At 42.2% G+C, this 144,179-nt stretch overlaps 4 protein-coding genes across 5 annotated transcripts; 3 read left to right on the top strand and 1 right to left on the bottom strand.

Moving 5' to 3' along the window:
• Nucleotides 1-45,034: 45,034 nt before the first annotated feature.
• Nucleotides 45,035-45,592, top strand: LOC127755645 (uncharacterized; the record flags this gene model as incomplete). The annotated part of the gene is made up of 1 exon (XM_052281340.1): nt 45,035-45,592. A coding segment is annotated over one exon (558 nt), but the record flags the coding sequence as incomplete, so codon positions are not given.
• A 27,292-nt stretch (nt 45,593-72,884) lies between these two features.
• Nucleotides 72,885-97,240, top strand: LOC127755054 (achilleol B synthase-like). Of its 2 annotated transcripts, none has more exons than XM_052280686.1 (18): nt 72,885-73,109; nt 82,015-82,200; nt 83,909-83,998; nt 84,081-84,275; nt 84,536-84,620; nt 85,195-85,361; nt 87,100-87,288; nt 88,418-88,531; nt 89,959-90,081; nt 90,162-90,281; nt 91,554-91,652; nt 91,880-91,936; nt 93,579-93,625; nt 93,734-93,877; nt 93,969-94,146; nt 96,262-96,336; nt 96,456-96,539; nt 96,850-97,240. In XM_052280686.1, exons 1-18 carry the CDS (start codon nt 72,909-72,911, stop codon nt 96,964-96,966), a joined length of 2,271 nt encoding a protein of 756 aa, XP_052136646.1. In that variant the 5' UTR covers nt 72,885-72,908; the 3' UTR covers nt 96,967-97,240. The 2 variants fall into 2 exon arrangements, with proteins under 2 accessions (XP_052136646.1, XP_052136647.1); XM_052280687.1 differs by lacking the exon at nt 72,885-73,109 and adding an exon at nt 80,072-80,552.
• LOC127755056 (uncharacterized) lies at nt 74,136-78,223 on the bottom strand. The gene is made up of 2 exons (XM_052280691.1): nt 77,532-78,223; nt 74,136-75,866 (listed from the first exon to the last, which is right to left on the bottom strand). Exon 2 carries the CDS (start codon nt 75,408-75,410, stop codon nt 74,877-74,879), a length of 534 nt encoding a protein of 177 aa, XP_052136651.1. The 5' UTR covers nt 75,411-75,866; nt 77,532-78,223; the 3' UTR covers nt 74,136-74,876.
• Nucleotides 97,241-106,908: 9,668 nt separating the features above from the next.
• LOC127755055 (achilleol B synthase-like) lies at nt 106,909-127,586 on the top strand. The gene is made up of 18 exons (XM_052280688.1): nt 106,909-107,109; nt 108,504-108,689; nt 109,367-109,456; nt 109,544-109,738; nt 112,092-112,176; nt 112,362-112,528; nt 113,618-113,806; nt 117,289-117,402; nt 118,616-118,742; nt 118,824-118,942; nt 121,474-121,572; nt 122,068-122,124; nt 124,993-125,039; nt 125,140-125,283; nt 125,355-125,532; nt 126,719-126,793; nt 126,909-126,992; nt 127,470-127,586. Exons 1-18 carry the CDS (start codon nt 106,909-106,911, stop codon nt 127,584-127,586), a joined length of 2,274 nt encoding a protein of 757 aa, XP_052136648.1.
• The last annotated feature ends 16,593 nt before the right edge of the window (nt 127,587-144,179 follow it).

Below are 144,179 nucleotides of genomic sequence, written 5' to 3'. Positions count from 1 at the left end.
TTCCTATATAAAGAAACTGTTTAATTGTAACAGTAAATTATAATCCTTGTTGCGAGTATTCCTTGGCAATTATGCCAACTGATTTTTCGATCCAACGCACATCTTTTCTTAGATGGTTATTCATGTTCTGATTTTAATCGACCAAATATCATTTTTCTTTTAAGCATTTCGGTGTACATCTAATTTGTTCAGGCTGCAATGGGACAATCATTAATCTCATTATTTGGGCTCTGTACCATAACTCTATTTAAGTAGTTGTTTGGTGTCATGCCCAGAAATTCACTAGTAATTTCTGAACTAATTTGTGCATGTAATCCTCGTACAGGAATCAGCCGAGGTACACAAACTGACAATTTAATATACAGATTCATCATAATAATAATGTTACATACTTACAAAAGTAAAGAGAAAACAACAGCGGAATTACGGTCTAGCGAAGCTCCGGCTCCACTCCCACAGGCAGCTCAACTGGGGTATAAGCCAAACGCCTTCTCCTTCTGGATCCTTTTTCTCTAACTGAGGTTTGATTGATTATTGCAAGGTGAGCATATGACATACTCAACAAGCCACACAGCAAATATGCAAGTGCACAAGGATACCAAAGGATGGCATAATATAGTCTCATTTGCAAAAGCAACATTTATCAAAGATTTAGAAGTAATAAAACATTAGAGTAATTAATCATCAATTTTAATCAACACTGAACAGCACACCCATGCTGCTCAGGCCCAACCATCCTGAACAACCATACCCAGCTATACAGATCTATCTCCAAACCAGGAATGTACCGTTCCAAACCAGGAGCTAATCAAATTATTACCAGCTATAGCATCATTTATTATGGTGAGAAGTGTGAGACTAATTACGAATGACATTGTTAGACCCGCCCATAACCGCGGGCATGGCTATTCGAATAGTTTTACTCTGGCTAGAGGTGTACCACTATACCCACGAGACACGATTCCACACATGACCATGCCCTGAAGTACCACCACGGCACTGCAAAGGGAGAAATCGTCATAGTACCCTTCACACAACACAACCCAAAGCAGTGCACCGTTCCTGGATCATAATCACCCCCTTATAAAACAAGGCATGGACTCCCCAGCGACCCTCGTGGGCTTATCTCCGCCACTTCTCAGTCTGGTGCTCCGCAATGAACCATGCTATACAAAAGGTAAAACCGTTGCCCATGCTGGCTTGTAGTTGGCACAGTTAATATTTCACAACCAAAACTCGTGAACCGGTCCTTAATTGTCATGAGCACGACCATCAAAACCATGTGCTCACAACCCACCATTATCAAGTTTTAGTTGGCAAATAATTAATTCACAATCACGATTGACCATCGTGAGCTAGCATTAAATATCCATCATTAAGTAATAGTGAAGCATAAGTTATGACATTAATGAGCTAATGTTTCTAAGCATGGCTAAGCTTCTATTATAAGCATATAGCTAAACCAAACCAATATATAAGGTTCTTGCTAATCAAATTATAACCCATAGGAAAATAAAGTCATTTTCGGCCATAATTAAATGGGAAAGGCTCACCACCCGGTGACATTCGAAAATAAATGCACAGTTAAAATAAATAGACAATTTAAATATAGGATCAACATGCTCAAAGGAATTGTGTTTGGGATCTGTGTGACTTGCCTTGCAATAATCGGTCTTCAATGAATCTTCTTGAATACCTCTGACGCACTCGCGAACCTTCGAAACGACGGAAACGATAGGCTAACACGCAAAACAAGGAAAAAGACTAATAAAAACCAAAAAAACAGTATATATAAAGTAAACAAACATGTAGATCATGATTTTAGATGAATTATGAAACTTGAACAGCCTCATTCCAATTTCGTATGAATTAATTACGAATTTTACAAGATCTAATTCCAATTAAACCTATTAAACAAAAGACTATTCCAAATTAATTAAACCATTTACAAATGATTTATAACTGAGGGAGAAGAGTAAAACAATCTCCGGAAAATATTAGATTATATTTGGTAGATGACATATATTAAAAGAAATAATATGCCACTGAAAAGAGAGGAAAGGATTCATATGGCTGAGATTAATCTTGACCGAGTCGACCAAGATCGGATGGCTTAGATTGATCTGGCAAGCGGGCCTCATGAGATACCGACTCAACGAGTCAATTCTACATGACACGGGATCACCCAAATGATCAATCGAAATCGGCGAACGGAACCGGCGGCTCTGAACAGCTCTAAACTAAAGGACGACTCCACACGGATGGATGAACGAAACACGGGAAACACCTCGTTCGAACGAACGAGTGAACGACTCAACAACGGCTGTGGCTAAACCGGTGGACTAGAAACGATTCACAGTAAAGCCCTGGTACGGCAAACGATAGGCCGGTAGGAACATAGAGTTGCACCTACGGCTAGACAACTCGACTACCGAGCAACGGGCTAAAGCGGCGGCTAGGTTTAAACGGCACACGGCTGCGACATGGCACAACAGCGACGGCATGGCACGACAGCAAGTGGCTCGGTAGCTGTGGTAGCGGGACAACAGCGACTTGGCACGCACGAGCAGCGGCCAAACGGCAGCAAGCGGCAATGCAAAGCAGCACCAGGATGACTGAGGCAGGGAGCGACACGGCAACGGCTAGGTGGCTAGCGTAGCGGCGACACTAAGGCAGCAGCTAAGCGCGGCATGGCGGTGTAACATCCACACCATACTTAATGATGGTTTCAGTCTGTAAGGTAAATCGCTGACTCTACCAATATCATTGCTCCTTGTTGCATAACTCACTACAAAGATTCCTATGTAAAGAAACTGTTTAATTGTAACAGTAAATTATAATCCTTGTTGCGAGTATTCCTTGGCAATTATGCCAACTGATTTTGCGATCCAACGCACATCTTTTCTTAGATGGTTATTCATCTTCAAATCGACCAAATATCATTTTTCTTTTAAGCATTCGGTGTACATCTAATTTGTTCACACTGCAATGGGACAATCATTAATCTCATTATTTGGGCACTGTACCATAACTCTTTTTAAGTAGTTGTTTGGAGAGCTAAGAAAATACACAAGCAACAACATCACTATTGCGTACTATGCTTGCACCTAACAACCACATGGAATGATTGAACCAGGTAAACACGCTTTGGCAGTGGAACATCCACACCATGCTTTGCTGGGGGCTTAAAACATGCTCATCAGTGAGGACCTACAGTGAAGATTTTTTTAAAAAAATATGGTACAAACATATTTCATCTAACAATTATTTACTCCCTCGCTCCTATAATAATAAATTAACTGTAATTCCATATGATTAAAAACTAGTAAAAAGTAAGTCCAATTCTAGAGTACTATTTTTTCCTCCAATCACTCATCATTTAAATTTCTCCCTCATCTCTCCAACCACTGTCCAACTCCCAAGGACACTAATTAAATAAGGGATATATATCTAGGTTATGTTTCTTCCAGGATATTTTTTATTTTCAATCATACAATCACATTAATATTAGAACAGATATCTATAATGCACTTCTTAGTCGCTGCCAGTTGTCTCAGTTGCTTTGGATCTATTGACCGTGTTTTTCTTCTACATAGGACTAGTGTCTCAATTGGAGACTGCAGAGGGCATTTAGTTTTCTGCATAGATATATAACACAATAACTGCCGAGTTGCCACTGTGAACCAAAAGTCCAATGATCACTGTTGGATCTCAGTGAGTTGTTCCCACTACGAGGGTTTATCCTGTGACCCAAAAGTGCCAAGGTACTAAGCTATATGAAAGTATTCATAGTGGGAACAACCCTCCTAGCAGAAACTCGCGTTCACATTAAATAACTTCAAAAAATTTGACTAAAATTTAGAGGGATGATTTATTATATGGAAAACAAATTTATACAAATTTTGGTCGATTTCTATATGTGGACCCACATATTTCTATGTGGCAGGCCTAATTCCAACCCCCAATTATTTTCCGAATGATTATACTTACTTAAAAATGGGCAGAACTAGTCATCAATAAAAATAAATAACCGGTAGCCTAACTCACTCAAATCCCCAATAAATATTCTACGAGCAAGTACACCAACCGTTATAGAACAGTGATGCAGCCACAATTATTCAGCTCTTGCCGATAGATTCATCAATCAGCTGGTCGCTTATAACATATCGTGAAGCCTTATAGATTGCATGCTTAACCAGCAGCCACGACTCTTGAGCATGTGTAGATGGATGGTACATGTCCTTTAACCTATCCGGCCATACGATGCACCTGCGTATGGTACTGTCACGTTTGTGCCATATCATTGAAGTCGATATGTGCTATTGATTACTTGTTTCTCTTTTCCAATTTGTCACACCCTAAAAATCCTAAATATGTAAATTGTTGTTTAATTGTAATTATTAGAATTGATTTTAAAAGCCTTGAAAAGAAGATCTAATTTTAAATAATAAATTTCAATATAAAATGGGGCCAGATAAAATTTCATTAAATACTTTGCTTGATTCTATGATTCCTAGATTTGTTTTGGGATTTATTTGAGCCAAGGAAGTATTTTTAATAAATGGAATTGCATTTCATGAATAATTTAAATGGAAAAAAGGTTTTTTAAAAGTCCTCTATTGGCTTTGGGCCGAAAGTCGGCCCAAAACCTTCTCTCTCTCTCTCCCTCGGCCCAGTCGGCCCAGTCCGGCAGCAGCCGCCCGCGCGCGCGTCCGCCCGCTGACAGGTGGGGCCCACCTGTCAGTCTTCGTCTTCCTCGCGCCGCCGCCGCGCCCGAACCCTAGCCGAGCCGCGCCGCCGTCTCCTTCCAAATTCGCTCGCGCCTTTCCTTCTCCGGTGAAATCAATAGAGGGGAAATGATCTTCGGGATCTCCTCTACCTTTTCTCTTTTGGAATCGTCGGCTAAAATTGTTTGGAAATCCGTGGATTCGAGTTCTCGCGCTGTGAGTCCTAATGATGGCTCACTATTATTTAATGATGGCTTAATGATAGTTCACGATGGTCAATCGTGATTGGTTAATTAATTAAATTGCCAATTAAAACTTGATAATGGTGGGTTGTGAGCACATGGTTTTGTTGGTCGTGCTCATGACAATTAAGGACCGGTTCACGAGTTTCGGTTGTGAAACATTTACCGTGCCAACCACAAGCCAGCGTGGGCAACAGCTTTACCTTTTGTATAACATGGTTCATTGCGGGGCACCAGACTCAGAAGTGGCGGAGATAAGCCCACGAGGGTCGCTGGGGAGTCCATGCCTTGTTTATAAGGGGGTGATTATGATCCAGGAACGGTGTGCTGTGGTGGATTGTGTTGTGCGAGGGGTACTGTCACAGCTCCTTTCCGAGGTATCGTGGTGGTATTGAGGCACATGGTGACATGTTGTGGGGCTGTGTCTTGTGGGTACAGTGGTACACCTTTGGCCAGAGTAAAACTATTCGAATAGCCGTGCCCGCGGTTATGGGCGGGTCTAACAATGTCTTTCGTGATTAGTTTCACACTTCTCATCATAATGAAAGATGCTATAACTGGTAATAATTTGATTAGCTCCTGGTTTGGAATGGTATATTCCTGGTTTGGAGATAGAACTGTGCAGCCGGGATGATTGTTCAGAATGGTTGGGCCTATGCAACAGGGTATGTTATATAGTGTTGGATTAATATTGTTTAATTATTACTTAACTGTTTTATTAAATTCTGAAATGTTTATTAAATGCTGTTTATGCAAATGAAACCCTACTATGCCCTCCTTTGTTATCCTCTGCACTTGCATATTTGCTGCGTGGCTTGCTGAGTATGTCATATACTCACCTTGCAATCATTCATCAGAGGAGTTCTATAGTGATATTGATGGTATGGAGGATTAGGTGTCGCCCTGGTCAAGCTGCCTGTGGAGTGGAGTCGTCTGCGCCGTTTATCTTATTTTCCGTTGCTTAGATCTTTATTGATTGAGAGGAACTATCTACCTCTGTAATGACATTTTATTCGCTTATTAATTAGAGTAATAATTGTACTCTATTATCAATTTGTTATTGTGTGCCTCGACTGATTCCTGGACGAGGGTTCACACACATGTAAGCGTTTGGAATTTTGGATAGAAATTTCGGGCGTGACATAATCTCGATTACTTAATCAGCTCATCGGTTGGCTCAATCATGGAACAGTGGCCTTATATAATGTGTGTTTAATCACAGCCACGTCTGTAGAACATGAGTAGGTGGCAGTTACATATCCTAATAACCTATCCTACCACAAGATACAACTGTGTATGGTACTGTCACAGATGTGCCTTGTCATTGAAGACGATATGTCCTATTGATTGATTGTTTCTCTTTTTTTTTATCTCAATTACTTAATCAGCTGGCCGGTAGGCTCCATCATGGAACAGTGGTGTGACCTCAATCATGGAATAGTGGTGTGACCTTAATCAGCTCTTGTCGGTAGGCCCATCAACCGGTCGTTAATAACTTATCATGGCCCAGTACATGTCCATATTTTAATATTGTCCTATCAGCGCTATATATTTCATGTACTGCAACTTGCATCATCATGTTCCAAATCTTTTAAGATGTCTTTAGTTTTCCCAGTTACTTCCACGCCTACTTAACGTGAAATGTTTAGATCAGATCCATTTGATATCTACCATATGATATCTTGTATCTGTATGCAACAAAACTAAAAACATGCGTGTGATATGTTTGGTATTAATTCCCTCAGCCAGCTAAAAGCATTAGATTAAGGGACAAATAGTTGTAACTTGTTAGTATAAGTATTCTATTAATCCTATTAAGCCTTAGGCCAGGATATCACACCCCAACACCGCCATTCATATACACAACCATCAATATATTTAACACAACCATATTCACATAACATCCATTTTGATCACATATTTCATATCCATTCACATATTTCACACGGCCTTAATGGGAGCAGCTCGATGCTCTGACAGCGAAATGAATTGACATATATATTTGAGACAGAAGCCAATCCAATCTATTTCTAAGATTGAAGATATCCTCACCAGGTAAAGATCAGAACTGAAATACAAATTAGAAAACATAATTGGGTGAACATTCCCATCCAATTTGAAAGTGTTACTCAACTTGCTAACTTGGTTAGTTATATTCTTCTTAGATCTGAATATGTAGATGACAAATCAACCAATTGATCTACGTGATATTGTTGGCCGTATCCTTCAACTGGAATAATGAAAATTGATCTGCAGTTCAGGACAAATAAAAAAAAGAATTGACTCAGTATCAAGTATCTGGATCCTGGGACAGGAAACGGAAGGAATTGAAATGCATGGGAAAACTGTTTGATAACAAAAATGGGAAAATAATGCTAATATGTATTGGGCCATGGTTGCTTAAACACTGAACACATACAGGTTCAAATTAGAATGCTGGTCCTATCTTGGGGAAACAAATTAGATGAATCAACCAAAGGCAAAGAGGAAGTTGGTAACCTGTGCTAGATCGTTGGAGAAAATTGAAGAGGATGGTGCAGTGATGCATATTTTTCCAGCGAGCAAGCTCCAGCAACTTGAGCGAAACACCATCGGCCTGATAGATTAACTATCCCGCTTGATAATGATTATGATTTTGTGAATTTATAAGTAAAATGGAAAGAGGGGATAAGAAGAGAACAAAAGGCATTAGAGCCATTAAGAATGACCATCTGTCTGCCTATCATGGTGGCATCGGTTTTCAGAAGTAATTGTTCTTGCCGCCGTCGATGGTTACTCGTGGTGATCGGAGTTCACATCGACCACTCGCATGCCGCAAGAGGAGAAGGAAGTGAGGAGACTGGATGGGCTGGATCAATCGCTTAAGCTGGGTTGGGCCTCAGCTGTTGCAACCGAGCTATGTAACGGAGAGCTGAGGGAGTTCGCAAACGTTGAGATCAAATCTAACGGTTCTGGAATTTGTGTTGACGTGGCTTCATGTGAGGGCTGCTTTATAGGTGTTAATGATCTTAGTGGGTACCAACTATATAGAGTTGGGAGTTTTGAGAGACAATGCTGTTTGGTTGGGAGATATGGGAGTTGTGGTGGGATAGGGATGGGAATTGATAAAGGAACTCTCTCCTTTCTAATACCTGGGTAGTGGTGGTAATTGAGAGGAAATTTCTCCCATACTTTATCTAAAAAAAATCTCAACCACCTGTTTTTTTCTAACTTCTAATCTTCAACTAAACTACCAATCATCTATTAATTCCCACCACCTCTACCAAACAAAAGATTGGGACTAAAACTCAAATTTCCATGTTAATCTCACCATCAATTTACTCGTTGAAACTACCAATCGTCTTTCCTCGAGTTTTCAAACAAGTCGTAATCATTTTATTCCCCATTCCACCACTACACTGAGTTGCTTCATACACTGAATTTTTTAATACATTTAGGTCATTGTAAGTTTCGCTATGTGAGTAACGGTTTTGATAAGAAACTTTCATATGCAAATGTTATCAGCATTTAGGAATAATTCCTATTTCTAGCGTCTTCAATGTAAGAAAGATTGTAAATGTTATTAAATTTCATGCACCAAATAGTTCAACCTAAAATCTTATAAACTGATGAGAAAACACGTGATGCGGATATCACTCCTTCGGATACAAACAACAATCCTCCACCGGTCATTCATGGACCGATAACAAGCGCTCGCGCGCAACAATTGAATTTAGAGGTGAGCTCGTTCCTATGTGCTTCTTTGTACGAATTTGAGAATAGATTGCTACCTAATGATTATATTGTGATTAGGAACAATGGAAGGGGAAAGGAGACACTTGGAGAAGGACTTAGAGTCATGGAGGATCATCGAGGACATCCAAGTCAAGGTGGAGGCCCAAACCAAGTCGGCTTCGAGTGCAATTCAGAGTCCAGGATCAGTCTGCACTAAAATAGGCATGCAGGTTGCATACGTGACCGGATTGGGGCGTTCTCTATATGGATGGAAAGCTAAGAAGATATCCTTTCCAATGGTTTTGGACACATGACCAAATTCTTTCCGAGTCAACGGGAATCGACTGAATAAGTTGACATCCAAAATATATCCCGGTGCTGCATCATCCTATTTGGGCTTTTGGGCCGTGTATCGTGTTGGAACCTATTAGGGTTGCATCAAGGGTTGGTTGCATGACCCTAAACTCTTGATATCAGTACCCGTCATCATCTTTAGGGTTTGGGTTTTGCTTAGATTATTCTGTCGAGAATAGTTTCACCGCTAGATCGGTTTGTAAGACCCAACTTGTGAGCTTATTCATTCATCTGCATTTTTGGTTGTGTCCTTCATTGTTCCTGTGTGTGTTCTTCGATTCGCAAATAGGGATTAGCCTTCTCGACGAGGTCATCCGCGTTTCGACATGGGTGATAACCAGAGGAGACGTGGTGCTGCGATTGCGGGGCTCAATAGTGTGTTCGTTCAAGAAGCCGGATCGATTTGTGTCGCGACTCCGCCCAAATCGTTGATTATCAGAACCTTTCGGAAGATCGGGCAACCTAGTCAACATCAAGTGGTATTAGAGCTCTAGGTTCACCGTCAGGTTCGCTCGGATTCTTTATCCTAGTTTAGTTTTTGTTTTCGCATTTATCCTAGAGTCTACAGAAAAGCCAAAAAAAAGTTGTAGTCGTTAGTCTCCTTAACCCAAACCGTGTTTAGCCTTTGCACGATCCTTTTCAGAGTTTGTAGTGTTGAGTTTGAGTCCTAGCTTAAGTTCTTGTTGCTAAGTGCATGTTTTAGTCTAGTCGTGTGTTTTCCTTTGAAACCCTAGCCGCCACCTTCCATCCGTGTGTTAGGGTTCATCTTTTGAGATCCGTTTCCGCCATCATAAACACCTATCCAGATCACCACACCTCACTAGAACATCCTACATACTCCGTTGCCACCATATCCCATACCACCGCTAAACAGACTAGGTTATATACCCTCTGGAAAACCTACACGGAAGCCCCAACTTCAAACAGCCATAACTTTTGCATACGGACTCAGAATCAGGAAAATTTTAAACTTTCGGATAAGAGAAAAAAATTGGCTTGCAAAATTGTCTGTTCGAGCTCACAAGTTTCTGCACATTCTTTATAGTGGCTTCAGAAAATTCCATAGGCCACATATCAATTCTGATTGAGTTGTAACTTCGTGGTGTGCTTATCGGCCTTGCGGTTTTGCTGTTTTTGCTGAGACTCGCGGAAGCTTGCCTGCCAGTCCTTCATTGCTGTTTACTAGTGTCATATTCATTTGCGCCATCATTGTTACCACTACTGTCTAGGACACGAGTAGACCAGCAACTAGTGGCAAGTGACTTGGGATTTTTATTCAGCATTACTATCTGTCATTGGATTGTGTACCACTCATATATTTGGCCTTCCTAGCTCCACATATTACTTCTGGACAGCACATGTTCTTGATCCCTACAATCGCTGACTACGCCTTCCAGGTATCCATTGCTTTTCTGATAAGAACCTTGTAAGGGCTTGGTAAGGTTCTTCATATTGCTGAGAGTAGTTGAGAGGCACCACTGCACCTACCTGGTAGATTATTATGGATAACCTTCACATTTGTTGTTGTTTTGGTGTTTCAATGGCAGGTGACGATGATGAGAGGACTGCCCAGGATTTTGCTGACTGTGTCAGTGTTGACGGTCGTTATCGATCAATTTTGACCGTCAATATTACCAAAATAGAGGTGAACTAGTGATGATTGTAATGCATATACATGTTAGAGTAATAATATTCCACTAGTACTTGGTTCACTAACCTTTTGTAGAGAATAACCATAAAGTGGAGGAGAATCGACATTGAGTCAAACGATAAATCATTCGGATAATATCGAGAATCAGACTTATGCATGAATGGGCCAAGAACTCAGAATTGACATTATGAGTTGGGCCAAAATTCACAAGTCTGCATAAAGGAGCAATAGAGGAGGCCGCCAGCCGAAGATGGGCCGGGGATGGCCTTGCCCATGGTTCGGCCGAACCCATCCTGGCGCCGTTGGATGCAGGTTTCGGCATGGACGTCCAGGATTGCATCCCAATGACGGTTGGAGGGCACTTCGGACAATTCCCCTTCCACAACCGTCATAACTACCTCTATATAAGGACTTCACCTTCTCCCTTCACTCACATACCTCATGCAAAGCTCTCTCATATTCTCTTAAGTTTAGTTTAGTAGTATCAAGCTGGTGGAATAGGAATAGAGTAGAAAATCAGGACTCTGGAAGCGTTCGGAACAGTTCAGTTATGGCTCTAGTAGCTTTCCTTTCCTCTTTTGTAAGCTTTGTACTATTATTAGAAAGGTATGGCTCTAGTAGCTTTCCTTTCCTCTTTTGTAAGCTTTGTACTATTATTAGAATACTCTTCTTTATACATTTACGGTATTGAAATACTTTCCGAGTATATGAATGCCAACTTTACATTATGTTCATGTTATACTGAATATGCTGCTAGCTTATCTGCGAGATGCTTTGGTGCGGGTATAATGTTTGCTTATGCCATTACTCTATGTCATGACGATGATATTAGAGTATTATCTGGTAGTTTAGACGTGGTGTCTAGATTACGGGATATCATTATTTGGGGTTATATGCTGCGGATGAGAGGTGGGCCGCTAATGGTGATAGCTCAGTACGGGTATACCTCCGCGCGTATATATTGTCCTAAGTTAATTCCCTGGGGAGGGTACTCCTCCGTTTTTAGCTCAGGTTATATGGTCATGACGGGCAGTCGTAAGAAACTCGGTAGTCAGGGGTGGCTTCTCGAAGTACCAGGAGAGCATCGGATAGAGGGTATTAGCTAGTATATCAGTTAACTAGAATGTATGTATACTATGTATACTAGAAGTATAGGAATAGATGATCTCTCTTTTCTTTCCACTTAGCTTAGATAATATATTATGAGAATGAGTAGCTGATGCTTGTGTGTCACTCCACCCTTGGATTATCTTAACCCCTGCTTAGAACATGATTATTACAAGTAATATATAAATTATTAGTCAAGTTCTCTCTACATGATCTTCCCACGAGATAAAATAAATACGATACCCTTGGAATACTCTCGGGTGATATGCTACAATTGTATATCTGTGCGCTTGCGGATAAACTTTGTAACCATAATATACCAGGAGTATTTCTGCGCCAATGCTGGGAATTATATTTCTAGTAATGTCGTTAAGAAATATCAACAGTCAGTCAAGAGCAACTACGAACTATTGTAGAAAATTGCTCAAAACGACATGACGGAGGCCGTTACAAAGGCTGTCCAAGATGCCATCAATAAAAGTGGCTTCTTAAACCACATGGAGAGGCTGGACAAGCGGATATCCACGCTAGCTAATCCGGTTGCTGCGTTGGAGACACAAGAACCTTCCAGTGAGGAAGTGAGTGGCAGCAACGCTGGTGGCCATCCTGTGGACACGATGTATGATTCAGTGGCAATATTGATGCAGAAGCTACAAGGTAAGCATGACTATGACGTCGTCTATGCACATACCGCACAGGTATGGGTGGCACTTCAAATGACCACCACCAACAAGGTAATAATAATCGTGTGCCCGATGACCCTTATGCTAAGGTTAAGTTTAAAATACCATCCTTTTCGGGTTATTATGATGCTGAGAAATACCATGATTGGAAGATGACAGTGGAGCAAAAATTTAGTGCCCATCTTGTGCCTGAGTAGCATAGAGTTCGACAAGACTGATGAAGGAGTCTTGGTATTTCTTAACGACATTACTAGAAATATAATCCCCAGCAATGGCGCAGAAATACTCTTGGTATATTATGGTTACAGAGTTCATCCGCAAGCGCACGGATATACCATTGTAGCATTTCACCCGAGAGTATTCCAAGGGTATCGTATTTATTTAATCCCGTAGGAAGATGATAGTAGAGAGAACCGTACTAATAATTTATATGTTACTTGTAATAATCATAGTCTAAGAAGGGATTAGGATAAATCAATGGGTAGAGTGACACACATGCATGGAGCTACTCATTCTCGTACTAAATTACCTAAGCTAAGTGGAAAGAAAATAGAAAAGAATCTATTCCTATACTTCTAGTATACATAGTGTACATACATTCTAGTTATACGATTAACTAGCTAATACCCTCTTTCCGATGCACTCGTGGTACTTCGAGAAGCCATCCCTGACTGCCGAGTTCCTTACGACAGCCCGTCATGACCATACAACCGGGGTTAAATACGGAGCAGTACCCTCCCTAGGAAATTAACTTAGGATTATATACACGCGCGGAGGAATACCCGTACTGAGCTATCACCTTCAGCGGCCCACCTCTCATCCGCAGCATATAACCTCAAATAATGATATCCCGTAATCTAGACACCACGCCTAAACTACTAGATACTACTCTAATATCATCATCATGACATAGAGTAATTGCATAAGCAAACATTATACCCGTACCTATGCATCTCCCAGATAAACTAGGAGTATAATCAGCATAACATGAACATAAAGTAAAGTTGGCATTCATATACTTGGAAAGCATTTCAATACCATAAATGTATAAAGAAGAGTATTCTAAATAAAGTACAAAGCTTACAAAAGAGCGAAGCAGAGCTACTGGAGCCATACCCAAACTCTTCCGAAGGCTTCCGGACTCTGATTTCTATTCTATTCCTACTCCACTAGCTTAAGAACACTAAACTAAACTTGAGAGAATATGGGAGAGCTTTGCTTGAGGTGTGTGAGTGAAGTGAGGATGAGAGCTCCTTTTATAACCTCCTAATGACGGTTGTGACGGTTGGAATGGTCAGAAATACCCTCCAACCGTCATTGGGGGCTGATCTACACCGTCCAGAAAAGACCTGGATCAAACGGTGCTGAGGAGGGTTCGGCTGAACCTGGGGCCGGCCCAACCAGCCCAGATTACGGCTGGTGGCATCCTCTCGTGCTCTTCTCCGTAGACTTGTGAATTTTGGCCCAATTCGTCGTGTCATTTCCAAGTTCTTGGCCCATTCATGCATAAGTCTGATTCTCGACATCGTCCGATTGATTTATCGTTTGATTTGATGTCGATTCTCCTCCACTTTATGATTATTCTCTGCAAAAGTTTAGTGAACCAAATACTAGTGGAATATTATTATTCTAACATGAATATGCATTGCAAGCATAACTAGTTCTCCTCTATTTAGTAAATATTGACGGTCGAAACTGATTGCTAACGACCATCAACAAAACACCCTAAGATTGAACCTTTGCTCGTCCCGAGTAAAGGACGAAAGGAAACAAAGACTTGGTTGTTAATCAGGAGTTGCTACTATGCTGAATATCTGAAAGGTATATGCAATTTCTCTCAAATTAAATAATCTTTGGCACGGTGGCTTACCCTAACCCCTGATTCCCACCAGACACTGCTTCTCCTTGCCTTGGACGGTTGAAAGACAGAACAACAATTAGAGCACTAATCACCCAATCTTTGTTCAACTTTTATTCCAGAAGTTTTCAAATGATTTTGCAAAAGAAAGCCATGTTCCTCAAATGATTCACTCAGTCTCTCTAAGTGTATCAATAAGAATTCCTCACCATTTTGCCTTTTTGATTCTTACTCTAAGGTTTGATATGTGGAGGTTGGTAGGGATCAAACATGGCATATTTGCATTCACATTTATTACTAAGTCAAAAACTCAGACTAAAATAGATTACTAAACATACTCAAGATCATGCAAAGTGTGTGTGTGATATATGGTGGAAATGGAATATGAAGAAAAATAAAGAAAACGCTTCTTCTTTGTGCTTACGTCCTTCTCCCAAAAATCATTCTTTTATTAATAAGGAGAGGGCATGACCATTTTATTCCTTTTTTTATATAATATCATGCTCATGCTTGAAAGAGCATAACTTTATTATTTTTTCTTTTTTTCTCATAACCATGCCTTTCCCTCGTTCTTCTTTTTTTTTCCAGAAAGAATTTTCTTTTTAGGAGAAGAAAGCACACAAAAGCATGGAGAATTTATTTAGTGGTAGGATGGAAATGGAATGGATAATTGCTAGCTCAGTGTAGGAGTTTAGCATGTGCATATATGTGGGTGTGTGATCTTGATCATAGAGCATGAAAAGTATCTACACAAGTCACAAGAATTTGACAAAGTTCAATTGAATGGCAAGTAACCAAAATGTATATGGTTTTAATCATAATGGCACATTTTTGGCTCTCGTAAGAATTTATATCAAATGAGAAACTTTCAAATTTATCATTTTCAAAAACAAACATCCGGAATTTAAGTCAAACTTGGACTAGGATCATAGCAACCCTTATTTACTATCTCTTATGTTGCAACAACTTAGACTTAGATTAGCAAATGCAGCTCATTTACCTCAGGTTCTCAAATAATTGTGGGCTACCTACATTTAATTTGCGAGAGAGCACTTACCTATGAATCCATACATAAGAGATATAAAACAGAGCAACTATTCATCATTTCAACAAAGAGAACTAGTTTGTCTTACCTAGCATGACAAAACCTAACCTATCTTTTTGGTATATTCTATTTTGCAAATTATTATGTTGTTTTCAGGTGTATAGAATGCAGTTGGAAAGGGAAATACGCAATATGATACAAGTTACCTCAGTGAGGGGAGAGATGTCCCCCCCTCCCAAGCTTGGCTTTCGCTCTGGGTCCTTGATAAGGATTGAACCCCTGAAAGCGGAAGTATGCTTGAGGGTCCTCATGTTGTTGCTGCATCAGGTTGTTGATGTTGATGAACTGAGCATCAGTAGTCTGATGCCATTCTTGCGTCTATGCTATGTGTTCCTCGAGGTTGTATTGGATCTCTCCCGTCTACATATCAAGGGTATCCATTCTCCTGGTCATTTCACCCCAGTCCCAATGAGATGGAGGCATACCACTTGGTATGGGGGACTGATGGCTCCAGCCTCCCCACTGTATGTCATGAGGCACCCGCCACCGGTCCTCACTACCGCTTGCGCAGCTTGAGACTCCGATGCTGTGGCGTGGAGCTTGGGTCCATCTAGGTGCATCCCCAGTTGGCTCCCAACCTGCCTCATACATTTGCATGGGTGTTGAGGATGATGAACCTTCTCGTTCATTCCTTGCCATGTTGCGTGCCTCCCTGTATGTTCCACCTGCACGAGATTCTTCTATGGTCTGCAAGGGAATGGTTAGTTCATGGCAGTTGTTCAAATAATATCCCGCATTAGGCAACAAGATTTCATATGTACAACCGGGGAAGAAGTAAATCAAAGATCCATCTACTCCATGTTTAAGAATGTTTCCTTGCACTAGATAATTCTCATCTATACAGGGACAAGCGGCTAAGACATAAGCAATCTAATCATTGTTAATAACCCCTAGTCCCTTTGTTATCCGAGTAATCAAGGAAGTGCACTCAACAGGAGTAGAAAATCTTATACTTTCTAGCCTTTGCCTTATCATACATTTCACAGGAGCAACTTTGATCTTCCTAACCATGACAAACATGACAATTAATTCATCCCCTCTAATGGGTCGTAGATCACCTCTAGGAAACAAAGTTATAGCAATCCATTTATGCATAAGCCTAAGTGTAGGATTATGGATATCATTCGTCCTAGTTTTCTTGCAAATTGGAGCGCTAGAAATGTCTTCCCAAAACCTATTTTTCTTGAACCTAGAAATTCCTTTCTGGAGATCGATTTTACAGGAATCGTGAAAACCAAGAAGTGTACTTAATCCTTCCCATGAAAGTGTATATTTCTTATGGAAAAAGCGAAAAGAAATCCCATCTTGTATTTCTTTCAAAGTGCACAGAAATTGCAAAGCAAGTGTTGTCGAATCGATAACTGCGTCATGTTGAAGGACCTGGTTCTTTTAACAGTGGTTGGAAGTAAAGACAACTGCATTGCTTAGTAAAAATTTTTTCAGATCCCCCTGTTACATGGCCCTAGACTCTCCATTAGGGTTTAGGCTCTATAGAGGAATTTACGTGGTTGCCCTTATGATAGGGACATCTTTATGGGCATACAATGTCTTTTGCTCGTATGGGCTCCTAATGGGCCAAGTGACTCGGCCCAGTCCATGGTGAAGCCTCTGGAAGGCGTATTGGCCTGCTGGGCCTTCTCCTGGCAAGGTTCGATACTTGGCGAAACACATCCCCTCCGGCAGGGTCCATCTTTGGCGAAGCTTGTCAACTTGATGCCACGGCTTTTGCTGTTTGGCTTTCACCTATGTTGTCCCTTCGACCTTCGCCACTTGCCTCCAGCCTACGCCTTTGCCTATGTCCTTGGTTTCGGTAGGCCCGGCCAAAGATCCTCGTGGTATACCTCCAACAAGCCCCTCAAGGGCAAGGGTGAGTACGGAGCTTCGACCAAGACCTTGCAAATCGTGTGGTATACCATGAGGCGCTCCGTTTCGGCCGATGTTCTTGCCGAAACCTATATTTTTTACCTGCGAAAAAGTCTAGCATTTTGCATTAGCAGATCTAGCGATCACTGTTCTTTCCTTTCCTCGCCTATTATTGGCGAAATGGTTGAATAAATTGGGATTCCCGTGAACAGTAATGGGCATGATGGGCCGGTGTGCTGTTACTTTCGTCGTTTCATTGTTCGGCTAGCCTTAACGGGAAATTACCGTTCCGTACACCCTGGCGACACGTGGCAGTCCCTTACTGGGTTATATATACACTTACCCCCCGGCGTCACTTTCACTTTTACCTCTAGTCACTTTTACCATCTCCTCTATGGCTGGTATCGCTTTGTTTCTCCTTGCGTTCACGAGATTTCATCGCCTACTTCGACCAGCGTGACCTCGGCTCTTACACCGGGCTTTCCAGACTTTTCGCCCATGGCCCCTCGTAAACCTGCTCCTGCTTCGGCCACTGGTCCTGATCCGGGGAAGATTGGCGAAGGTCACATCAGGTATCTCAGCGCTTCGCTTATCGATAAGACGGAGTTGGCGAAGCTTTTCTCGGCCGGGGTCATGGCCGAAGGATAGGCCTTTGCTCTTGGCAAGGTGGTAGTGCTGAAGCCTGGGGACAACCAAACCGTGGTCTTTGCTGCATTTTTTGATGCGGGGCTTCGATTTCCGTGCAATGTCTTGCTGCCCGAGATACTTCGGCTCTTCATGATCGAATTGCCCCAACTTAGCCCTTCTGCTCTGGTTCGGGTCGCCATCTTCGACTGGGCGTGCTGAACCACGGGTTTCGAGTCGACCGCCGAGCTTTTTGGGGCGATCTTTTATGCCATTGTGATCTCGAAGACGGTGGTCACCCCGGCCGGCACCCGGAAGACGGTCTTCGAGAGCGCAAACTTTAATTTCCACCCAGAGCGCTTGTTAACGACCAAATTTGGTAAATTTACATCGGATTTGGAGTTAAGGCCGAAGCGGATTTGGGAGGAAATCGATAACGGAAACAGGGTATGAATAGGCTTCGGAACCGCATCGGTTACAATGTGCATCGGCAATTACCGAATTGGACAAAGCAAGCTGATGTAGCCGATTCCGGCAAGGTGATATTGGAATCATTGTCGGATTGAGTTGGCGTGCTTCATGATGATTGCCACGTACGGATCGAGTCCGAAGAGGCAGTTGTATCTATTAATTAGGAATAGTTTGTTAGTTTCCTTTTTATCGTTAGGAAAGTGTGTTTAGTGTCCTATAAGGACTTTATGTTTTCCTTTTATCTTTAGGAAAGTTTCTTTCTTGTCCTACAAGGACTAGTATCTACCCATGGGTATAAATATGTACACCCGGGGTCATTGTAAACTATCTTTACGATCAATACAATTCGGCGCATCACCACCTTTTACCTTTTCTACTTTATTTTATCGTCCGGCGTGACTTGGCACCTGACGCGGGGCTGCATCGGTGTCCAATGTTCCGCCGGCCCAGGCAATTGTATCGTTTGCGTCGGCGTCGTTCAAGGCTGCATCAGTACATTCGACCTCTTAGATTGCTCTGGTTTGGATGATATATTTGCCTACCTATTTATCATATGTCTCTGTTAATCCAGTCTTAGCATATCAATTTAGCTCTATCGGCTGCTTCTCGTTTTAGGGTTTCTACCGGTATCGGCTAAATCGCGTTGCTAGATTAGATTAGCTTAGACATCTACCACCCTGAAAACTTAGTCAACGGCTTGGTTGTCTAGATATTATGTTTCTTTTCATACTTAGTGCTGCATCACTTAAGTTTGATCTACTAAGTCGTGCTTAGAACCATAATCTCTAGCCTGCTTCTTGATTGCCAATAAGGGTTTCATCGGGGTTTCAGTCGGTGGGTTATCTGGACGTTGCATCGGCTCATCAGGATTGCATATACATATAAGTTGGATTTAGCCGATGACAACAAAGGTTTCACTGTTTAATCTAATCTTGTGGATTTCATGACATCGGACCTCCAGCCGATGTATGCTTTAACCTTCGGATCAGTGTTTATTCTATCATATCAATGCTAGCTGATTGGTTTATACTGGACTATATTATTGTTATATTTTATTATCAATAGCCGATTGCCTTTATATCATTATCTACATTGGACATATAGCCGATTGCTTACATCCTATCGCTATCGGCTGGTATCGGCATCGCTGGAACTACTCCATCGGCTTGTCAGCCGATCGGCTGTTTGCTCTACTGTTTACATATCTTGTCAGTTGCAGGATCAAACTGACTGGCACGCCTACATCTCATCAACCTTTGGACCTGCACTGGAGCTAAGCAGATCTTCCAGGCCGGTATGTTCGATTTTTTCATCAACAGCGCTCCGATTTGTGGCCCGTGAATGCATCGACGCCTAAGTGAGACCGTATCGGAGGTAGACATGGCCATGAAGTGGCAGCGTAGGGCCGTTGCGCCTGTTTGGAAGCCCAAAGTGGCGATTGACGGTGCAATGGAGGCTCACTTTGCCCTGCTTCGGAAGACTGTTCTTCGGCTTAGCTGTCGTGACTTGGTGGAAGAGTTTTGTATGCTTGACTGAACCATGAGTTTTCTATTTAACTCGTGATATCGTTTTTTTTTTATGTTGTTGCTTTTGCCTGTGCTTCCACCTTGTACTATGCTCATTCCTTTGTCCTTACTTCGATAGTGCTTTCACTGCCTCAGACCAAAATCGAGGCCCGAAAAATGATCGGACAACTCACCATAAACGAGTTTAGCCTGGTGCTTACCCGTCAGACAGGCGGGCGGGCGAACCGTGTGTTTTTTGGCGGGCTGCCGGGCCATGCGAACCCTATCAAGGTCATCATCATCGGTGCAAATGATGCCGAACCGTCTAGGAAGCGCAAGCGGGCGAGAGGGAAAGTTGCACCGGTGGAAATGCAGACCGGCATCCTTTGTCGACTCAGATGCTGACGATGAGGAGGAGGCCGAAGACGAAGAAGAGGGCGAAGAGGAGGCCGTGGACAAGACGGGCGAAAAACCGTTCACCCCTGGACACGCCCCGGGCCTTGAGCACATTGAGGCGGGGGCTGCTTCGAGCTCGTCCCCTCTTCACCAGAAAGAGCAGGAGGGGGCGAAGGCTTTGGCCGCAATTGCGGGCATCGCTCTGTTAAATGTCGGAGCGGGTGCAAAGTGGGCTGCGAGGGGGGTCGTCCAAGTGACAGTGACTCATCATAGGACACCCCCACTTCGCCAACCGGGCGAAGCCCGAGTCTGCCGGCCGCCGCCTCCGCTGCTGGTTCTGCCGGTGAGGTGGGTGGGAGCTACGGGGCAGGTGCTTCTGCTTCTGCCGAAGGCGTCGTGGAAGCGGCCTTTGCGGCATTCGAACCCCCTCTTCTCAGCCCCCACCTTTCACCACTGAGACCTCGGGTTCGGTCAACTCGCTGTCCGCCCCCGCTTTGTCTCATCTGACTTCAAGACCCAGGCGGATCTTGTTCCTTTTGTGAAGGGGGTGGGGCACCTCGTTACGCCGGTGGGTGGCCTCGTTCCTTTTACGGAGTTGAACTAGTAAGCCCGCTCTTTCGGGTATGAACGCTAATTGCTCTATTTCCTTTTTGTTATATGTGGTCCCTTTTATCAAACTACTTAGTTGTTTAAACAGGCTCTTTCGGCTCAATGCTCGGTAGAGCAGATGGCGAGGGTCCGCCTGGATAGCTACAAGTCCTGCTTAGAGGAAGAGCTGGGCCGAAAAGACCTTAAAAAGGAGGTGCTCACGAGTTCGCTAAAGGATGCGAACGCCGAGATCAAAAGACTTAGGCTTGAGCTCGAGAGGGAAAAAAGGGAAACGCAGGGCCTTGTGGACTACTATAATGATTCCGAGAGCAAGATGAAGGCTCTTCACCAGGAGTTGGAGTCAGAGAGGACCGCCACTAAGGCTGTTACTGACGAGGCGAAGACCGCCTGCCATACCCTCCGGCTGGCGCTAACTGATTTGGGGGCCAAGGTTAGCAAAGTTCCTGCCGGTGACGCCTCCGCCCTTGCCTTCATGGAGTGGACCCAACAGGCGGGCAGCGCCATGGCCGAGACTGCCGTCGCTTATGGCGATTGCTTTGCTCGGGTGTCGGCCACCTTCGCTCTAGGCCTTTTGCAGCAACATGGCTGCGATCACATCATTGACTTCCCAAGACTTGCCAAAGGGAATTGTTCGATGAGCTCTCAAGACGTTTCGACCCACCCTACGCGCTTGGCGAAAGCACTTTTGGCAACAGGAGGAGCAGTCTACTGCGAGAGCAAGATGAAGGCTCTATGCCCAGCTGGTGAAGGTCGAGGCAACCAATTGTGAGGAGGAGCTGACCGCACAGGAGCCCGCCGGGGAGAAGGGCAAAACAAGGGATGCTGCCAAGATCACCCCGAGGTGTGAGGCTCTTCGCCCTCGCTTTTTTTTTTTTACTTTTTAGCCTTACCACCATAGTTAGACTATCTATGGATATTTTTGTGTATTCGGCCAGTGGCCATTATCATTTTGTAGCCTTGACTGGTCTTGTACCTATTAATGAAATGTTAATATTTTGCCATTTACTTGTTTTTCTTGTTACGGGTAGCTGATTTCGCCAGTATCCCTATTTTTTGTCGTGTCTTTCACACGGCCCCATGCTCTACGCCTTGTTGGCAGGGTTTTAGGCGAAAGTCTTGCGTTCGGCCCCCTTTCGGTGATTGGCAAAATAAGAACGAGAAGTTCGTAGCAGTGAAAAGCTTGCCGAAGGTCAGATGTCAGTTTCGGCCTATTTACCGCGAAATGCTAATAAATGGCAACAGTTATAAGGTTTTGAAGGTAGCAGGTGTTGGTATTTCTTACGATCACAGATGAGATCCGCAGGCGCACAGATATACCGATGCAGCACTTCCCCTACGGAGTATTCGAAAGGGTATCGAATCCAAGGGAATGTGTGTGGTCAGATCTTCCTCCGGTTCATCCAGGGACACCAATTAGATGATAGGCCAGGATAGAGAGGATTTACTGGTGAGAAAGAGTGTCTAGGGAAAGCTTAAGTTTAATCCTAACGCAATACTTCAAGCACTGGCAACCCGCTTTTCCCAGATGTCGCTCTACTACGTACCCGGGCAGGGAGGATATAAGTCATCTCGAGGGCTGTCACCACCTCTACACCTACCTCAAACGTACTGTGGGATACGCAGCAATTACTGGATAACAGTTACCTAAACACCATGGCTAAGCAATTAATATCTACTTTAGTGTTTATAACTCACCAAAGCAATCACTATATTTTAGTTGATTATAGCGAACAATAATTCCATATGCTATTTAGGAACTAACCAAGAGATAATTCTCATAATATAAATCTAAATTATTCACGAAGAACATTATATTGAAATCAGAGTAGTAAACGGAATATAAGAAATGAGAGAAGATTACCGACAACTCTGGAATTCTTCCGACTTCTTCTACTCTATTCTCTTCCTATTCTAGTATACAATATAGTACAATAGAGCCTCTTATAATTCAGCTCAAGCTTGGAAGTTTGTGCGAAAGTGAATGAAGTGAAGTCTATTTATAGGACATGTATGACGGTTATAGGAAGGGGAATTGTCCGAAATGCCCCTCAACTGCCATCAGGAGTGCATCTGGACCATCTCTGCCAAACCCCAGGATCAACGGTGTTGATTAGGGTTCGACCGAACCTAGGTGATGAGAACACAACTAGCTCGGATATAACCATGACTACGTTTTGTATTAATCAACCAAAGGTGCATATGTTCTACATTGGATTTAATAGTTATATATTTGAACAAACATCACTACACAATGAGTTTTGTGTGTTTTCGTTTGCAGAGATACTGGCTTGGGCAAAGGAAAAGAGACCGAGCGTAATGAATGAATGGATGGTCAAAGAAGTTGATTGGGGACCAAACCAAGACCTTCTCCAAGTCTACTTCTACCTCACCACGTTACTTTTGGTCCATAGAAGACAATAAATAAAGTTCTACATGTTTTGGATTCGGATTCGGGCCTCCTGACAATATCAACTTCAAATGGACCTAGCCGCTAATCTAGAAGGACTTTCAGGACCCATGAGTACTTGTTGGAAAGCGTATGGAGTCTACTTTCAGATGGTTTTGGTCCCACGTCAAAATTCCTACAGAGCTGCTGGGAATCTTAAAAACAAGACACGTACCTTGTCCAGTCGGACTCTGTTTTTGAGTTATGGGCCTTGTAATTGTGTCGTGGGCTTAGCCCAATGGGGTGTGTGCCCTAGGGCAACCCTAGGACGTCCCTAATCATACTTAATCAGTAGCCGTCATCGTTTAGAGTCGGGTTTTGCTTAGATTTTTCTGTCAAGAATAGTTTCGCCGCTAGATCGGTTCGTGGAACCCCAAATTCGAGTGCTTAATCATTCATATACAATTGTGTTGCAATCTATCTTGTTCTTGCTTGTGTTCTTCGATTCGCATGTAGGGATTAGCCTTCTCGGCGAGGTCAACCGGGTTTCGGCACGGTTGATAACCAGAGGAGACGTGGTGTTGTGATTGCGGGGCTCAGTAGCGTGTTCGTTCAGAAGCCGGATCGAGTTGTGTTGTGACTCCGCTCAAATCGATTGTTTATCAATACCTATCGGAAGATCAGGACCTAACTTCCTCAATCAGTAAATGAAAACACACAAAACTCATTGTGTAGCGATGTTTTTTCAAATATATAACTATTAAATCTAATGTAGAACATATGCACCTTTGGTTGATTAATACAAAAAGTAGTCATGGTTATATCCGAGCTAGTTGTGTTCTCATCACTGGGCTAGCCCATCTGTTCCTCAACTTCAGCCTGCCTCCTCTCCTAGTTCTACTTTATCCATTTCTCCAAGTTTTGGGCTGACTCTTGGGTATTTTGATGAAGTCCACAACCCATCCTTGTATGGATACATATTTTTCTCTCACTTTAGTATGAATTTCCTCCCAACTTCAGGGTTTATCACCTGCATATAAATATACACCAACACTTGTGGAATACGTGAGATTAAGCACCTATCACTATGTTGGATGTTTTATTATCTGAATGTTATGCAGATGTTGGCGGTATAGAATTGGCATTTAACAGCCGCCAACAAAACCCCCCACACTTAGCTCTTTGCTCGTCCCTGAGTAAGGTTAGTGTAGAATGAATTTTTTCAAGATCTGAATCAGGCATATAAATCATTCACAACCATACATGCACCTGTGAACTTTATCAGTGACTATCTTACCATCTTGAGCAATTGATAAATGGAACGATCTCGATTCCAGTCCTTCTTGCTTCTCTCTTAGACTCATGAGATTTTTATGAATTTTCACAAACCAGCTATTTTCCTTATATTGACTTTCTCTCTTATCTCTCAAGGATATATAGTTTCTATTGGATCCTCACCAAGGCAAAGTGTGCCAAGACTTACCCCTGTTCTAAGGCTGATATGTGGAGCTTGGTAGGGATAAATTGTGACATACATGCATCATATATATTACAAAGCCAAAAATATGGACTCAAGAAGATCATCGGTTGTACTCCTAGATCAAGGGTCTTTATTTGTGGTAGAAAATGGAAAAGTAAAATATTTTGGGGAATGGTGGAATAAAGAAATGATTCTCCCTTTTTCCTATACTTTCTCCTCCATTTTGTTTTCCTGGCATAACCATGGAAGGGGCATGGCTATATCTATTTTTTTTCCTTTCATCATTGCTCAATGTTTTGAGAGCAAGCTTTATTTCTCTCTCTTTTTTTTATAGCCATACCCTTTCCCTCCTTTTCTCATTTTCTTTCTTTCTTGCCATGGATTTTCTAGGAGAAGAAAGCATAGTCTAAAGTAGGAGTTTATTTGAATGGAATTTTTCAAGCCAACTTCTAGTGTAGAAGCTTAGCTTAATTAAATATGTGGAAATTAAAGTGGAAATGACCCCTTGATCATGAGAGTATGAAAAATATCTTATCACAAGTCACACAAATTTGACAAAGCTCAATATAATGTCAAGCAGTCGTATGCATAATAAGGTTTATCAATGATATACTTTGCATATGGCCTTGGTGGGTATAAAATAAAGTCAATTGGAGGAATCAACTCTTTAAAACATTTTTTTTCTTTCTTTGAAAACAAATTCCCATAAGTCGCGATAATAGTTGCAAGAATTCCTTTCATCTTTAATCATCTCACACATAGCAATCACTTAGATCACTACTAGAATCCTAAGATTTGCCAAGCGTCCAAGCAAAAAATCCTACAGACCGTCAGGAAGATTTAGGTGCCCGACCGTTTGAAATTTTAATGAGGGTTGTTACGAGAACATTCGGCTATTTAGCATGTGGCCGACGGGATATATCAGTGAGTGAGAGTTATAAGAAACCACTCGGAAATGGTTATAAGTGTCTGACGGGGTATATTATTAACTGAGAGGTTTAATTAACTCTCAGAAATTATTATTAGTGGCCGACGGGGTATATTAGTAACAGAGGAGTTTAATTTAACTCTCGGAAATTATTATTAGTGTCCGACGGGGTATATTAGTAACCGAGGGGTTTGATTTAACTCTCGGAAATAATTATTAGTGACCAACGGGGTATATTAGTTTTGCTATGGTGATGGATGATAAATATTTTTGAACAATTTGGTTATATATCTATGGTTGAACTTCCCATGGATCTATTTAGGGATTAATTAAGCTGAAATTTGTTTTGATGTGACTACGTATTATGTTACTTTTATAAGAATAATTAAAAATGGGTAAAGTTTAAATTTGCATTTTTTTAGAAAATATCAAATTACCGAGGGTTTGATTTACTTTTCCATGTAACCTAAATAACGTCTCAGCTATACTGTTTTGAGAGTTACGAATGGATGACGTTATATAAAAACCTATGGCAAATACTATTTCCGAAGGCCTACAGAACCATCGGTTACCAAATAGCCGAGGATTCTCACAATTTGATGGGAAAATAAACCTCTCAGTGAGAATAAGAATAACCGATGGTATACGCTCGGGAAATGTGGTCGGCAAGAAAGACCATGCGTGGTCTATGAAAAAAAGACCGACCGTAAACCCTCGGGTACATGGTTACCGAGGGTACCCTCGGTAATATGATCAATTACCGACCACATGTGGCTGAGGGGAAGTTGCTGACGGTATCCACCCAGGAATATGTATGGCCGACAATTTTAGTAAGTGGCCGACGGTTTAAACCCCCTTGGTAAAAGTTAGGAATCTTGTAGTGGATGCATAAGGTTCCCTAAACATGGATGGTTGTTCACAAGCATGAGTTCAGCTGAGAATAATGAATATACATGATCAATCATATGAAGAATTTCATTAGTTAGAAATTTTATCATTTCACTTATGCTTGCCAATTGTTTTGTGAATTTTCAGCTCTACTACTATACCATGGTGGAGATATACAGATAATAGATGTGCTCACTTGCTTACCTGTAAAAATTGAGAGGGGTTGGGGCCAACACTGGTTCGGCCGAACCACTTTGGTGCCCAATCCCTCTGTAATTTTCTGCAGAGTTCAGTGCCTTTCGGGTGTTCAGAAATTTAGCAATTTTCAGAGTATGTGCACGTCAAAAGCTGGGATATCTCCCCCACACTTATTCAAAACCTGAACTTTATTAAACCTGAAACAAAAAACAAACTTGGCATACATTGGGGTTAACACCAATGAGCCACATTATTTATTGCAAGCGCTTACATGATTAGAAAATAAAAGACCAAGCACCAACTACTACTTTATTCATGGGAAAAGAGACATCTAATTAGCATAATACTTATTCTCCTTCCCCATTTCTACCAATGCACGGTTGATTTTAGCGCACAAACCGCAACTAAGGGTATCAAAATTATTCCTAAGCTCAGCAAGCTCTACTCCTAGCTCCGCATTTCGGTCCCTAAGCTCAATGTTCTCTTTGCAGAGCTTCTTCATTTGTGATGCTAGCTAATGAACTGAGGGCTCCAGCGACTTCACTTCGTCTTCTTGAAATTGGTCGGCCGCCCTTACAATTGGAGGGGGCATCAAGTGACGCTTCACCTTCATAGGTGGTGGGCTATGGGATTCCGCTGCCCCCTCCTTCTCCAATGTTGTCAACGGCCGGAGTAGGCCTTTACCATACCCACCGCCCGGAATTCGTACTTCCTGAATGTGAAACTGGTCCTCCTTCAGAGTGGATGGAGTAGCGGTGGGTGTGATATACTTGTGGAGCACCTCATCTCCCGCCTTGGTGAATAGGGTGCCCACATATTGCTCAGCGGGAGGTGGAGCAGCCTTCTCATCATCTAGAAAAAGGCGTCTAGCAAATTGATGCCATCTAGCAAATGAAGCCACCAAAGAGCGTACGCGAAGTAGAAAAGCTCACGGGGCGAATTGCGGCACTTAGTACATTTTTGTCAAGAGCAGTCGAAAGAGGTTTGACATTTTTCAAGACCCTTTGAGGGGCTGAGAAGTTCAGTTGGACGCCAGAGTGCTAGATAGCCTTCGATGAGCTCAAGCAGTACCTGCAAAGCCCGCTGGCACTAGACAGTCCTGCAGTAGGTAGTGAACTGGTGCTTTACCTCGCAGCTTCGCCTGTTGAAGTCAGCACAGCCTTGGTACAAGAAACCGAAATGGGACAGAAGCCAGAGTATTTTGTGTTCGAAGCCCTACAAGGGGCGAAGACCAGATACTTGGATAAACCAGAGCCAAAAATATTCATATTGATAAACCATATATATTTTCTTTGCTTGTGATTCCATTGAACTTTGTCAAATCTTTGTGACTTGCGTAGATACTTTTCATGCTCTATGATCAAGATCATACACCCACATATATGCACATGCTAAACTTCTACACTGGAAGCTAGCATCCATTCCATCTCTATTTCCTTTTTGATATCCTTCATCCTAATAAATTCTCCATGCTTATATGTGCTTTCTTCTCCTATAAGAAGAAAATCCTTTCTGAAAAAAAAGAAGGACGGACAGGCATGGTTATGAAAAAATAATAATAATAATAAACTCCTCAAACTATTGAGCATGATGAAAAAAAAATGTAGCCATGCCCTCTCCTTATTTATAAAAGAATGATTTTGGAGAAGGAAGTAAGCACAAAGGAGAAGCATTTTCTTTATTTTCCACATTTCATTTCCATCATATATCACACACACTTTGCACGATCTTGATCTTGAGTATGTCTAGTCATCTATTTTAGTCCAAGTTTTTTAATTAGTAATAAATGTGAGAGCAAGTATGCCATGTTTGATCCCTACCAAGCTCCACATATCAACTTTAGAGTAGGAATCAAAGAGGCAAATTTGACAAGGAATTCATATTCATACACTTGGAGAGATCAAGTGAATCATTTGAGGAACTTGGATTTTTTTTTGAAAAACATTTGAAAACTTTCGGAATAAAAGTTGGATAAAGGTTGGGTGACTAGTGCTCTAATTGTTGTTCTGTCTCTCAACCGCTCAAGAAAGGGAAAGACAGTGTCTCTTGGGAATCAGGGGTAAGGGTAAGCCACCATGCCAAACTTATTTAATTTGAGAGAGAGCACATATACCTTGCACCTGTACATTTAGATATACAGCATAGTAGTAACTCCTGATCAACAACTAGATTTTTATTTTTGCGAGTCCTTCACTCGGGAAGAGCAAAGGTACAAGCTTGGGGGGTTTTGTTGACGGTCGTTTACGATCAGTTTCGCCTCTCAATATTACCAAAATAAATGAGAACAAGTTATGCTTGCAATGTATATTATGTCAAAAGAAGACATATTCCACTAGCACTAGGCTTTCTAACCTCTTGTAGAGAATAAACATAAAGTGGAGGCGAATCGGCAGCAAAATGGACGATCAATCAATCGGGCACTATCGAGAATCAGACTTACAAACAAGTGGGCTGAGAACACTAATTTGACATGATCAAAGCAGCTCAAAATTCACAATCTACATATGGGAGCAAGAGAAAAGGCTGCCTACAGAAAATGGGCTAGGAAGGTCCAGCCCATGGTTCACCCGAACCCCACCCAGCGCTGTTGGATGCAGGTTGTTGGTTTTTCTTATCGACATTACTAGAAATATAATTCCCAGCAGTGGTACATAAATACTTATGTTATATTATGGTTACAGAGTTCATCCGCAAGCGCACGAATATACCATTGTAGCATTTCACCCGAGAGTATTCCAATGGTAACAAGGTTGACCAGCCAGTCCAACAGTATGGTCGATGATATTGTGCCTCTGGTTTGGATCTTTCTAGTAAAATAGAGATCTGGAGGTAGTTGACCAAATCCAAATTGTAAAATTGGCTGAACCAGACTTTGAAAGAATCGGCCGATGAACTCAAACCTAGATAAGCCGAAGCTGCCTCTCCGAAGGACATACATCTTCGAGTGCTGGGGTTTTCATCATCGGCATAAATTGCTAGGAACGATGACACTAACAAGGCAGCTCTATCGGCAATTTTGGTGGTATGCATATTAAGCCATATGTGAATCAGCCACCAAGGACCTCCATGGCTGATTGTTGAGTTGTTGATGAAAAACATGAGGCCTGGGAGACCTGCTTAACTCCAGTGCAGGTCCAAAACTCGCCTTCGGATGTATGAGCGTGCCAGTTGATTTGATCCTGCAATCAACAAGAAACAAAGACAAGAAACCACGGTTAAATCCATAAACGATAGCCGATCGGCTAAGTGCTGATGACATATCATTTATATTTGAGCCGATGTCATATATGCATCGATCGGCAGTCATGAGTAAATAAGAAGGAACTAAATCTACTCGATCGGCTGTAGATATTAACAATATATACTCCTTATATCGATGTATACTTAAATCAAGTGATTGGGATAGATCGGTCGCCATGCCGAGACAGTATGAATCACTTAGATCGAAATATACATTAATAATGGGATTATATATGTTCATATCATAGCCGATCAGATAGATCTAGCACGTATCGGCTAATACTCCGATACCACTCTATATTAAGATATTAAAGCAAGTATAATATACTGAACAAAAGCCTAATATACTTAAATGCAGCAAGATCTTAATATAAAGGGCATATTTAACATGTCAATCAAGCATATACGATAAAAGTAGTTAAATCAGGTAAGATCGGCTGAAACCCCGATACTACCCTAATCAGCAACCAAAGACAGGCTAGAGATTGATATTCTAAGCACGACTTAATAAATCAAACTCAACTGATACAGCATTAAGTATGAAAAGAAGAACAATATCTAGACAATCAAGCCGCTGAAAGTTTCATAGAGTGGTAGATATCTTATATAATCTAAGTCAACGTCGATGTTTAACCTAACCGGCTGCCTTCTATTGACGGATGTTAGCCGATTGTGGGTTAGATTTCGATATTGCCGGAGATTATGTAAGATAAATGGTAACTCGATAAATTACATAAACAAGATTAGAGTGTCATAAAGATGGAAGCACTAATCCCGAGAACGCAAGCCGCCATAACAAGTTTTACCTCTTCTTAAAGATCGAAACCGATGCAGCTCAACCCGAAAGCAAAAACTCGTCGAAACAAAACGAAAGTAAAAGGGTGGCGATGCGCCGAAATTGTTATTGAACGTGTGTTAATTCGATTACATGGGGTTCGGGTCTATTTATACCCGAGAATTACAAGATATGCCCACACCGGACACGACTCTTATCTCTAACAAACTCTAAGATACCATAAGTCTTTGCGGCAGACTTTTTCCCAAACATATCTCTAAGGAAATTACATAAAATATCCTAATTAATAGATACAATTGCCTTCTTAGGACTCTACCAATGATGTATACCGAGTTGTATTGTCGGAATCGGCTATATCGGCTTACCCAGTCTGACTTGAACTCTGCCGCCTTTTGACGTAACGGATCTGGATTCCAGCCGATTCTTGCTCTGTCTCCAAAACAATCTTGGTTTTGGATTCCACTTCGATATAATCTTCATCCCTGATACTGAGGTTACCGAATTTGGTCATTAACACATGGCCCCCAAGTCCGGAATATTGGATAATGTTTCGGATTTGCCATATGTCGATTCCGAGAGAAATCTGCTCTCGCCGTTTCCCGACCGTTATTCCAGCGCTTTAAATACTAACCGTTACCCCCGAGAAATCTCACAGCGTCTACTCCCGTTTTCATCGCCGAAGCCAACTCTGCTCTTTCTCTCTCCGACGAATTCTCCAACGCATAAGGCGATCCCCAGGCGACTTCATCTTCAGCCGGACCCCCACCTGCGGCGATGTCGTCCTCCGCCAGCCCGTCTGCCGCGCCATCGGCCGAGTACACCGAGGTAAGTTATCATCAGCTAGATCCCTTTTCCTCGCATGAAATCAATTTCCCCTTTCGACATCTTATTTTCATCTTCTCGATTCCTTTGGATTTGCAGCACCTTTCCAATCTAGCTGCGATTCCCACCTTGTCGCACGAAAACCACTACTTTCTTGGTCCAATCAGCAATCTCGACCCCACTGATTTTATCATCGGCGAAACCAATAGAATCCCCTTTAGACTAGCCAACCGTAATCTAGGTCATTGGAAGAATACTTTCAAGTCTTGGTCATCTCTCGAGAAAAGTTGGACCGCCTGGTACAAGCGCGTATTGGGTAGCAAGCAGGTTCATTGGGATGAACTCGGAATCGGCCAAGCTCTGGCTCTTACAATAGCGAATTCGGCCAAGAATGAACCCCTGATGGCTTCTGCATCCTATTTCTGGTCTAACGCCCTTAATGCCTTCGTTTTCAACCAAGGGCCGATGACCCCAATCCTCTTAGATATAACCATGATCACTAGCTTAGATGTCACTTCACCAATTAACCCAATGAGCTTAAATACCAAGAACACCTTTGAGTTCAAAACTAAAAGCATCGGAGGTTGGTCAGGTTATATCGGGGCATATATGGGCAAAGGGTTTGTTTCTTCCCGAGAACATGTAGCCTTCCTGTTGATGTGGCTTGAAAAATTCCTCTTCTACGGATCCAGTTGCGGCCCTACAACCAATTGGCAATTCTTAGCCGAAGCCCTTGAAACCAAAAAGCAAATCCCCTTGGGCAAAATCCTTCTTGGATATCTATATCAAATGTTGGGCAGTGCATCGGCCAAGATAGCTGTCGGCTTAGTCGTTGGCGCAAGTGGGCCATGGTGGTTGCTACAGACTTGGATGAATTTAATAGCTATGAATTTTGTCAATCGACCATCTGCATCAGAAGCTGAATTCCCGAGGCTGGAGCCGATTGTAGAAGATGATGGAGAAGAACGCACTCACCGCAGATGCATGTCTTATGGGGAATACGCTTCCACACCAGCCGATGCAGGAGCAAAATTATCAGCCGAACTGCTCAAGGATTGGTTCTGTAGTTTTTATGAAGGCTTCCAAAAAGATGCTTGAGTCTGGTTTCCATATGAAGATTCAATGAGCTTTGAACTCCCATCAGATTTCAGATTTGAAGACATCAACTCCGAGAAATATGATAAGTCCAGAGAAGTCTTCTCAGCTGCTATTCGTCCATGCATTCTTCCTGTTGGCATCCATCAGGGAAGAAATATCTTGGTCTCTTATGAGTTTTATCAACAAATGAGCTCAGCTAGACAACTTAGAATGGGCCAACTCACGATCGGCTTGTATTTTGCTGACAAAATCCAGTGCCGAGGAGAAATATCATCAACTCTGATGATGGATCGGCTGCTTAACCTCCAAGGACCTCCATTGGGCAGTATTGAGAACATAGAACTGACAAAGTTTAGAAGCTGAAATTTCGACAGATGGTGGGGTGAATGGAAGCTGCATCTATTTCATCAATCGTCTTCCATGTATATGACAGACCTTTTCCCGGATGTCATCCCTCAAGTATATTTTCTTTATTAATTTGGTAAACTCAAATGCCAGCCGATTCATATCTAGAATAACTTCATCTTCTATCTTGCAGACAACAGAATCCTCTCCCTCTCACCAAAGCAATAGTGGCAAGGACATAGAGTATGCTCCAGGCTTTATTCCAAATGGAGGTGGATTAGCTCCCCCAGCTATCGGCTTTCATGCCCCCATGGGCAAATGAGGGAACCAGCCGATGCAGGTAAGAAGATAAGAACCAGATCATCGGCTATGGACACATCAGCTCCAGCTCCAAAGAAGAAGGCTAAATTAAATAAGACCAAGCCAGCCGATGACCTGCCTGCCTTAGATCCATCCATTGAGCAAGCTCTGGATGAAGAAGACATCGAAGATGATGTTGATCTGGCCGCAGCCGAGGTGAGTGACACAGAAATAACACCATCGGCTTCACCTAAGCAAACCCCTCCGACTCCTTCTGCTCCAGTTCACTTTTCAAGAGTAAGCAGCTCTCTTTGATCCTTTTCTCAATCACTTCATTTCTCAGCCAATTAATCACTCATTCTTTATAGTTGCAGAAGAAGAAAACTGCTGTAAAGAAGAAATCTTCAGCAACGATTCTAAAATCAGCTCCACCAGTAAGATATTCTTAATTCCTTTAGTAGTTGATTCCAGCCGATTTTCCTTAACACTTGTTTCTTTTACAGCCTCCTCCTCCTCCTTCTCCTCTTGTACAGCAATCATCAAGCGATCAAACCCCATCGGCTGTAGGGAGTCACCATGTTGAAGAAGAGATACAACTAGCTGCTCCTACCATCCCAGTAAGTTTTGTCTTATAAGAATCTTGAATCAGCCACATAACTCATATCGAGACTTAATTTTTAAAACTCTTTTTGCAGGTCTTAGCCGCTCTGTTTTCCTTCGATATTAAAGATTATCTTGACGAAGAAATAGACGAAGATACCACCAGCAAATCCTTGGTTCCCTTGTCCGATGATGTGAAGAAAACCCTTGAAGACATCTCTCATCGGTTGGAAGCATCATCACTGGACAACTTGGTGGTAAACTGTGGCCGATTAGGACTCGGCTACATGAGATCCAAGCTCTAATCCCAGATGAGCTAGCCGACATCCTTACTCCAGCAGTCTATCTTGAGCAACATCAATTCAAGCTGGAAAAGGCCAAGCTAAGACTAGCCGAACGTCGGGAGCGCAAGGACATCGAAGCCACAATCCAAGTCAATCGGCAACTTGTACATGAAGAAAAAATCAAACTTGATCAGCTATCCGAGGGTCCGATTAAGTCCAATATTGATCGGCTCGAAGCTCGCAAGATTGAACTCTTGGCACAACTTGAAGAATGCAATGCCGAGCTGGATATGGAACATAAAAAGCTGGCCGATCTCCCAAAGTCTATCGAAGAGCAGAAAGCAAGACTCAAACCGGCTATAAAGAATGTTGCTAATCTGACCAAATCTTTGAAAATCATCCCTGGAACTGATGCTCAAGACGCCCAAGCTATTGAAGAAGTAGAACAAATTAGGCAAAGGGCTATTTCGGCTATCCAGCAATACTTGTCTTGACGACTTTCTGTATAATAGGCCTTAGAAATTTTTGTAATCGGCTAAGATACTTTAGTACTTTACTGTCCTAACAATCCTTTGTGCCGATTAATACAACTTCTAACTTCGCTGAAAAATTTTCATTTTCATTTTTTGTACATATGTGCCCCCCTAATTTTACAATGTCAAAAGCATTGATAAAATTATAAATACAACTAAGGGCGATATAATAATATCGGCCATTGTATATCGGCAAACCACAACCGATTACAATATGGAAAAAACAACTAAGGGCGACATAATAATATCGGCCATTGTATATCGGCAAACCACAACCGATTACAATATGGAAAAAACGACTAAGGGCGATATAACCATATCAGCCATCTCAAGGCGATGCAAATACATCGGCTATCATGTATCGGCAGACATCAACCGATCAAGTATTAACCCAAACACTTGGGTAATATTTCTTCAGGTACATGCCATTGAGTGCTCGTCCATAAACCTCGCCATCAAGCCCTTGTAACATATAGGTTTCTTTAGACACAACCTTATGAATCTGAAACGATCCTTCCCAATTCTGCGACCACTTGCCGAATTTACTATCCCAGGTTCCAATCGGCAAAATCAACTTCCATACAAGTTCACCTTCCGAAAAAGTCTTAGGCACCACTTTCTTATTGTAATACTGGGCAACACGCTCCTTATCCTTGGTAACTTTTGCAAGAGCTCGCAATCGTGATTGAACCAGATCTTCCCTCTCATCGGCCATAAGGTTATAATACTCATCAGCTGTTAAATCATTTTGCAACTCAGTTCTCCTTGAGCCGATTCTAATTTCCCATGGCAAAACAGCATCATGTCCATAAACAAGCTTATAAGGCGGGACTTGGATCGATCCATGACAAGCCATCCGATAAGACCACAATGCTTCGGCTAGCCGACTATGCCATTATCGAGGATAATCAGAAATCTTTCTCTTAATCAACTTGATCAAACTCTTGTTAGATGCCTCAGCCTGCCCATTAGCTTCTGCATAATATGGCGAACAATTCAACAACTTGATACCCATGCTATCGGCAAACTAAACAAACTCATCAGACACGAAAATTGAACCTTGATCAGTTGTAATGGTTTGAGGAATGCCAAACCGATAGATTATGTGCTCTTGAACAAATCGTATAGCATCCCCAGAATCAACCTTCTTTAAAGAAATCGCCTCTACCCATTTTGTAAAATAATCAGTTGCTACCAATATAAACTTATGTCCTTTACTCGATGGTGGATTAATCATACCGATCATATCAATTCCCCAACCTCTAAATGGTCACGGCTTAATGATAGGATTCATAGCCGATGCTGGTGCTCGCTGAATTGCTCCAAATTTCTGACAATCTTGACCCCCTTTGTAATATCTGAAACTATCTTCCAGCATTGTTGGCCAAAAATATCCTGCACGCCGAAGCAACCACTTCATCTTATGAGCCGATTGATGAGTGCCACAAATCCCTTCATGAACTTCACTGATTGCAACCTTAGCCTGATCGGCACATAAACACTTAAGCAACACTCCATCAATCGTCCGATAATAGGGCTCATCATCCAAGAAAGTATACTTTAACGCTTTATACCTCAATTTCCGAGAAGCCGATTGAGATGGATTCTGCAAATATTGATGCATGTCATATCTACAATCATTGGCTGTCATTGCAGCGACTTAAACCTTAACATCTTTGATCATTGGCCTGTACCCCGATGCCCCTTGGGCTAAATCATTAGCTTCAATATTTTGTTCTCGAGATACATGCTTCAAAGTAACCAGCCGAAATTCCTTCATCAATTCTTGGCACTTCTCATTATATACCAATAATGTATCATTCTTGCACTCATATTCTCTTGCCAATTGACTGATTACCAGCAAAGAATCCCCCATGATTACAATAACATCGGCTTCAACTTCCTTGAGTAACTGCAACACCTTAAGAACTGCCTCATACTCAGCTTGATTATTAGTCGCTTGAGCAAACTCAAAACTTGCCCCCTGAGGGGAAATTATAACCAGGCCGATGCCACAACCATGAGTACACACTGACCCGTCAAAGAATAAAGTCCATGGCACAATCTCAACCGAGCCGATTGAATCATCACGATGTTTTACAATAAAATCGGCTACAGCCTGTCCTTTGATCACCTTCGGTGACTCATACCGAAGATCAAATTCAGTTAAGGAAAATATCCACTTTCCAACTCTTCCTTTCAAAATCGGAGCCGACAACGTGTATTTAACAACATCGGCTTTGCATATGACAGTACATTCGTTGGACAATAGATAATGCCTTAACCTTGTACATGAAAAATATAAGCACAAGCATAACTTCTCCACAAGGGAATATCTGGTTTCTGCATCCAAGAGCCGGCAACTTAAGTAAAGCACAACCCTCTCTTTCCCTTCCAACTCCTGAATCAGAATTGAGCCGATTGACTTCTCACCGGCCGACAGATATAACCTAAAAGGTATTCCGTTCTGTGGAGGAACTAAAACCGGAGGAGAGCTAAGATATTCCTTAATGTCATCCACAGCTTTCTGCTACTCTGCCCCCCAAGTAAACTGTTGATCGGCTTTCAACCTTAATAACGGTGTAAAAGGCTCTAGTCGGCCAGACAAATTAGATATAAACCTTCTGACAAAATTTATCTTGCTGATCATCTCCTACAACTTGGTTTTATTCTCTGGAGGCTGAATTTTCTTAATTGCATTAACACTCCTCTGAGTTACCTCAATCCCCCTCTCATGAACAAGAAATCCCAAAAACTGACCAGCCGATACACCAAAAGCACACTTTGTCGGATTCATCTTCAAACCATATTTCCTTGTTCTCTCAAAAACATTCCTTAAATCGGCTATGTGGTCCCCTATCTCTTTAGACTTAACAACCACATCATCAATGTAGACTTCAACCAACCAGCCGATCAGATCATGATATATATAATTCATAGCCCATTGATAAGTTGCTCCAGCACTTTTCAAGCCGAAAGTCATTACAACCCACTCAAACAAGCCGATTGCACCAGGACACCTAAAAGCCGTCTTATGGGCCATGTCGCCCACGTCGCCGCCTGCGCCCGCGTCCCCCGCGCCCACTTCCCCTCTCTCCCGCCCGCGCCCGCGCTCGAGATGTCCTGGATTCGAATTTCGAATCCCGCCTCTCTCTCCTCTCCCACTCCACCACGTCGGCCGGCGATTCCCACCTCTCCCGGCCACGTCCGAGCCCCCTCTCCCCTATTTAAGCATCGCCTCCATCCCCTCCCTCTTTTTCCCCATTTCGCCGAGCTCTCCCGTGCCCTCTATCGCCCTAGCGCCGTCGCCCTCCTCTCCGCCGTTGCCGCCGCCACTCCGGTAGCCGCTGGCCGTCGCTAGCCGCCGCGCCGAGCAGCGCCTTCGCCGCCGTCGGGTTCGCAAGCACGAAGGCCACGCCGTCCACCCCTCCTCCGTCTTAATCCGCCGCCGGAGCTCGTCTCGCCATCGCCACCGTCCTCCGTCGCTCGCCGTCGTCGACCGTCGTCGGTGAGGCCCCTCCTCCCCTTTCTCCCTCTCTCCCGCGCCGCTTAGCCACCGTGCCGCTGCCTAGCTGCTTAGCCGCCGCTATCGCCGTCCACGTTGCCGCGACGCCACCGCCCTCTGCCGCCGACCGGTCGCCGCCGTTTAGTTGAGCCGCGCCGCCGTGCGCCAAGGCCCCCGGGCCGGCTCAAGCCGCCTGTGCGCGCCGGCCACGCGTTTCCGCCGCCGTCCGATCTACCCACGTTCTTTCGCCCGCGTGTCTGCCGCGTGGCCGCCGCGTCAGCGCCACGTCAGTGCCACGTGGTGCGCCGCACCTCTTCCGGTCCGTGGACCCGGTCCACCGCGGACCGCCACCCAAGTCACTGCCATGTGGGGCCAGCATGTCAGCGCCACTCCTCTCTCTCTCGGAATTTATTTATTGTGTAATAAATCAATTAAGGATTTTTTTTGTTATAGTAAAAACACAGCGAATCTTCTAAAATTCATATCCCATTCAGGTCTCAGTAAATCAAGAAAAATGCATAGAATCCATTAAAAATGGTTTTGTTCTCTGTTTCAGTAGTCTTATAGCTTGTTTGTATTGTTTGCTTTGTATGTCGCTTAGATTCCGGCTCTCCCGACGCTCCGGTTTACTTTGAAATAGTCGCCGAGGTTCCTCCAGCAGCAGAGCAAGGCATGTCATGCTTGTCACTGGAACATGTTGACCCTATATTGCAAATGTTCTATTGTTTTCCTTCAAATATTGTATTGTTTTACAATAATACCATGGGATGCTTACCTACTGTTATAGCCATGCTGTTTTTGTACCATGCTCCTTTGTTAGCTTGGGATATAACATGACTAGATGATGGACTAGGGATTGCTTAGCCATGCATAGTTCAACTAGCACACAATGGGGAAAATCATATTAATGTATAGACTTCAGGTTCTAGTGTTGATGTTGGATTAGAGCCACCGTCCTGGTGTTGCTTAATTAAAATAAATCATACGGTCAACCAGATTCCCCGTGATTAGATTCACCCTAGAATAGTCTAGTGGAATTGAATAGTGTATGTGGATGGTTGGGTCTGTTGCAACGTGGTGTAGCGTTGGACAGTGGATGGTTAATATTGATTAATTATTACAACTGTTTTTCTGCTTTCAACTACTATTTATAAATGCTCGCTTTATGCAAATGAACCACTCTATCTCTCCTTTGATATTTCCCTGCATCATACCCCTATTCCGGTACGACTTGCTGAGTACAGTGGATAGTACTCAGTCTTGCTCTATTTTCCCCAACCCCAGAGTTTGAGTACGCGTCAGATGGTGGTTTTTCCAAGGAGTAGGCTTCGTCTGTGCCGTCGAGGATGCCTGTGAAGTGGTGTTCCCGCTACAGTCCAAGTTAAGGCTTAGCTCCAGTTGTCTTTTATTTTTTCCGCTGCATTTATGTAAGACTTTTATAATGTTTGTAAGACGTGGATCTGTATGTCAATTATGTCGTTTGTGTACCTCGGCCGGTCCTGGACGGGGGTTTCAATGCACATTCTGCTTGGAATTCTACTAGGGAATTTCTGGGCGTGACAAGTTGGTATCAGAGCCGACCTTGACCGTAGGACAAGCCAAATGGAAAACCTAAGAGCCCTCTGAATCCTTTTCACTGCATATGTTCTTTGCAATTAGATTTGTTCCAGGAAAATTGGGGAGTTGTTTCTGTGGTTCAAGGGAAAATTCTTGGTCGCTCGTTTAGGTGAGATTCATCAAAATTAGGTCAGCTTAGGGTTTTAGTAAAATTATTTGATATTTATTTGACACTCAGTCGGGATTTGATGGGAGGAATGCATTAGGTCCTAACTCATGAATATGGGTTTCAAGGTATTTATGCTCTTATTATTATTATTAGTATGTATCTAATTTCTCATGATTTTATTGCTATGTAAGTCTGTCTTATTTATTTGCTCTCATGCAAAATGATCTATGCTCTCAGGCCTGTCAGGAGGCAGCATATCTGTCACACCCTAAAAATTTCAAATATATAAATTGTTGTTTAATTGGAATTATTAGAATTGATTTTAAAATCCTAGAAGAGAAGATCTAATTTTAAATAATAAATTCCAATATAAAATGGGGCTAGATAAAATTTTATTAAATACTTTGCTTAATTCTATAATTCCTAGATTTTTCTGGGATTTATTTGAGCTAAGGAAGTATTTTTAATAAATGGAATTGCATTTCATGAATAATTTAAATGGAAAAAGGTTTTTAAAAGTCTCTTTAGGCTTTGGGCCGAAAGTCGGCCCAAAACCTTCTCTCTCTCCTCCTCGGCCCAAGTCGGCCCAGTCCGCAGCCGCAGCCGTCGCTCGCGCGCGTGTCAGCCCGCTGACAGGTGGGGCCCGCCTGTCAGACTCGTCGTCTTCCTCGCGCCGCCGCCGCCCGAAACCCTAGCGCCGCGCCGCCGCCGTCTCTTTCCAAATCCGGCCGATCCTTTCCGTTTCCGGTGAAATCAATAGAGGGGAAATGATCTTCTCGATCTTCTCTACCTTTTCCCTTTTGGAACTTCGGCTAAAATCGTTTGGAAAGCGGAGGATTCGATCTCGAATCGGATCGGTCTCTCTCCTCCGAACCCTAGACTTTCCTTCTCGTCGCCGGCCGCCGTGGGCCTTCGCCGCCGTGTTCTTGCCCCTATAAAAGGATCCCCGGTGTCTCCGCTACCCGTCGCCACCCTCGCCTTCGCCTCTCGTCGTCCGTAGAGCCCTAGCGCCGTGAGTCCTCGCGCCGCCGTCGTCGCCGCCGCTCCAGCCGTGCGCCGCCGTCGCTCCAGTCGTCGCCCTCGCTCGGGAAGGCCGCCGTCGTGGTCGCCGTCGCGTCGCCGTCCTCGTCCGCCCCTTCGCCGTCGCTGTCGACCGCCGGAACATCGTCGCCGTCGTCAAGCCGGAGGTCGCCGCCGTTTCTTCCTCGTCGCCGACGTCGTCCGGTCATCGTCCGCCGTCGCTTTGGTCGTCGGTGAGTTCGCCGTGCCGTCCGCTACCCGTAGGTGCTCTCCGTTCGCGCCGCCACGCCGTCGTTCGCCGGCGAGCTCGCGCGGTTCGGTCGCCGCCGGAGATGACGTCATCGCCGACGTCATCGATGCCGTCCGCCGTGGTCCGGCCGTGGACCGGTCGATCTCGGCCGTTCGTTTTGGATGGATCGATCTCGGCCGTCCGTTCCTGTGAACCGTCGCCGTGCACCCGGTCCACCGCTAACCCTAGCCGCTGATGCAATAAATCCTCTTTTCCTTTTCAAAAATAATTCATTATTGCGTCATAATTCAATTAAAATCCATATAAGTGTTTTAATCCGATTTAATCTTTAAAAATTCATAACTAATTCATCTTAGCTCGGATTTAGTTGGTTCAAGTCTCTAAATTTTTCTAAAATTGAGATCTACATGTTAAAAATATCCACATGTACTGTTCATGCTTGTTTATGTGCTGTTTTGGTGTTTTGCTCTTTTCTGTTTAGATTCCGACGTTTCCGGAGAGTCCGTTTTCGCAGGAGAAGAATTTGAAGAGTTCCAAGGCCAGCAAGGCAAGTCACACAGATCCCAAATAACCCTTTGAATATGTTGATCCCGTTTAAAGCTATTGTTTCTATTCAACTATTGCATTTATTTTCGAATGTCATTGGGTGGAATTAACCTATTGTTTGTTATAGCCCTTTTGTTCTTGATTACTTTATTCCTTGATACCTTGGGTTCTTATAAATTGACTAGTTGAGCTTTATATATGGGTTCAGCTAGATATTAGATGTGATTGCTTAGCCATGCTTAGAAACATTAGCATACTATTAGGATAACTTATGACTCCCTATTATTTAATGATGGCTTAATGATAACTCATGATGGTTAATCATGATTGGTTAATTAATTAATTTGCCAACTAAAACCTGTTAATGGTGGGTTGTGAGCACATGGTTTTGATGGTCGTGCTCATGACAATTAAGGACCGGTTCACGAGTTTCGGTTGTGAAACATTAACCGTGCCAACCACAAGCCAGCGTGGGCAACGGCTTTACCTTTTGTATAGCATAGTTCATTGCGGGGCACCAGACTGAGAAGTGGCGGAGATAAGCCCACGGGGGTCGCTGGGGAGTCCATGCCTTGTTTATAAGGGGGTGATTATGATCCAGGAACGGTGCGCTGTGGTGGATTGTGTTGTGCGAGGGGTACTGTCACAGCTCCTTTCTGAGGTACCGTGGTGGTATCAAGGCGCATGGTGACATGTCGTGGGGCTGTGTCTTGTGGGTACAGTGGTACACCTCTGGTCAGAGTAAAACTATTCGAATAGCCGTGCCCGCGGTTATGGGCGGGTTTAACAATGTCTTTCGTGATTAGTCTCATACCTCTCATCATAATAAAAGATACTATGACTGGTAATAATTTGATTAGCTCCTGGTTTGGAATGGTATATTCCTGGTTTGGAGATAGAACTGTGCAGCCGGGATTGGTTGTTCAGAATGGTTGGGCCTATGCAACAGGGTATGTTGTATAGCGTTGGAATAATATTGTTTAATTATTACTCAACTGTTTTACTAAATTCTGAAATGTTTATTAAATGCTGTTTATGCAAATGAAACCCTATTATGCCATCCTTTGTTATCCTGTGCACTTGCATATTTGCTGCGTGGCTTGCTGAGTATGTCATATACTCACCTTGCAATCATTCATCAGAGGAGGAGTTCTACAGTGATGCTGATGGTGTGGAGGATTAGGTGTAGCCCTGGTCAAGCTGCCTGTGGAGTGGAATCGTCTGCGCCGTTTATCTTATTTTCCGCTGCTTAGATCTTTATTGATTGAGAGGAACTATCTACCTCTGTAATGACATTTTATTCGCTTATTAATTAGAGTAATAATTGTACTCTATTATCAATTTGTTATTGTGTGCCTCGGCTGATTCCTGGACGAGGGTTCGTGCACATGTAAGCGTTTGGAATTTTGGATAGAAATTCCGGGCGTGACAAGTTGGTATCAGAGCCTCCTTGACCCTAGGTTATGCCAAATGGTTACCCATAGAAGCCCTCTAAAAATATTGGAAAAAATAGAACTATTCTCCTCTCTTTCTCTTTTAATTAAACCAAACAAATGGCACATGCAGTTTATAATTCCTTTAATTGTTCTCATTTAAAAATTTATTTATTACTAATCCTGTGCTATTAGTACCGTACATCTATTACCGTACTAATGGCTCATTTACCAGCAAAAGTTTTACAATATTATTTTATCTTGTTACAATGAAATAAATTTAGCAGGTTGATTTTATAACTTTTCTTTTATGTTGAAACCTGTTGTTCAAAAGTGCAAAATTTGTGATCCTGTTTCCAACTATTTCAACTTATCTTGCAAGCTTGGTTTACCTTATTTACTTATCTTTTACTTTGATTTTCTAAATTTATTCAAATTAATCCAAAAACTTGTGCTATTAATTGGACAAACGTCTTAACTCCCTCCTTTCACTTGTCTTTAGATGCCGCACTACAAGCCTGAGTACTTGTTTGGTGTTGAGCGATTTGTCCAGGAGTTGCGTACGATGTCCTTTGCCATAGGATTTGGGACTGCCCCTATGTATGCCCAGATTCCTCATGATCGGGATGAAGAGAAGTGTCGAGTCAAAGCCACCTTAAACAGTAATAGTGAAGATATCCCATCAGTGATGTTCGAAGCTGGAGGGGGAAATTATATTCATGCATGTCAGGAGGTGGCAAGGATCGCCATAGGAGAGCTCCGTGATCGCTACAGTGATCAGTTGGCCGACACTGAGTATCGCTACCATCCTCGCCAACCCCAGGGAAGTGACCGTGGCAGCTACCTTGAGACTGAGGGGATTGAGAATGATGCTACCACAAGGCATTTGGTTGAAATGCTGTGGGCTATGGATGAGACCCGCGCGGAGGTTGTGCTAGCAGCTCAAGATCGTGAAGACCGGAATCGTGGAAAGATTTGCAAGCTAGAAGACAAGGTGGATCGTTTGGAGAAAGAACTAGCTGCATTGAAGGGGGAAGCACCGCCGCAGAAGGCCAGGGTTCGTCTTACCGCAAGGAAGAGAGCTCTATTCGTCCCTCGCTACCAATTGGCGCCAAAGGTCCGTGTGGTGGAGAAAGAAGTTACCCCAGCCCTAGCAGATCCTCCGGTCGTCAATATAAGTGATGATGAAGGAGAAGAATCGAAGCGCACCCATTCAAAGGTCGAGTGGGGAGCCACTCAAGATGATGAAGACGAGCCGAACGAGCCTTCAATCAACTCCGATGCCCGGAAGACCTAGAGTTCCTTGTCAAGCCGTTGTCCTAGATCGTTGTGTTAGTTTGCTTGTTTTAAGTTTGGTTGTGTGTGTGGGTCCTGCATGTGGTTTACATCAGTGGTGGGATGTAAGTGCATGCGTTTGTTTGCTTTCGAGTGTCAGGTAGTTGGTGAGTTTAGTGGTGTGAGAGAGTCTTCAGTTTTGTAATAATGAAACTCAGTTAAGATCAATAAAAGTTAAGTTACTGGAAAAATTAATTCTCTGTCCTAAGTAGTTTTTCCCCGGTTTCTCTTCTTGTGCTCTTGCCCGTGCCAGATGGTGCTCACTCGCAGCAACGGGAATGGCCCCAACAACAACAACAACAACAATGGAGAGAATCCCACACTTGCTCAAGTTCTGGCTCAATAGGCACAGCTTATGAACATGATGATGCAGCAACTCCAGAACCAGCAGAATCAGGGAAATAACCACGCACCTCCCCAGAACAAGTTAGCAGAATTTCTTCGTGTGAGGCCGCCCACTTTCTCTAGCACCACTAATCCTGTGGAAGCTGGTGATTGGCTGCACGCCATAGAGAAGAAGTTGGATTTGCTTCAGTGCACTGATCAGGAGAAGGTCTCATTTGCATCACACCAACTGCATGGCCCTGCCTCTGAGTGGTGGGATCACTTCCGCCTTAACAGGACTACTGCTGAACCTATCACTTGGCTTGAATTCACCGCTGCTTTTCGGAAGACGCATATACCATCGGGAGTGGTGTCTCTCAAGAAGAAAGAATTTAGGTCGCTCACCCAAGGGTCTCGCACGGTCACCGAGTATCTGCACGAGTTCAATCGTCTGGCTCGTTATGCTCCAGAAGATGTGCGCACTGATGAAGAGCGCCAGGAGAGGTTCTTGGAAGGACTTAATGATGAGCTTTCTTACCCACTCATGACTGGGGATTACCATGATTTCCAGAAGTTAGTGGATAAGGCTATTCGTCAGGAGGACAAGTACAACCGCATGGAGCAGAAGAAACGTCGGATTGCTCACTTCAAGGCACAACAAGGGAATAGTCAGAGGCCGCGTCTTACTTTAGGACCCCAGTCCATGCCACAAGGAGGTTCTTCGTCTGTTGTTCGTCCGCAGCGTCAATTCTACAACAACAATGCTGGCAACAACATCCGAAATCAAGCTCCACGTCCTGTGGCAGCTCCAACACAACAACAGCCTGCCAAGAAGGAGCAAGGCAGCAAGCCCGGAGTATGCTTCAACTGTGGTGAACCAGGACATTACTCTGACAAGTGTCCGAAGCCCCGACGCGTGAAGGTTGCCCCTACCTAGAGTAACTTTACCGCACCTACGCCAAAGGCTCGTGTCAATCATGTTGCTGCTGCAGAAGCTCAAGGTGCTCCAGATGTAATTTTGGGTACGTTCCTTGTTAACTCAGTCCCTGCAACAGTGCTTTTTGATTCTGGTGCTACACATTCATTTTTATCTATGAGTTTTGCGGGAAATCATGGGATGGAAGTAGAAAATCTTAGACGTCCTTTGATGGTTAGTACCCCGAGTAATCAAGTACTCTCTTTGCAACGTAGCCCCTCTGTCAGAATAGAAATTCAAGAAGTGCCATTTCTGGCCAACCTTATCTTGTTAGAATCCAAAGATCTTGATGTCATCCTAGGGATGGACTGGTTAGTCAGGTATAAAGGTGTGATAGACTGTGCCAACAGAAAAGTAACTCTCACCAGCAATGATGGTCGAGTTGTAACAGTTCATGCACTGTCCTCTGAGTCTTTAAGGTCAAGTCTGAACCAAATAGCTTTGGAAGAGATTCCCGTAGTACAGGAATACCCGGACGTGTTCCCGGACGATTTACCTGGTATGCCGCCTAAGAGAGATATTGAATTCAGAATAGATCTGATACCCGGAACAACTCCGATCCATAAGAGACCTTACAGAATGGCAGCCAATGAGTTGGCAGAAGTCAAAAGGCAAGTCGACGATTTGCTTCAAAAGGGATACATCAGACCGAGTTCATCTCCATGGGGAGCTCCAGTTATTTTTGTGGAAAAGAAAGATCATACCCAGAGGATGTGTGTGGACTATCGTGCATTAAATGATGTGACTATCAAGAATAAGTACCCGCTGCCCAGAATTGATGACTTGTTTGATCAGCTTAAAGGTGCCACCGTTTTCTCCAAGATAGATCTTCGATCAGGGTATCACCAGTTGAGGATTAAAGAAGAGGATATACCTAAGACGGCTTTTACCACTAGGTATGGATTGTTCGAATGTACTGTTATGTCTTTTGGACTTACCAATGCCCCCGCTTTCTTCATGAACTTAATGAATAAGGTGTTTATGGAATACCTAGACAAGTTCGTGGTGGTCTTTATTGATGACATTCTTATCTACTCCCAAACAAAAGAAGAGCATGAAGAACATCTTCGTCTTGCACTAGAGAAGCTGCGAGAACATCAGTTGTATGCCAAGTTTAGCAAATGTGAATTTTGGTTGTCTGAAGTAAAGTTCCTTGGTCACGTCATATCAGCCGAAGGAGTTGCCGTTGATCCTAGTAATGTGGAATCCGTAACCAACTGGAAACAACCGAAGACAGTTTCAGAGATTCGCAGTTTCCTGGGTCTTGCAGGTTATTACCGGAGGTTCATAGAGAATTTCTCCAAGATTGCTAAGCCCATGACACGACTGCTTCAGAAGGATGTAAAGTACAAGTGGTCAGAAGAATGTGAGCAGAGTTTTCAAGAGCTGAAGAATCGCTTAACATCAGCTCCTATTTTAATTTTACCTGATCCAAAGAAGGGTTTCCAAGTGTATTGCGATGCATCTAAGCTTGGCTTAGGTTGTGTTCTGATGCAAGATGGGAAGGTGGTTGCCTATGCATCTCGTCAGTTACGCCCGCATGAGAGAAACTACCCTACTCATGATCTTGAGTTGGCTGCAGTGGTTCATGCATTGAAAATTTGGCGTCATTATCTTTTCGGTACTCGTACAGAGGTGTACACCGATCACAAAAGTTTAAAGTATATCTTTACTCAGCCAGATCTGAACATGAGACAACGGAGGTGGTTGGAATTAATTAAGGATTATGACATGGGAATTCATTATCACCCGGGAAAGGCTAATGTTGTAGCAGATGCTCTTAGCAGGAAAGGTTATTGCAATGCTACGGAAGGACGACAGTTGCCATTGGAGTTATGCAAGGAATTTGAAAGATTAAATTTGGGAATTGTTAGTAGAGGTTTTGTTGCAGCCTTAGAAGCAAAGCCTACTCTAATTAATCAAGTTAGAGAAGCTCAAATTAATGACCCCGATATTCAAGAAATTAAGAAGAATATGAGAAGAGGAAAAGCTATCGGTTTCTTGGAAGATGAGCAAGGAACTGTATGGTTGGGCGAGAGAATCTGCGTCCCAGACAACAAAGGTTTAAAAGGTGCAATCCTGAAGGAAGCTCATGATACTTTGTACTCCATTCACCCTGGTAGTACCAAGATGTACCAGGATCTCAAGGAAAGATTTTGGTGGGCAAGTATGAAGCGTGAAATCGCAGAATACGTAGCAGTATGTGATGTTTGTCAGCGAGTCAAGGCAGAACATCAGAAGCCCGCAGGTTTGCTGCAGCCTTTGAAGATTCCTGAATGGAAGTGGGAGGAAATCGGTATGGATTTCATCACTGGTCTACCCAGAACATCATCAGGCCACGACTCTATTTGGGTGATAGTCGACAGACTTACCAAAGTGGCTCATTTCATTCCAGTAAAGACAACATATTCCGGAAGTCGGTTGGCGGAATTGTATATGGCAAGGATTGTGTGCTTGCATGGTGTCCCTAAGAAAATAGTGTCTGATCGAGGTAGTCAGTTTACTCCACAGTTTTGGAAGAAGCTTCAAGAAGAGATGGGTTCTAAGCTGAACTTTAGCACTGCTTATCATCCGCAGACAGACGGACAAACCGAAAGGGTAAATCAGATTTTGGAGGACATGTTGAGAGCTTGTGCTTTAGACTTCGGTGGAAGTTGGGATAAGAATTTACCTTATGCGGAATTCTCGTACAACAACAGTTATCAAGCTAGTCTTCAGATGGCTCCTTACGAAGCGCTGTATGGTCGGAAGTGCCGCACTCCGCTTTTGTGGGATCAAACGGGAGAACGTCAGGTTTTTGGGACTGATATTCTAAGGGAAGCAGAAGAAAAGGTAAAAATCATTCAAGAAAGATTGCGTGTGGCCCAGTCCCGTCATAAGAGTTATGCCGACAGTCGTCGTAGGGATCTAAGTTTTGATGAAGGAGATTATGTGTACCTTCGTGTCACGCCTCTTCGAGGAGTTCATCGCTTCCACACTAAAGGAAAATTGGCACCGCGTTTCGTGGGACCTTACAAGATTGTCAGTAGAAGAGGAGAGGTCGCTTATCAGTTGGAGTTACCTCAATCTCTAACAGGAGTCCATAATGTGTTCCATGTGTCGCAATTGAAAAAGTGTTTAAGGGTACCAACCGAAGAAGCTAATCTTGAACAGATAGAAGTCCAAGAGGATCTGACCTATATTGAGAAACCGATCCGTATCTTGGAAACAGATGAGAGAAGAACCAGGAATCGAGTTATCCGTTTTTGTAAAGTTCAGTGGAGTAATCACTCGGAAGAAGAATCAACTTGGGAACGAGAAGATGAATTGAAGACAGCTCATCCGCATCTGTTCGCCAGTTCTTCCGAATCTCGAGGACGAGATTCTGTTTAAGGGGGGTAGGTTTGTCACACCCTAAAAATTTCAAATATATAAATTGTTGTTTAATTGGAATTATTAGAATTGATTTTAAAAGCCTAGAAGAGAAGATCTAATTTTAAATAATAAATTCCAATATAAAATGGGGCTAGATAAAATTTTATTAAATACTTTGCTTAATTCTATAATTCCTAGATTTTTCTGGGATTTATTTGAGCTAAGGAAGTATTTTTAATAAATGGAATTGCATTTCATGAATAATTTAAATGGAAAAAGGTTTTTAAAAGTCTCTTTAGGCTTTGGGCCGAAAGTCGGCCCAAAACCTTCTCTCTCTCCTCCTCGGCCCAAGTCGGCCCAGTCCGCAGCCGCAGCCGTCGCTCGCGCGCGCGTCCGCCCGCTGACAGGTGGGGCCCGCCTGTCAGACTCGTCGTCTTCCTCGCGCAGCCGCCGCCCGAAACCCTAGCGTCACGCCGCCGCCGTCTCTTTCCAAATCCGGCCGATCCTTTCCGTTTCCGGTGAAATCAATAGAGGGGAAATGATCTTCTCGATCTTCTCTACCTTTTCCCTTTTGGAACTTCGGCTAAAATCGTTTGGAAAGCGGAGGATTCGATCTCGAATCGGATCGGTCTCTCTCCTCCGAACCCTAGACTTTCCTTCTCGTCGCCGGCCGCCGTGGGCCTTCGCCGCCGTGTTCTTGCCCCTATAAAAGGATCCCCGGTGTCTCCGCTACCCGTCGCCACCCTCGCCTTCGCCTCTCGTCGTCCGTAGAGCCCTAGCGCCGTGAGTCCTCGCGCCGCCGTCGCTCTAGTCGTCGCCGTCGCTCGGGAAGGCCGCCGTCGTGGTCGCCGTCGCGTCGCCGTCCTCGTCCGCCCCTTCGCCGTCGCTGTCGACCGCCGGAACATCGTCGCCGTCGTCAAGCCGGAGGTCGCCGCCGTTTCTTCCTCGTCGCCGACGTCGTCCGGTCATCGTCCGCCGTCGCTTTGGTCGTCGGTGAGTTCGCCGTGCCGTCCGCTACCCGTAGGTGCTCTCCGTTCGCGCCGCCACGCCGTCGTTCGCCGGCGAGCTCGCGCGGTTCGGTCGCCGCCGGAGATGACGTCATCGCCGACGTCATCGATGCCGTCCGCCGTGGTCCGGCCATGGACCGGTCGATCTCGGCCGTTCGTTTTGGATGGATCGATCTCGGCCGTCCGTTCCTGTGAACCGTCGCCGTGCACCCGGTCCACCGCTAACCCTAGCCGCTGACGCAATAAATCCTCTTTTCCTTTTCAAAAATAATTCATTATTGCGTCATAATTCAATTAAAATCCATATAAGTGTTTTAATCCGATTTAATCTTTAAAAATTCATAACTAATTCATCTTAGCTCGGATTTAGTTGGTTCAAGTCTCTAAATTTTTCTAAAATTGAGATCTACATGTTAAAAATATCCACATGTACTGTTCATGCTTGTTTATGTGCTGTTTTGGTGTTTTGCTCTTTTCTGTTTAGATTCCGACGTTTCCGGAGAGTCCGTTTTCGCAGGAGAAGAATTTGAAGAGTTCCAAGGCCAGCAAGGCAAGTCACACAGATCCCAAATAACCCTTTGAACATGTTGATCCCGTTTAAAGCTATTGCTTCTATTCAACTATTGCATTTATTTTCGAATGTCATTGGGTGGAATTAACGTATTGTTTGTTATAGCTCTTTTGTTCTTGATTACTTTATTCCTTGATACCTTGGGTTCTTATAAATTGACTAGTTGAGCTTTATATATGGGTTCAGCTAGATATTAGATGTGATTGCTTAGCCATGCTTAGAAACATTAGCATACTATTGGGATAACTTATGACTCCCTATTATTTAATGATGGCTTAATGATAACTCATGATGGTTAATCATGATTGGTTAATTAATTAATTTGCCAACTAAAACCTGTTAATGGTGGGTTGTGAGTACATGGTTTTGATGGTCGTGCTCATGACAATTAAGGACCGGTTCACGAGTTTCGGTTGTGAAACATTAACCGTGCCAACCACAAGCCAGCGTGGGCAACGGCTTTACCTTTTGTATAGCATAGTTCATTGCGGGGCACCAGATTGAGAAGTGGCGGAGATAAGCCCACGGGGGTCGCTGGGGAGTCCATGCCTTGTTTATAAGGGGGTGATTATGATCCAGGAACGGTGCGCTGTGGTGGATTGTGTTGTGCGAGGGGTACTGTCACAGCTCCTTTCTGAGGTACCGTGGTGGTATCAAGGCGCATGGTGACATGTCGTGGGGCTGTGTCTTGTGGGTACAGTGGTACACCTCTGGTCAGAGTAAAACTATTCGAATAGCCGTGCCCGCGGTTATGGGCGGGTTTAACAATGTCTTTCGTGATTAGTCTCATACCTCTCATCATAATAAAAGATACTATGACTGGTAATAATTTGATTAGCTCCTGGTTTGGAATGGTATATTCCTGGTTTGGAGATAGAACTGTGCAGCCGGGATTGGTTGTTCAGAATGGTTGGGCCTATGCAACAGGGTATGTTGTATAGCGTTGGAATAATATTGTTTAATTATTACTCAACTGTTTTACTAAATTCTGAAATGTTTATTAAATGCTGTTTATGCAAATGAAACCCTATTATGCCATCCTTTGTTATCCTGTGCACTTGCATATTTGCTGCGTGGCTTGCTGAGTATGTCATATACTCACCTTGCAATCATTCATCAGAGGAGGAGTTCTACAGTGATGCTGATGGTGTGGAGGATTAGGTGTAGCCCTGGTCAAGCTGCCTGTGGAGTGGAATCGTCTGCGCCGTTTATCTTATTTTCCGCTGCTTAGATCTTTATTGATTGAGAGGAACTATCTACCTCTGTAATGACATTTTATTCGCTTATTAATTAGAGTAATAATTGTACTCTATTATCAATTTGTTATTGTGTGCCTCGGCTGATTCCTGGACGAGGGTTCGCGCACATGTAAGCGTTTGGAATTTTGGATAGAAATTCCGGGCGTGACAATATCTGATGATGGCCAGGCTTCATGATCGCCACAGCTACACCTTCTGCAACACGGCGTACCGCTTCCACCCTCGCCGAGCAAGTGGCGACGATGTCAGCACCTTCCGCCCGACAGCCGGCGAGAACGACACCACCTTCGGCCACATGTGCGCCGAGATGAGGGGAATGGACAGGATGCACTCGATCTGCACAAGTCGTCCAAGGCCTTGAATGATGGGAAGCTCGTGAGGATCATAGCTCTGAAGGATGAGATAGCACGCCTGAAGAAGGAGAATGCTCAGTTGAAGGGTCTCCCCTTCCCGGAGGAGTCCGGATCCGCACCACGCCCCACAAGTCGACGACTGCACCCGTGCGCATTCAGCTTGCGCCCAGTAACCCACCTCCGCCCGCAACTCCCGTAGCTCCTCCAGTTTCTCCCGCAGTTCCCGCAGCTCCAACTCCAGTCCCAGCTCCTGTTCCAGTGTCAGCTCCCGCGTCCGCTCTCTCCTTCGCTCCAGCATCAGCCGCCAGGGGTCCAGCCAGTGGCAACGGAGGTTGGTTGCCTACTACTCCCAGTGGCAGCCGCGACCACAGCAGCAGCAGTTCTAGTGGCTCAGAGCCAGGCAGCGGTGAGACATATCTGCCAGACTCCAGGAGCCGCTCAGAGGGGCCTAGCGACGAGCAGGAGGACGCCTTCGACTCCATCGACCGCAGGAGCCGTTCCGAGCATTAGGCTCGTTTTCCCTTAGTTTACCGACTGCTTAGTATTTGTCTTTTAGTTTGAGTGTTTAGGTCTGTTCGCTTGTGGGTCAGTCGACGGTCGATATCATGTGCTTATGATATGGCTGTCTTAATAAGGATTTGCTTGCTGTTTTAAGTCTTTTAATTCAGATAAGAACAATTGCAGTTTAAATTCCTATATACTAAAGCTTAGTTCCTGAGCATCTGTTTTTCCTCTTTTCCACCCCCCTCCATCTGCTCTTCCTTCAGATGGTCAACACCAGGAATGGCAGCCGTGCAGCAGGTGAGGGCAGCAACGGCGAAGAACGCACCGACGTTGGGCATCCCAACAATGCCTCCGGCAATGGTCCGCCACCGCTCCCCGAAAATCCGACTCTTGCACAAGTGATGGCCCATCAGACTCAGATGATCGCAGCCATGATGCAGAAGATGCAGCAGCAGCACCAGCAGATGCACCAGAGGATGCAACAGCAGGCCGAGCAGCAACAGCAGCAGTTTGGTCCCCCTCCTCCTCAGTCCAAGCTGCCGGAGTTTCTACGCGTCAGGCCACCCACCTTCTCCAGCACCACCAACCCTATGGAGGCAAATGACTGGCTCCATGCCATAGAGAAGAAGCTCAATCTCCTGTAGTGCAATGATCAGGAGAAGGTTGCCTTCACCACACACCAGCTCCAGGGTCCCGCATCGGCTTGGTGGGACAATCACATGGCTACCCGTCCGCCAGGTACGGAGGTCACTTGGGTGGAGTTCTGTCGCAGCTTCAGGAAGGCGCAGGTGCCAGACGGGGTCGTGGCACAAAAGAAGAGAGAATTCCGGGCACTCCACCAGGGCCACCGGACAGTGACTGAGTACCTCCATGAGTTCAATCGCCTAGCGTGATATGCACCGGAGGATGTCCGCACTGATGCAGAGAAGCAGGAGAAGTTCCTAGCAGGCCTGGATGACGAGCTAACCAACCAGTTGATCTCTAGGGACTACACCGACTTTGAGAAGCTGGTTGACAAGGCAATCCGTCAGGAGGATCAGCGCAACAAAATGGACAGGAAGAGAAAGGCAGCGTAGTTCCGGTCCAACCAAGGAAGTCACCAGCGACCGCGCTTCACTCCCGAACAGCATGGTGGACCTATCACCATGATTGTCCGCCAGCATCGCCCTTTCAACTCAAGCAGCTTCCACCAGGGCGCCAGTGGTAGCCAGAACCACCAGGGAGGTCAGCCCAACCGCAGTACAGCTCCGCGCCCACCAATGGCACTAGCACAGTCAGCCCTATCAGCCCAAGCCAAGAAGGAGACTGGGGCAAAGCCAGGGTCCTGCTTCAACTGTGGTGAGCATGGCCACTTTGCTGACAAATGCCCGAAGCCAAGGCGTGCCGGGCCAAGGTTTGCCGAAGCTTGTGTCAACCACGCGTCCGCAGAAGAGGCGCAGGCAGCACCAGAGGTCGTACTGGGTACGTTTCCTGTCAACTCAGTCCCCGCTACAGTACTCTTTGATTCTGGTGCAACGCATTCTTTTATTTCAAAGAAGTTTGTTGGGATACATGGGTTAATAAGAGAAGAACTTAGTACACCAATGCGAGTTCATACCCCAGGGAATAGCTCCACTTCGGCTCAATTCAGCCCCTCTGTAACAATAGAAATTCAAAGATCACCATTTCTAGCCAACCTCATCCTTCTCGAATCCAAAGACCTAGATGTCATTCTTGGGATGGATTGGCTGACCAAGTTTAAGGGTGTCATTGATTGTGCGAATCGCACAGTCACCTTGACTAATGAGAAGGGAGAAACCGTGGTGTACAAGTCACCAGTCTCACCAAAGCAGGGAATCTCCCGAAATCAGATTGAGGTGGAAAACCCTGTGGCCACCAAGGAGAAGAGTTCACGGAAATTGGAAGATATCCCCATCGTCTGCGAGTATCACAAAGTGTTCCCCGAAGACCTCACTACCATGCCACCCAAGAGAGAGACTGAATTTCGGATTGATTTGGCACCAGGGACTGCTCCAATTTACAAGAGATCGTACAGAATGGCAGCCAACGAGCTAGCAGAGGTCAAGAACCAGGTGGATGAGCAACTGCAGAAAGGGTACATCCGACCGAGTACTTCACCTTGGGGTGCTCCGGTCATTTTTGTGGAGAAGAAGGACAAGACGAAGAGAATGTGTGTCGATTATCGCGCACTCAATGAGGTCACAATCAAGAACAAATATCCTTTACCGCGGATTGATGATTTGTTTGATCAGCTGAAAGGAGCTAAAGTGTTTTCTAAAATAGACCTGCGATCAGGCTATCACCAGTTGAGAATTCGGGAAGAGGATATTCCCAAGACAGCCTTCACCACTCGGTATGGGTTGTATGAATGCACGGTTATGTCTTTTGGGCTCACCAATGCACCTGCATTCTTCATGAACCTGATGAACAAAGTGTTTATGGAATTTCTAGATAAGTTTGTTGTGGTATTCATCGATGACATTCTTATCTATTCCAAATCGGGAGAAGAACATGAGCAACATCTCTGTCGGGTACTCGAGAAGTTGAAGGAGCACCAGTTATATGCCAAGTTCAGTAAATGCGACTTTTGGTTATCGGAGGTCAAATTCTTGGGTCACGTCATTACAGCTCAGGGCGTGGCAGTCGATCCGTCGAATGTGGAGTCAGTTACCAAATGGACCCCACCTAAGACCGTGTCACAGATTCGGAGTTTTCTTGGACTTGCGGGTTATTACCGTCGATTCATTGAAAATTTCTCCAGGATTGCCAGACCTACGACTTAGTTGCTTAAGAAAGACGAGAAATTCAAGTGGACAGCCGAGTGTGACAAGGGTTTTGAGGAGCTCAAGAAGAAATTAGTGTCTGCTTCAGTTCTGATTCTGCCCGACTAGACGAAAGACTTCCAAGTCTATTGCGACGCGTCCCGTCACGGGCTTGGATCTGTTCTAATGCAAGAGGGCAGAGTGATCGCCTATGCCTCGCGGCGTTGCATCCGCATGAAGGAAACTATCCAACACATGACCTGGAATTGGCAGCGGTGGTTCATGCTTTGAAAATTTGGAGGCACTATTTGATTGGCAACCGCTGCGAAGTATATATGGATCACAAGAGTCTGAAATATATCTTCACCCAACCTGATCTAAATCTCCGACAGCGAAGATGGTTGGAGTTAATCAAGGATTATGACATGAGCATTCACTACCATCCGGGCAAAGCCAATGTGGTGGCAGATGCATTAAGCAGGAAGAGCTACTGCAATGCTTTATGCACCGAAGACATGTGTAAGGAATTGCAGCAGGAGCTTGAACACCTCAACTTGGGGCTTGTAGAACATGGGTACGTGGCTGCCCTAGAGGCACGACCTACGCTCGTGGATCAAGTCAGAGCAGCTCAGGTAAATGATCTAGAAATAGCAGAGCTGAAAAAGAATATGAAGGTTGGATAAGCCCAGGATTTCCACGAGGATGAACACGGCACAATCTGGTTGGGAAAAAGATTGTGCGTACCTAACGACAAGGAACTAAAGGATCTGATACTCACCGAGGCTCATCAGACTCAGTACTCCATTCATCCAGGCAGCACCAAAATGTACCAAGACCTCAAAGAAAAGTTCTGGTGGGTCAGCATGAGAAGGGAAATAGCTGAATTTGTCGCACTCTGCGACGTTTGCCAATGAGTAAAAGCAGAGCACCAAAGGCCAGCAGGTTTGCTACAGCCTCTTCAGATCCCGGAATGGAAATGGGAAGAGATTGGAATGGATTTCGTAACAGGTCTGCCCCGGACATCATCTGGCCACGATTCAATCTGGGTAGTTGTGGATCGACTCACTAAAGTTGCCCATTTCATTCCACTGCATACCACTTATACGAGAAAGAAATTGGCAGAGCTGTACTTAGCAAGGATCATGTGTCTGCATGGGGTACCCAAGAAGATTGTATCTGATCGAGGGAGTCAGTTCACCTCAAAATTTTGGCAGAAGCTGCAGGAAGAATTGGGGACCCGTTTGAATTTCAGCACAGCCTACCATCCGCAGATAGATGGCCAGACCGAGAGGGTCAATCAGATCTTGGAAGATATGCTGCGAGCGTGTGCGCTCGATTGTGGTGGAGCATGGGATAAAAGTCTGCCTTATGCTGAATTCTCGTACAACAACAGCTATCAGGCCAGTCTACAAATGGCACCGTTCGAAGCGTTGTATGGCCGGAAGTGCTGCACCCCTCTCTTCTGGGATCAAACAGGTGAACGTCAACTGTTCAGAACAGAACTGTTAACGGAAGCAGAAGAGAAAGTCAGAACCATCAGAGAGAGGCTGAGAATTGCCCAGTCTCAACAGAAAAGCTACGCGGACAGCCGCCGAAGGGAGCTCACTTTTGAAGCAGGGGATTATGTGTACCTCCGTGTTACTCCGCTCCAGGGAGTGCACCATTTCCAGACGAAAGGCAAGTTGGCACCACGCTTCGTGGGACCATACCAAATCTTGGAACGAAGAGGAGAAGTCGCCTATCAGCTAGAACTTCCATCCAACATGATCGGCATCCATGACGTGTTCCATGTGTCCCAGTTAAAGAAGTGCTTGACGGTACCCGAAGAACAAGCCAATTCGGAGCACATTGACATCCAAGAAGATCTGACTTATGTGGAAAAGCCAGTTCGTATCCTTGAGACCAGTGAAAGGAGGACTAGAAACAAGGTCACCAGGTTCTGCAGGGTTCAGTGGAGCCACCACTCAGAAGAAGAAGCAACCTGGGAAAGGGAAGATGAGTTAAAGGCCGCCCATCCGCACCTCTTCACCACCTCTTCCGAATCTCGGGGTCAAGATTCCGTTTAAGGGGGGGAGGTTTATCACACCCTGAAGTTCTTCTCCCAAGCCTAAATTGAATTTATAAATGGTCTCAAGAAAATATCGGTGTAAAAGCAAGAGTGAAACTCTAAAGGAACTAATGTAAATGATAATCGGAATTGGCATGTGGAATTTTTCTTGAGTTCGACATGTCGAAAATATGCTAACAAGATTTTTAGTGGAATTTTCAGAGCTCTAGAAATAATTTTAACCAATTAAAAATGAGCACAAGCAATATTTAATCCCTGGAAATTCATTTTCTCCTTTTTCTTTTTCTTTTTCCCTTTTCTTTTTCGAATGGGCCGCCGGCCCATTCTCTTCCCCTCCCCCTCCCCGCTGGGCCGGCTGAAGGCTACGGCCCAGCTGAGCCGGCCGCCTCCCTCCTCCCTTTGGGTTGCCGACAGGTGGCCTGTCGGGCCCGTCTCCCTCCTCCAGCCGCCGCGCCCCGCAACCGCTGCCGCGCCCTCGTTCCCGCGTCTCCCGGGCCACGTCGCCCACGTTGCCGCCCGCGCCCGCGTCCCCCGCGCACGCTTCCCCTCTCTCCCGCTCGCGCCCGCGCTCGACATGGCCGGGATTCGAATTTCGAATCCCGCCTCTCTCTCCTCTCCAACTCCCCCACGTCAGCCGGCGATTCCCGCCTCTCCCGGCCATGTCCGAGCCCCCTCTCCCCTATTTAAGCATCGCCTCCATCCCCTCCCTCTTTTTCCCCATTTCGCCGAGCTCTCCCGCGCCCTCTATCGCCCTAGCACCGTCGCCCTCCTCTCTGCCGTCGCCGCCGCCGCTCTGGTAGCCGCTAGGCGTCGCTAGCCGCCACGCCGAGCCGCGCCGTCGCTGCCGTCGGGTTCGCAAGCCCGAAGGCCACGCCGTCCACCCCTCCTCCGTCGGAATCCGCCGCCGGAAACCCGTCTGCACCGCGCGCCGGTGAGCTTCGCCATGGCCGGCGCCTTCGGTCGGCGCCCTAGCCATCCATGGTTTCCCTCTCCCTCTCTAACTCATCCCTTTTGATCCCTTAGGTGGTCCCGGAGCTCATCTCGCCGTCGCCATCGTCCTCCGTCGCTCGCCATCGTCGACCGTCGTCGGTAAGGCCCCTCCTCCCCTTTCTCCCTCTCTCCCGCGCCGTTTAGCCCCCGCGCCGCTACCTAGCCGCTTAGCCGCCGCTATCGCCGTCCGTGTCGCCGCGACGTCCCCGCCCTCTGCCGCCGACCGGTCGCCGCCGCTTAGTCGAACCGCGCCGCCGTGCGCCATGGCCGCCGGGCCGGCTTGAGCCGCTCGTGCGCGCCGGCCACGCGTTTCCGCCGCCGTCCGATCTACCCTTGGGTAGATCGGGGCCGTCCGTTCTTTCGCCCGCGTGGCTGCCGCGTGGCCACTGCATCGGCGCCACGTCAGCGCCACGTGGTGCGCCGCCCCTCTTCCGGTCCGTGGACCCGGTCCACCGCGGACCGCCACCCAAGTCACTGCCATGTGGGGCCCGCATGTCAGCGCCACTCCTGGAAGAATTCCTCGTACTTACCACAAGTCAGCGTGGGCAACGGCTGGGCTTGTAGTGTAGCTTTCCTCTAACTGACGCATTCAGGCAAGGGTGGGCGTGATAGAGCAGGGCGGGCCCGGCGACAGCCTCTGTCGCTTCCGGATTCACCAAGGCACGAGACGGGACTGCCCGTTGCCCGCTAGGGACAGGGGTGAAACCTGAGGTGTGGTGTGCTTGGCTAGAAGGGGTTATGCGAAGCGTCCTGTCACGGCCTCTTTCCGGTACGTCATGGTGGCATGTCGGCGAACGGAAACGTGTCGTGGGGCTATGTCTTGTGGATACAGTTGTACACCTCTGATCAGAGTAAAACTATTCGAATAGCCGTGCCCGCGGTTATGGGCGGTCAACCAGATTCACCGTGATTAGATTCTCCCTAGACTAGTCTAATGGAATTGAATAGTCTAGGTGGATGGTTGAGCCTGTTGCAACGTGGTGCAGCGTTGGACAGTGGATGGTTAATATTGATTAATTATTAAAACTGTTTTTCTGCTTTCAACTACTGTTTATAAATGCTCGCTTTATGCAAATGAACCACTCTAGCTCTCCTCTGATATTTCCCTGCATCATACCCCTATTCCGGTACGACTTGCTGAGTACAGTGGGTAGTACTCAGTCTTGCTCTATTTTCCCCAACCCCAGAGTTTGAGTACGCGTCAGATGGTGGTTTTTCCAAGGAGTAGGCTTCGTCTGTGCCGTCGAGGATGCCTGTGAAGTGGTGTTCCCGCTACAGTCCAAGTTAAGGCTTAGCTCCAGTTGTCTTTTATTTTTTCCGCTGCATTTATGTAAGACTTTTATAATGTTTGTAAGACGTGGATCTGTATGCCAATTTTGTCGTTTGTGTACCTCGGCCGGTCCTGGACGGGGGTTTCAATGCACATTCTACTTGGAATTCTACTCGGGAATTTCTGGGCGTGACATTGTACGTGATGAACCAAGTGCTCTGGAACAACTTGATTTGCAGCATGCTGCACAGGTTGACCACCAGGTGTTGCAAATGCAGCCGATGCATTCATTGAACCTTGATGCTGAATCGGCTGAACAACCTGCTGCCTTAATGGCGTTTGCTGAATCGGCTACAAGACCTGCCGTCTTGGTGGCGTCTGCTGAACTGGTTGCACAACCTGTTGGACTGGGAGTGTTTGCTGAATCGGCTGCACAACCTACTGCCCTAGTGGTGTTTGCTGAATCGGCTGCTGCTGGGTTGGAACAATGGTGTGCTGAGGAGGTAAAAACATAGATGCAACCTGGTCTTGCGTAAGCCGATTCACATTCTGTCTAGCGTGCTGTGGTTGTTCTCTTATCAACAATCGAGGATTCATTATTTGGCCTGGAGCCGAAGGTGGTGGAGCAGGTGCAAGAGCCGATACCGGTGCTGTCGGCTGAGCCGATGGTGCATTAAGAGGGATCGACTGGACGACTAGTTGATTATCTGTGATTAATGGTCGATAATTAGGGAATACTCCTCCTAGTAAGAAAACTGGTCCTGTAGCTTGATACTCGACCATTGAACCATCAACCATTGATTTCACCATGTTTGCCAAAGTGTTGGTTAATATTCCAGATTGATTGATCAAAGCATGGTGTACAGCATAGTTAACCTGATCTTGAAAGTTGTTGAACTGCAACTGCGCTGCATTGCCGTCTTGATTAGCACCTCCACCTTGAACTCCTTGAGCTCCATCGCCTTGACTTCCTTGAGAGCCATGACCTTGATTTCCTTGAGAACCTTCTGCAGCACCATTATCGCTTGGTTGAGCCGAACCATCTGGAGCTTGGTGTACCTCTCCATCCTTAGAAGAACATGTTCCAGGAACATCAGCAACCAGCCTCAGCTTATACTTCTGCACTAATGTCCCCTTGCGGGTTTGCATGAATGAGTTCAAGAACTGATCCCGTGCTTGCTGCATCATTGCCTCAAAATCTTTCTTTTGATCAGGTGTCAGCTTTTCTGGAGTGATGGCCATGATGTTTCCCTCATCAACCTCAGGTAGACCCAGTTTCTGGATCTTTTCTTTAAGAGAACCCGGAGTAGCTGAGGACGGCGAAGCTGGCGGCTTCTCAGCCATAGAGAAAACTGGTGTTATGATCCTGACTTCAAATCGGTCCCACCAGGCGTGCCAAAAGCATGTTGATGAAAAACACGAGGCCTGGGCGATCTGCTTAACTCTAGTGCAGGTCCAAAACACGCCTTCGGATGTATCAGCGTGCCAGTTGATTTGATCCTACAATCAACAAGAAATAAGGACAAGAAACCACGGTTAAATCCATAAATGATAGCCGATCGGCTAAGTGCCGATGACATATCATTTATATTTGAGCCGATGTCATATATGCATCGATCGGTAGTCATGAGTAAATAAGAAGGAACTAAATCTACTCGATCGGCTGTAGATATTAACAATATATACTCCTTATATCAATGTATACTTAAATCAAGTGATTGGGATAGATCGGTCGCCATGCCGAGACAGTATGAATCACTTAGATCGAAATATACATTAATAATGGGATTATATATGTTCATAGCATAGCCGATCAGATAGATCTAGCATGTATCGGCTAATACTCCGATACCACTCTATATTAAGATATTAAAACAAGTAGAATATACTAAACAAAAGCCTAATATACTTAAATGCAGCAAGAGCTTAACATAAAGGGCTGATTTAACATATCAATCAAGCATATAGGATAAAAGTAGTTAAATCAGGTAAGATCGGCTGAAACCCCGATACTACCCTAATCGGCAACTAAAGACAGGCTAAAGATTGATATTCTAAGCACGACTTAATATATCAAACTCAACTGATGCACCATTAAGTATGAAAAGAAGAACAATATCTAGAGAATTAAGCCGCTGGAAGTTTTATAGAGTAGTAGATATCTTATATAATCTAAGTCAACGTCGATGTTTAACCTAACCGGCTGCCTTCTATTAACAAATGTTAGCCGATTGTGGGTTAGATATCGATATTGCCGGAGATTATGTAAGATATATGGTAACTCAACGAATTACATAAACATGATTAGAGTGTCATAAAAATGGAAGCATGGTTGGACATGAAGCTATTGAAAGAACCAGACCAAAAGTAGCTAGCTGTTGATAGCATCGGCTCATATTTCTTGAAATCAACCAAAGATAGAGCGAAGCATTGGGGTATTCCCATCTCTTCCTAGTCATATTTCTTAGAAGCTGGTATATTCTTATACCAAGTTATCCACTTCTTTGCAGACAATTGCCAAGCTCTAAAGGTTGAAGACCACTTTGTTAGGTTAGGCTTGCTTTGTCTAAAGGGGCTACTGTTGGTTTCGGCGTTGATGCAGTGGGTAGGATCAATATCACCCATCAGACCAAGAAAGAAATGCAATAGTTCTTGCAATATGGTGATCATAATCTGGTCTCTAAGGTGCTGAAAACGGAGGAGAATAAAAAGAAAGTCCTAAGTGCCAGAAAACTAAAAGTGAAAGACAAAAGAGACAACAGAGGTTGATGAGATGCGATGGGCTTACATCGGGGACTTCAGAAGTGGTCGCCATCGTTTTTAAGCAGAGGGGGTTGCTGACGGAGATTTGCGTCGCCAATAAGTCGCCAGAAGACTACTTCGTTGAAGATGTCGCGGGAGCCAACAAAGTGGTTGAGCAGTGGCGGAAAAGGTGACGGAGTGAAGCTCTCAAGGTTGTTTGTTGCTATTTATGAGCATAGTGAAAAAAACCGGACCGGAGACTGACCCGGTGAGGTCGTCGGTTCATCGGTCCACCGGTCGAACCGTCGGTTCACCGGTTGGACCGCCGGTTCGTTGTAGTGAGGCTGTTAGCCTTGACTGACTTTAAACCTTGTAAGTAGTATGGTTTACCTCGTGAAACATCTAATCTCATTTGCTCAGTTGGTTAGGTCGAAGCGTGGGAAGCATGCTACAAGCCTTGCTTTGAGGTCAGGGGTTCGACTCCCCCCTTCTGCAACTTGAAATGAGTTTTTCTTATTCTGGATGGCTCGGTTCACGGTCTGACAATCCCGGTTTTCCGACGGTTCGATAGAAAACCGTCCGGTTTGTCCGGTTTTCACCGGTTCACATGCGTGGACGGTCTTTTCTGCAAACCGAACCGTGCCGGCATTGGTTCTGGTTTTTTCCGGTTCAACCGCCGGGCTGGTCCGGTTTTTTGTACTATGTTTATGAGCTAACGGTCGAAACGGAAAGCCCTGGATTTTGCGGGATCGAAAGAGCTAATTCGGCGGCATTAGATAATACAGCGGAATTGGGAGGCATGTGTGTTAACAGTGAAATTTGGCAAGATAGACTCAGATTTGGAGTTGCATATCGAAGTGGAACCAAAGGAGATTCAATCATGCCAAAAACAGATCGCGTATCGACTGAACGGTGTATCAGCTGGAAACATAGTCAGATTTTGATCAAGCCGATAGGGCAAGTAGCCGATATAACCTGACTTGGGCTCGGTGTGGGCCTACATTAGAATAACCGATATTCTCGTTTAGAGATTGAGCTCATTTAAGGCAATTGTATCTATTAATTAGGATATTTGTGTCAGTTCGAATAAGAGATATGGTAAGAGTATGTCGTGCGGTCATTAGGAAAGTTTGAGTCGTGTCCATAATGGACTAAGTTTTGTACTCGAGGTATAAATATAAGTAAATCCCAAACCATTGTATAAGAGGACGACAATCCAATCAATACAACTTTTGGCCCATCGCCAACCTTTTTCTTTTACTTTTCGACGAGTGTTGCTTCAAGTCAGGGCATCGGCTGCGATCTCTCGACAAGAGGTAACTTGTATCGACGGCTTGCGCTATCAGGGCTATTATGTCGCTTTAGATGTATTAATCCTCTACTTGGCCAGCCATAAGTTTGGAATCTTTGCAAATCAGCAAGTGCCGAACGCCCAAAGCTTTCGCCTTCCTCAGACCCATCAACACATCTTCATACTTAGTGGTATTTTTTGTTGTGTCGAACTGAAGTCTGGCAGCATAGCGGATCGGCACGCCCCCTAGCGAAGTGAGGATCACTGTAGCTCATGCCCCTTTGTGAGACCATATCCATCAGAATACATAATCCATGGTTGCTCAACTGGTTCAGGTCCATTCGCCAAAAAGTCGGCCAGGACTTGAGACTTTATAGCTATTCTAGTGATGAAGTCAGGTCAAAAGGAGACAGATCTACTGCCCACTTGCTTAAACGCCCAGTGATTTATTTGCCCTGGCACTTCGCCAAATGATATTGCGATGGCACAATAATTTTGTGGGCTTGAAAATAATGCTTCAACTTCCTAGAGGCCATCACCAAGACGTATGTAACTTGTCCATGTCTATATACCTTATTTTCGCCCCTTGAAAGGCATCATAGATGAAATACACTGGTTTCTAGCCAACTTCACTTTCTTGCATTAAGGCCGCACTGACAGCGACGGATGAAGCTGCAAGATAGAGCAACAGCTCACTTCCTGCCGCTGGGCTGACCAATGCTAGCGGACTCTGCAGGTATTGCTTAAGCTCTTCGATGGCGGTTTGACACTCGGGTGTCCAACTGAACATGCCAGCCCCTTGTAGAGTTTTGAAAAATGACAAACTTCTTTTGGCTGCTCTTCATAGGAATAGGCTGAGAGCCGCAATTCGCCCCTTGAGCTTTTGTACTTCCCGTACACTCTTCAGTGGCTGCATTTGCTGAATAGCATCTATTTTTTCTAGGTTGGCCTCTATGCTTCTTTCGGACACGAGAAATCCCAACAACATACTAACTCGAACACGAAAAACACACTTCTCCGGATTCAGCTTTATCCCAGGCAAATGCAAGTTGCCGAAAGTTTCTTGCAAGTACGATGCATGGTCGAAAGCATTTTAGCTTTTTCCAACAATGTCGTCAACATAAGCTTCAACATTCCGTCCCCAGCTGTCAGCAAAGGACCATGCAGATCAATCTAGAGAAAGTTGCCCCCACGTTCCTTAAGCTACATGGCATCCCGAGGTGGTAGAAGGTGCCAATAGGAGTTATGAGTGCGGTTTTGGCTTTGTCTTCCGGATTCATGAGAATTTCGTGATACCTAGAGTATGCATCCAGAAAACTCATAAGTTCACAGCTAGCTATTGAATCAACCAGTTGGACGATCCTTGGGAGCGGAAAATCATCCTTGGGCATGCGTTGTTCAAGTTCAATGAATTTAATTCGCCATTTGACATTCGACTTCCTGACCAGCACAGGATTCGCCAGCCGTTCAGGGTAGTCAATTTCTTTGATCACACCGATCTTGAGCAGCTTGCACACTTCAGCTTTGCGGCCTCTTGGAGATTGACTGACATTTTGCGAAGCTTTTGCTTTCTTGGCATAGCATCCGGCTTGACCAATAGATGGTGCATTATGAGATTTGGCCAAACACCACCAACTTCAACCGGCCCCATGCGAAAATATCCCTGTTGTTCTTGATTACGGCCAAGATGTTGCTTGTCTCAGCTTCGCCCAGATCACCCCCAAGAGAGATCACCTTGTTTGGATCAAATTCATAAGTTTAGGCATAGATTATGTTGCCTTGCGGGTACGACTTTGGCATAGGTCTTGCTTTTTTCCCCTGCTAGCACTTGAACATTGTGTTCCTCTCTGCATACTGCCGTAGTTTCGCAACCTTGTGTGGCCAAAAGCTACAGCCCCTTAATATCGATTACTTCGGTTGGGCCAGGCATCTTGGACTTGAGGTAGTTGTGGTGAGCAATAGCTTCGAATTTGTTCAAGGTGGCGTGGCCGAAAATGGCATTGTAGTTATACAGGATGTCAACAACATTGAACAAGATTAATTCTTCGCACTTAATCCCCTCAGTGCCGAAGGTGACTGTCAGCTTAACTTGCGAGAGACTTGTACCGCTTCATCCCGAAAACCATGAAGCAAAGATGGTGCCGGAGAATGTGCTTGAGCTGGCAGCCCCATCTTGGAGTAAGAATCAGCGAAGATCACATCTACCGAGCTGCCTCCGTCAACTAAGATTTGCCGACTTCACAACCAGTCATCCCAGCCGACACCACCAATGGATCTTGGTGAGGAAAAAACACACCCTCCTCGTCTGTTGGACCGAAGAAGATTTCTTGAGCCCAAAAACTTTGCATTCCTTTGGCTATCGAAGTTGCAGTTATATTGTGGATTGCACAAGCCTGCATTTTCTTCTAGCGCTTCGACGGAAGTAGTTGTGGATCGGCTCTGGTGATGACTTGAATTACACTCCTTGGCCCTTCCTGACGCTGTTCGGCCTAGGGTGGTCTTTCCTGTCCTATTCGTGTGGCGCCTCTTCGCCTTTTACATGCACAGGCCTTGACGCTTGAGGCTGATCACGTTGCTGAATGTTTCGGCATTGCTCCGTGGAGTGCGAAGACTTGCCGTGATACATGCAGTATCTATCTTTCTTGACTTTCTTACGGGGGAACTGGTCTTAGTTGCCTGCATCACTCGCGCCGAACTCCTTACAAAGGTTTTGAACCTCTTCGACCGCCATCACTGCTTTCCCCCTTTCAAAGCGAAACTTCTTCCAAGTCGGGGGAGTTGAGCCTTGCCTTGGGGGTGAGGCTTGGCTCGCTGGCTACATAAGGCGATTTGCCATGGACCCAACTTCAGACTCTTGTAAGCTTGCTTGAGCGGCGGCGGCTGCAACCTTGTCGTAATTAGCTTGAATCTCGAGCCTTCGCTTCATATCCTCTTCACTGCAAGCATAGCCGTCGATGATAGAGAACAAGTGTTCAACCGTCTGTGGCTCTTTTCGTTGTGATTTTTCTTGTAAATTTGCCAAGACAAATGCCAGCCGAAGCGGCATTAATCATGGAGGCCTCGGTGATATCTTGCACTCGACATCTTGCTTGTGAAACACGACTAGCGTACTTCCTTGTCGATTCGCCCGGCTTTTGCCGAATGCTGAACATGTCTTGCTGAGTTTTTGGCTCCTCGTAGGTCCACTAGAAATTCAAGACAAAAACATTGCGCAATTGCTCCCATGAGTAAATGCTATTTAGAGGCAAGTTAAAATACTAGGATCGGGCAATCCCGTCGAGAACAAGATGTATTACCTTTGCCTTGGTGTTTTCCTCGCCATGAGCCGCTTTGATAGTCAACTCATAGATCGACAGGACTTCGCTCGGATTGGTTTCCCCGAATACTTTGACGCTAGTGGATACTCGAACTGAGGAGCGATGGGTTGTTTCCTCAGCCCCCAGCTTAGAGGTAGGTTCTTTTCGCCCCCAGCCCTTAACGCCGTGCCTTGCTGGTACTGTGGCGAAAGGCCTGGGTATGGTTGTGCGAATGACAAAGCCATCGCCTGCACATGAGTTGGGGCCAAGACGTTCCATCATCTAAGCCAGGCCACATGGCTTGAGAGTTCTTCAAAGGATCATGAGACGAAATGCGGGCTTTGTGCTGGTATAACGGTTGCCCAGCCATCGTGGCTTGGTTTGGTCCCATAACGGCGTAGGCCAAAGGGCATACAATTGGGATTGTGTGGGGCTGGCCTAGTTGCTAGAGAAAGGTCTGGAACCGTGCTTCGAGAGTCGATGAAGCAGCCACCGAAGACTGATTTGCTTGAGCTTGAATCGGTTTGACAGGTAGGATCGGGGCAACCGTTGGATGAACCGATGCCATCGTTGCATGAGCAGTGGGATGCACTTGGAAAGCCGAAGTCAGTTTCACCACTTGAAACACAGTGTGGACTGCTTGTACAGCTGCAGAGGGCTGCACTAAGTGAGTCAAAGCTTGTATTGCTTGTGTAGCTTGAACCGCGGTTGTCCCCATCAAGGGAGCCGAAGAAGGAGTAGGTCTTGCTGAAGAAGTTGACTTGGCCTGCAGGGCTGCATCGTATGCGCGCCACCGAAGCATTGCCTTCTAAGCTTCCTTGGGTGGAAGTCGTCGCTTGGGTTGCATCTTTGGTTCCTTGACCAGCTTCGGCCTGCTCCCCCTTCGCCCCTTGGTGGCTCTGATTTTGCTTCGGTCCTTGCTGGTCCTTCGCCAGCTATCTCCACATCACCTTCTCCCTCCTTTCTTCTAGGCGCTACTCTCTCTCTCTCTCTCTCTCTGACCGATTTCTTGGGTGGCATCAATGGTTGCGCCAACTGTTGTCGATTCATAATTGCGTACGTCGAAAGACGTGGTTCACACAGTGGAAAGTAAAACAATATGTATTAATTTGAGGAATTTTTAGGATTCCCCCATTACATGCCAATAGGGGGCTATTTTATAGCCTCTGTGCAAGCTCATACACCCTAGAGTTAATGTGTATAGGGGAATTTATATGGATACCCTTATGATAGGGACACTTATGAGGGTAAACAGTGTCTATTTTGTCTTGGGCTCCTTAATGGGCTTTATGATGGACCTCCCAGTGGCGGATGGCCCATATAGGCCCTTGGCTTCTTGGGTCGTGTGGCGAAGGCGTTGTAGACGACAGTGAATCCCTCCAGCTTCGTCTAGTGGGTTCTCTTGTTGACTTCGCCCAAGGCGAAAACCATGGTCTTCGGCTAGCATTCGCCCGGGCCTATCAAGTTTTGGCAGCCTCAGTCGAAGGTCCTCGTGACAAGCCTCCAACTCCCTTCATGAATCCTCGACATATCGGATGAGCGTGTACGTCCACTCTGCTATCAAACATCTTCACATTTCTGCAATCTACACATGGACAAGTCATGTATTTGCTCTTTGTTCTTTTCATGTCCTTCTCAACGACGTTTATAAATTTTGAAACGCCAGTTCAATACTCTATGCTATATCGCCCAGTCCGATACATTCAACTTTGATCTATCACTACAAAAGTGAACAAATATTAGATAATAATTTGTAAGGTAAGTATTACTAAATTTCTGCCAATTGTTTACTATTTTTCATGTACTTTTTTTAATTTTCTGTTTTTCTTTGAAAAAAACAAAAAAAAAATCAGCCCCCAACACCACCCACCAAAATCTTGAACAGTGGGATAACCATTCCTTAGACTTTTGGAGTATATATAGTGTGTATAAATATCGGTAACGGTCAACGAACGAACAACTATGATAGGTTTACAGTTATCTTTGTCAGACATAAGTCTGACCCCGTCACCGATGACAACAATTGGTGACGAGGCTAAATCATCATCTTTATCGGGCCTTAATAAGAGCCCATCACCGATGGCGCGCTTCGGTGACAGGGAAAGGTTTGGGCCCGGCAAAGATAGTATTTGTCGGGACGCAACATATGCCCTTCACCGATAGGTCTCATCGGTGACGAGTTCAAAATATATTCATATGGAAAATGTCTATACGAGTATATGTCTGTTGGTGTTTATTTTGGCCCGTTAAAGATGATGATAGTGTGACCGTTCGCAAGACCCCGACACAAGATAGGCCTTCCGTCACAGATATAAGCAGTTCTGTACTAGTGAATCTTCAATTAGATGAAATAGATTATTCAGATTTTACAAGTCAGAAGGGCCCAGCCCAGCCCAGCCCAGCCTAGCCCAGGAAGACAGAAGTACGTACGGGAGCACATGTTGTGCATGGAAATATTTAATTTGCCTAGGCTGGTATAAGATAAGAGAAAATCTACTGTACGGTATCCCGTAGACACGGGATAAGTGGATAACGTTTTACTCTCATCCAATCCCACCCTTTTTTTCTCTCTCTTCCAGATCATTCGTTATCCTCCTCTTCCACCTCTCCTTCTTCGCCCCTCCTTTTCCTCTCCCCCTCCTCTCCACAAAAGAGCTTCTATGCAGGCATGGTGATGATAGAGCAGCCCCAAAAATAAATCTAGAGTACTATGCCCACCTCCTCCGTCTCATGCTTTTGAAGCATGGTGACATCCACTGGATCTAGCTCTCATGGCGGCGGGGCCAACTTGGAAGAAGCAAGGTCATCGGGAACTGGGAGGATAAGGCCCAACGTGTGCTCCTCAGCCTCCTCCTTCAACGTGCGATGTCGATGGTGATGAAGGGGCAACGTGATGGTGAGCCATCATGCTCCTCGCTTGATTGTGTGCAGGTATGTCTACAATGTATCATCAGCAGCTGGTACTCGTAGGTATCATGCCTGATACCTGTGGTATCGTGGCTGATACTTAGGTATCAGACCCGGTACCCCGTATTATGCCTGGTATCTGTAAATATCACGATTGATACCTAGGTATCAGACCTGATACCTATAGGTATCAGGCTTGGTACCTGGGTATCATGGTTAGGTGTAAGACCTGATAACCGTAGGTATCAGGCCTAGTACCTGGTATCTGGATATCATGGTTAGGTGTCAGACCTGGTACCCGTAGATATCAGGCCTGGTGCCTGGGTATCATGGTTGGTACTCACACGTATCAGATCTGGTACTTAGGTATCAAGGTTAGGGCTGGTACCTGCAAAGTATCAACTATCAATGCTTCCTCTTCTCTTTTCCCTTCCCCTCGGCTCAACTCTCGTTCCTTGCTGTTGTGACCAGTATCGTTCCCTACGACACTAATGGCACTAGCTCAAGGCGTGGGGGGTGCAAGCACATGGAAGTTGGGGGAGGGGGATGATGCTAGACTTACGAGGAGGAAGCTGATACCCTAGCCTCTGTAAAGTATCCCGTTCTCTAGCAAACCTCATAAGATAATGATTAGTCAATACTGTTAGGTACTTACACTAGAACGGATACCCTCATCTCAATCGGGCGGTAAGCCCCATCTTAATCGGGCATGGCGTCCGTCACAGGCTAGAAGTCACTGATGTGAAGAGCTATCTCAATCGGGCAAACGGCCGTCACGGATGATTCTATCTCAATCGGGCCCTAAGTAAAGCCCGTCACCGATAGCTTTGACCCAGACGACCAGTCAAACTATAGCCCATCACAGATGACCTATCTCAATCGGGCCACAACTAGCGCCCGTCACAGATGACCCTTATCTGTGACGGGCATTAACTATAGCCCGTCACAGATAGCATAAGTTAATGCCCGTCACAGATGACTATAATCCAAAAATAATAAATTTTATTTTTTGGCTAACCCTCACTCGTGTGCTCCCACGCGGGAAGTTCAAACTTCCCGGTCGGTCACCGAAATTGCTCCAGACCAAGCACACTTAACGTCAAAGTTCTTTGGAGATTGGCTTCCGGAAAAGTAGTTGTAACATGTTGGTATGAGTATTCTATTAATCCTATTATTCCCTAGGCCAAGATGTCAAATTGGGGTTATTAAATGATTTCAAATGGAAAAGTCACAAAAACCAAAGTTGTAGAACTCATCGTGGTGCAAAATTTTTATTTTGGTCATTTCTCCATCTGACTCTATTTAAAAAATTTGAAATTTGAAATTCAAAGTTTGAAAAGTTCAAATAGAATTTTAGATCAGTGAACGACTTCAACTGAAAAAGTCATCAACAAAAAAGTTGTATAACTTATTAAAATCTATAACTTTTATTTTGGTCATTTTTCTATATAACATTTTTTGAACCGTTTGAATTTGAATTTGAAAATATGACAACTTCAAACGATATTTTCAAATACTAAATGATTTCAATTGAAAAAGTCATCAACAACAAAGTTGAATAACTCATCAAGATCTAAAACTTTTATTTTGGTCATTTCTTCATACGACAAAGTGATAGTAACATTGTTCACAAAATTGACATATCTCTTATCTGGTTTTATAAACTATAACACATATATGTAAAATTTATGAATAATATTACTAACATTTCGTCGGATGAAGAAATAACAAAAATAAAAGTTTTAGATCTTGATGAGTTATTCAACTTTGTTGTTGACGACTTTTTCAATTGAAATCATTTAGTATTTGAAAATATTGTTTGAAGTTGTCATATTTTTAAATTCAAATTCAAACTGTTTAAAAAAATATTATATTGAAAAATGACCAAACTAAAAGTTGTAAATCTTGACAAGTTATACAACTTTATTGTTGACATTTTTTTCATTTGAAATCATTTACTACCCGTAAAATTATTTTGACTTATAAAATGAATTATTATACTGCACTAAATTATTTTGCTATAGTCAACTTAAAAATATAAACATTTCATATGAAAAATGGAAAAATAGTCGTCGGTGACGGGATTTAGTTAATGCCCGATAGAGATTAAGTATATAGCCCGTCACTGATGAGTCATCTGTGACGGGCCTAGTTGTTATCTCAAACGGGCCTCAAGTTGGTGCACGTCACAGATGATGGTCATTTGTGACGGGCCTCAAGTTGGTGCACGTCACAACTTGAGCCCCGTTTGAGATATGGAATGTTATCTCAATTGGGCCTAAAGTTGTGGCCCGTCACTGATAGGTGTCATCCGTGACACGCTTAAGTTTTATGCCCATCTAACATGTCTGTGCGACCATATCTCAATTGGACACTTTTTGGCCCGATTGAGATGACTTTCTTGTGACGGCCCGCTATTTCTAAGCATATTAGAGCCCGTCACAGAAAGAAGGATCTGTACTAGTGTTACCCCCTTCGTCCAAAAAAATTCCAGGATTTTTTTTTGGACGAAGTAGTAGGTGGCACGGATGCATCCTAGCCTCTTATATTATAAATAACCACTGGTTTGAGCTCCATTTTCAGTTCACCAACAGGAAGCTAAACAATATACGATGTGGAAGCTAAAGTTTGGTGAGGGGGCAAGCAACCCACTGCTCCGCTCCAGCAACGGCTTCCTCGGCCGGGAGACGTGGGAGTTCGACCCCAACGGCGGCTCGCCGGAGGAGCACGCCGTGGTCGAGAGGCTCCGCCGCGACTTCACCCGCAACCGCTTCACACAGAAGGAGTGCAGCGACCTCCTGATGAGGATGCAGGAACGTATATACTACTATATGGTTTAACACTGCTTGCATCCATCAGTTTCAGTTTGTCTCTACTTGCTTTCCTGTTTTCTTTAATAGCACTGCTATATGTAAGACGGATTCGTACGACCTGCGTCCGATCATACCATGTACACCGATCACCGTCTTTGGTTTCCCTCCAGCGGACCAATGCAAGCAGCATTCGGATGCATGTCGTACGAATCTGTCGGACGCATAGCTACTTCCTTTCTTTAATTTCTCGCGTTGGTGTTAATATAGAGTGCAGACCTTAATTATGAGCAGTGAAAATATAAAAACTATTGTATGATTTAAAAAGAGGACATCTGAGATTTATCCGCGCACCATGAGTCAAAGCAATTATAAATAATTGGAGAGTTTATATGAGTTCTCACGTTAGTCAGAACATATGTCGACATTTGATTTGATAGGTCATAATATCACAGTCGTTGTTAATCATACACATGACTGTTGATTAGATATGTCATAATATCAAAGTCGTAGATATATCACCACAGGGCTAGATTAATTAGAATCCTATACGATTTAATAAAAACTAACAGAAAATATCTGACCGAATAAACCTACATGTGTATAATTGGTCAAGTGCGAGCCCCAAAATATCGATGTGGATTCTAAGCTAATCCTGTCGAAACCATATCTTTGTTCAGAGCATTTAGTCACGATGCCAACTATAACTTAATTATTGTCAATGGCACGCAACTATAACAAATTAATCGACCAAGGTAGCATTGTGCTTTGTGCAAAGCAGTACTTTCGTTTTTTTTAGTATTTAAACAATCAGAACGTACGTGTGTATTCTTCAATAATATTTGGTTTAAACTTTAAAGTATCTAAATTAATTAGGATATCTCTATACTAACTACTAAGGAGGCACCATACGTTAATACATTAATCTAAAAGATCTGTCAATTGATTAGTGGAAAACTCATAGTAAAAACTACGTACAGTTGAAAAAACTTTGCATTTCTTCCCCTCTGAAATAAATTGAAGGGCCGTTTTAACTACTTTTGACACGTTTTAGGTTTCTAAACTTTAGTAATTGGTACATTGAAATTAACAAATATCAACAAAGTGGACTGACATGCATGGTCTTTTGTAGTCTAACCAATGCATTCACACACACGTATAGGACACTCATATGGGACACCATGGTGCCTGAGCATCATGGTATGAAATACACAAATTCGCCCAGATTTTTCAAAATTTTCAAATTGTGAGTATATACCTAGTTATAAGTATTCGGTTCATACATATACCTAGCAACAAAACAACTCAAATTTAACTTTATTTCACAATCCAATATTACATACCTAACTAATTCTATGTTTGGATGCTATATACCTAGAAGGAAAAAGTACGAATTACACCCTCGAACTATCGCGGCCGTCCGGATTACCCCCTGAACTACAAAACCAGACATTCTTCACCCCCAACTATGCAAACCGGACGAATTACCCCCTCTCGACCCAATCCGCGGTGGTTTTGGTTTACGTGGCGTACGCGTCGCAGTCCAGTCAACATTCTATTTATTAAAAACCTGTAGGACCCACATGTCTTCCTCTCTCTCTCACTCTTCCTCTCTCTTCTCTCTCTCTCTCACTCTCTGTCTCACTCTTCCTCTCTCTCTCACTCACGGGTCGGCGGCGGCGGAGAACACGGAGCGGCGGTGGCAGGTGATGAGGAGGACGACGACGAGGATGTTGACGAATGAGTGGTGGATGACGATGAGGACGACGCTCAGGCGGCGGTGGCGGCCATGGCGGAGAGGCGGCACAAAGCGCGCATGGTGGTCGGCGTGCGGGCGGCGGCGGCGCTCGTGGAACGGACGGGCAGTCCTTGGCGTGCGGATGGGCCAACGACGAGCACGAACTTCCCCTTGAACGCGCCGGCCGAACGGTAGTCGGCGGAGTGGACGACCTTCCCGGGGAATGTGTCCATCCCGGGCACCACCCTCTCGTCGTTCTCGCCCGCGGCGGCGACGAGGTGCCTCACCGCGTATCGCTCCGCGCATTCCGTGACGAGGTCGACGGCGTCGACGAGCCACTGCGCGCGGCCAGCGTCGTAGCGCGCCGAGTGGACCTCGCGGCGGAGGCGGGTGTGGGGGAGGTAGTCGGGCGCGCCGGTGGCGGTGCTAGCGCTGGTCCGCTTCAAGCTGGTCCGCTTCAAAGAGGACGTGCTCATCGGGCTGGTGCTGATGGGGCGCGCCGTCGGCGTGCTGGTCGCGTCCGCGTCCGCCTCGCCGGCGCCGCTGAACGGGCTCGTGGCCGCCATCCGCAGCCCGCTCGGCGTCGGTTTCGACCTGAACGTGCCGCTGGAGACGTTCGGCCACTACTGCGCCGTGCTCCAGTCCGAGATGCTCTGCCTGGAGCTGGAGCCGCCGCCTTCTCCTTCCCCTGCTCCGGCGGCAAGGCTGCATTGCTTCCTGTCCGAGGACGATACAAGCACCAGCAGCACACAGCATCAGTTAGCTGCGTGAACTGTCGGTGATCTGATGCAGAAGCAGGGTGCAGGGATTGCTTCCAAGCAAGCAGGTAAAACAGAGCTGGAGTAATATTGAAGGCATGTTCAGGTCGAAGCCGACGCAGACGCGCGCGGCGAGCTCCCTCGGCTCGTCTCCCTGCTCTGCTCCACCGACCCCACATCCACATTTGCGGCGCGTGCGGCAGGACGCAGTGGCGCTCCAGGACGAGGCTCGTCGCCCGCTGCCGCCGGCCCGTCTCCGCCGACCTGTGTGAGAGAGAGGAAGAGTGAGACAGAGTGAGAGAGAGAAGAGGAAGACAGGTGGGTCCTACATTTTTTAATAAATAGAATACTGACTGGACTGCCACGCGTACACCACTTTGACTAAAACCACCGCGGATTGGATCGAGGGGGATAATTTGTCCGGTTTACATAGTTGAGGGTGAAGAATGTCCGGTTTTGTGGTTCAGGGGATAATTCGGACGACCACGATAATTTGAAGGTGTAATTCGTACTTTTTACTACTTAGAATCAAAATCTAACAAAAACATGTATAAATTCAGTTCCAACTAGTTAAATTCAGTTCGAACTTGTTCCAACTAGTTAGTAAAGTAATTAATGTTAATACCTAAATATTTAAAAAAAATTTATACTCATTTAAATTGAGTATTTACTCAATTTGAATCATGGAGCCCGGGCACCACCGGGCACCATAGAGAGTATATATATATATATATATAATATATTATAATATAATATAATATAATATAATCCCCTCCTTCCGGCTGTTCCAACATCCTATATTGATGTCATAATTTTTTTTCAAATGTAAAAATCCCTAGTTCATGTAGTTTTCATGTTTCTTGCGGATACACTGATATTGCCATTATTTTTCTAGACTTGTATTTTATATGCGTGGCCCTTTTAATTTCACATGTTTGTCCGAGATTTGTGATTAGCTAAACGGCATATTCTCTTAGTATGTTTGATGAATTAAACATGGTAGATTTGTCATTTTGGGACTGCATATCTTTTTTTGTTCACTATGCCAGATATAAACGGTATAGCATTTGTCTTTTTGGGACTGAGTATCTTTTTTTTTTGGCAAGATGCCAGATGTAAAGTTGAGGAAAAAAATGTGCTTAGAGATATAAAATGCGTGTCATATATAGATATCATTGACAAATCCTATTGGGTAATATGCACGGTATGAGTCAAAAGGAAACAATCATGTTATCTCTTGGTCGTTAAGAAAAACTGCACATCATATCTACCAATAAATAAATTGTTAAATACTTAGTGCATGACAGTCAAATAAAAAGGGGGTGTTAAAAACAGTATTATGAGAACAAGTATATATGGACTATGGGGTGCAAATTTGTGAAAACAATATTATGGAAACATATTGATTTTGTGCTTTATGAACCGTTTTAGTTAGCAATCGGTTGACAAGCTAACCATGTTTGCATGGAAAAATATAATTAAATCAGCATTGAGAAGAAAAGATAGTGTTGACTTTTTTTAATGAGAACAAAAATCTAGCTAGGGGTAGACTTGGAAAGCTGAAAAAAAATCTGAGATATCAGCATCGGTGAAGCTTTATAAAAAAAACAATGGCTATGTTTCTCAGCTTTATATATATATATATATATATATATATATATATATATATTAACTAATTAAAAGATTCGTATTTTTCCAATCGTCACCCCTCCGTGCGGTGATTTTCGTCGGTCACACCCCCCGGCACAAATCCCAGTCGGAATTCCGTCATCACACAAATAGAATCCCACATTTATCTCGAAATCTCAAATCATCACAATCCAAATCAAACACAAAATCCCACTCCAAATCTAAATCGGAATCATCAAAAAAAAAACATCCAAAATATTAACACGAGATGCCGAGAGGAGAGGAAGGGGCGAGCCGGACCGGAGGCCGCAGCGCGCTGCTCCTCATCACCTCGCCGTCGGCCCGCCGGATCTGGCGAGAGAGCGGTGCGGCGGCCACCGCCTGACGAGGAGAGAAGGAGCCGGCGGTGGGGAGAAGAAGCGGCGCCACCATCGCCGCGCCGCCGCCGCCGCTCGCCGCGAGGGCAGGGCGCCGCTGCCGCCGTCACCGCCTCTCACGGGAGGAAGGGCGCCGTCGCCGCTGCCGCTGCTCGGTGGGGAAGGCCGGGGGGCGTTGAGAGGCGTCGCCGGTTGGGGAGGGGCGCGGAGAGGTGCGCCGGTGGGGGAGTGGCGCGGCCGCCGCCGATGGGGAGAGAGGCGGCCTGCGTGGAGGGGAGGAAGGGGAGCGACGGAGGAGAGGGGAGCGGCGCCAGGGGTTGGGGAGGATAAGGAGAGCGTCGCCAGACTCGCACAGCAGAGGAGAAAGCGGGCGGGCGGAGGGGATGAGATAATGGGAGCGGGCGGAGGAATCGAGGGGAGGAGATAAGGCGTGCCGCTCTCTCCGCTCTGACCATCCGTTTTTTTTTGTGTTTAGATACGTGTTTCCATCCGGTTTAGATACGTTGATCTGTGTTTAGATACGTGCTCTCTACGCTCAGACCATCCGCTCTAGCCGTTGATCTGTGTTTAGATACGTGCTTCCATCCGGTTTTTTTTTCTCGCGAAGAGTCCTAATTTCCTGCATGCAGCTATCTGAAGTCCGGCAAAACCGACTGCAGCTGCACCTAATATTGTGCTCCTACATGCATCATGCATGCTAATCTAGCACTAGCCGGTCTTTTATACACATGATTTGTTTGGCTTAAATTACAGCATAATTATACTATATAGCTACTCCTACTACATAGTTACAGTAGTGTAATTACATATTTATATATAATAACTTGGCATAATTACATCATAATAATACTATATTTATATATGTAACTTTGATGTAAATTTTATAGATGTTGACAGTGAAAGATTGAAATTTGACTTAAACATGTTTATATAAATTCCTATGTCTTTTTCAGATGTATTAGTACGTGCGTGCGGTAGACTCTCAACTTTCAAAGAAGTCTTAACTAATTAAAAATTAATTAGTATTTTTCCATTCATCACCTTGAACGTACGCCAATTTTTGTCCGTCGCAACCCCCTCTCCCAAAATCCCAATCGGAATCGAGCCCTCCATTCCCACACGCGCCATACATCGCATACAAAATTCAACCGGATGTAGAATGTAGAGGAAGAGAAATTGAATGAGAAGAATAATAAAAACCGCACAAACCGTCTAAGTCCGCAGCAAAGCGTCTCCGAGCACCTAATATACGATTTAGAATGATAAATTAAGGGATTCCCATTGCATCGTACGAACATTTTTTTTCTATCTTAATAATAATAATAATTAAATGATTAGTAATTTTCCGATCGTCACATGTCAGTTTCGTTCGTGTGTTCCAGGATTCCAGATTCATCTAATCCAATCAAAAATAAATATAAATCATCACGATTTTGTTTTCCAGTCCAAAAATAAAAATAAATCATCAAATTTTTCTTTCTACCATGTTCCAGGATTCCAGATCCATCTAATCCAATCCAAAAATAAAAATAAATCATTGTATGTCCTCGAATCGAGCCAATGCTCATAATCTTAATCTTAAGATTGGTAATTTTCTGTTCATTATAAGACGTACGAAGGCCGCCTTTGTCCATCGCGGTGCACCTTCACACGCTCGCACCCCCTACCCCCCGAATCCCAATCACTCTTAGAATCGGATAAAAAAAATCAACCACTTTTTGTCCCAAAAATCAACCAAAATCAACCTCGATCATCACAAAACCACACATAATCATGCAAGAACATCATACATACATCACGCCTACCGCTGGATCCGTCCTCGGGCCGTCACAACCGTCGCCGATGCCACCACTGCCGCCGGAGGGAGAAGAGAGGTGGTGGAGGGAGCCGCCGCTGCCGGAACCGCCCGCGGTCACTGCCACCGCCGACGGATCCACCCGCGGACGCCGCCGACGCTGCCACCACAGCCGGATCTGCCGCAGGAGGAAGGCAAGAGGGGACGGAGGGAGCCGCCGCCGCCGGATCCGCCCGCGGCCGCCGCCACCATCGCTGGATCCACCCGCGGCTGCCGCTGACGCCGCTGCCACCGGCAGATTTGTCGCGCGAGGGAGGCGAAATGGGGCAGAGGGAGTGTCCGCCGGCGAGGGAGGCGAGATAGGGCGGAGGGATCCGCCGGCATGGATCGAGGATCGAGAGAGAGAGAGGGGACGAGAGTGAGAGAGGGACTGGATAAGGCTCGGCTCGTTTTTTTTTTGTTTTCTAGACACTTATATTATATTGTAGGTACCGGTTTTTAATTTTTTTAAAAAAATATTGGAAAAAGAATCTAGAATCCATATAGAAATATAATTTATAAATAACTAAAATTCTGAATTTAAAAATAAAGAATATTGAAATATGAGTTTAGAGTTCATATAAAATTACTATTAGAAATAACAAAAATCCAGAATTAAAAATAAGAAATGCTGAAATAATAACAGCACGGAGTGATGGTACCCGCTGTCGCGGAAGGAAAGTGGATGGCTAGACGCGATTGCTACCTACCATGCTCCGTCGATTGGTCTAAGGTTGCTCGCTGATTCCCTGGTTGATCGTGCTTTTGAGCCACCCGTAGATCTACCCATATCTTCAGAGTCCATGTTGACTCACACCGTGTAAAGGTGAAAATCAAACCAGCTTTGTCTTTTTTATCTCCCTTTATTATGAGCTACTGTATTTCTCTCTATCAGTTGAGACTTTTTCTAGCGAGTAAAAGTACCAAAGCAGTGTGAAAATAACTGCAGTTAAAAACACCGTAGCGAAGCACGGGCATATATGCTCCAAACACCCTCCAACCCGCCTTAGGGGAGAAATCCGAGCCATCCACGTGAAAGCAGATGGCGGGAGGCGCCAGGAAGGGTTCGGCTGAACCCAAAAACCGTCCTCTCAGCCTCTCCTTTGGTCGGTAAGTCGCTTAATGGCCCCCAACAGCCTGCACTATTTTTTGCCCCAATTCTAAATTGTTTTCATTGACTTATTGGGCCTCCAATCCGTGGAAACGCGTGCTGAATGCGCGGAGGTGTATTTTGTCGCATGAGGGATATGTTTTCTCCTCAAATCACCTACATACACATATTTCACCAACACTAGTAGAAATGATTAGTAATAAACCCTACCACCACGTTGGATACCATATTTTATTTCATTATATGCAGGTATTGATGGTCAAATATTATGATTTAAGGAGCGTCAACAGACATATAAAAGTAAATTCAATAAAGCCTAAAAGTAATTTACATATATTATAAAAGTAACTTAAAGCAAAACGAAAGTAACTTTGTCACGACATTAGAAGTGTACGACATTAGAAGTAAATTTTTTGTAGGGATAAAAATATGAATCTATCTAGAAATTAAATTTAATCAGCATAGATCAACACACGTAAGTTTAACAATTTTTAAAAGTAACTTCAATATTAATTGGAAGTAACTTTTGCATGGTTCAAAATAACTCTATAAATCTGTTTAATCATCGATAGTTTTTTCCTTTCATTTTTTTCATCTAGAATGAGAAAAGAAGATAAAACCTTTAATGGAATGTAAATAACATTGATGGAATAACTAATAAGAATCAACCATGTATAAGATGTAACAGTTACTTCCTAATAACATGGAAGTTACTTTCTAACATGCATGTAATAAATTACTTTTAAATTAATAAAATGTTTGAATATATTCAATATGAATCTCGTTTTGTCATATATTTTGAGTGGGGATACAGTGATGCAAATAGATCTTAAAAACAACATGTGATTTAAAAGATACATACTATTACATTTTTCAAGTTAAAAGGAGATATTAGATGGAGTACAAACTAGCTACCACTAGCTGTGTAGTTGCGTCCAATGAAAAAAGGCATTCATTAAAGTTGCTTTCTTTTTGTTATAAGTTACTTCTATAATTAATATATGTAAATTACTTTTAGACTTTATTGAATTTACTTTTATATGTCTAAGAAGTAATTTAGTGAAATCTAAAAGTAATTTAGATATATTATTAAAGTAATTTATATTTTTTTCATCAAAATATAATCATGTGAGATCTTGTTATAAAGATTTAATTGTTACGAACACAACAGTGTAATCGGATCGTAGATCGGATGAGTAGTTTAAGAGAAAATTGTATTTGAAGTATAAGTGGATGGTATCTCTCATAGATGAAGTGGTAGCTGGTTTGTCTAAATCATGCAGGTGTTCAAACGTTCGATATGATAGGGTGAAAAATTTTGGGGTGGGACCTAAACAGGGCCTTACTATTGTTCACTTTTTGCTTACTGTCCCATTGATCGATGAAATGTACTGTTTATAACTCTTTAAACTCCTACAAAAGTGTTTCCAATCTAGTCTTACCAATATATCATTCTTGCAGTTTGCAAAAGAGAACCAAGTTTACAGTAAACATGAAGTAAGCAATCTTAAAGACAGTTCAGAAGTCACAGAAGAAGTTCTATTAACGTCTTTGAGACGTGTTCTTGATCAATATTCCTCTTTGCAAGCACCAGATGGGTATTGGCCTGGTGGTTACAGCGGGATTTTGTTCATTCTGCCGCTCATGGTATGATTTTTTTTATTTAAATGGAATTAGGTTATTTAAAATTTGCACCATAAAGGAGATGAGCTACACGCTACAAATTTATTTTACAAGAGGGTAAATAGCCAATATTGTACTCAAACTTTCCTGGCAGGGTCAATTTTGTCAATGACTTTTATATTGTTCATATAAATGCTCAAAGTTTGTAACGTGACTAAATATAATCCCTATATCCATAAAAAAAAGCCACATCGTCATGCCATGTCATCCTCGCAGGCATGGTTAAAATGGAAATATTTATTCTACCCTGATAAATACGGTTAAAAATAAAATATAAATGGTGAAAACAAACAAACAAAACAGACCGTAGTAAGCAGACACAATATGATATTCGCTCTGTTTGTATTTCATTTCTTCTTTCTTTCCTTTTTTTTTCAATGGGTTGTTTAGTTTTAAGTGTGCATGCGTGTGGATGACGTGACATGGCTAAATATCATGTTCTTATGTACAGGGACTATATTAAATCGCATGGTAAACTTCGATGACTTGTTTAGACAATATAAAATGTCATGGACTAGTATGATTTGCTTTACACGAGGGTGAATAGTTAATACAATCCTTAAATTCTTATCATGGGGTCAATTTAATTTAGACATTTTATATTGACAAAAGAAGCCCTCTTAGTTTGAGGCTATATATGTCCCAAGACTCATAAAAACACCACGTTGCCATGCCATGCCATCCAAACACGTGTGGTTATATTTGAAATATTAATTTTTCCCTTATATATAATAGCCTTAAAAAGAAAAAAAGGTAAAAATATGAACAAACCATATTGTAGTAAGCATACACAATATATAATCCTTCTATTCGAATTTTCTATAGTATGGGTGAGGGTATAATGGGTAATTTACTCTTAGGGCCCCATTGATTTGTGTATGAGAAATTAGGCCGTTTGGATGATTCAATCCTATAGAAAAAAAATTTCTACGAATGTCTTTGTAACATAGAATTGAATTATATCATATCCTTAAAATTAGTCCTACGGTCATTTTGGAGAAAGTTAGCAAGCTATCTAACCTCTTGAGAATTTTCCTTTGATTCTATCTCTCTCATCTAATTCTTGTGTTTCTCCTGTTGTCCAATAAAACGGTTAGTTTTACGTTTTCTCTATGTTTTGCAATTTTTTTTACACTTACATTCCGATCAAACCTATGTTTTTTCTATTCCTATGCTTTTCCATTTCTGTGATTCAAGACATGGATAACATGGCATGGCATGGACTTCTTTGGACAATATGAAACATCATGTAGTGCTAAATTCATCCCGCAGCAAAGCAATTCACCATTTACACAAAGTACTTGTATATGCAGCAAAACAGAGAAATACTACCATGATTGTGGCTGAATAGACCATCAAAGTGTTAGTCTCTTCATCAAGGGTGATTATGAAGCGATTTAGTGTTAGTCAAAGACTAACATCAGTTTCTTAGGCAAATAATGTACTATATATGATTCAAAATAATCAGCCCTTAATTATTTGTGAGCTTTCCCTTGTGCACAATCTGGATTTATTATGGTTCAACGTGTTTTGAAATTTCATTTCCCAAAGGGCAAATAACAATAATACTGAAAATAATTAAGTATTACATCATAATAATGATGAATTTTGGTGTTACTGATCAAATGACCATTTCCGCAGTATATATTACATGTTTTTAATATCTCCACAGATATTTGCCTTACATGTGACTAAGTCACTAAACGATGTCTTATCATCTGAGCATATACGTGAGATATGCCGCTACATCTACAACATTCAGGCATGTCTATTTTTTCTCATGATTTATTTAAACAAAACATTTAATATAACAAATATTTCTAACAATGAAAAAATTGCTATAGAACGAAGATGGGGGTTGGAGTACACATACTTTAGGCCCAAGCTCCATGTTTGGCTCATGTGTTAACTATGCTACCTTAAGGCTCTTAGGGGAGGTACTGGATGAACACAATGATGGATTATCAAAAGGGCGTGCCTGGATTCTGTCTCATGGCAGTGCAACTGTAGCACCACAATGGGCAAAGATATATCTCTCGGTATGCATTCAAGTGAAACAGAATAATGACAATGAAACATAGTTTATAACCTCTCAAACACAAAGTAGATAGAAACTTTAAACTTAACTAAGTACATAGGATTTTTCTTGTTTAGCATAAGTTCTTATAAGTTTGCTTGTTTATTGCTCACTTTCCTAAAATATATAATATATGACAGTGCTATATATTAAGCTTGACCTACGTTTGTTATATCCTGTCGTTTTGTTCTAATGCAATGAAATCTCTTATGTTTACCTAAGGTAATTGGTGTTTACGATTGGTCAGGGAACAATCCAATTATTCCAGAACTATGGTTGCTTCCACATTTTCTTCCCATTCATCCAGGTATATCCACAGTATAACTTGGCATTTGATCGTTGGAATATATATATATATATATATATATATATATATATATATATATATATATATATATATATATATATATGATATTTCTTAACACTATTTTTTGCAATCGCAAATGAATATGTCCATGTAAATGATGGATACATTATTTAGAGTATTTGGCAGTTGATGGGACAAAATGCTAGGATTAATCAATATCAGTGTATTTCCACATATCCAGATCCTGTTTGCCTTCAACTACCTCGACTAGGCCAAATGACTATCAACCTCGAACTGTCATTGATATCGACTACAATTTAAGCATCAGTATTGCTCATGCTCCAATTATGGGGGATGTTAGATTGTACGGAAGTAGCAGTGATTTGTGTTGGTGACTTTTCTATTTGGTCCTCTTTCTTGTCTCCACACCGGACACCTTGAGCTCTATATATACCGCCTACCAATGCCCACACTAAATATACATACATATAGTGCATCTGTTCACTCCCGTGTATAGTTTTTCACACATTGAATATGTATACCAGCAAATTTAAGTAAAGTTTCTCGTTTCCAGGAAGATTTTGGTGCTTTTGCCGGATGGTTTATATGCCAATGTCTTATATATATGCAAAAAGATTTATTGGGCCAATAACTCCAACTATACTGGCACTAAGAGAAGAGCTCTATGATGTACCATACAACAAGATCAATTGGAACAATGCTCGCATTTCTTGTTGCAAGGTTTGTTACAATCTTTTTAAGCATTACAACTATGGCACTGTATGTAACTATATTCAAATAATTGCAAAATCTAAAACTACGTTTGAATGCCATTATAATATAGTGGGAACTTTGTAACATATCTGTGTGTAGTTTTGAATGTAGCTTCTATTTATAACCGTGACATGAAAATAAACTGTGACATTAAGAAACTTATATGCTTGTGTCCTGTTTGTGCGCCGTCTCTCTGATCGGCATACCGATCAGACTAAGAAGGATTTTTATACATTCTCTGGCCATCCTCAATGTAATGACACTACATCGGATCAACTGGGTGTACAGTTTGTTTATTTATATATATGGAAAGTATGACTACAACACAGATATTATTTTGTCTATCCAAGGCCTATTTCCTAGTCTTGTGGGTAGACTGTCAAGATCATGGTTGGATGGTTGGATGCTGGACATCTTAGGTTCATGGTAGACCATGGACTTGATCTCAGCAGGCCCCAATTAGGTTGTGGCTTGTCTTGTGTTGATTGATCGATTGTCCTGCTCCCTCCTGGGCTTGTCTGAGTAGGTCTTTTGTAGTCCAAGTGATTTCACGAGTCTTGATTTCCTTATTATGATTGGATTGTTTTTTTCCTAAACGGGGGTATCCTTCCTACATAAGTAAAAGAATTCTATACAATTAAATAGTGTTTCCCAACGCCGTGCAAGTATTCTATATTTTATACACCGACAAACTTAAAACTATAAACGTGTTTTTTACTAGGAAAAGGACACATTTATTGAATATGGATACAAATGGCAAACTGACCCATAAGTTAGAGTTATGTCTATGTTGCTGACGAACTACCTTGATCTTCATGCATTTCTAGATGGTCAAATATAACACAAGAAGGACAAAACATATCATGAAACACAAGTCATTTACTAATAAAAAATATGGGAGCCACTACTATTGTGCAATAACCGTATCTATGAAACCAATTACAAATGCTAGAAATTGAGGATGATTATTAATGGGTAGGCCCTATGGAATAAATTCGGGTGGTTAGCCAGATGGCATTGGCTTAGTTGGGAAGAGATGAGAATATAGGTTGAATAGGAGACCTTAATTAGACTAATTATGATTCACTGCTTAACCAAATAGAGATACAATCCATCCCAATGTGATATATTGGGCTGGTTGTGGGCTTGTCTATTAGCCTAACGCCCCTAAAAACTCTAGTTTGTTTTTCCAAGAGAGTAGACCATCAATGATGATGGAATTTATGATAGTGGGTGATATTGTACTATGAATCGTGAAAATGTGACAATGGATATATAGCCCAAACGCTTTGATTTCTTTCTGATCCACCATAAAAAAAATTAATATTAGTGCCAGGAAATATCTTACCTTTGTTGTTTCCACTTGAGAATGGTCGGAGTTTGTCTGGAAAAATTAAAGGGTTTCCATTTTAAGTATGTCTTTTACTTAAACAACAACACAATTTTCAGAGTTTAAGGAGTAGCTCTAACGCTTGTTTCTGATTTTTTTATTAAAAATTTCATCAGTATATTATACCAGAGGATTAATATGTCCTTGAAAGTAGATGTTTATTTATTATTTTTATGTCTATAGGTAGGAGAAAAGATTAATTGTCAGTTGTCGATGATATTAGCATGATTATCAATAACTTGATTATACTGCTGCTTTGCACAAAAGTTTACTGCAATCATTATATAAGATATTTTTCACTCAATTTCACTATAGGACGACATTATTTATCCTCCTTCGTGGTTCCAAAACATTGCTATGGCTTCTTTACATAAATTTATGGAACCACTATTTAATATGTGGCCAATGAACAAGCTAAGAAAAAGAGCTTTGACCAACCTCATGGATCATATTCACTATGAAGATGAAAACAGCAATTATGTGGGTTTATGCCCAATTAACAAGGTAATGTGTCGTTGCCCATTGAAGCTAAAGTTACATTTCCACATTTAGCTTAATAATTTTGTCTACTTGTTCTTATTTTTAGGAATATTTTGCCATATAATGTGCTAAAGGGGCTGATTATTTGGGAATTATTAACTCTTGCAATTAATAACCCATGCACAACTTATTGTATTATTTGGTCGTGGAGATCTTCAAAACATAGTAAATCCTGGAGTTGTCAAATAAATCTAATGAAACAATCTCTCTTCTCATCTATCAACAGTTTAACATCTATACATAAGAAGAAGATGGGTAACCAGATTGTATACAGGTACCTTAGATACAAAGAAGATGGGCCTCCTTAACATGATTAATTAAGTATTAGCCTAAAATACTTGAAAAATAGATTAATCTAATTTTTAAGATAACTTTTCTATGGAATTTTTTTTGCAAAAAACGTACCGTTTAGTAGTTTGAAAAGCATGCGCGCAAAAAATGAGAGATATGAGTTCGGAAAGGAAGAGGAATAACAAAGGCTTGTTCCATTCTAGCTGGCGCATCAGGCACATTAGGGGAGAATGTAGAGGCCGTGGCTCACAGCAGGAAAGTGCTAGGGGGAATAATAAGAATAGCGCTAGCACTTTGGTATTTAAAGGCGCAAAGCAGTTGGACAGACCCACTTATGGATAGCACCGACCAAAACATTCATTGGTTTTTTGCATAAAAATGTTAACCCGACGGTCCAATTGTTGAATTCTGTGTGTCATATGATGACAACAACTTATCTAATCCGTCTATCTACTAGCTATTACTAATCCCACTACAGCCCCTTTGTCGGATATGCTCATCATGCAAAACTTCCACAACAGCCCACTACACACCACCAGTTTTCTTTTACCACACAGCTAGTATGTTCAAGCGAAAAGTAACACGATAAGAGCTAATGGTGTATAGACAGTTCGACACACACATAAGTCAGCAATATTGATGCATGCTTGGGTGCTGACATGTTGTGTCTTCTTGATAGCTTTTATTAGATTTTCCGTTGAGTCATCACATCTAATTGCTTTTGAAGTATATATCTTTGCCTTAAAGTTTAAATAACTTGAATTGAAAATCATTTCACACTCCTGTGTTGTCTTGTGGCTAGGTATTAAATATGATTTGCTGCTGGATAGAAAATCCGAACTCCAATGCATTCAGACGACACCTTCCAAGGATTCATGATTTCCTATGGCTTGCAGAAGATGGAATGAAGTCAAAGGTTAAACTTATACTTGTTTTATACTCTGAAAATTGACCATATACAACTTAGGGAACGTATTGTTATAAGCATGTTCTGCTCATATGTGCCGGCTTACAACAAACCGTTACATGTGGTATTTTTATTCACTACAACAGAAACCCTAATTGGTGCCGGTTAGGAAACCCCCCTTAGGTGCCGGTTTTCCCAACCGGCACCATAAAGGCCAACATTAATGTGAAGAGAAATAGGTGCCGGTTTAGGAACCGACGCCTTTGAGGTTCCACGAATCAAAAAAAAAAATCGGTTCGATGCATCGCCTCGAATCAAGCCGATGCATCGAGCCGGTCCATCCTCCCACATCTATATCATCATCCATCCATTACAAATATCAATCGCAGCAAGAATAAATCATCATCCATCCACAGAAAGAACAAATCATCATCCATCCATAGCAAGGACAATCATTATTCATAGGTGTTTCACCATCCAATCCACAACACAAATTACACAAACTATTTGCATGCATCATAAGTAAACCACAATAAATGAACAAATCAAAAGCCACACCTCGCCGGATCAAATCAACACAAATTACACAAACGTTTTAATCTGCACGCTTGTTATTTGTAAAATCACCACGCTTGGATCTTAGCCGTAAGATATCGATCGCCAGATGGTTCGCGACGCACATGTGCATCAGTGCAGTTATACTCCTATATTAACAGCTCCTAAATAATAGCTTTATTAATACAAACTGGTACATAAAACATGTTTCCAGATGGTTGGTCACTTGTTTATATGAGTGTTTTCAGAACCGCCATTAGTCTAGAGTCGGCAAAACTACGTAATTGTACAGGTTGATAAAAACCGCCCGTGTTAATTAATGTGTTTACATATACAAATATCTTAAAAAGCCGAAGCAAAAGTGTGTTTTTCACTGGTAGTTTCACAATACAGTCGCATGGGACAACTCTTTTTTTTATGACGGTTCTGTTTAAACGACCGCCCGCATCGTTGTTATCAGTGGTGGAGCCAGCGGCGACATTAAGACCGGGCGACTAATAGTGTTTTTCGGTGATCAACTAATTTTTATAGGTGTCGACAGCTATCGGTAGTGGAGACGTACGGCAGTGGCGGAGCCCAAGCGGTCGCCTGACCTGCCCGGGAGGTGGCACCGCCACCGGTTGTAACTAGGCCAAAAAAGTAAAAATGGAAGAAAATAAATTTTATGATGTGAAGCTATATGAGTTTATTTTATGATACTTTTTTTTATGGACATCAGAAAAACTGAGTCACCAAAACTTTATTCAGTAATGTGTGGCTTCATAAAAAGTATTCTCATGAAATAATGTTTTAATAGAAATATATGTTGTTCCTTCTGATATGTGGTTGTCTTTGTATTCTATATATGTGAATTATTTATGTTGTTCTATTCGAATAACTAGGTGTACGTTGGTAGCCAGTGCTGGGATACTGCCCTTATAGTTCAGGCCTACTGCTCAACCGGCCTTACCCAAGAATTTAGTGAAACTATCAAGAAAGCTCATGATTTTATAAAGAATGCGCAGGTTTGTTGAATGTGATACTTTAGACATATACATGTGATTGTAATTGCTAAATTTTGACATTATCATTATTTTTATTAAAGGTAACCAAGAATTGTCCTAATTACAAAAGATATTACCGTGAAAGGTCAAAAGGTTCATGGACATTATCAAATGGAGAAAATGGATGGCCTATTGCGGATACTCTTGCCGAATGCCTTAAGGTTTTCAAGTTTCTTACTTTCTTTGGGCCTGTTCGGCTGCCCGAGGCTGCGGCTGCGCTCTAGCAAACTGGACTAGTACCGCATACAGTAGAAAACAGCATGCGGGAGCAGCCAAAGTCACAGCCATGGCTGCTGAATAGGCCCTTTGGCTCGTGCCAGTTATATTGTTTTTCATTATCTTCTAAAGAATTTTTTTTGAAACTATGTTCACTTACAGACATGACAGTCCAAACCTTGCCACCTTGACTACCATGGCTACAGGCTAGTTTGGAATAGTAGCTAATAGTTACCACCTTGATTAACTTGCCATGCTATTCGCTCGTTCACGGCCACATGCATTGGCCTCTCCCCCATATGCCAGCAGCCAACTGCGTTCCACAAGTGCACACTACCATGGACACCTGTTGAGGTGGCATGCTAAACCATGTGTGCCTGGCGTGTCCAAAGGTAGTGTGTGACGTGCGTGCAGAAGATGGTACAAATGGCACAATGTAGTTCATGAACTAGCTTGAGGGACCATTGGTGAATAACACAAATGGCCTACTACACGTGTTCTGTGGGGTGGGTATAGTATCAGGGGTATTGGATGAGGAGCAAATGACCACAACATGCTCGTTACTGTATGATTAGTGCGGGTTTAGATTAGGTTGGTTTTTGAGTTATTTCTGAATGTTAGAGATCAGTTCCTGTGTTTCTCTTAAGGGTGAAGACGGGCATATTTATAAGGATGAGGTTGTATCTCTATTCATTAATCAATGGAAGAGAATTAATCTAGTCTCATTCCTGTCCCAGTCAAAGTCATCCCGTCATGCCTTGTAGTGACGCGGCACAGCTATTCTGTTATGGTGTTCATTAATCAATGGATGAGGGCTAGCACCAGCATGATGATGCAGCTTAGGTGAGCATCTGTTGGCAATGCCACAGCAGAGGAAGTAAAGGATGACCAGAGGAGAAAGAGAGGGAATTTTGGTGAAAACCTGCCATAGGGCAGAATTAGATTGGCCCAATATGAATAGTGATCATTCGATATTTTGGGAGTGTCTCAGTGGGCTTGACATAATTCGAGCGAATGGTCAAGAATATGAATCGGTCAGAGAAATATGAAGGGAGGAGTGGAAAAGACACCAAACTCGTAATAATGAACAACAATAGCTTTAAAATGTTTTCATTAAAAAAATTCTGAAATTTTTAGGATGTTACATGACAATGTAAATTTCTGAACAAAGATATACAATACTGATCTGTATTTTTGGGATTTATTTATATCTTTAGGCGGTGTTGTTGTTATCAAAGATTCCACCAACCCAAGTAGGAGATCCAATTCAAGAACAAAGGTTGTATGATGCTATTGACTGCCTACTTTCATATGTGGTATGAGAATAAGAATTCCAGCATATCATTACTATTATTTGTAGTATTTTGTAATATTTAAATTCACTTATTAAGCACAACAAGATTACAATAGTGAAGTGCACAATTTGATTATTCCAATTGTGAAACTCAATCCACCTTCAAATACATGATTAAATAAGTTGTATGATACTTATTTTAAACTTGAAAAGTTAGCTGACACAGCTATTTTGTACATTCTTTCAAAGAACAAGGATGGCACTTTGTCCTCTGCAGAATCTAAGAGAACAACTCCATGGGTGGAGGTGAGTGTATTATTGAGGTAGCATTGTTTTGCATTTAAATAATTGCGTGTCATCTTCTTGCAAATCTTTTGTATCACAGTTACCTAAATGTAGAAGAAAACTTATGCTTTGACTGTGGTTGACCCTGGACAATCACTGTGGGTGTGCTCACATAGAGCTCTAAGTGTATAAATCTAAAATTCTCCAAGCACACACATAAAGTCAAGATTCATGACAAGTAGGATTGAAAAAATAGTAAAGTCCTACATAACAAAGTCACTTACGAGAAAATTAGAATCTTTTGGTGTCTTTCTAGACATAAAAGCACTTAAAAACCAAATTGAATGAAAGGTAAGACAATAAAATGCTCAGTGCATGTTATGCTATAATTAATACGGAACAATTATATATCCTACACAATACATTTATGGTTGTACAGTATAGGAGTGAGCCAATAATGGTTGAGATTAAGAGCAGGTACAATAGCAGGCTATAAACCAGCTACAAACATATTTTAAGAAGATAAATAAGGAGAAAGAAGAGCAGCAAGCTACAGATTTGTAGCCAGCTGTAGCACGGACTCCAAGACGCATTGTGTGTATATGGCAGGTGGGACTAGATATTAATAGTGTAGTATGTAACTATTGTATGAATGAGCTGTTAGATTAGCTATAGGTGAATTGAAGCTAGTACATGACTATACTATTAAACTTGCTCTAAGAATGCAAGTGATCCGACGACCTTTCTTTTCTAGATGATCTGACTTAATGCATGTTAAATAATTGGTTCCAATTAAATAGGAATAGTGGAAGTCAATCAGCCAAACTGAGGATTACCGATAGTAACAATTGCGAAAGAGTGAAATAAGATATCTGGCCAGGTAGTTAATTTGGTCACAGCGGCTACCAACCAGCGATGCAATGCTCGCCTAATGGTCAGGCTTTGTTTGCCAATTTGGGGGGAGAATTTCCCTTGGGAGATCAAAACAAGGTGTAGGATTGGGTTAATCCCATTCCACCAACACCGAATCCTGCTGCGTACAATCCTGCCTTCATCAGCGGATCCGAAGGAGGAATCACCTTCACCGTACCTCTGGAGATGGAGACGATGTGGTGGTGCTTTACAACTGATCATGTTAGCTCCGATGTTCCCAGAGTGACAATAATAACTTGCCAGGTCATCATGCCACCAGCTAAAAAGGTTCAGAAGTAAAATTTAAGAATCTTCGAAAATAATAAAATTCTTTGGGCTTTGTGTTTTTTAGATTAATATGTGAATATCCACCAGACAAACTAATACGATAAGTCATATGTTCTGAACATGCTAACAAATTTATGAGAATTTCATCATGATAAGAGTATACTTTGTTTCCGAGTTTCATGCACACCACTATGCTACAAATGTCATTAAAAAAAAGAATCTAATTAACACTCAAATATACTCACTTATTCAGTATCCGACAAATTGAGACCTTAAATAAATATGGCATTCCCTTATTTGACTGGAGGCCAGTTAAGAGAATGCATAGCTATCGTTGAATATCTGAATCCTGGTAAATACCCATCATGGGCAAATTACATCTCTTCTTCATTGGTTATCTTGTCAAAATAACTTCTACTTCGCGTGATACTAACTTGAGCTATTATTGTTGGCATATATATAGTTCATCAACCCTTCCGAGAGTTTCCGGAACATAATTGTGGATTACCCGTAAGCGAGACATGTGTTCATCCTTGACTATCAGAATTATATATGTTCGGCTTATGATTTACAAAAGGCAATCAATTAAATAACTCAAGGCCTGCAACAAATATGCAGGTACGTGGAATGCACATCATCACTAATTCAAGCCTTGATACTGTTTAAAGGCGTTCATCCTGGATACCGCCGTGAAGAGATAGATAGAATTATCAAAAATGGTGTGTTGTTCATCGAGAAAAAACAAAAAAATGATGGATCGTGGTATGCATGGTGTATTCCTACTTTAGTACAATTTCGCATGTTATGTAAACTTTATATATCTTTAAGCTAATATTACAAACTAAAATCACAGGTATGGATCTTGGGCTGTCTGTTTTACTTATGCTACCTTCTTTGCTATAAAAGGACTGGTTGCGGCAGGAAGAACATTCCAAAACAGTTTGTCTATTAGGAAGGCATGCAACTTCTTGCTGTCAAAGCAGCTAAGTACTGGTGGATGGGGAGAGGATTACCTCGGTTGTCAAGTTGAGGTAAATATTTTATCGCATGTGGTTTTGACATCAGAAATTTGCTATCACATGTCTTATAGAGCCTATGTTTGTTGGGCAATCAGTTCAGGCACTACAAGTTACCGTAATTAAATGGCCTTCGATTTTTCAAATAAGATCCTCCTTAGTTTAACTTTTCGTGAGAATAAACTACTTGAAAATTAATTATTTTCTAGCCCTACGTGGAATCTCCCCTTCCTCACCTGTCATTGCTGGGCATGCTGTCTTCCACTACTACAAAAGTGGTTTTTTGTGGCGGTCAAAATAATGACAGGCATGCTGTCTTCCACAACTACAAAAGTTGTTTTTTTGGTCAAAACACATTTTTACTGGCTGCCGTAGGTGTCGCTAGAGAGCAAAGGCCAATAAAGATGAAGCATCTTCACTGCCGGTGACTAGCCGCCAGAGAAGAGATGTTTTCTCTGGCGGCTGCCAGCGAAAATTATCTTCACTGGCGGCAGCCATATGAGGACCGCCATCGATAATCGAATTTAGCTGGTGGCTGTGTTAAGCTGGCCACCAGCGATAATCGATTTTGAGGCAAAAAAAATGAAAATAACCACATGCAGTTACCTTATAACTGCCAGCAAAAAAATAATCCACATTCAGAAACATTGTTGCATTTTCAATTTTTAAATCCACATCAAGAGATCAGATTCAAATCCATTCCAGATTCACATCAACATCCAAACATCAGCATGCAAACATCAATTTCTCCCGGCATCGAAAAGTCCAAACACCTACATCGATTTCTCACAGCATTTTCAACATGCAAACATCAACACATACACACTGGTCGTCATCATCGCCGGCGACATTGGAGGTTGTTGTCACGTCCACCGAAGCCACCCCATCGGCTACTGCCACCGCTGTCTCCCTATGGCCTGATTGGGGAGTGGGAGGAGAGGGAGGGGAGGGGAGGGAGGGCGTCGCCGGTCTCGAACATCGCGCCACCGGATCCGCCCCCATCGCTATCGCCATCGCCGCCCCGAGGCTGGAGGGAGCCACCGTCACTTGGAGGGGAGGAGAAGGCAAGGTTACATGCCGCCAAAACTAAGAGAGGGAGGGTAGGGTCACCGCGGCCCTCCGGTGACTGAATCCGCCACCCGCGGCCCTGTGACGGTTGGATCTGTCGTGCCCATGCCCGCACCCACGACCCTACCTACCGAGGATCTGCAGCCTGAGGTTGCTATCATCGTCGTCACCGGAACATCGTGGTTGTCAATGCGGAGAGGAGGAGGAGGAGGAGGAGGAGGAGGTGGAGAGGCTGGAGGAGGAGTTGGAGAGGGAATGGGAGAGGTAGGGGATCGATAAGGGAAAGGGAAGGGATAAGATGGGTGGAGATATTAATATAGGGATTTTTTTTTTTTGCAGTCAGTGCTCGCTAGCTTCTGCCAGCGAGAATCAATTTTTCACTGGTGGTTGTTTAAGCGATCCACCAGCGAAAATAGCTATATTTTCTCTTGCAGTCTACGTAAACCAACCGCCAACGAAAATTGATTTTTGTTGGTGGTTCTTAGCACCTCACCCCTTGTTACAATTTCGCACGCGGAATACGCAAAAATCCGCCAGCAAAAAAATATAGTGTTCGTCTTTTACTGATTGTGTAGTCTTGTTCGTCTTTTACTTTCACTTGGAACACATGGATCAAACGAGAATCATCAGGAGGACGGAATGCAGCATGGCTATGGTTTCTCTTTATAAGTTACGGTTGTAACTCTATACATGAAATATTACAGTTGCCATATGGACATTGATCCATCGTACTTTACAGTTTGGGAAAGAGAGACGAATAGAGGTGGTTATTAAGACCAATAATAGAGAGTTGCATGTGCGGGCAGCCATACCACATCTTTTGTAAATTTATTTTCTTATTTTGCGGACTAGATTGACACGTTGACAAACCGCTGCCACAGATATGCCACATAGTTCAAGTATCACCTTATAATGGGTACAGCAGTGTAGGGAGGGAGGTAATTTTTCTGATTTAATGAGTTTGAGGTGAGGAATGTCTAATATGATAATTTTGGGGGCAAATTCGAAATACCATTTCATAAAGCCTTGTAACTTATCATTTATTTTACTATAATTAAACAGGAGTATATTGACAGTGGGAGGCCTCATGTAGTTCACACTGCGTGGGGAATGTTGGGCTTAATATATGCTGGACAGGTGAGCTTCATTTTGGCTGCCCGATTGAACTTCAATGGTTATATGTGATTTAACTTTTGGAACTACTTTCATGTTTATCATCATCTTTTTTGTCAAAATATGTTGGACACCATGAGAAGGTTGAATTAGATCCAGCACCATTATACCGTGCGGCCAAAGAATTAATCAACATGCAGCTGGAGACAGGAGAATTTCCACAACAAGTAAGTGATGAATTCCCTAGCTGTCCTTATTAGAAATTAAATTATTTGATAACTTTCAAATCGCCGAGAGTTGAATTAATAGAACTAGAAAAAGGAACAGCAGTGTCCTCTGTTCTATACCATAGTCACAAGTTGTATACATGAAGAAAGCAGAGCATTCCAAAATGAAGCAAATTAATTTGGGGCAGATATTTCGGCATATGATCTGTACAACCACTTCCATGCAATTCAACGCATATTGTTGTTCGCCAGTATTGACCTCTTTCTGAACTCAACAAGTATCATGGTTGCATTTTCATTTGAATTGCAGGAAATTCTTGGGAGCTTCAATTCCTCCCTCTTCTTCAATTACACAAACTACAGGAACTTGTTCCCAATCTGGGCCCTAGGAGAGTTTCACCGCCGACTTCTAGCAAAAAGGGCTTAAAGGAATCCTCATTACCTACATATATTGTACTTCATCTAAAAATAATCAGACATGTATTGTAATAAACGTATCCACCATAGCTCAAAAGATCTAGCTATCGACTATCCAAGTTGAATATTCAATTTTTATTTTTTGGAGTAAGCAGGAGAACTGCATGTCATTGCATTGTGAAGAAGAAAAAAAATATTTACAATAGATTTTAAAATGCTGAAAATTATGACAAGTAATTTCTTGTTGTATAACACTGCGACTTAATGGTTTTAGCTTTTGGACACAGCAAGAGTCAATTTTTATGGAAACACACTACAAAAATGTGTTAATTTGCTGCTGGATACCTCACCCATTAAAATGAATAAAGTTCATCACCGATCCCTAAACTTGTACCGATGTGTCATCCCGGTCCCTAAACTCGCAAATCGACTGTTCAGGTCCTTAAACTTGTTCGACTGTGTCATCCCGGTCCCTAAATTTGCAGATCACTCGTTTTGGTCCTCCAACTTGTTCAGTTGTGTCACCCCGGTCCCTAAACAGGACGGTCTAAAAACTTTATATCAAAAAATAATTCATAACTTTTTCATGTGAACTCTAATGAAGACAAACATTATATTAAAATTGTAACTCTCGACATGACCTACAACTTTATAGTTGAAAAGTTTTTGAATTAAAACTGTTTAGGGTCCCAAAATATTGTTGCATATTTATAGATTTTGAAAATTTAATTTTAAAATTACATTTTGGGACAAAAAATGACTTATAATAAAAAAAAATCAGCTACAAAGTTGTAGATCACGTCGAGGGCTACAAGATTGATATAAAGTTTGTCTTCATTAGAGTTCACGTGAAAAAGTTATGAATTATTTTTAAATATAAAGTCTTTAGACCGTCCCATTTGACCCAGATGATATTCAAATCCAAGTTTAGGGACCGGGGTGACACAACTGAACAAGTTGGTGGATCTAAACAAGTGATCTACAAGTTTCGGGATCAGGATAACACAGTCGAACAAGTTTGACGACCTAAACGATCGATTTGTGAGTTTAGGGATCGGGATGACACAGCAGTACAAGTTTAGGACCGGTGATGGACTTTACTCAATATTCATTTATGCTTTAATGGGAGAGAGAAACAGCGTGAAAGGTCAAAAGTCCCCATGGCACACTTGTGATATTCTTCCTCTTCTTTCCTATTCTTTCTTAAAAGTCATGGCGGCGTTGCTCGATGACTTCCCTGCTGCGGTCACCGTGTCCTTGCTTCCTACCTGCTGTCATGGCGGCAGTACAAGCAGCTGCTGCTTTAGCCTTAATTTAGCCTCATGATGGTGTTCGACCAGCTCCTCCGGCCGGTGCGCGGCGGGCTCATTGTCCCAAACCGAGATCTCGACGTTTGTGCACCTTTTTTCACTTCTGTGTCGAACACCACATGGGCAAGGCAGCGCCCGCCGCGCGCCGGTCATACCCATCGCTTGATCGCAAGCTAGACCAAGCAACGCACCAGGTTGGCGTCCTCGCGCCGAACCACCTCGCCGCGCGTGGCCATGGTGCCGCCCTACCCTGCCAGTGCACACTGCCCATGCTGTCGCCCATAAGGAAAGGAGGATGGAGAAGGAAAAAATGAAAGAGGAAACGGAAAGGAAGAAGAATATGATAACTGGATTAGGGGCATTTTTTTCTGAATATTTTAATGGGTGCGGTGTTCAGTGTGCCCTAATAAAGATCGACTTTTACCGTGTCAAGAGCTAAAACACAAAAGTCCCAGTGTTCTACAGCAAAATTTACCATTTAAAAGAAATCTTTTGAATGTTTTGCGTCATGCTCAGGGATTACAATGGAGCGGGTTGGGCCAAAACATCCGCACCTAACCCTCGATTTTCCCGCCCGGCCCGATCTCCAATTCAGCAGCAGAGTTGCCCTTGCCCCGGCCCCTATGGGTCCCCTGTAACATACCCGAATTTTAGGACTTAAATTTTTCTTGCCAAAATAGTTGGAAGATAACTTTTCCATTTTTATGAGCTTAAAATTTCGTTTTTAAACGTAGATGAGGTGAAATCAACTTTTGCACATAGGAAATTTGGGGGCTAATTAAAACTTTTCCCTTTCTAGCCCAAAATATTTTTTTTCAAACAAAGTGTATGCATACATATACGTTAGGTTTGTGTCATTGTGTGCATCACTACAAGATAATTAAGCTATTGCCATCAAATTATTACAACAAAAAATAATTCGTAGCAATATATTATACTATTGCAATGATATTTTTTTCTGTTGCAAATAACTATGCTTTATTGCAATGATTTACAATATACATTGCTTGATAAAGATTTATATCGCTGCAATGATTTACAATATACATTAAAATGCTTAGATGATGATCAATCTAAAGTGGCTATGGAAGAGGTACATGAAGGAATTTGTGGAACTCATCAATCGGCCCATAAGATGAATTGGTTGCTTAGGAGAGCGGGGTTCTATTGGCCGAGGATGATTGAAGATTGTTTCAAATATTATAGGGGATGCGAAGCTTGTCAATGGTTCGGCAATGTTCAATTGGCGCCCGCCACCGTGTTGAATCCCATCATCAAACCATGGCCGTTTCGAAGTTGGGCTTTGGATTTCATTGGTCAAATTTATCGTTCGTCATCAAAGGGGCATAGGTTCATGCTAGTTGCAACGGATTACTTCACCAAGTGGGCCGAAGCTATGCTGCTCAAGAATATGACTCATACAAAGGTAATGGACTTTATTTTGAAGCATATTATCCGTTGATTCGGTATTCCGCAAATATTGACTATAGATCAAGGAGCTTCCTTTCTGTCTATGGAAGTGAAGAGTTTTGCCGAATCTTATGGCATAAAATTGTTGAGTTCTTCTCCTTACTATGCACAGGCTAATGGACAAGCCAAGTCGAGTAATAAGACATTGTTGAAGTTAGTCAAAAAGAAGATTGATGACCACCCAAAGAAGTGGCATGAGGTGCTTTCTGAAGCATTGTGGGTGCATAGGATATCTAAACGTGGTGCCACTAAAGTCACTCCTTTTGAGCTAGTGTATGGTTAGGAAGCCGTTTTACCGGTTGAGGTAAATCTTGGCTCTCTTCGATACATCAAGCAAGATGTTTTGTCAAGTGAAGATTACAAGATGTTGATGGGAGACAATCTTGATGAAGTCATCGACAAGCGTTTGAAGGCCTTGGAAGACATAGAGAAAGAGAAGAAGAGGGTGGCCAAAGCGTACAACAAAATGGTGAAAGCAAAGTTGTTCCAAGTTGGAGACTTGGTTTGAAAGACAATTTTGCCTTTGGGTACTCGATCCAAGGAGTTCGGTAAGTGGTCTCCTAGCTGGGAAGGTCATTATTGAGTATGCGGAATTGTTCAAGGAAACGCATATTTTTTGGAGACACTTCAAGGAGAGCGTTTTCAGCGAGCAATCAATGAGAAATACTTAAAGAAATACTTCCCGAGCGTTTGGCAAGATGGTTAGGAAGTCCTATGGCCGGTAATCGGATTATCGCCCTAAGACAAAAACATGTTCTATGCTTTTAGATTCACGATGTTCATAAAAAAGGCAGGGGGCATGTGTTTACACCCAAATTTGGCACCTAGGATTAAAATAGGGAAATTGCCAAAGTTTGGACGCCCGCCGCCAGTGGGCCGGTCAGATCGGCGGTGTGTGGCCGGTCTGACCAGTAGAGTCCGAGTCAGACTCCGTTTTCGTCGGGTCTTGAGTTTCCTTGCTCGGGAATGTATGTTTCGTGTTTCCATCTGTTTCTAGACCGAGTTAGACGTGGAGGGGCTGTAGAGGGCAAGACCAACACCTATATAAGGGACAAGGCCGGTTCATTGTAAAAACAATAAACCAATCGAATCGTTTTTCATATTGCTTTTAGTTTTTGCTTAGTTCATCCATCTTTGTCGATTTGCGCTGTAAATCGTCCGCCGCCGCTGCGAGAGTACGACGCCTCTTTGTAGGTTTGTCCTGAAAACCTTCCTTTTTGTCCACGAGACGGGTAGTTATCTATAGTTCTATCTAGATCGGCTCCGCTAGCCGGTTTAGCTTATCAAAACCCAACTTGATCTAGTGCTTGCTAGATTAGGGTGGTTGGCGACTCTACTATCACCGCAAAGCTTTAGGTGTTGCGATCGTGCTGGTCAACTTGTCACAAAAAGTTGCCATTAGGAACTTGTCAGATTCCAATATGGATTGAGCTCTTCTTGGTCAAATTGGAGAACATTAAAAACTCTGAATTAAATGAAACAGTATATAATTAATACAAGCTGCTACAGCCTATCACCAGACCGATTTGCAAACAAGTTCCAAAAGTGAAAACACAAGAATCCACAGGACAGCCTACGGTTAAAATATGATGGCAAATTGAGAGAATTAGCATTTTAAATAATGGCTTCACATGCCCTAAACAGTGAATAAAAAATCATCTTACTGCTAAAGAAAAGACAAGTTATAAACTCCCAAGAAACGCAAGGTAAGTGCCAATACTTTTTCCCAAGAGGTGGATATGGTCACACACACATTTTTGTCTTAAGTTGTGCAAATCAATGGGCTCTGAAATCTGAATGGTGAACAGCAATGTCATGAGGAACTGACAAAAACTGGTCATCAAAGGATCTTCTCTTATGCAATATGTTCTTAGATCAGAGCACCATCTTTTCAGTTCAGAGCAGCAGAAATGTGCAATATGTTCAGGATGGTTGTTTACATGATCAGTTTCAGCATTAGCTTCAGTAAAGAACACTAAAATGAGCTCAAATTAAATGCTGTGGGTTATCAAAATCAGGAATATCCTGACCCCCTCCTACTGTGACCATCCTGACCAATGTTTCAGGAGGAATCTGCAAATGCATGAGTTCTGATAAGACATCGTTCTGCACTTCACTACTTGCAGCCAAGGTGCTCTAAACAAGTTAATGAAAATAAAATAGAATTTGTGTGCTCTAAACTATGATACTTTTTACAGAGAAACAGACACTAGCTACACCTCAGAAATTATAATACATCAAAATATCCCGGACTCTGGAGGCTACAAACACTTCATTAATTTGCTGAGTATCATCAGCATAAATTAAATTGTGTGATGTCCAGCCCAATAAGAATAAATAAACTTGAAACAGTAGGAAAATAAGGATAGAGTTGCCTATGTGCAGATAATCACACAGTCCATGTATAATTCATCCTAGGCAAGGTGCATGTTTTTGTGAGGCGATATTATGTTAATATGTTTCATTTTTTAAAATAAAAAAGAAGATATTACCAACTGAACAGTGAGATAATCAGTTGTGGTTGGCATAGAAGAATTCAAAAGGTAATTGTCGAATTAAAACCCAAAATCATAATTAGATTATTGTAATATTAGAAAATATGCCAATCGAGTATTGTAATATTAGATTTCCACCTAGGACAGCTTTTGGTACAAGTGTCCAAAAGAAGAACTCCAAACAAAGAAGTTCTTCCAAATTGTCCAAACCTAACAGCACCACCAAGCTACTTCCTAGTGCATTGGTCCTTTCAGGAATATTATTATGCATATAAGTGTACAATGTGACGAGAAACATTAACTACCACTTAAGCCAAGTTCACCTCATATATTGTGTAAAGGACCAATTTTTCCTAGCTCCACCAACTCCTGTACTTAAACCAGCAAAGATGCTCCTATTGCAAATTTTCATCGACTTGACTTGCTATTCCAATTTCCATAATGATCTTCAGTGGAAATTAAGTGCCACTAAGTAAGGCAAACATCAAAGATTGCATTACTGTTTGATAGAAAATCAAATTGTGCACAAGTCAGGCAAACCATTAATTTTTCGTCTAACAAACCGCATGATAAGCTCGTGAAAAACTTGACAGGGAAACAAAAGTAAAAGCATACACATCCGAAGAATTGGAATATCAAGAATAGTTCTTTAGTCACCATACTTGGTACAACATGCAATTTATGCTAACACCAAAAGAAGAATAGTTCTTTAGTCACCAAACTTGATTTGTGCCCTTGCTTTTGCACAGAAGCACAAATACATTTATGCTAACACCAAAAGAAGAATATGGAAACTGATGTATGCAAATGATGTGCTATAAAAAGGATTTGTTGCTTGCAACAAAAACAATAGTCATGCCCTTAATCATCATCGCAATCACCCAGATCAACATGGAGCATTTTATTCCACCACTGAAATCCAGCCATGCCTTCCTATACAGGTCTGGAGAGCCAAGAACCCTAGCAAGCAAGAACCTTAGTCATGCGTCTCATTGTGAATCATGTGAGATTGATTTCCCAAGGAGGGAGCGGTGGTGTGCTACAGCAGCAGGGGAGGAGACGGTGGCCAAGAACCCTAGCAAGAAAGAACCCTAGCGCCGGAGAGAGAAAGGAACAAGGAAGATGACGGTGATGTGTTACCGGCAAGAAGGCGGCGGAGAGCGCGGACGTCGGATGGGAAGCGGTCGCCGTCGCCGTCGGTGCGCCACCGCGCCGTCTCCTCGCGTCCGGGTTAGAACCGGAGGGTCAGAGGCGGGGAATTGTTCCAGGCCAGGAACAGGGGGAGAGAGGCCAAACCGGACCCGTTTCCAATCCGCGCCGGCCGAAATGAACGACGTTTCTGGGCCAAACCAGATTTGGAAACGGGCCACTTCGTTCCGGCCGGACTAGAGGCCGTTTCGGTTCTTGCCGAACAAGGCCTAATTTGGAAAGAAGGGAATTGATTTAGGCGAATATGGAGGAGGAAACGGGCTAGGTTTATGGGAGGGAGAGAGAGGCGCCATGCGGGAGGAAGGAGACGACCGTGTGTGAGGGGAGCGGCTCGGCTCGGTCGGGCTAGGTCCAGGGGCGGATATATAGTACTGGGGTTGGTGTCAGGCGACACCGACGACTTTCGGTAAAACCTATAGCAAATCTACTTATCTAGATATTATAACACCATGATCTAAGTATAATTAACATACAATGATATCGATAGACACGTTATGACACCAACGAATCGATTTTCTGGATCCGCCACTGGCTGGGTCGGGGCAAGGCAGGGCGGCCCAGGGAGAAGTAAAGGAGGAGGATGGAGCTGGGCCGAAGGGAGGGGAGGGCCGGGAGAGGGGAAGACATTGGGCCAGACTTGGCCCAATGGAAAAGGAGGATTAATTTTTAGTTTTTTCTTAATAAACTATGATAACTATTTTTGTTGCTTCATAAATGTTTTCGATGCTCTGAAAATTTGACTAAAATTTAAGGGCACCTTTTAGACCTATGAGAATTTAACAAAAATACTTTGGGCCATATTTGAATTTTTCTTGTACGTATTTTAATGTTTGCCAATTTCTTTTCGAGTTTTAATTCATTCTATTATTTCTTTTAGAGAATGATTTCTAATTTGGGATAATTTATTAGGACGTGACCATCCAATCCGTATACTCGCGTCTGATTGGTTAGAGGTGTATTTCTTTACATGGTAGGTGTATTTTCATCTATAATTACGTATACACAGATATTTACCAATGCTTGTGGAAATGATTACTAATAAACCTTAACATTAGGTTTGGTATTTTATTTTAATTGGTTTTATTCAGGAATTGATGACCAGATTTGACATTTAAGGACCGTAAACAGTGTGAGAATCTTGGCTATAGCAACCGAAATCATTCCACAACAGAGTCACCAAAAAGAGATTTTTGGATAAGTAGAAAGGAGGAAGATGTAGAATATAGAAAGTTTGGGTAATGCATTGATTTTGATGAATATATATATTAATTGCGAGACACGAGAAATCATTGTCTTAGTCTGGGGAACACGAGAAATGTCTAAATTGGTTTCAGACTATGTGCTGAATGTATGACCGCCTAAACACCAGCGATCTGATCGCAGTTAATTTTAAGGTCAGACCGGTCTTCTTCGAAAAGAATCACTATTTTCTAAATTTGGTTTGATCTTTGCTATAAATCTAAGCAGGTGGTAAGTTAATTAACAACCAGAATCGTTGCCATCGGTGACTCGGCGTGCTTCATCTAATTCAGAGATCGATCGCTTCCATATGAGCGTAGGCGTCAGGCGTCTTGTCCTAGCTAGTCGCCACTCGCCACGATGCCCTATGTGCAGTCCTCCTGAGAAATCGATATACCCCGTGGTACATACGTGCACGAAACCTAATTAAGATTGAAATGCTGGCCCAAATGCAACATTGGTTATATATACTGTTAATATTAATCTACTGTCAGACACATCTAATCACTAATGGTCTGATCCCTCTCATTAACATGAGAGCTCGTAAATGTGTTCAATTAATATAATATATAAGGTATAGATAGATGCCGGGGTTCAATGGAATATTCTGGTTCAACTTTTTTCATATATCATTTTTAGTTAGTTGATAGTACTAATCAATGCTTCAATGCTTACTACTCTCTCTATCCATAAAAGTTACACCTACTCCCTCCGGTTTCATATTAATTGACGTTTTAGATAAGGTTATGGTCAAACTTTTATAACTTTGACCATCAATAACTTTAAAAATATTTAGTTTAAAGAAATTAGAATAACATATATAGATTTATCTTTCAAAGCACTATAATAAAAGTAAATATGTATTTATTTATTATATATATTATAATAGAAAAATAATGTCAAAGACATATTTTGTAGACCGTGTCATTGTCCAAAACGTCAATTAAAATGAAACCGAAGGGAGTATTTCACATTTGAGTTTTTCCAAATAAATTGTTCCTATTTATAGTCTTTATGTATTCAAGACTTAAATAAAGAGATAAATTAAATGTTTGGTTAGAAACCAAGGAGTTATTTAAATACTTATTGGTTGCATGAAGACTTAAATAAAGACATAAATTAAATGTTTGGTTAGAAACCAAGGAGTCATCTAAATACTTATTGGTTGCATGGTTGCATTTACTCCTTGATTTTATAACATCCAAAATGATTTAATTTCTTCTTGGTCTTGGTGACAAAAGTAATATGTGTAACTTTTGTGGATGGAGGGAATATTTTTTTTAATACACTAGGTGAAATCCCGCGCATTGCTGCAGAAATTTAGTATGATAAAAAAATAACGTGTAAGATAGCTAAATAACATCAGATTAAGAAAATTAATGTGGTTTATGATAATTTAAATTCAAATAGTATGTAGAATGGTGATTCAAACGTAAAAAGTTAGGTGGTATGACTTTACGGAATAAGAGATATAGGGAGATAGTTTGGACCGTAGATTAATCATCTAAAGGCTAAAAACAATTCAGATGATATGACTTGATTAGAGAAAAAAATAGAAAGATAATTTGGACCTTAGATTAATCATTTAAGCATTAACTAAGTGAGGATGAACTATATAAATATATAGGATATCATAAAATATAATAAAATATACATTGAAATATCATGTGAATTATATGGGATGATAATTTAACATGGTTGTATTTTAAAAGCTCTTAAATTATAAAACTGTAAAACTATAGATATATGTTTAAATATGATGATTGTTGGTAGATGATGATGTCGCATCTTGTTAATCAGTGGATGATGATGTGGTGTTTTTACATGTTAAGTTTAAGGAGTTAGTAGTTAGGTTACAACTTTATTATAGTAAAGATAGGATATGATACTAAATGCACATCTTGACAGGGCATGCAGCAAATTAATTAATGGCGGTGATTTGTTTACGAGCATCGAACTTAACGAGAGACACAGCTTAAGCTGTAACGCTGAGCGTATATACTTATTAGCTCGTCATTGTTATAAACATGCAAATAAGCAGACCGAGCCAAGCCGGCTGGATCCTACCATGCACAACCCAATTAATATAAATCAATTGAGTTTGGTGGCGTGTATCGTACTACCCTGGCCGAGGGCCAACGGCCAGATCCTCCGATCCTAGTCTCTTCTCTAAATAACCACTAGTTGGAGTTGCATTTTCACCCTTTGTTCACGCATAAACAGTCCACAATGTGGAAGCTAAAGATCGGTGAGGGGGCAGGCAACCCGCTGCTTCGGTCCCCCAATGGCTTCCTCGGCCGGGAGACGTGGGAGTTCGACCCCGACGCAGGCACGCCGGAGGAGCGCGCCGAGGTGGAGAGGCTCCGCCGCGACTTCACCCGCAACCGCTTCACCCGCAGGGAGTGTGGTGACCTCCTCATGCGCATGCAGGCACGCAGATATATAACTTAGCATTCCTTCGATTAACCCATCCGTATATATTGTTTTTTTTTTTATCTTCCTTTCTTTCTGAATCGCGTGACTAACATGCATCATGTTTAATAACATGGATAAAAAATATTCGCACTTGAGGAAGAGTCTTAAATAGGACGAAAAGAATATGTTAAATGGCAAATGTCCAATTTAATAGAAGTACAATTAATATGGAGGAATTCAGAGAAGATTGGGTGATGGGTCTAAAACTTGAGGACTGTAGAGGTATCGCCACATTATTCAGCTTGACGACGAGCTGTTGTATTCAGAGTTTATATCATACCGTATCGGTAAGGGTCTACCGGCCCTCGATCACTTTAATCATACGGCCGGTTATACTACGATTAAAAGAAGAAGAAGAATTTCATATCCAAATTTCCAAATTCAAAAATTTCAAGGGAAAATATTTAGTGCCAACCTGGATACTACTGTTGAATTTAAAAATGGACGTCTGAGAATTATGCACGTCACCATGAGTACAACTAACCATTTTACTCCAAGATTTAACCATTTACCACGATTATCTTTCCAGGATAGACCCCTGATGGATAACACTAAGATTTTAAAAAAGTATGCAGTGCAAATATGAAAACTGCTATATGATATTTGACAGTAGTTTTCAGGTTTGCACTACATGCTTTTGTTAAATTAAATTGTTAACCATGAGGGGTCTAACATGGAAGGATAGCCGTGGTAATTGTGTAACCATAGGATTAGTAACCCTACCAATACAGTATGGTAACTGGTAAACCCACACAGTTACTACCGTCGAATGGGAAGCACTTCGTTGCCATCACCATCATCTCTGGTGACCAAAAAGCTCCACATCAAAAAATCGATCAGTTTAAAAAAGCTTCAAAAGATAATAAAGTTTTACGATAATGGACCTCCCTCTCGATATCGTACTAACACAAAAAAACAGATTTCACCCATCATAACAATTGACGTAGACAATATACTTCACCTAACATATAGAATAAATTGGTGATAGATTACATGCATGCAGAGCATTAAATTTCAGTGGGACAAAATATATATACGAACCAATGTAATCCACCGCACGTCTTTGATACAGAACTCACGCACTATGCCCTGCTGCGCTGCCTGCGACCAGCAGTAATCCTGAAAAGACCCTCGTTATGCTAGGTACGAATCACCGTTGCGCTGCCTGCCAGCGAAATGATTTGTTCACTTTCCTTTTAGTTGCTGATGCCGCGGCCGCCGATGAAAGTGCAACCTGACTGCTGGTGAAAAATAGTCTTCCTTCACTAATTTTTTGTTAATATTTTTCTCAAGAATCAATAATTAAATTATTACTATTCCCACTTCTGACCACTGCATCTCTCTTTCAGTTTGCAAAACAAAACAACCTTTACACAAATCTTCGTGTTAACAATCATAAAGATAGTTCAGAAATCACAGAAGAAGTTCTCTTGACTGCTTTGAAGCGCGTTCTTGATCAACATTCTTCTCTTCAAGCACAAGATGGACATTGGCCTGGTGGCTTTAGTGGGGTTCTGTTCATTCTTCCTCTCATGGTATGAATTTTGTTTGTTTTAGTGGCAAATATAAAATAGGCGCAAAATTTGCACCAAAACGAGATTTACTAAGACATATGGCATTCTATTTTTTGAACAAATTACTATTCTTACTTTAGAAAAATAATATTACACCTCAACTATGCGCACGTTTTCCTAAGAAACACCCCTCAATATCTATTTATACCTTGCCTTTGTAGTGTGGTTTGGAATAATGTCAGTGTTGGTGAATGGATCGCTAAATTAAGTATTACGAGGCATATTTTTTATGTGATTCAGATTGTTCTTCGTTAAACTATATCTCGTCTGTTTGATATATAATTAAAAATATTTAATTTTCTATTGTACTCATTTTCCTAGAAAATAAGAACATTAGTATGTATTTCCTGCACAACTAATATACTGTACTATATATCATTTGTGCGGTTATAAAAGCTAATTAGCCTTTTTTTTTTCATTTTGATATGTTACTTCCGCAAAGAACAAATATCAGTTAAGTAGTACTTTAACTGATTCATGTAGTAGTGCTGATTTATTTATCATTTTTCAGATAACGTGTGATATAGATTTGTGTAGTAGTTATGGTAATGATTTCATAATGTGTTCATCATGGCCATGACTGAACTAATTAAATTATCATTTTCATAGTATATACTGCAATTTGTGTCTATCCTCAGATATTTGCTTTGCATGTGACTCATTCACTCAATGATGTCCTGTCGTCGGAGCATATACGTGAGATATGTCGATACATTTACAACATTCAGGCAAGTCATAATTTTCTCATATTTGTTTGAATAAAATATATTATATAACAAACATTTCTAATTACAAAAGATGTGTCAGAACTATAGAATAAGGATGGGGGTTGGAGTACACTTACATTGGGACCAAGCACCATGTTTGGCTCATGTGTTAACTACGCTACCTTAAGGCTGTTGGGGGAGGAGCTAGATGGAGACGATAATGCATTATCCAAAGGGCGTGCCTGGATCTTGACTCATGGTACTGCAACAGCTGCACCACAATGGGCAAAGATATTTCTCTCGGTATGCATTGACATAAAACAAAATTTTGACAAGAAACAAATTTAGTTTAAACTATCACAAATAAAGCATATTGTCATTTGAAGCTATTTGTGAGTAATTACAGATGATTGTTGAAATTCCATAAAAAAATCTTATACACTACGGCTTTTGTTTGTCGATCATTTCTTTAGAATATATACCTACATACACAAACATATGAATAGGTACATGTATCAAGACTCATAATCAACTACTATAAACTCCAGAATCTCTATATACTACATCCCAAACCACACCAGTTCCACACACATGAACCATAGCAAGATCTTACAAAACACATAAATTATAGAAAGACTGGTGACTTTGGATCCAAGGCCCATCATACATTGAATCAGTTGTAATGAGACATCATGGATTGAAATCAACTATGAATTGAATGAAAGAGCAAGAAGGCAGCAAGTCTATGAGAAATGACATCCAAACCAAGGTAAATCTTAAACCAAACATACCCTGTAGAAGCTCGTAAGTCTAGACCCTAGCTCTGCCCATCTGGGAATCACCTAGATAACAATGTCTCATGGTTTGTACACAACTACAATTTTTCATGTAGGTCTAGATGACACCTCATCTCATAGGCATGACCAAGTGCTCTATTTTAACGAGCATTGTATACATTTACAATTGCGATAAAAAACACAAAATACAAATGAGAAAATGTTCTCATCATTGTGTTGCCTATTACAACAACATCAGCCATCGCTAGAACCAGAGGAGGTGGTCTCTAGAACCAGCTAGGTTTTTGTATCTCATGGCTTGAGCTCACCAGATTAAGGTAGACAGGGGGACCATGAGAAGGTGGTGATGATGTGGTGGACGGCATAGAGTGCGAAATACTTGTTGCTCCCGCTAGAGGCTTTGCACATCAGAGGACAATCACAATGGCTAGGTGGTAGATCTTGAACATGACGGGAGCAAATGGATTGGCCGCCTCTCCAAGGGTGACCAAACCTGCCGACATCCTCAGTCTATAGGCACTTAAGGACGGACTTATGGCCCCATAGCCTATTGTGGTTATCTCGTCACTGCCTCCACATCTTCTTTTCTGGACTATGTCAAAATCTGCAGCAAACTCAGCTGGCATTACCATATCAAGTCATTAGTCGTGTGATCATAGCTCAATCTGTCAATGAGGGGAGGGGGATAACCAGTTATTTGGTGAACCAAGGAATTTGCAAGCCAAGATACCTACCAAATGAATTTTAGTCAACAAAATCACACTAGCCCATTCTTGTAGTCAGTATCAACCTTGATGTGCAATTGACCTCGCCTTGTGGGTTTCGATTCTGGCTGCAATCCAAGAAACAAGGAACATAGGTAAATGCAACATAAAATTTTTAGTAGAAAATAAGCAGCAATGGTGCTTTAATTGAATCGAGAAATGCGGCAAGTACTTATGGGCCCTAAACAACAAGGCAATTCTCCCACAAACGATCAACTCGAATATAAAAGTTGTTGACATAGAAACAAAGAAATTGAAGTATGAATTGTTGATAATAGCTAAGTGGATGCTCTTAGAGGAAAAGGATAGTGAGGGTTCATCCATGATCCTGGGGTTACAACCCTTATGGACTCTACTTGATATAAAAATATCCATGTCTCTTACAATTGTCACATTGGATGAAATTCCACAACTTGGTTCAAACACTAGTAAGTGATCCCTTTTCGACCCTATGTACTAATTTGGGAATTTAAAGAATCTACAACAAAAAATAGTGCAATAAATGACAAATTATATTGTGCACATCCGTATTAATAAGTTGTGCGTTGAAACCAAATTTAGACAACTAGTAATAGTTCCTCTTACATTTTTGTGGTTTGTTGTGTACCTCTAGTTGATCCTAAGCATTTCGCACACCTCTAGTATTGTGCCCGGCGGTAGCCACATGCAAAAATCATTCCTCTTATGTATGCATTTTTCTTTGATGGGCACCTTAGTGACTGGCCTATTATAATGCATTTACATAGGAGGGTTGTCCATCCTACACACCCCCTTATTGCAGGCGGGCCTTTGCACAGCCTGCCTGCAATCCATTAGGGGGGTTGTTTGCTAAAACAATTTATGTATTAGTGATAGCTTATAAAGTTGCAATACCTCTTGAATCATGTTACTAACAACAAAACATTTTTAGATAGAAGCCAACTATGTGGGATAGGGGGTCATGGGAACTAGCAGGATAGTGGAAAGTAAAGAGACCAATGCTTCTGATACCTTATACACCTTTATTGTGTTTAGAAAATGCTCCTCTCTATTATCTTGAACAAGTTTCGTTCATAAGTGAAACTGACATAAGACAATGTTTTATATTTAACCAAGGTAATAGGTGTATATGATTGGTCTGGGAACAATCCAATCATTCCTGAATTATGGATGCTTCCATATTTTCTACCCATTCATTCAGGTATTTATTCAGAATCCTACACTATCCATAGTACCAATTGACATTTCATTTCTAGAAATATAAGTGAGTCTAATACTTCTTAGAACTTTTTTTTGTCTAATACAAAAGAAATACAAATGAAGACCAAATAAATGAATGACTGTCCTTGTTTTGCATAAAATGAACTGAAGTTTGTTGTCTTGTAGGAAGATTTTGGTGTTTTTGTCGGATGGTTTATATGCCAATGTCTTATATTTATGCGAAAAAGTTTGTTGGGCCCATTACTCCTACTATATTGGCAATGAGAGATGAGCTCTACAATGTACCATATAGCAAGATCAATTGGAACAATGCGCGTAGTTCTTGTTGCAAGGTTTGTCACTAACCTTCTAAGAATAAGAATTGTAGCTAGATACATAATTGTGGATCATATTCAAATAAAGGCACAATCTATAATTAGGATTCAGTTGCATTCAAGTAAAACATGGGAAATTTGTATCTCCCATTTTCATATGTGTATTTTACAATGTACCATCATTATATTTGTCCATACCAAAAAACACAAGAATATGTTATTACATCACCTTAGTAACATAAATGTAGCAGAGTTTATGTCATTAGATAACTTGCATCCTATGCAATCTTGGATGATAAAAAAACATACTATATGTAGAACCGACAACATTAATGAATCAATGACACCACATTTTCCAACATGAAAAGCTTTGGCTGGATAGGATGGTCTGGCTGTCCGATCCATGAATGGAAACAACTGAGTAGTTTGGCCATATGGAATTTAAGATAGTGTCTATGTTTTACTCAAAAGTGAAAAAAAATGATGGTAGACAATGCTGTAAATTTTATGATATTTTTTCTCACTTCTCACAAGTCTTATGCCGTGTTCCGGAGGTGAGGTTGGGAACTCACCTCTCGCGCATGCAAAACCGAGCGACACATTTTCTTATGATTAATTAAGTATTACTTTTTTAAAAAATGAATTAATATGATTTTTTAAAGAAACTTTTGCATAGAAATTGTTTTGCAAAAAATACACCGTTTAGCACTTCGAAAAGCGTGTGCGCGGAAAACGAGGTGAGTTAGGAAAATTGGGCAAATAACTCAGCCTTAGTTGAGCATTTTTTTTATCTACTTTAAGAAGTGATTTAGTGTTACCATGGTCTTTGATATCTTGAGAAGGATTGGATATTGTTTGGAGAATATTGATGTGAACAAATTATCCTTTTATTAGCATTTTTTACAAAGTTCATTAGCAGTTTCATTTATATATTTTACTGGTTGATCAATATGTCTTGGAAAATACTAGCTTTACTAATTACTTTTGTATCTATGACCAGAGTGAACAGACTAACAGTCGATTACATATATGAAGTGAATCTACACAATTTTTAAAGTATTTATAACAATTATATTAAAACAATTCTTGCTATCAAGTTCACTATAGGATGACATTATTTATCCCCCATCATGGTTGCAAATTGTTGCTATGGCTTCTTTGAATAGTTTTGTCGAACCGTTGTTTAATTTGTGGCCAATGAATGTGCTAAGACAAAGAGCTTTGACTAACCTCATGGATCATATTCACTATGAAGATGAAAACAGCTATTACATTGGTTTATGTCCGATGAACAAGGTACTACTCCATTGTCCATTGAATTTAATGGCATATTTACCTTATAAATGTTATTGTTTACATATTACACAGCTACCTCCCTATGCCATCCTTATCAAGCTTAGAAATTAATGATGTACTTGTTCCGTTTTCATTGCTTACATTTTGGTCATGTGATTATAACGTCCCTTGTATCCACATATGCTTCATTCATGCACATAATATTCTCTAAATTTGTAGATATCAAATAGTAGACAGTTTATAGGAAAACTAATAACACATCATCCACGCACATCCAACTCCAAAGAACCCAGATGGGAAATCACATTGTGTCCAAAATAATTGGGATAAACCTAATCATCTTGACTATTCTTGGAGTATGAAACAAGAAGATAAAAGTGTAGAAGTGTAGATAAACCAAAATAAGTGCAAAACTGTCAATCGTGGAGGTAAAACGGTGCCACTTATAGCCAAGTGTTTGTTGGTACAGGGAAACAAAACTAAACAAAAGAATAGTTATAAATAATTACATAGCACGTAAAATTATAGAAAACATACAAATAATAGTTACAATAAGTAACGAACATTAAAACATTTTCTTTTCTTTGAAAATCACATGAATACATGAAAATCCAAGCCAAACGATAAACATCATTAGCAATAACTATCAACCACTATGGCTAGCATGCGAGGCACTAAAAATAGCATTTAACTAGGATAACAATCTTAAATGATAAAAATAGGAACATAAAGGAACTTTTGCATGAAACTAGAATGACGAATATAACATTGAAAGTGAAATAAATGAGAGAAACTAGTCAATACATCAATAAAAGAAAAGTTAATTGTACACTTGCCTTCTTTTTTGGAAAGAAAACACTATAGGGGAATCCCCCACAGTAAATAATTTTATTAAAAGATCAAAATAATACATTTACAATAGGCTTAACCAGTCTGAAAGAAAATTCCTATCTCCTACAGGTAGGCTATAAAGAAGGAGATAAAGGTCTTTCTTAAAGAAAGCCCTCCAAGAAGAAACGGATGGAGTCACACCATCAAATATAAGCTCATTTCTCTGCTTCCAAATGTTCCAAGCCGCATAGAGAATTTTATCAACAAAGTGCGAAGGCCAATAAGTTTGTTTTGCTTGAAGCAACATTTACTCAAAAGCAAGAGATACATCCCAGACTATTCCAAATTGAGCCCAACATTGAGAGCTGAAAGGACATTGGAAGAAAAGATGAATGAAGGTTTCTCTAATTCCAAAAGAACACAGAACACAAGTTAAATCACTGTTTAGAGGTGCACAATGCTTTCTATCTAGCATATCTCAGGTATTTAATATGTCAATTAGAAGAAACTATATAAAAACCTTAACTTTCGTAGTGCACTTACTCTCGACAACAACATGTCATCGTACTCACGACACCAAGATTCTCCAACCCTAAACAATAAAAAGCATCCAAAAACAATTTTCAAACAAATGATTGCTTCTACATGACTAACGCTATTAATTCATCAATATAATCTCAAAAATCCCAACGCCTTGTTCTACTACTGCTTTAAGCATAACTTCTAAACCACTAAATATGAAAAGCAAATAAGCACATATAGTGCATATATAGAAAAATTATGTGTAACATTTATATTTATATTATAACAGACCTTTTTTTACCCAATCACTCCAGGGGAGTGCCCCCAGAGTTTAAATTTTATTAAATAAATATGGAACAAAAATTACAACGGGTCCAACCAGGAACTTAAAACATACTTGTCATGGGGATTTAATCTATACAATTATTGCACCTATTTTGGACCTCTACTCAGGGGGTACTGTTTGTCAATGACATTGAGAAACTGTTTATCCACAATGAGGCAAATGAATGCCATTAGAAAATGATGACTATACTTACAGTCTTATAGTTTGAGCCTACAATCAAGAAATTAACACTAGACCTACCAGAAATGGAATTATTACTTTTCAAAATTTGTGCTTCTAGGAACTAAAATGGAGTCATTGTTGCTGAGAAATCCGATGAACTGGCAAAATATCTAAAAATCTTGGAGATGCCTTCCCCACCCCTTACCACCCCAATGCAGCCCCCCGCCCCTCCCCTCCCCTCCCCATCCTTTTCACTTTCTCTCTATTCATGGTCTAATTCCATCACCTTATTGGTTTTCAGTAGTAGTAATCTATACTTTCTACAAAGTTATAACCCACTAAGTCGAAATCTCAACATGCAACCATGTCACATCGTCACACACTAGCAATAATTACATATTTAACTTCATGCAAGCATACAACATCATATACAATTTATTTAATTCAACAAATGAACGTGCAAGGATATCCAATCATCACCCCTCACATCAGCATAATATTTTAACAAATATATCTATCATTTTTATAATATTTAACATGTACTTATCAACATGTTTCACATCATTTGCTTGTTTCATGAAAAGTACTGAGAAATTCTGATGTTTCATTATTTTTTTTCTTTTTACTCCTAGTTTGATTGTCGAAAAAATATATTGAGGATTGCTTAGTAATTCCCACAGCAAAGCACGGGGAATCACCTAGTAGTAGAAGAAGCAATGTACAGATCGAACAACCATTTAGTTTGTTTTGGCCCAGGTGTGTTCTTTTTCCAATTTAGACACGCTAGACCAAAGTGTTCGTTTGAGAGTAGTCCTACATGAAGAGTCTAGATAGGTTTGGGCCAGCTTATATACCCATTTCACTCCAACCATAATACCTCTAGTTTAACCTGTTTACACGAGTAGAGAACAAAAGTGTAAGTGGGGTGCTACGTGAGCGTGGGCCTGCTCAACGCGTAGAGCTAGGCTACTAAAGGTTGGTGTTACAGAAATAGAAGAGCAGCAACATACACACGAAAACAGCAGCCAGGGGTAGCTGTGATGGATGATGTCAGCCGAAGGTGGCTGTGGTGGGTTACATGCGCAGTAGCAACTGCTAGGACTTGGGTGGTGTATCTATTTTTCCTAACTAGATGAGCTATATGCAACAATATTTCCAAGCCCAACACTCTTCTATTTTTCTTTCAGAATAGTTGAACACATGACCTTCCTTAGGCTTTCCATGGGGCCACATGCACACGGACGAATGCATTGATGTGTTTATGCTCTTGTACTATCAGAAACCTACTAGTATCCATGATCTGCATTGTACCCAACGCTAATTAGCATATGTGTGAATATATATATGTACTTGCACCTTTATTACTGTATTTTCATATAAAAGGATAACATGCATGGAGGTGTCATGGTTGAATCGCATGGGTCATATAGTGAAGTAAACCGATCTAAGTTATGCATGGAAGACAAGAATTATAATCCAAGTTCTAGCCATATCATAATGCACATGGTCAACACATGCCAACTATTACCTGTTGGAGGTTCTTTTTTTTACGGGAAACCATCTTGACAATTGAAATACTCATTGTTCTCGGTACTTTCCACTTATATTATCTTATAATTAGGTATTAAATATGATATATTGCTGGATAGAAAATCCAAATTCTTATGCATTCAGGCAACATCTTCCAAGGATTCACGATTTCTTATGGCTAGCAGAAGATGGAATGAAGTCAAAGGTATGATTTATGCATTTTTTTATATTAGATAACTTATCATTTACAACTTATTTGAATTTGCACAATACAAAACTATCTTATCGTTTAACTTATTACTTCATATATAGTTCAATTTTTCCATAACAAACACAAATATCACTGAGCAATAAAAGAACTACACTTATAACAGTCATAGATGAGATGTTATATAATGTAACATACAGAAAAAGGGAGAAAGAGACATGTGTTACAGGAACAGAGGAGGATGAGTGGAGGGAAGGATGGCAGGCAGGAAACAAGCCTATCGAATGGAAATGGCATTGTTATGGGCCTGCGTTTTGGGCCTGTTTAAAATCAACATTATACTCCCACCAATTTCTAATAGATGATCCTGCATTTGAACATTTGTCCAATTAAAAAATAGATATATAAATTTTATTTATTTTGTTGCGACATATTTTGTGATTAAAGAAACTTTAAGTATGACTTTGTTGAATGGTCACACGGTACTCCAAAAGTCAACGGCTTCATATATTAAAAAAGGATATAGTACAACTTTAAAATAAATTAAAATATGACTTTGATGAATGATCTAGTTTTGTAGCATAAATCATAGATATTCCAACTTAGATATATCATTTTCGTATACCTCCATTAATATTATAAATTTTGGCATGACAACACTACTACAAAACCCTTCACAGGTGTCGGCTCATAGGTGCCGATTTATTTAAAACCGGCACCGATGAACCTTTTTCCACCTCCATGTAATGACAAAATATAGAACCGATACCTTTAAACACTATAGGTGTCAGTTCTAGAGGAAAAACCAATAGGTATCGGTTCTAGAGAAAAAACCGGTACCTATACTATAGGTCCCGAAAACTGGCACCTATTAAAAAAACCGGCCCGAGCACAATGCCCTCCTCCATTATACTTTTTACCAGAGCACCTCCTTATCTTATCCACCTCAACAATACTATACCACAACATCGGATAGGAGGCAGTTGTCTGTCCATACCACTTAGTCTACCGGTAAATATCCCATCAAGCTGTCTATTGGTAAAGAATTACTATCCCAGTATCTGTAACTGTGGTATGGCTTTACCGGTAAATGTCCTAGAAAGCACTTACACATATATGCAGCTATTAGTATTATTTGTTGTTTGTTTTATAAATACTTTAATTTTCATAATGTGTGATGATTGTTTATGCTTTTTCTATTCAATAATAGGTATATGGTGGTTGCCAGTGCTGGGAAACTGCACTTATAGTCCAGGCCTACTGCTCGTCAGGCCTTACCAAAGAGTTTGCCGCAACTCCTAGAAAAGCTCATGATTTTATAAAGAATTCACAGGTTTGTTCAATTCCATATGTACATTAATTTAGGCATACACTATGTAATTGCTAAAGTTTGATATTATTGTTCATTTTCACGAAAGTCACTAAGAATTGTCCAAGTTACAGCAGTTTTTACCGTGAAAGATCAAAAGGTTCATGGACCTTAACAAATGGAGAAAATGGCTGGCCTATTGCAGATACTACTGCAGAGTGCCTTAAGGTCCTGAAGTTTACAGTTTTCATTGACTGCTGTGGCCTGTGAGATATATTACTTTTCATGATTTATCTAATGTAGTTATTATTGTGCAATCCAGTTCATGCAGGTCCAGACCATGCATGCTCACTAGACAATCCTTACAAAATAGAAAATATGCCCCCAAGCTGGGTTAAAAGTGGGTATTCCACTCTCAGTTAAGCAAGACATGCACGAAGAAGTTAGAAATCTCCTGACAACCACTTATAACTAATTTGAAATACCATGCTACATAGGTAATTTATAAAAACAATTATGATGATGGCTACACTCAAAAACCAGCCACCAATACTGTTTCTAAAGATCCACTATTACCACCTTCACTTGTTAACGATAAAAACACTGTTTACTAGCAGAGTAATATTGATAAGGGGTTGTCCACTTTTCATCACCAGAAAATACTCACATAGTTTATCCTCTTTTGCATGGCCGACCCAGATTGAGCCAACATTCGTGCAGCATGGGTACCTTATATTCTTTTCCTTTTCCTCCCCACGATGTGTGCTTCCAGATGACATGCCCAAACTCACCCCTGCAATGAGTAGCCATCTCCTGTCTTCCTGCCTCCACGCGTGGATCCTTACTACCTCGCCAGTGCTTACCTTCTTGCTACTCCTTGACGGCTCAATGTCTCATCATCCAAGCTGCTCACTCGGTCCCTATTCTTTTGCCAACCTTCCATAGAGTTTGTCGCCCAGCTGCTCCCAGCAGCAATGACAAGGCCATCTGTAACCATGTAGCCAGCATTTGTTTCCTTCCTCATATTACCTATCTTCAACAACATGCGGATCTGCATGCACTATATCTAGGATGAAAGGGTAAAGCCGCTAGCATTCTCCTCGCCCATTCGTGGCTGCCCGTTTTGCTATCCTCGTTGTGTGGACAATAGTCGTATGTTCCTTACACTTCGGGCACTATATTTGACTATTTGATTGGCGAAGTTAGAGCCAGTGTTATCATCTTGGCAAAATTTACTACAGGACACCCGAAGTTTGTGGCCTTTGTGTGACACACCCAAAGAACGTGTATCTTTTCGTGGAACTGTAAAAATGTGGTAATTAACTGCTGGACACCCTTCCCATTATTTTATTATTTCTGGCGGAAACAGAGAGAGAAAGAGCGTTGAAAGTACCAAAATGACCTGTCCATCCTGAACCCAGCAGCAATGGCCACCAAGAGACACTGGACGGCAGCGTGTGCGTAGAACCAGAGCGGGTCGAACCGCTTCAGGAATCGTGCCATCACCACGCCGGTGGGGATCATCGCGCACCAGTTGATCACCGCGAGCATGCCATGGCGACACTTCAAGTTGAGGTTGCTGGCGGTGCCGCTCGCTGTTGCTCTGGACGACGAGGATGGCAACGTGCGCACTTCGTCTTTCCCCTCGTCACCGTCGCCGCTGTCTCCTCCTGAGTGCTTGTGCTTGCCTTTGCCTTTGCCGTCCTCGTTGCTCTTGTTGCCGTCACCTGCAGATCATCACCCACATGACATCAGCTAAAAACCCAAGAACTAACAAGAGACAATGCAATAATGCATGTAATTGGTTGTTACCACTGCCGCCGCCATCGGTGCCGGTGGTCAGGATGATGGTGCCACTCGTTATGTCCTACTGCTGCGGGAGGAGGCCATTGGACTCGGCAAGCTGCCGGCGGGGCCAACGGCGTAGACGAGGTCCGAGCGCAGCTAGCCGGAGAACAGGAACGCGAGGTACAGCCTGGAGCCCTTGGACACGATGGTCGGCACAGCGGCGCCGGTCAACAGCGACAGCTTCCCCTGTCCTGGCTGGCACGACCGGGAACTCGCCGAGGTAGTACTGCCTCGCCGTGCCGACGAGAGGGTATCGGGTCTAGTTCGAACGGCCGACTTTACGAGCAAAACAGCGTAAGGACATTTTGGTACTTTCAACACTCTCTCTTTGTTTTCGTCGGAAATAATAAAAAAATGGGAGGGGTGTCCAACAGTTAATTACCACATTTTTATAGTATCAACGAAAAGATACGCGTTTTTTGGGTGTGTCATAGCAAAGGCTATAAACTTTGGGTGTCCTATAGCAAATTTTGCCTATCATCTTCGACCCTCCTCCCGGTCTACACCGGTACAACCATAAGATAAATAAGGGAGAACAATATGATGGTGGATGGCTCGACAGCAAAAGCAGTGGGCATATTTATCCTTAGGTTATATTGTGGTGACGGCTTCTAGTGTACAGCATGACAGAAAACGTAGAGTAAGTGGGAGGAGAACATTGGGGAAAGAGATGTGGATTTAACACAGACCTAGCTTGAATGTCGGCCGGAATGATCTGGTCCTAAGATGACCAGTCTAGATTTGGATTTTTTAAAGGATCATGTTCGTTTTCAGTAGGACATTATAAAATAAGACGATAGCTAAATATATTAAAAAAATTCCCAGTATTCAGGACATTGCAATCAATGTAATGGAAAAAGTGAAACATCCTGAACTAATTCTGATTGTTTCGATTTTTTTTATATGTTCAGGCGATATTGTTGTTGTCAAAGATTCCTTCAAACCAAGTAGGAGATTCTATAAAAGAAGAAAGGTCGTTTGATGCCGTTGACTGCCTACTTTCATTTGTGGTACGAACCTAATCAAAATTATATTATGTATAGATTTCCCTTATATTATTTGTGATGTTTTACACTGAGTTGAGATCAGGAAGTGTGTGACTTCAACTTGATTGATCCATTTCAGTTAGTAATAGAAACTTCTATCTGTTATGTGAGCAAGTCGAAACTATTCTTGTAATTTTAATATTTCAATTCACTTACTCAATCCAACAAAATCATAATTATTGAAATAAATAATGAACATTTGATATATGCCTTTACAACTTGAAATGATTAAGTAAAGATAATATTTACTGTTTGTTAATACGAATTGGAAAATAGCCTATACACATTCTTCATAACAAGCAAAACCATTTCTCGAAAGACATATAAGATCAAAGCATGCCTTTATGAGTGAAGATCAAAAATTAATATTTCCCTTTTTGAAGTTCACATAATTTGTATTTTTCAATTGTTTATAACATAAATATATTTGATGCAATTATGTTTTATATTTTCTCAAAGAACAAGGATGGCACATTGTCCTCGGCTGAATCTAAGAGAACAACTCCTTGGGTGGAGGTGAGTGTATTATGGGTTATAACTAGGTTTTTTGAGATCATCACATCCTTAACTCTTTCAGATCACAGTTACCTACATATTCTTTTATTTAAGAGCCGTCGGATCGCTGAGAGATTAAGTCTGCCACGTCAGCTTGATTTGGACAAAGCTAACAGCGATAATGTAACTTGTATAGCTCTAAAAGTTATGCTTTGACAGTGTTATTGACCAAGGAAAATTACCCTAACTGTGCCCTCAAAGATCTCTAAGAGCAAAGTCTAAATTTCTTGATGAACACACAACACAAATAGAGTCTGTCTAAATTTAATCAGTGATGGAAAATCAGAATTCAGTGACACCATCCTAGCTAAAGAAGGAAAGATTGTACATTTTACTCTTCTGTCCATGATTGATTCTACAAAATTTGAACATAGAAATTACATAATTATGCCTTCAATCTTCAGACACTCACTTATTGATTTCAGATTTTGAGCAAATGCTAATTTGCCAGATAGAGAACTATGGGAACTCAAAAACAAAAATACTACACCTATCCACCTAGTAGGTGCAAAAGGACATGTAGCCTAGTGGTTGCCACGACCTGAGTAGCACCTCAAGGTTATGAGTTCAAATCTCCATATGAGCGAATTTCAGATTGGGTTGTTTGTTGGGCTAAGTTACCAATTTAAATGGCTGCATTTATCCGGTTGGATGTAGAGGCCGGGTAAAAGAAGAGAGTTGCAATCCGACATTACAAGAATTGGGACCAACAAACTGAACCCTTCTCTTAAAAAAAAACCTATTTGGTCACCCCTGCTACCACACCACCATCAGGAGCACAACACTAGAGTACCGGATCCAGTGAGAATCAGTAGGTTATTTAAATATGGACCACAGCAAGGTACAAGAAATCAGAAATTTTCAGTAAACAACAAGAAAATTCAGAAAAAATTGGAAACTTCTAAAACATTACGATTCTGCATTTAGTTGCCAGCATCAACAGCACAAATGAAGAAGAGAGTTGCAATCCGACATTACAAGAATTGGGACCAACAAACTGAACCCTTCTCTTAAAAAAAAACCTATTTGGTCACCCCAGCTACCACCATCAGGAGCACAACACTGGAGTACCGGACCCAGTGAGAATCAGTAGGTTATTTAAATATGGACCACAGCAAGGTACAAGAAATCAGAAATTTTCAGTAAACAACAAGAAAATTCAGAAAAAATTGGAAACTTCTAAAACATTACGATTCTGCATTTAGTTGCCAGCATCAACAGCAGAAATGAAGAAGAGAGTTGCAATCCGACATTACAAGAATTGGGACCAACTAACTGAACCCTTCTCTTAAAAAAAAACCTATTTGGTCACCCCTGCTACCACCATCAGGAGCACAACACTGGAGTACTGGACCCAGTGAGAATCAGTAGGTTATTTAAATATGGATCACAGCAAGGTACAAGAAATTAGAAATTTTCTGTAAACAACAAAAAAAATTCTGAAAAAATGGGAAACTTCTAAAACATTATGATTCTGCATTTAGTTGCCAGCATCAACAGCAGAAATGAAGTAGGCATACATTTAGATGTTCAGCATATACAATACAGAATGGCATAATTCGATTCACAAGAGCATCACTAATTCCACGAAATCACAAAAATCTACTGACATCAACACTAGCCCACATATCACAAGTTCATAGATCGGGCAAGAAATCCAGTGCTAAATGCCAGGAAGTACACTAGATGTTCCTTAGTTGGAAGGGGGAAAAAATAACTATGGATGGAAACCAACGTGGTCCTTTTGGGACCTACATGTTGTTCTACCTGCCAAGATCAGCCTCGAAAGACATCATGATACAGCATGATGTGGCTGTGTAAGTCGTGACGGTCGTGATGGTGGAAGTCGGTGAGCGGGTGACAATGCCCGAAAAGAAGGATCTGTAGTGTGAAGATAGGAGGGAGGAGGAGCGCAGTGTGCTCAATGCGACATGCAACTTGTCATGCAGGGGCAGAAGCCCTTGGGCGATGGAGAAATGGTGACATGTCAGCCACCCAGGATGAAATTCATGAACTATGTATACTCATGTTGTGATTTTACTTTAGCGGGCCGAGGCAGATAACATATTTTATCAGACTATAGGTATTTTTCTCTCTCATGATGGGGTTTTCCTCCTAGGTCGGGGAATAGGCTAAAATCCCTACCTAACATCGGCCTGCCAAAGCAGACTTCTGGGGGCTGGGATGTTTTAGTGCCTCAGCTTCTGCACCCACTCTGAACGACGTCTCCTAGTGACTGCCTTACTGGCATTCGCCCCATGGGCCATGTCGTGCTAGCTGTGTAGCCCGCCATCAGTGCCCAACGCTAACAGAAAACAAGAACACCAAACGCCCATCAAATGAGAAAAAGAAAAGTGAAAGCCGTCTATATAGGGTAGCAGTGCAGGCACATATATATATATTGTGGTGTGTGGGCTGTGTGCATACTGGTTCAAGTGGCAGTAGCCTTTGGGCCTTTTATGATTTGGGCTCTATTTTTTATGACACAAATCATTCAACAAAATAAAATACAGAACTGCTTGTTATGAGGAAACTTGGTTATTCTTATGCACAGTTCAGGAAAAAATGTTTATCTAAAATAATATTAACGTAAACTTTAATATTATGAAACATTGTCTTGAAAAAAAACCTGAAGGTTATGAGTATACCTTATTTCGCTGTTAGTCCATTAGGAAAATGTTCGGCCATCATGCAATATTTGAATATTTGTATTTCCCCTCATTTGCAAATTAATCATTTCCTTATCATTATTAGTTACCTTGTCAAAATATTTTTCATAATAAATTCTTCTAGTTGCATACTAACATTGAGCTATTATTGATGGCATAGTTTATCAACCCTTCTGAGAGTTTCCGGAACATCATTGTTGATTACCCGTAAGAGAGATTCGTACTCATACTTGACCCAGTCATATAATTAGTCAGGTTCCAACTTATAACGGAACTAACCCGAGGTGTTCCACCAATTAATATGCAGGTATGTGGAGTGCACGTCATCTCTTATTCAAGCCTTGATATTGTTTAATGGGATTTATCCTAGTTATCGCCATGAAGAAATAGAAAAAATTATCAAAAGTGGTGCATTGTTTATTGAGAAACAACAGCGAAAGGATGGTTCTTGGTATAAAAAATATCAAAGTTGATTTTTTGCAAGTTATATCCTTTACACTATAATTCAAACTAACATTATAGGTACGGATCTTGGGCTATATGCTTTACATATGCTACTTTCTTCGCTATAAAAGGACTAGTTGCGGCAGGAAGAACATATCAGAACAGTTCTTCTATCAGAAAGGCGTGTAACTTTTTGCTGTCAAAACAACTTACTACAGGTGGATGGGGAGAGAACTATATTTGTTGTCAAGTTGAGGTAATTATTGTCTCATTTAGCCTCAAAGTATTCAGCAAATTATTGTCTCATTTAGCCTCAAAGTATTCAGTTAGCTGGTATATATCACTGTTCTTGGATTTCAAAGATAATTTCCTTTGCATAAACTTTAAACTGTAAAGTACAAGTAAATTAAATGTTGTCTGTTAGAGTGAATTGCTAGTCCTAACAACAGCGACTGTTTTAAGAAAAAAACAGAAAAAAGAAAGATACCTAGATGGTTCTATGTGCAAGCAAAACTGGACTGCAGAATCCTTCTAATCATGTTGGCACAACTTTGATTTAACTGATAGAACAAATATTCAACACGCATTGTGTATAACGAAATTTAGTTCTTTCTCCTCTATCCCTTCATACTGATCGTGTTCCCTGGTTGAGTAGGAAAACATAATGTGTGCTGAATCACTATTTGTGAAGCTTCATGTATGTGCTTATATATTTGACGTGAGGCACATCTGAGAGGCCAAATATATGTATGTACTATGCACCAGTACAATTTACAGCAGTATTAATGCTTACAAAATCTGACATCTGACATGTTAATTAAGCTTGTGTTAGTAGTCACATTAAAACATAGAAACTAACAAGCGACTAGATTTAACCTTCTAGTTAAATGTTTTAAGACTAAATTGCATTGGCTCTATATAAACTTGTGAGGTTGGTGCAATTTAATATATAAACTTGTATAATGGTTATATGGTGCACGGACTTGTATAATACATGCAAACCAACTACAAAATGATGTATTGTGACTAATATGCAAGTTACAGTTTGATTACTATGTCACCTATACACATATAATTTGCATTCTATTTGGTCCTTCATTATTTTTTATTCATTAGATAGTCCATTTATATTATATATATTTTTAGTTGTACAACGAACATTAATTATTCTATCATCATATGCATATGTATGTCATATCATCATGACATGCGAGCTTAGATACCACACTAATCGACATTCAACACATGTATTTTAGTATGGTATGTTTTTTTAGCTTTAGCTTGCATGCACCAAACAAGTTTATTATCAAAACAAGCTATTACAAATTCATATACTAAATTGCACCCACCTCGCAAGCTTGTGTACTCGCAGTGCACTTTATTCACTATTTAAGTAGATATATATTGTTCCACTTATCGTTTATTGCGCTCAAATTAAACAGGAGTATGTCGACAGTGGAAGGCCTCATGCAGTGAACACTGCGTGGGCAATGTTGGGTCTGATATATGCTGGACATGTAAGATTTCTTTTTGTTGCACATATGAAACTTAATTGTAGTCCAATTTCATATTTCAAATTATTTTTTCATATTAGTTCATGTATCTTTCCTAAACGTTTGACTCCGTGGGCAGGTTGAAATAGATCCAATACCGCTACACCGTGCTGCAATGGAATTAATCAACATGCAACTGGATACAGGAGAATTTCCGCAACAAGTATGTGTGCTTAGTTCAAATTTATCTATTAGGTATTTTTACCAATAGACGTTGAGTTACTAGTGGAAAATAGCACTGTCGTCTGTCATGTCGTTGACCTAAAATCATAGAGAGTTGTCTAGACTGTGTTTAGTTCTGAAAAAAGTTGAAAGTTTGGGGAAAGTTCGTAGTTTGAAAAAAAAAGTTGGGAGTTTATGTGTGCATGAAAGTTTTGGATGTGATGTGATGTGATAGGAAAGTTGGAAGTTGGGGGTGAACTAAACACGACCCTAGTTGAGTAAAGCAGAGCATTTCAAAAGGACCAAATTTGTGGGAGCTATATCTCTAGGCAGGTCACCCAAACATAGCGTCTTATTAACGGGAGACTGGCAACAACTTCTGGTCTTCTATTTATATTTAGATGTTTCCTACCACTTAACTATTGATAGATTCGTAGAATAAATATAAATCTTTTAGGCATTTACATTTCAATTGCAGGAAATAGTCGGGAGCTTCAATTCCTCCTTGTTCTTCAATTACCCAAACTACAGGAACTTGTTTCAAATATGGGCTCTTGGAGAGTTTCGCCACCGACTTCTAGCTAAAAAGGGTTAAAGAGAGCCGTGTTACACATATATATATTCATCCTATATTTTAATAAATATGTCTAGATCAGTACCACGACATATATTTTACTATATTGACGATCTAGGTACAATATATTGAAATATTATGTAGGAACAACCTAGACATGCTTGATGAATACCACCATGATTTCAGCATGATATTAGCAATCACAAAAATATATTCATATTATGACTGTAATAAGAGAAAATTCATTGTATGCCCATAAATATTTAGCTAATCACTTTCATGCCGTGAGCTTTTCCCTATGCTTTTATACTTGTAACACCCCAGGTATTCTCTTACCTAGAATGCTACACGCTACGCAACAAAAACCACTAAGTCCTAAATTCATTAAGAATTTCGACAAAGTCTCTCCTGTAAATATGGACATCCACGATAGGCGGTTATAGATTAAACTAATAATAACATCATTCCCATAGTGCTATCCATCCATAGAATCCATGGAAAGAAACTTATAGTTATCTAAAAGATTATTATAAGACCAAACCAAGATATAGTTTAAATATCATTATGAACCTAAGTAATATAGTTTGATAGTGTGCAGATAGATGCGTATATATGGGTGCTACTTCCCGCCCATGCATGTCGATCTCAATGTGTACCTGAAACCAAATAAACACAAGAGTAAGCACGGAAATACTCAGCAAGTATAATATGGAACTAGAAAACACATACACACATCATTGGCAATAGAGCATAAACTGAAAGCTTTCATTCTTTGATAAGAAACACATTTTCAAACACCAAATCAAAGAAAATAGTAGTTCCCATCCCAGGCAGACATGAATTGACATAGTAGTTTCCATCCCGGACAATTGTGAATACATCCTAACATTTGCCGACAAAGCTGAGTAAGCATGATCAGCGCTTACCCACAGGAACATGATTAAAAACCAGATAGCACATCCATGACTCGCATGGAACATGAATAATTGAAGCCGGAAACAAAGAATCAAATTGAAACCATATTGCACATCCATATCAAGCGTGGAACTTGATATATTTAACCAGAACCAGAGTCCGGAATTTGAAACAAGAATAACATCGTAAACATAAGATAAAGTGGAAATCTAAATGGCCTGGACAACAATCTGAACATAAGCAGTCACATATCACATAGAAATATATTGGAAATAAATTGGTAGAGCAATCAATCCAATGATCACACAATTAGTTCGTTATACACTTACCTCCAATGAAGGGTTGGTATCATACACGATCCGAAGGACCACGACCTAATCACAAACAAAAACTTAGAAAACACATTCAAATATGACTATAATAAATTAAGTGGCACGCTCCTATGGCCCTATCCCGACCTTAAACCAAACAGTAAACACCACTCCCGTCTATAAACAACACTGTTACTTCACTATTCATTAAGTTTAGCACAGGAAACGAATACATTTTAGAAAACTACAGAATGAGACCTACAACTTCCACGTAGAAGCCATATTTTTATTTTTCCATTTAAAAGGCCTAATGTGCACATCAAAACGAGCTTCAGAATTTGCCCAAGAATTCTGATTGTCCACACTAAAACAACCATAACTGGAGTTCTACTTGCCCAAATAAGGTGTACTTTATCAATATTGAAATCTAAGAAAAACCTCTACAACTTTGTCTATTGGCGACCTGACAGTTCAATCTACTGCTTCTCACTATGGATTCCGCGGTTTAACCCCTCCAAAAACAGTTCAATCTACTGCTATCCAGATTACGACATAAAAACAATGGTCATACTCAAAAAATTTACGTCTCCTAAACCACTTGAGATAAAATCACACCCTTTCGTCAGAATATAGACTCAAATATTGTCTACAACTTCCTAGTTATATGCTTTTGTAGCAAAAATCGTTTTGATCGTCCAATTGGCGAAATACATTGACACAAAAAAACTGACAGCGCCCCGAACTAACAATCCAAAACACAGCACCTAAACGCGTCCTCTAACCCTCTAGAAAGGACGAATTAAAACCCTAAAACAACCTACAACCACTGCTACAGGAGAGGCAAGCCTCACGTAGGGTTTGCTGGAGAACTTGTGAGAATATGGTGGGAACACCAACCCACCACTCCTCATGCTCCCCTCGTCTTCCTCGATCCGTTTTTTCAATCTGATTCTTGATGGTTCTTGGAGATGGTTCTTGGAGATCCATGGAGTATGGTTAGCAAGGGAGAAAAGAATACATGAGTTCCATGGGTGCCGTGGGAAAGGTGTGGCGGCCTCCGTTGGATGCACCAGCAGCGGCTGCGCAGACACTATAAGATAATTGAGCTATTGCCACCAATTTATTACAATGAAAAATGATTCATGGCAATATATTGTACTATCGCAATGATAATTTTTCTGTGGCAGATAACTATATTTTGTTGCAACGATTTACAATCGTTGTTTTATTCAGTATTTTTGTTGCAATAGGAAATGAGCTATCGCCACAAAAAACATTACTATTGCAAAAAAAATGTTCTATCGCCACAATTTTAATTTATGTGGCAATTTGCATAGTACATGGTAATTTTCACTATTTTCTGTTGTCATCATCAACAAATTCGTTACAATAAAAAATTTATCATCTCATAATTTGACTTTTTCATTTAAGAGCTCTACAACTTAACTTTTTCATTTAAAATCTTTTAAGTACTCAAATTCATGATTCAAATCTCAGATAGGCAGGCTCAAATGGAATAATATGCATTTTTAAACAAAATTGATGTGTAGGTGAGTTGGTAATGGAAAGCGCGCGTGAAGGAGAGATCTTGGATTCGAATCCTAGCCATGACAAGATATCAAATATGAAAAGAAAATAGTTAGAAGATATCAAATATCAAAAGATATAGTTAGGATGATAAATTAATAGTGAAACATTTAATTAGGTATGTAGAACTAATGCCACACATGGAGTGGTGGCAATAGTTATCTATTGCAACGATGTGAAGTGTTGCAATATATTTTTTTGCCACATCCATTTTATGGTAATAGCAAAATTTGTTACAACTAAATAAAAATCGTTGCAATAACCTATTACTACGCTATTTATTACCACGACTAGCAACGAATTTAAGATTGTGGCAACATGTACCTATTGCCATAATTTTTGCATTGATGTTACGTTTTTTCCGTGGCGATAAATTATTTTTCTAGTAGTGAGAAGCGGAGATGCGGACGACGACGGCTAGGGCTAGCTGCTAGCTTTTTTTTTTTCTGTTAATTAAATGACGAGGATACTAAAGATCGAATGGCCCACATTAATTCAATCCCCGGAACTTCGTTTTGACTCCAATTACTATAAACTTATAGTCTATTTTACACTACTCGGCGAGCTCTACACATCTACGGTTCTTGTTCTCCTCTTCAAACAATGGTTTAAAAGTTTAACTTTTGCACGTTTCTGCTAAGATTTTCCGAAATACACTAATTTCAAACTAAGGGTATTACAATATTGCTCCCGGACATGCCCATTTTGTAAGTTGGCCATCAGAAGACCATCATTTTTTCATAAAACGTTCATTGCCGTAGTTTGTATGTTTCAAAATCATAAGTGTCCTCACTACATAATATTTTTCTTTATAAAAAAAGAGTGGTTGGAATTCACAACATTATTAAATTCTAAACTAAATTAGACAAATGAAATTTTAAATAATAAATATTTTTTGACAAATTTTGCATGAACCAACGATAGTGATAGAAGGTGAATACATGATTATGACAAAATCCACATTTTTCAAACTATATATTCATTTAAAAAAAATACTTTTCAAGTTTTGAAAATTCAATTAAACTACTTCTCTAATCTTTGAAATTGGAAGCTGTATATTCAGTAATTCATCATTTACTAGTTTTTTCGCAACCCATAGTAAATCCAATGAAAATCGCCCGCATAGGGACGATTACGCCTGTCGTCAGCCTTCAGTAGGCACATGGGGCTGAGGCGGGTCGTCGCTAGTTCGATTGAACCACCTGGTGTCACATTGGGAGATGGGAGTCTTTAGAACTAAATTTCAGAATGTTCCTGAAGAAACAAAGATGATAAGTTACACAGAATTCCAACTCGCATGGGATTAGTGTCGGGTTGATGAAGAATAATTTTGATTACCGCCGCGATCATCTGGGACTCCTTTTAGTATGAACAGGCTGATATTCCTCCTGGTTACAGGTGTCGGCACCTTTACCTTACCACAGTGCACAATGACCGGACGTCGCAAGTGATACCCGTGTCCTCTGCAGGGGTTATTGTTGTTAACTGAGGTAATCCGAAGGCGGTTATAATTGACTGCTTGATCCAGATTACACCAGTTTATCAAAATTTTCCAAAGCCTTGTGTACTTGGGTAGCCATTTTGCTAGGCGTGCCCCTTTAATTAAAAGGGAGGAGGAGGGAGGGGGGATGGCTTTGTGTCCCTTTTCTGTCGTTGCCACGAGTGGAGGGTGAGTGGAGGCAGTGTAGCCCAAACGAGGGAGGGGATGGAGCGGCGAATCGGCGGTGGAGACGACGGAGATAGCGGCGAGCGGAGAAGTGGCGACCATGGTGCTGGTAGTGGTATGGGGCGAGGCGCTGCGGGCCGGGGTGTTGTGGGCGGGGGCATGCTCCGTCAGCAGTAGGCGCTGACGGTTGCGGACCCCACAGTGCAGCCGTAGGCTCTTTCGCCGACGCGGACTCTTTCGCCGATGCGGGCGATGGGCGAAGGCATTGTTGGCGAAGTTTGCGGAGGGTTTTGTAAATATTTTTTTATTTAACATATTTAATAATCATGGTTCTTTGAATAAATAATATTTTGAAATCAAAATACAAGCATATTTTCAGACGTCCGTCCTTTCGTACCAAATACCGCAGGAAATAAGAAATAAAATCCAACAAATTCCAGCACCAATGAATTTTGGGAAAACATTTTTGATTACCTCAATTTTTGTTACCATATTTCAAAGTCGAAATTTTCAGGGTGTTACAAAGTCCTTCTGTTAACACCGCTCCTACAAAGTCCTTCTCTTAACACCGCTGCAAGACTTTATCTAGATTCTCTAAATAGTGATCAAAAGTTTTCCATAAACGGAGAAGTCGTCCATGAAAACATCCATAATCTCCTCGATCATGCCAGAGAAGATAGACATCATGCACCGTTGAAATGATGTGAGTGCATTACACAACCCAAACGACATTAGACAGTACATATACGTTCCATAAGGACACCTAAACATTGTCTTTCTTTGATCATCAGGATGGATTGGAATCTGATGGTATCCAGTATATCCATCAAGGAAGCAAAAGAAGGAATGATTTGCCAGCCGCACTAACATTTTGTCAATGAAAGCAGGAAGTGGTCCTTTGCGACCTTGTTGAGTTTTCTATAGTCGATACACATCCTCCATCCCGTGACAGTGCATTGTGTGATCAACTCGCTCTTCGAATTTTCAACAACTGTCATTCCTCCTTAGGCACTACCCGAACTGGGTTAACCCACTCACTATACGTCACAGGACAGATTATCCCGGCATGTAGGAGTTTGAAGACCTTTTTTTTCAAAACTTCTCTCATCACATTGTTTAGCATTCGCTGCGGCTCTTGGGGGGGGGGGGTGCACAAGAAGGATCTAAAGTAATACAATGTGTGCAGAGACGCGGACTAATCCCTTTAAGATCTTGAAGAGAGCAGCCTAGAATAGATCAATGGTTTTCAAGCACGGCTGTGAGTCGGGTGGCCTCATCATCGGTCGGTTGATCGCTTTTGAAGATGGACGACTCCGTATAACCATATAGCAAAGCACATAATAGACCCGAAGGAAGGGTTTCAGCTGAATCGGAGGTCGTGAGGGTGGATCGGTTTTAGGAGGAGGGATTCAGAAGAATCATGGGGAGAAATAGCCAACACTTTCTCAATTGGCTCCGACTCGGGAACGGGTTCCATTAAGGAATTTTTCGATCAAGAGACCGAGACGGAGTACACCAATTTCCCAAGCCGGATGTCAAGAATTCATGTTCTAGGCACATCAAAGAAGAGTTTTTCAATGGGATGGCCTATAAGGAGGTCGAAGTTAAAGATTTCGAACACATGGAAAATTAAGGACGATCTCAACATCATTGTGTTGAATGGGCACTATGTGAATAACCCCATTCTCTTCTATGAGAGGAATAGACCGATCTCAAAAGGTCTTCTCTGACGATGTCAGCGGTTCATCTCATAGGCACGAAAGTGCAAAGAATGCAGACATTATGTTGGCACCAATAGTGGGATTATAATGAGTTTTCACCATGGCTTTAGACGAAATCTCTGTCTCTCTTAACCACTCTTCACTCATGATTCCACAAGAGGCGACATAGACATCCAACATGTGAGAACCGACAAACAATTGGTGGATATCTTTAACAAGCCTCTAGAGGAAAGTAGGTTTTGTGAGTTGAGAAGTGAGGTAAATATCTTGCACTCTCAGAATGTGGCTTGATCTGTTGCATGCATTTTGATTGCTTTAATAGGTTTGGATACCACCTTGTGACAAAATGGACATTCAATTAATGGACGAACACTAGTGACCATTTTGTGGAGAAATTGAATCTACGTGTATGGGGATCTCACTATTGAATGAATGGTGGTCCTAGCACAACTTGAGATAGACTCACATATACATATTCCCTCTCTTGAGGGTAAATTATCTTGTCTCATGGTAATTTACTCTATTTTTGATCCTCAGATCAACACATTTTACTTGTGATTATTGTTTCGTGTGATTGATTGGTTGCTAATCACAAGTTCAAATGTTCCAATTCCTGTCAAAAATGTTTGTGAGATATTTTGTCAAAATTCCTTGTGTAATCATTTGAACACCTAATTTCTGTATTTTTCAGAATTTCTGAAAAAAAATTCGGAAATGCGAAAATTTGCAGTACATCCTAGCAATTCCTTGGTTTTCTCAGAATTTCTGAAAAAGTTTTGGCAACTCCGAAAACTTCCAGTTCATTCTTGGCCATGTTCCCACCTCTTGGTTTTTTCAGAATTTCCAAAAAGCATTTTCGGATTTTCCGAAATGTCTTGCTTCCACATTTAGTTAAGTTTTTAAATTAGCCTATTTACCCCTCCCCCTCCCTCTAGGTATAAGTGACCCTTTCAGCTGGATCACTTGTACTCAGGATAGGCAAATTTATGTCTTTATCTTTTTTCCCATATCTTGAATTACATGTTACTATACATAACAGAAAACATAGGCCAACTACTCAGCCTACCTCTTGTAAGCCCAGTCAGCAAGGCCCATCATGTTAGAACGTGGGTCATATGTATGCCACAAAATAAAGGGTTAATTGGACCCATGCCACTGCAAATGTGACAAATCAAAAAAATGCCACAACTATTCGCGTTATCGGCTGGATGCCACTGTAAATTTTTAAAATTAAAACCATGCCACTCCGTCCCTCTTTCCGTCCTACCCGTCGCTATTTTCGTCCATGCCTTCCTCTCACGCCGCATACCGCCACCGCCAAGAGATGACCCCACCCTTCGCCACCGCCAGGCGACGACCTTGCCCTCGTCGACGACACCTTCACGCCACATACCACCACCGCCCTCATCGACGACACCTTCCACCAGGATGATGTGGACAACCAAGCCGTGGCGACGGCGATGGCAGCGGCAAGGGCGAGCTTGGTGGCGGACTAGCGGGCTCCCCAGCAAATCCGGCGACGGCGAGGTCGGGGATGGCGGCGGCAGACAAGGTCGGGGACAACGACGAGGTCGGGGATGGCGGCGGACTAGCGGGCTTCTCCCCTGCCGTGCCGCCGCGCCGTGGGCCGGATCCGGCCTTCCCTCCAGCGGATCTAGGGCCCCGCTCTCCCTCGCGCCACCGTCGAGGTCCTTCGCTGCCGCCGCCAAGCTACCCGCCACCACCGAGCTCCCACGCCACGGCCAAGCTCCTTCGCCGCCACTCACGCGCGCGACGAGGTCCTTTCGGCGGTGGATGACCAGCGAGGTGACGAGGATTCCGGCCGCCACTCATGCCTGTACCGCCACTCCCTTTGCACGCGACGAGCTGAGGACGCGCTGCCCTGCCGACGGCGGCGAGCTCAACTTGATCTCTCTCCGCCGCTTATTTTCAAACGGCGGCGGATGGCTGAGGACGGCAGCGTGATGGACGATGGCGCGCGCAGGCGAGCGGCCCGTTGGCCGCCGAAGAAGCGGAGGAGGTGGCGGCGGCGCTGGTGGACGAGGACAGCGCGGAGGACTTGATCTCTCTCCACCGCTTCTTGGTCCCCTCCACCTGCTGCGTGATGGACGGCGCTCATAGAGCGTGCAGCAGCAGCGCGTCGATGTCGTCGCCGGAGCCGGAGTCGGTGGTGGTGTCCTCTGGCTCGGTCCCAGGACGCGGAGAGACGGCGTCAACGGGAGTGGACTGAAAACGCAACGGAATGGCATGGATCCAATTTCCTAAAATTGCATTAGCACCCAGCTGATATGACGAATAGTAGTGGTATTTTTTTAATTTGGCAAAGTTGCAGTGGCATGGATCCAATTAACCCCCAAAATAAAATGGTCATAAAACAATGACACATAAAGGACTACATTAGTCGAACCCCTGCAACATGTCAATAGGTACTCGACCATCGTATAACAACAATTGAGTAGCTGCCCTTTGTTAGGCGTACCAACATATAATTCAGGTGTGCATGAAAACACAAAAAGATATTGTGGCCAGCAGGTGGCCCAAAGTTCGAAGGAGAACATGACATGCAGAGTCTAGGCCAACATGTTAGCAGGAGGGATCGGAGAGGGGAGATGATGCACTAAGCTGTGGCACTCAACTTACGCTGAGGCAGTGGGCCGGCTAAGATGATGGAGTAGCAGGCCTACATGCATCGCGGGCAGGAGGAAGCAAGCCGAAGCCGAGGGAATCAAGAGCACGAGCCGGCTCTGGCTTCTCTGAAGGGAGAGGAGGAATGCGATGCCGAGTGGGAGAAAGGCCGAGAGAATGGTAGGGGAGAAGATTCTGGGAACAAAATATCAATTTCACCGTAGCTTGACATTATTTGTGATGGCTTCTTTGAATAGGTTTGTGGAACCATTTTTTAATTGGTGGCCAATTAACAAGTGAAGACAGAGAGCTTTGAGCAACCTCATGGATCATATCCACTCTGAAGATGAAAACATCAATTAGACAATTGCATTGGCTTATGTCCTATCAATAAGCTAATTCTCCTCTATCTATTAACATTAATGCTACGGTTACCTTCTATGAGAAACTGTAACGTATGTTGGCATACTTGGTACTCTCCCCGTTCCACATTTTAAGACATTTTAGCCTCTTCATCCCTCATCAAGAGGACACGTATATAAAGCACATACATCGATCCGTTCATGAATTCAATCAAAACCCCAGTCGTCTTAAAATGGATGAAGTAATAGTGTGGCACCAAGAGGAGGTCGTAGTAGTAGTACTTCACAAACTCTACAATGTATATGTGCTGGTAGTAGGAAGCTTGCCACTGGTTTTTTCACTTTCGTTAGGATGCCACTCGAATGATAGTTCTAGTGGTATTTTTGCAATTTTGTAGTGGCGGTCTTGCAATAACAATTCAAGTCAGTGAGAAATTTGCAATTGTCCCCAGGAAATAAGGTAGGATCACTTTAAAGAAAATCATCTACTCCCAGCTTCATGTGGCCTTATGCTCATATATTCCTTGTTGCTGGTAGTACCACTATGACCTAGTTGTTGTTTATCACTTTCACGATGTTTCTTGGTGGGCAGTTGAAGTCTATTTAATGCTTACATTGCGGATGCCCTAAATGTCATTTGTTTACAGATTACATGACTACCCTCGCTATTACATCCTTATTATGCTTACTAGGTGACGCATTGTTGCAAGAGTTTGGTATGATAGTTACAAGTAAATATAATATGTAAGATACCTAGATGGCATAAGCTTACATAAGTTGATATGGTTTATGACAATTCGAATAGTGTATAGAATGATGATAAAGTATTGTGGCTTTATGAGAGAAGACAAGGAGGGAGTTAATTTGGACCATAGATTAATATCTCATAGAACACTAAAGAACACACAAGAGAAATGGCAATAGGTCCAAAATAATCGAGATAGACCTAATCATGTTGTTGAATATTCTTGAATTAATAAAATAGGAGGTGTAATATAATTAAGTGCAATAGTGTGGAAGTAAAAGGATTCTACTCCTAGCCCATAGATGCAAATGTTAGGTCGCACAAAAGAACCTAATAAAGCAAAACAGTAGATATTGAAAATACTTATGTAGCACAATATGGGACTATAGAAAATATACATAAATTAGTTGCGATAAGGATTGAAAATAAAAAAACATTTCCTACTCTTCAAAAATCACACGAAGACATGAAATTTCAATCCCGGACAAACTATAAACATGGTGAGCATTTACTGGTATAGCCATGTAGCAGGGCCAAATCAAAAGAAGGATTCTAAATGTAGAACCAATACGCACCTCTATGGCTATGCATACATTTGAACTTAAAGTAGTATTGAACAATATTTTTTTAAGTATCCTAAATGATAAAAAAGCAAAAATAAAACGGGAACAATAGCGTGAAACTAGAATCAAGAATATATGTAATCGCAAGGAAAAACATAGCCATGAAAGTGAAATAAATAAGGCAATGCAGTCCATACATCAAACAGAAAAAATATTTCATTATGCACTAGCCTTAACAATAACAATAGCCCATCAGTGCTGACACCCAAACTCTCCAATTCTAAACAACAAACAACACCCAAAAGCTATTTGAAAACAGACACATGCTTCTACCCGCTACTAATTCATCAATATAAACTCTAAAATCCTCAAAAATGTGAAATTCTTGTTCTGACAAACTAGCTATCACCCTGTTCTTCTACTGTATAAGCATAAACATTAAACCAGTCAATAAATAAATCAATTATACATATTGAGCCTATATAAAAAATTACCTACTACTTTTATATTACGACGAACTCTGGTTTTAAAAGACATGCTATTGCGCCAATTTCAGACCCAATCAACAGTACCTTTTGGCAATAAGATTGGAACTGTGTAACCCCAATGACCAATGCCATTAGAAGATACTGTGATTCCTACAAGTTTCATTTGGACCACATGACTTGAATCTAACCCACTAACAAGAAATGTATGCTTGTATGAACTAAACGAGTTATTCTTGCAGAGGAGAACCCAAGTTTGAGACGAATCCGATGAGCAGATGAAACATCAGGAAATCCTGGCATTCTCGTTCTTTTTGTCCCCTTGTCCTCTTGCTCCTAGTTCTTGTATTTCCTCGATCACATTTTCTAGCCATTAGCAGAAGCAGAAGAAGCAACGTACATAATAGAATTGCGCAACACACACAGCATAGCAGCGCTAGCAGAACATCAGCAAAACACCAGCCAAGATAGCTGTTAACGGTCGTTAGCAATCAGTTTCGCTTGTCAATATTGCTTGCAATGCATATTCATGTTAAAATAATATATATATTCCACTAGCACTAGGATTACTAACCTCTTGTAGAGAATAACATAAATAGAGGAGAATCGACAGCAAAATAGAATATCGATCAATCTGACATAGAGGAAGATGGGCCAAGAACTTAGAAAGAACAGAACCAATTTGGGCCAAAATTCAGAAGTCTGCAGAAACCAACAGACGAGGAGGTCGTTGGCCAAATTGTGGGCTGGTTGGGCCGGCCCTGGTTCGGCCGAACCTCCCTCCTCAACGCCGCTCGATGTAGGGTTGGCTCTAGACGGCTGGATTTGCTTTCCTATGGCAGTTGGAGGGTATTACCGACCTTTCCAACCGCCATAACCGTCATAACTAGCCTATTTAAGGCCATCACTCTCTCCATTTCAAGACACACCTCAAGCAAGAAGAATCAAGCTCTCTCTCTAGATTAGTAGTGTTCTCAAGCTAGTGGAGTAGGGATAGAATAGGAATCTTAGTCCAAGAAGTCTTCGGAAGAATTCGGGTATGGTTCTAGTAGCTCTACTCTCTTTTGTAAGACTTGTACATTTATTAGAATATTCTTCTTTATACTACTCTAGTATTGTATTACTTTCGGAGTATTTGAATACCAACTTTATTATATATCCGACTTATATTGATTATGATGCTAGCTTATCTGGGAAATGCAATGGTGTGGGTATAATGATCGTTTACACAATTGTTCTATGTCATGACGATGATATTAGAGTAGTATTTGGTAATTTAAGCGTGGTGTTTAGATTACCGGATGCCGTTATTTGGGGTTATATGATGTGAATACGTCGAGGTGGGCCGCTAATGGTGGCAGCTCAGTACGGGTATTCCTTCGCACGTGTATATAGTCCTAAGTTACTTTCCTGGGGAGGGTACTCCTCCGTATTTAGCCCCAGTTGGATGGCCATAATGAATTGTCGTAAGGAACTCGGCAATCAGGGGTGGCTTCTCGAAACACCCAGGAGGGCATTGGAAAGAGAGTATTAGCTAAGTAATCATATGACTAGGATGTGTGTATAATATGTATGTATATTAGAAGTATATGAATAGATTCTCTCTCTATTTTCTTTCCACTTAGCTTAAAAGATTTATTATGAGAATATACAATTCTCTTGTTGTGTGTCACTCTACTCTTGATTATTACTAGTAACATATAAATTATTAATATGGTTTTCTCTATTATAATCTTCCCATGGGATTAAACAAATACGATACCCTTGGAATACTCTCGGGTAAAATGCTACAATGGTATATTCGTGCACTTGCGGATGAAATCTGTAACCATAGCATACCACGAGTATTTCTGTGACATTGCTGAGAATTATATTTCTAGTAATATCGTTAAGAAATACTAACAGTAGCATATTTATTTCACTTGACTAGACGAACTTTATGCAATCACGTTTTTGATCATCCAACTGAGAAGTGCTTTAGAAACAAAATTTGTTTGCCTCACTTCTAATTTTTTTCTATAAAAAATATCTCAAATATGCTAGGGTAAGATACACAACTTTCCGTGTGGTCATAATTGTGACATCCCGGCCCAGGGCTTAATAGGATTACTAGAATACTCATATTTGCAACTTCTTTTCTGGAAGCAGATCTCGAAAGAACTCTGAGGTTAAGCGTGCTTAGCCTGAAGCAATTTCGGGATGAGTGACCGACCGGGAAATTCTTCTCGGGTGCACACGAGTGAGGACAAAGTGTGTAGAAAAGATTTGTGTTGGTCTGTGGGGGCCAGTCTATGACCTATTAAAAGCTGCCAGATGTAAGTGGACCCGACCTGGGGAAGGCGGGACATTACAAAATGGTATCAGAGCCTACTCTACATGGCCAAGAGGTTACGTTCCTGGCCTGGGGTTGACCAACGAGGACGACGGTGTCTTAAGGGTCTACATGGCTAAGAGGGGACGTTCCTGGCCTAGGGTTGACCGACGAGGACATCGGTGTCTTAAAGGGGTGAGGATGTGACATCCCGACGTTCCTGGCCTGGGGTTGACCGACGGGGATGTCGGTGTCTTAAGGGGGTGAGGATGTGACATCCCGGCCTAGGGCTTAACAGGATTAATAGAATACTCATATCAACAAGTTGTAACTTCTTTTCCAGAAGCCGATCTCGAAAGAACTCTGAGATTAAGCGTGATTGTCCTGGAGCAATTTTGAGATGGGTGACCGACCGAGAAATTCTAACTTGGAGCAATTTCGAGATGGGTGACTGACCGGGAAATTCTTCTCGGGTGCACATGAGTGAGGACAAAGTGTATAGAAAGACTTTTGTTGATCTGTGTGGGGCAGTCTATGACCTATTAAAAGCTGCCAGATATAAGTGGGTCCAGCGTGGGAGAGGCGGGACTTTACAATAATGGGACCACATGCCCATGTACCTATTCATTAATGTTTTATGCCTTGATACCTGCCCTATTAAAAGCTGCCAGATGTAAGTGGCCCGGGCCTAGGAGAAGCGGGACGTTACAATAATAGGATCACATGCCCATGTACCTATTCATCAATGTTTTATGCCTTGGTACCACTAAAAATCTCCATGTTTCCAATATCTGCATTGTGTGCAGATCTGAAGTGCATTTGTGTGAATAGCACCCTACTGCACCTTTAGCATTATATATTGGTATTAAAACGGTTAACATGGAGGTGTCATGATTGAATTGCTTGGGTTATATACTTTGGCAAACCTATCTATGTTCTCCATACAAGTCGCTAATTATAATACAAGCCCCAACTATCTAACTATAATGCATATGAGACACATGTGCCAACTATTATCATCTGGGTATTTCAACAGCCATCATTCTCATCGTCAGATATGCTAGCACATCACAAGTTGCTCATCATGATTCGTTATTAAAAAGCATATTCTTAATTAACAACAAGAGCTAGCCATCCATGTTTATTTTAACATGACACCCTTCATGTGGAAGATATGGGTACCGGGTACCCACATGGCCTGCATATCTTACTATAGATAGGAGGTGGGCTAGATCCACGCCTTATGTAATAGAGTAGGACTCGGTCGTCATATTGCCTTGTATCTTAAGTTAGGGTATAGAGTCCCGATCGGGTATTACCTTGTGTCAGGGTTACGGGTAAGGTATACCCTCTACCCTTCGATATACGTCACATATCGATATGGTATGCTTGCACGTATACGGACGTTTTCGGCATAAGTTAAGGAAATCCATTATGGAGTTCACAGATGTAAGGAGTCCTACTCGGATAGAATTGGGTCGTCATTGTATCGTGTCGGGTCCAATGTCTCCGAGTCCTACTTGGAGACCAGTTGACCTATGGTATAAAAGGGACCCCCCGGGAGGACCTAAGGCATCGAATCTCGGAGGCAACACATCCACCACAGCCTACGAAGCCGGAGCTTATCGGAGCCAAGTTGCTGGGAGATCTAGTCGGATCAACTCGACTACGATCTTATCGGTATCGTCGAGTTCCACTATTCCCTTTGTAATCTGTGGTTTCCATCATATAATCCCATATCAACTGGATTAGGGCTATTACCTATCAAGGGGCCTGAACCAGTATAATCCCTGTTTCCTGTTTGCTTGATGTCGTTCTACATAGATCCTAGTACCAGCGTACCCTAATACCCTTTATATCCGGTCCACGGGTATCCCCCATCGACAGTGGCGCGCCAGGTAGGTGGACTTGGTGCTAAAGGTTCTAATACTATGACATCCAGCTTCATCGACAACAGCGTCAACACTAACCTCAACCAAGGAGTTTCTACTTCAACAACACTGGTGTGGACTCAAGTCGGCGAAATCGTCTTTCTAGTTTACACCACAGTGCCGATCTCAGCTGGTCCACCAATGGCCAGAAACGAGAACGAAGTGGCTACAACCCGGGGCGACTCCATGTCGAAGGATCCTCCCGCCGAAGCGGAGATTGGAACGTTGACGACATCCGAGCCCGAGAAGGATTCTAGTGGGCCAAGCCTTGTCTTTCCGACAGGAATCACGAGCCGACGAGGATTACTTCTGAGGTGACAAGGTCCTAGTGTCCTATAAAAAAATCAGGAAACACACCCCGCAAGCCTGCTGGGTCTTTCTCAACGTCTATGCTGAAATTCGTGCCTGCAAAGAGCGTGGAATTCAGCGTACCTCTCCAACTCATGATGTTTATTGTCCTATTCACAAGACAAAGAATCACAACCTCTTGAGCTGCAAGGTCTTTCTCAGTGCCATGAAGACGCCACCTCCTAAGGTCCAGTAGTCACGCATCCCCATCAGGGATGAAGACAAGGAACAAGGAGCGATGTCGATTTCAGATCGATTTGTTGGGGTAATCGACATTGATCCCTACGAACCATCAGTCTTGCACCTGCTCGAAGACTATGGATCATCGACAACGAGTACGCCACGTGAGGTATTGGCTATCAACAATGTCGGCACGTCAGCACGCACCAATGCGGAAGCGGAGAATCAAGTGACTACACCGGCCCAGCACATCAGAGCCGTCAACGCAATATTGAGGGAAACCCCCTACGATCACGTTCTGAACAATGATCTCGCACGGTGGACAGAACGGTTACGGGAGTCAGTGACCAACCTCAGCAACGCGTTCGAAGAGGCCGCTGCTGCAGCGCACCCGGAACAGCCACCAACTGGTGATGCTAATGGTTAAGATCCTGAACACAGGGAATCGCCTCATCGAGCCACCCCTCCACCTCGCGGCACCGGCGATCTCCGCGATCACCTGAATGGCCGCCGAGAGGCGTGACGCACATGTGACAACGAGAACCGTTCTCGACATCGCGTCTCTTCACGACGTCACGATAACGGAGATCGTGGAGGCCGTTCAAGCGAAGACCGAGGCCATGATAACCGCAACAACCACGTGATCACGACGATCGCGAATGGCGGGTGCTGGCCGATACTGGTCAAGGACATCGCCATAATGACGATTATGATGGAGATCTGTCACAGCTAGATTTTTGTTTTAGGGTTTATAAACAATTTAATAAATTATTAAAAGAATTTATATTAAATGTTCATTAATTTACAAGTGAAGTTAAATGTGGGAAATAAAATTTTCTAAATTTAAAGCATGGCTGGATTTAA

This window comes from Oryza glaberrima, chromosome 11 (genome assembly GCF_000147395.1).
Source record: "Oryza glaberrima chromosome 11, OglaRS2, whole genome shotgun sequence".
Classification (NCBI taxonomy): Eukaryota; Viridiplantae; Streptophyta; class Magnoliopsida; order Poales; family Poaceae; genus Oryza; species Oryza glaberrima.
Note: the sequence above shows the minus strand (reverse complement) of the source record. Positions and strands in the feature narration are given on the sequence as shown.

Bases quoted from the DNA above. Each gene is read 5' to 3' on its own strand.
- LOC127755054 (XM_052280686.1), top strand. From the start codon at position 72,909: ATGTGGAAGCTAAAGTTTGGTGAGGGGGCAAGCAACCCACTGCTCCGC. The intron at 85,362-87,099 runs GTTTGTTACAAT...ATTTCACTATAG, and splicing joins CTCGCATTTCTTGTTGCAAG to GACGACATTATTTATCCTCC. The intron at 91,653-91,879 runs GTATGAGAATAA...ATTCTTTCAAAG, and splicing joins ACTGCCTACTTTCATATGTG to AACAAGGATGGCACTTTGTC.
- LOC127755056 (XM_052280691.1), bottom strand. From the start codon at position 75,410: ATGGCGGCCACGAGCCCGTTCAGCGGCGCCGGCGAGGCGGACGCGGAC.
- LOC127755055 (XM_052280688.1), top strand. From the start codon at position 106,909: ATGTGGAAGCTAAAGATCGGTGAGGGGGCAGGCAACCCGCTGCTTCGG. The intron at 112,177-112,361 runs GTATTTATTCAG...GTTGTCTTGTAG, and splicing joins TTTTCTACCCATTCATTCAG to GAAGATTTTGGTGTTTTTGT. The intron at 112,529-113,617 runs GTTTGTCACTAA...AGTTCACTATAG, and splicing joins CGCGTAGTTCTTGTTGCAAG to GATGACATTATTTATCCCCC.